At 40.9% G+C, this 115,356-nt stretch overlaps 2 protein-coding genes and 1 long non-coding RNA gene across 6 annotated transcripts; 2 read left to right on the top strand and 1 right to left on the bottom strand.

Moving 5' to 3' along the window:
- The first annotated feature begins 29,542 nt into the window (after window positions 1–29,542).
- On the top strand, window positions 29,543–54,343 carry POPDC3 (popeye domain containing 3). 2 transcript variants are annotated; one of them, XM_053591410.1, is made up of 5 exons: window positions 29,543–29,853; window positions 46,624–46,731; window positions 50,248–50,984; window positions 52,801–52,909; window positions 53,872–54,343. In XM_053591410.1, exons 3-5 carry the CDS (start codon window positions 50,500–50,502, stop codon window positions 54,151–54,153), a joined length of 876 nt encoding a protein of 291 aa, XP_053447385.1. In that variant the 5' UTR covers window positions 29,543–29,853; window positions 46,624–46,731; window positions 50,248–50,499; the 3' UTR covers window positions 54,154–54,343. The 2 variants fall into 2 exon arrangements, with proteins under 2 accessions (XP_053447385.1, XP_053447384.1); XM_053591409.1 differs by lacking the exon at window positions 46,624–46,731.
- Window positions 54,344–69,843: 15,500 nt separating this feature from the next.
- On the bottom strand, window positions 69,844–78,345 carry LOC128586579 (uncharacterized). The gene is made up of 3 exons (XR_008380261.1): window positions 78,164–78,345; window positions 75,655–75,716; window positions 69,844–69,975 (listed from the first exon to the last, which is right to left on the bottom strand). It is a non-coding gene; the product is annotated as an uncharacterized LOC128586579 (long non-coding RNA).
- Window positions 78,346–78,470: 125 nt separating this feature from the next.
- Window positions 78,471–114,806, top strand: BVES (blood vessel epicardial substance). Of its 3 annotated transcripts, XM_053592527.1 has the most exons (9): window positions 78,471–78,666; window positions 78,779–79,172; window positions 83,500–83,736; window positions 84,890–85,014; window positions 88,272–88,459; window positions 89,159–89,267; window positions 97,434–97,601; window positions 98,512–98,653; window positions 111,992–114,806. In XM_053592527.1, exons 3-9 carry the CDS (start codon window positions 83,511–83,513, stop codon window positions 112,114–112,116), a joined length of 1,083 nt encoding a protein of 360 aa, XP_053448502.1. In that variant the 5' UTR covers window positions 78,471–78,666; window positions 78,779–79,172; window positions 83,500–83,510; the 3' UTR covers window positions 112,117–114,806. The 3 variants fall into 3 exon arrangements, with proteins under 3 accessions (XP_053448502.1, XP_053448501.1, XP_053448503.1); XM_053592526.1 differs by having other exon boundaries at window positions 78,471–79,172; XM_053592528.1 differs by lacking the exon at window positions 111,992–114,806 and adding an exon at window positions 107,736–108,751 and having other exon boundaries at window positions 78,472–79,172.
- Window positions 114,807–115,356: the final 550 nt, after the last annotated feature.

Genomic DNA, 115,356 nt, shown 5'->3' with positions numbered 1-115,356 from the left:
AAATTAAAAGTGAATTCAACATTGCCAATATAAACTTGATACAACTTCTTAGATAATTTGGATACTTCCCATAGCTAGATTTTAGAAGAAATATGCAGAAAAAAAAATTGTTTTTGAGATAGGGGCTTGCTCTGTTGCCTAGGCTGTGGTGAATGCAGTGGCAGCATCATAGCTCACAGTAGCCTCAAACTCCTGGGCTCAAGCAATCCTCCTGCCTCAACCTCCCAAGTAGCTGAGACTACCGGCATGCACCACCATGCCTACCTAATTTTAGTATTTTTTGTAGAGATGAGGGTCCTGCTATGTTGCCCAGGCTGATCTTAAACTGTTGGCCTCAAGATATCCTCCCACCTCAGCCTCCCAAAGTGCCAGGATTACAGGCATGAACCACCACTCCTGACCAGCATGGTAAACTTATCTTGGAAGATACTTCAAATACTTTTGAGAATGAAGAAAAATATATATACAAATTGCTAAAACATATAGCAAAGAACTTTAATGGTATGAAAAATGTCAGAATTCCTCATCTTCTTGACCAAATCCATAAGTCCATTTGTCCAAACGCTTCCAAAACAGAAGTAGTAACAGCAATTACAAGTGCAATTTTCTGTCTCAATTTCCCTGCTACATCCCCATTAGAATGCATGTTACAATGGGGACTTCATTGTATTTATCTTTAGATTCATGACCCTGGGAATTATTCTCTCTGTTCTTACCAGTTTAAGGCATGGGCAAACCTCAGAGATATTGGTTTGGTTCCAGAGCAACCTCAATAACGCAAATATCGCAATAAAGTGAGTCACAAAAATTTTTAGGTTTTCCGGTGTAAATAAACATTATGTTTGTATTATGCTATAGTCTATTAATTGTGCACTAGCATTCTGTCTATGTACATAACCGTGTGGAAGACTGAACCTGGTCCCATGCCTCTCACCGTTGACAAAAATTGACTCTTGCTGGATAAAAGATTTAATTTAAGATGCAAAATGCTAAAAATTCTAGAAGAAATTGTGGGAAAAGTTCTTGACAAAATTGGCCTGGGAAAATATTTTATGAAGAAGACCCCTTTGGCAATTGCAGCAACACCAAAAATAAATAAATGGGTCATGATCAAGCTAAAAAGCTTCTGTACAGCTAGGAGTACCACACCTAAAGCAAACAGACAACCTTCAGAATGGGATAAGATACTTGCATGCTATGAATCTGATAAAGGGCTGATAGCTAGAATCTACAGAGACCTCAAACTAAATAAGAAAAGAGCAAACAATCCATCTATCAGTGGGCAAGAGACTTGAACAGAACCTTCTCTGAAGAAGACAGATGAATGGCTAACAAACACATGAAAAAAATGCTCATTGTCTCTAATTGTCAGAGAAATGTGAAATATCACCTTACAGAATTCCAAAGCTGTAGTTGGAATGTGTGGATGTGGAGAGAAGGGAACACTTCTACACTGCTGGTAGGATTGCAAACTAATACAGCCTTTATGGAAATAAGTATGGAGAATCCTCAAAGAGCTAAAAGTAGACCTTCCGTTTGATCCCACAATCCCGTTACTAGGCATCTACTCAGAAGAAAAAAAAAGTTGTTTTACCGTAAGGACAGTTGCTCTAGAATATTCGTGGCAGCTCAATTCACAATCGCCAAGTCATGGAATCAAGCCAAGTGCCCAGCAACACATGAATGTATTAAACTGTGGTATATGTGGACCATGGAATACTATTCAGCCATAAAAAGATGAAAACTTTACATCTTTTGTATTAACCTGGATGGAGTTGAAGAACATCCTTCTTAGTAAAGTATCACAGGAATGGAAAAACAAGTATTCAATGTATCAATATTAAACAACTACACACCCACACAAGGGAAAAACATGATTGAATTCCAGTGGAGGAGGGAAAGGGGAGAAGAGAGCGGGGAGGGGGATTGGGGCACTGGTGCTCTCTCACCTAATGTGCACTATGTAACAGTATGCAGCATACCCCCTGGGTGAAGGGCTCAACTACAACTCCAACTTTACCTAAGAAACACAAACAATGTGACTTAATCATTTCTACTCTCATATTAATCTGAAATATTTAAAAAAGGGTATCTAAAAAAAGTACATGCCTTAATAAAAAATATGTAATAGCCAAAAATGTTAACAATCATCTGAGCCTTCAGCAAGTCATAACCTTTTGCTGCTGGAGGGTCTTGACTTGGTTGCTGAAGATTGGGGTGTCTGTGGCAATTTCTTAAGACAACAATGAAGTTTGCCGCATCAATTGGCTCTTCTTTTCACAAAAGATTTCTCTGTAGCATGCAATGCTGTTCAGTAACATTTTATCCACAAGTAGACCTTCTTTCAAAACACTGCTGCTGTTCTATCAACTAATTTTATGGAATAAATGACATCTTGAATACCTTAAAGTCATCTCTGAGGGTTGAAATCAACTTCTTCCAAGCTCCTGGTGGTGGTGATATTTTCACCTGCTTCCATGAGTCACAGATGTTTTTAATGGTATCCAAAATGCTGAATCCTTTCCAGAAGATTTTCAATGTACTTTGCCCAGAATTATCAAAGGAATCACTATCCATGGCAGCTACAGCCTCACAAAATGTATTTATTAAATAATAAGACTTGAAAATTGAAATCAGGCTCGGCACCCATAGCACAGTGGTTACGGCACCAGCCACATACACCAAAGTTGGCAGGTTCGAACCCGGCCCGGGTCAGCTAACCAACAATGAGAACTACAACAAAAAATAGCCGGGTGTTGTGGCAGGCACCTCTAGTCCCAGCTACTTGGGAAGCTGAGGCAAGAGAATCTCTTGAGCCCAAGAGTTTGAGGTTGCTGTGAGCTGTGATGCCATAGAACTCTACTGAGGGCGACAGTGAGACTCTAAGTGAGACTCTGTCTCAAGAAAAAAGAAAAAAAATTGAAATCACTCCTTGATCCATGAGATGCAGAATGGATATTGTGCTATTAGCATGAAAACAGTTAATCTCTTGTACACCTCCGTAAGAGCTCTTGAGTGACTACGTGTGTCGTCAGCAAACTGGGATCTTTTAAAAAGCATCTTTTCCCCCTCAACAATAGATCTAAACTGTGGGATTAAAATATTCAGCAAACCATGCTATCAACAGATGTGCTGTCCTCCAGGCTTTCTTGTTCCATATATAGAGTACAGCAGAATAGATTTACCATAATTCCTAAGGGCCTGAGGATTTGGGGACGGTACATGAGCACCAGCTTCAACCTACAGTCACCAGCTGTGTCAGCTCCTGTCAAGGGAGCCAGCCTGTCCCTCACATCGGTGAAGCCAGGCATCCACTTCTCTTTTCTAGCTAGGAAAGTCTTGATGGCATCTTTTCCCAGAAAAGGCTATTTAATCTACATTGAAAATCTGTGGTTGAGTGTTGCCACTTTCATCGGGGATCTTAGTTAGGAATTCGGGACAAATTGCTGCAGGGTCTCCATTCCCCTTGCTGCTTTACCTTGCACTTTTACGTTACAGAGATGACTTCTTTCCTTAAACCCCATAAATCAATCTCTGCTAGTGTCAGACTTTTCTGCTGCAGCTTCCATACCTTCTCAGCCTTCATAGAATTGAAGAGTTTGGGCCTTGCTGTGGACTGGGCTTTGGAGTAAGAGAATATTGTAGCTGATCTGAACTTCTAACCAGACCACTCAAACTTTCTCCATAGCAGCAGTAAGGCCATCTGACTTTCTTATCATTCATGTGTTCCCTGGAGCAGCACTTTGATTTCCTTCAAGAACCCTCCCTTTGCAGCTTGGCTAACTTGACAAGCCAGGCTTGTCTTGGCTTTCAACCTGCTTTCCTCACTAAATTTAGTCATTTCTACCTTTCAATTTAAAGTGAGTGATGTTGACTCTTCCTTTCATTTGAACCCGTGGAGGCCATTGCAGTGTTGTTAATTGACCATATTTCAATATTGGTGTGTCTCAGGGAATAGGGAGGCCCATGGAGGACAGAGACAGGGGAACAGGTGGCTGGTGGAGCAGTCAGAACTCACACAGCATTTATTAAGTTCACCATCTTACACGGGCAAAGCTTGTGACACCACAAAACAATTGCAATGGTAACATTAGAGAGCACTGATCACAGATCACCATAACAGGCGTAACAATAATGAAAACGTTTGCAAGAATTCCCAAAATGTGACACAGAGACACAAAGTGACCACATGCTCTTAGGAAAGTGGCTCTGATAGAGCTGATCTGTACAGATTTTCAATTTGTAAAAAAAAAATGCAATATTTGTGAAGTGCAATAAACTGAAACACAATGAAACAAGGTATTGCTTGTATCTTCCTGAGTAGCTCAAACACAGAAACTACAAGGCTCAGCCTCAGCCTTTCATCACTTTGCTCTTGGCAAGGTAAAGGAGTTTGAGAGATTGCTTTCCACTTCTGCTGCTTTTGTTCTTCCATGTCCAGGAGGAGAAAATAATGAATTAATATATTCCACAGGGGCATGGGATTATTGCAGTTAAATTCGAGATTGGTATTTAACTTGCCAGTTTGTCATTTAAATCGATTTCTCTGTACAGATTAAGAAACAAGAGGCTTTTGGAATGAATTCCAACACAGAGCTCAATAACCAGCTGTACTGGGCAGATCACGAAAAGCCCCAATTAAGAACTAGTGTACGTATTTTGTTTTTGAGGTGTTTGAATGAATTGTTCCGGTTTTTCCTTTGCCTGGTAGATATTTGTTTTCTGTGTGATATAAAATGGATTCATTCAAGGGTTTTATGACAAGGACCAGTAAGAACCTGGAAATGATGTCCTGTAACTTGGTTTCCTGTTACATTAATGTTGATGACAATCACATACTTGTCTGTGGCCAACTGAATTCAAAAGCAGTACACACAGAGAACAGGCTCATACGGCCCTTTCCCAGACTCCTGAGAACAGCTTGTGGTAGCTCTGTTTCATCACAGGAAGCCTGGCTCTGTCGCAAGAATGGCTTGCTCATTCTGCTGATGAATTGTATTAAAGTGCCAGAAACAAAATAGCAATCTGGGGATGATTTCTATAAAACTCGATGTTTCATTCAAATGTGATTTTCACAGCTGAGGATTTTTGCCCTTGCTACTGTGAAATAACTTGGGAATCAGAGATCAAGTTAACAAGGGCTCATCTCTCGTCCGTATTTGAAGAACTGTCTCAGTTGATTTTCCTTTCTTTCTGGATAACAGGTTCTGAGTAATAAACAAACCGCCTTTTTTTCCAGCTTGAAGATTTTTTAGTGAGGATCAGAGTATGGACTCTGGCAGACTAGAGATTAATTGAAGGATGCAGACATCTCAGGGGATTGAAACTATGCACATTTTGTAACAAAATAGCTCACAGAGAGATGTTGACTTTTAGAGCTATGATGTGGCAGATCGGAAGCTATACATACAAACTGTCTCTGTCTGTGTTTTGGGAATCAGTAGAGGATTGTGGTTGAATACTCACATATGGGCATCAGAATGATTCAAAGCTGTAACATTACATCCATCACTTTAGGTTATACTTGGAACTGAAGATAGTTGCCCTATGCCACAATTTGCCATCAACCAACCTCACCAAAATATTGAATTAGCAAATGGCAGTTATTTCTACTAACTGCTCAACTATTAAGTGACTATGAAAAGTATATTTTAGGTTATAATAAAGATTATACATTGAATAGGAGAAAATAGCGAGAATTTATCATACTTAAATTAGTGTTAACTTGGTTATGTTGTGAAAAACACAAGATGGCGCTGAGTAACAGCTTCCCAACAACTGGGCACAGTGAGTCTGGGGAGATAAGACTCCAGGCATCTGGCTGTTGGGATCTGCCTAGAATCATCCCTTTGAGGATACAGGGACTCAGCAAGGGACTTCTGGACCCCAAGAGGAGGACAAAATCAGTGGAAAACTGGCAAGTGGTTGCGTGTGTTCGATCGACCTAATCACACTGGCAACGGTAAGTACAAGCAGCAGTGAGACTGCAAACCAGAAAGGCCTTACCTGTGAACTGTTTCGATGTGCTTGGACTTGGCACTCAGTTGAACTGCCTTGGGGAGAGCTTGAGCAGGAGTGTGGAGAACTCTGGGCATTGTCTGAGGCCCCAGACTGAGCCACTGAGCTGGGCGCAGGAAGCCATTGCGAAAGAACTGCCCCAGCAAGCTCCACCCTCAGGGTCACAGAGCAAGGATCAGGCAGGAGCTAGTAACCTAGTGACTGAGCAGCCTAAAGATGGGGACTGATCTGCCTTACAGCCTTAACCCTCAGGGGCAGAGTGAGACCGGTTTTGGCACACTGGAGCCTCGGGCTGTTGCCCTGGGTAGAGTGCTGTGGTGTCACAGCTCATAGCAACCTCAAACTCCTGGGCTTGGTGCCACCCAGACCTTCATAAGAGCTGCACTGCGACCCCCAACTCGCGACCTTCACCCGCGAGGGCTCCACATGCCCTGACCAGGAACTGCGGGAGCCATGCAACCCTGTGTCCTCCCTCCTGGACCCTCCCTGCCTCCACACTGGCCTGCTCATCTGGCCAGGGACTCTGGTAGATGCGTGCCCTCCGGAGCCCTCCCTGCCTCTGCACAGAGCCCTTCCCCTGGCCAGAGACTGCTGGAGCCTTGGGGTCTCTGTGCCAAAGTCACTGGGCACCAGGCACTCCAAGAACCATGCGCACCACCTCCCGCCATGTTGCTGGATCCAGATGTGTCACACTCTGGAGCTGCTTCCACAACCAGAACTCCCTGGATGGGGCAGCCCCAAAGGAACTACACAAGGTCACTCCCTACAAAGATCCAGCAACAATAAAGTGATCCTGCTGGGGTTGAATCTTGGAGGGACACCTCCCCAACTCTGAGGACAGCCAGAGGCAACAGTGAAAAACAATCATGAGGCAAAATCAACAGAAAAACTCTGGAATAATCAGAGTAGATCAACTCCCCCGAGGATCAATGAGGCAGACACAGCACAAGATCCCATGCACAAACAAATAACTGAGATGTCAGAAATTGAATGCAGAATCTGGATAGCAAATAAGATCAAATTAGAATTCCAAGCAGTAACCCAAAAGATATCTCAAGAATTCAATGAATTCAAAGACCAAATGACCAAAGATTTCAACACATTGAGACAAGAAGTTGCAGCCCTCAAAGATCTGAGAAACACAGTAGAATGCCTCAGTAACAGAATGGAACAAGCCCAAGAAAGGCTTTCTGACATTGAAGACAAAGCTTTCAAACACTTCCAAACTCTCAAAGAGGAAGAGAAATGAAGGATAAAAACAAATCACTCCTTCAGAGAGCTCTGGCATAATTCGAAGAAAACTAATATTCGTCTTATAAGTATCCCCAAAAGTGAAGTGAAGTGGATTTACAAGGCACAGAGTCTATTCTCCATGAGATTATGAAGAAGAACTTTCCAGACATGCCAAGAGATACTGAAATTCAGATAGCAGACAGATCCTGAAATTCAGAACTCCAGCACGACTCAACCCAAATAAGACATCCCCCAGACACATCATAATCAATTTCACTGAAGTTAATATGAAGGAGAAAATTCTGAAAGCAGCCAGATGAAAGAAAAACATCACCTACAAGGGCAAGATTATTAGAATAACTGCAGATCTCTCTGCTGAAACCTTTCAAGCTAGAAGAGGATGGTCATCGACTTTTAATCTCTTGAAACAAAATAACATTCAACCCGGGATCCTGTACCCAGCTAAACTGTGTTTCATTTATGACAGAGAAATTAAATACTTCAATGACATTCACAGGTTGAAGAAATTTGCCATAATTAAACCAGCCCTCCCAGATATTCTCAGACCTATCCTCCATAAAGATCAGCGTAATCCTCCACGACAAAAGTAAACCCACCCAGAAAATTTTGATCAAATTCCAACTTCCACAGTCACAAAAGGATTAAAAATGTCCACTGGACTCTCGAAAGGCTTATCAATATTCTCAATTAATGTGAATGGTTTAAATTGTCCTCTAAAGAGGCACAGGTTTGCTGACTGGATACAAAAATTCAAGCCAGATATCTGCTGCATACAAGAATTGCATCTTACATTAAAAGACAAATATAGACTCGAGGTCCAGGCAAATGGAAAGCAGAAAAAAGCAGGCATTGCAATCCTGTTCACAGATGCAATAGGCATTAAACCAACCAAAATAAGGAAGGACAAGGATGGACACTTCATATTTGTTAAAGGTAATACTCAATATGATGAGATCTCTATTATTAATATTTATGCACCCAACCACAACGCACCTCAATTTATAAGAGAAACTCTAACAGACATGAGCAACTTGATTTCCTCCAGTTCCATAGTAGTTGAAGATTTTAACACCCCTTTTGCAGTCCTGGATAGATCCTCTAAAAAGAAGGTAAGCAAAGAAATTTTAGATTTAAACTAAACCATTCAACATCTGGAATTAACAGACATCTACAGAACATTTCATCCCAACAAAACTGAATACACATTCTTCTCATCAGCCCACGGAACATACTCCAAAATCGACCACATCCTAGGCCACAAATCTAACCTCAGCAAATTTTTTAAAATAGAAATTATTCCTTGCATCTTCTCAGACCATCATGGAATAAAAGTTGAACTCAATAACAACAGGAACCTGCATACCCATACAAAAACATGGAAGCTAAACAACCTTATGCTGAAGGATAGATGGGTTATAGATGAGATTAAGAAGGAAATCACCACATTTTTGGAACAAAACTACAATCAAGACACGAATTACCAGAACCTCTGGGATATTGCAAAGGCAGTCCTAAGAGGGAAATTTATAGCACTGCAAGCCTTCCTCAAGAAAACGGAAAGAGAGCAAGTTAATAACTTAATGGGACATCTCAAGCAACTGGAGAAGGAAGAACACTCCAATCCCAAACCCAGCAGAAGAAAAGAAATAACCAAAATTAGAGCTGAATTAAATGAAATTGAAAAGAAAAGAATTATACAACAGATCAATAAATCCAAAAGTTGGTTTTTTGAAAAGATCAATAAAACAGATAAACCTTTGGCCAAGCTAACCAGGAAAAAAAGACTAAAATCTCTAATTTCATCAATCAGAAATGGTAATGATGAAATAACAACAGACCCCTCAGAAATTCAAAAAATCCTTAACGAATACTACAAGAAACTCTACTCTCATAAATATGAAAATCTGAAAGAAATCGACCAATGCCTGGAAGTACGCCACCTACCAAGACTTAGCCAGAATGAAGTGGAAATGTTGAACAGGCCTATATCAAGTTCTGAAATAGCATCAACTATACAAAATCTCCCTAAAAAGAAAAGCCCAGGACCAGATGGCTTTACGTCAGAATTCTACCAAACCTTTAAAGAAGAACTAGTACCTATATTACTAAACGTCTTCCAAAATATAGAAAAAGAAGGAATATTACCCAACACATTCTACGAAGCAAACATCACCTTGATCCCCAAACCAGGGAAAGACCCAAAAAGAAAAGAAAATTATAGACCAATATCACTAATGAATATTGATGCTAAAATACTCAATAAGATCCTAACAAACAGAATCCAACAACACATCAAAAAAATTATACACCACGACCAAGTGGGATTTATCCCAGGGTTTCAAGGCTGGTTCAATATATGTAAATCTATAAATGTAATTAAGCACATAAACAAACTAAAAAATAAGGACCATATATATGATTCTTTCAATTGATGCAGAAAAAGCTTTTGATAATTTCCAGCATCCCTTCATGATCAAAACACTTAAGAAAACTGGTATAGAAGAGACATTTCTTAAACTAATAGAAGCCATCTACAGCAAACCCATAGCCAATATCATATTGAATGGAGTTAAATTGAAATCATTTCCACTCAGATCAGGAACCAGACAAGGCTGCCCATTGTCTCCATTGCTCTTTAACATTGCTCTTTAGCCATTGCAATTACGGAAGAAAAGGCAATCAAGGGTATCCACATAGGGTCAGAAGAGATCAAACTTTCACTCTTCCCAGATGATATGATCGTATGTCTGGAAAACACTAGGGATTCTACTACAAAACTTTTAGAAGTGATCAAGGAATATAGCAATGTCTCAGGCTACAAAATCAACACCCACAAATCTGTAGTCTTTATATATACCAACAATAACCAAGCCGAAAAAATAGTCAAGGACTCTATTCCTTTCATAGTAGTGCCAAAGATGAAATATTTGGGAGTATACCTAACAAAGGATGTGAAAGATCTCTACAAAGAGAACCATGAAACTTTAAGAAAAGAAATAGCTGAAGATGTTAACAAATGGAAAAACATACCATGCTCATGGCTGAGAAGAATCAACACTGTTAAATGTCTATATTGCTCAAAGCAATATATAATTTTAATGCAATTCCTATAAAAGCTCCATTGTAATATTTTAAAGATCTTGGAAAAATAATACTTCATTTTATATGGAATCAGAAAAAACCTCGAATAGCCAAGACATTACTCAGCAATAAAAACAAAGCAGAAAGAATCACACTACCAGACCTGAGACAATAGTATAAATCAATAGTGATCAAAACAGCATGGTATTGGCGCCAAAACAGAGAAGTAGATGTCTGGAACAGAATAGAGAACCAAGAGATGAATCCAGCTACTTACAAGCCAATTAAAAACATTCAGTGGGGAAAAGATTCCCTATCTAACAAATGGTGCTGGGTGAACTGGCTGGCAACCTGTAGAAGATTGAAACTGGACTCACACCTTTCACCATTAACTAAGATAGACTCTCACTGGATAAAAGATTTAAACTTAAGACATGGAACTATAAAAATACTTGAAGAAAGTGCAGGGAAAACTTTTGAAGGAATTGGCCTGGGTGAATATTTTATGAGGAGGACTCCCCAGGCATTTGAAGCAGTATCAAAAATACACTACTGGGACCTGATCAAACTAAAAAGCTTCTGCACAGCCAAGAACATAGAAAGTAAAGCAAGCAGACAGCACTCAGAATGGAAGAAGATATCTGTAGCTTATAGCTTTGATAAAGGTCTAATAACCAGAATCCACAGAGAACTCAAATGTATTAGCAAGAAAAGAACACATGATCCCATCTCAGGGTGGGCAAGGGACTTGAAGAGAAACTTCTCTAAAGAAGACAGACGCACGATCTACAAACACATGAAAAAAAAGCTCATCAGCCTTAATCATCAGAGAAATGCAAATCAAAACTACTTTGAGATATCACCTAACCCCGGTAAGAGTAGCCCACATAAGAAAATCCCAAAACCAGAGATGTTGGCGTGGATGTGGAGAAAAGGGCACACTTCTACACTGTTGGTGGGAATGCACACTAATACGTTCCTTCTGGAAGGATGTTTGGAGAATACTTAGAGACCTAAAAATAGACCTGCCATTCAATCCTATAATTCCTTTACTAGGTTTATACCCAGAAGACCAAAAATCACAGTATAACAAAGACATCTGTACCAGAATGCTAAATCATGCAAGAAGCCCAAGTGCCCACCGACCCACGAATGGACTAGCAAATTGTGGTACATGTATATCATGGAATATTATGCATCCTTAAAGAAAGATGGAGACTTTACCTCTTTCATGTTTACTTGGATGGAGCTGGAACATATTCTTCTTAGCAAACTATCTCAGGAATGTAAGAAAAATTATCCAATGTACTCAGCCCTATTATGAAGCTAAATTATAGCTTTCACATGAAGGCTATAACACAACTATAGCACAAGACTATGGGGAAAGGGCCAAGGAAGGGGAAGGGAGGTGGGAGGGGAGGGTGGAGCCACAGCTATGGTGCATCTTAGAATGGGTACAGGCAAAACTTACTAAAGGCAGAATACAAATGTCTTCATACAATAACTAAGAAAATGCCATGAAGGCTACGTTGAACAGTTTGATGAGAATATTTCGGATTGTATATGAAACCAGCACATTGTACCCCTTGATTGCACTAATGTACACAGCTATGATTTAACAATAAAAAAATTTAAAAAATTAAAAATTAGTGTTAACTCAAAGCATTACTACACTAATTGTCTTCATAATTCCCTGCATATTCATGCATACTTAGTAGATTATATTTTTAAAAAACAAAACACCAATTAGTGATCTGAGACAGCTGATGTACAGGAAGCTTTCTGAATGTATGATGATTTGACGGCAGCAAGCTGACTCAGAGGTGGCAAAACAACTCACTGTTTGGGTACAGAACATGATTTCTATTTTAAATATCTTAATCCTTTAGACTTCAGTTTCTTTACTAGCCAGGGTTTAAGATGGAATGAGCAGAGGGGTAATCAGATTGGCCTTCCTCAATTCTCTATTAAGCCATGGGGACAAGATTAAAAGATAAATCTGGCTGGGCACTGGTAGCTCAATGAGAAGGGCAACGACCACATATACCAAGCCCGGCCCGGGCCTGCTAAACAATAATGACAACTGCAACCAAAAACAGGCAGGCGCTGTGGCTGGTGCCTGTAGTCCCAGCTACTCGGGAAGCTGAGGCAAAAGAATCACTTAAGCCCAAGAGTTTGAGGTTGCTGTGAGCTGTGATGCTACAGCACTCTACTGAGGGTGACATAGTGAGACTCTGTCTCAAAAAAAAAGATAAATCATTTAGATACCATAAAATGTGCATTTGGGCCAGTGTGGTGGCTCATGTCTGTAATCCTAACGCTCTGGGAGGCAGAGACAAGTGGATCATCTGAGCTCATGACTTTGAGACCAGCCTGAGCAAGAGTGAGACCCCTGTCTCTACTAAAAATAGAAAAACTAGCTTGATGTTGTGGCAGGTGCCTATGGTCCTGCTACTTAGGTGGCTGAGGCAAGAGGATTGCTTGAGTCTAGGAGTTTGGGGTTGCTTTGAGCTATGGCGCCACAGCTCACTAGTCGGGGGCAACAGAGTGAGACTCTGTCTCAAAAAAAAAAAAATGCATTTAACTACAGTGCTGTGGTGCTTCCCAAGTTAAGGTTAAAGACAGGGCTCTGCTAAGAACTCCCAGCCAGCAGCACTCTAGAGAAGCGTCCAGTGGTGACAGCGGCCCACTGCCTGAGCTGGAATTCAGCTTCGCCTTGTATACCATAAAACCTCACAAAATTAATCTTTCTAGGCCCAAGTTTACCATCTAGAAAAGAAAAATGGAAACAATACCTACTTATAAGTTCAAAGGAGGATTAAATGCCTTCATACATGTACTCTGCTCAGAATGCTGTCTGACCTATTACAAAAAGCTGTTATGTGGAAATTTACCTTGTTGGGCATACGGGGAATTTCCTAAGGTTTGGAAGGCTTTTTTCCTTTAATTTGTTTGTTACTAGATCTGAGGAAATTTACCTCATTTGCAACATATGTTTTATTATTGTCCTAAACATGTAGGGAGTTACCTGCTACCTGTTCTGCATTTACTACTTCAAACACTGCTCATATGTAAGTTTTTGTTTCGTTGTTTTCTATTTCACAGGGATTTCCAGGGATTAAAAGAGATCTTTCTTTTTTTTTTTGTAGAGACAGAGTCTCACTGTACCACCCTCGGTAGAGTGCCGTGGTATCACACAGCTCACAGCAACCTCCAGCTCCTGGGCTTAAGCGATTCTCTTGCCTCAGCCTCCCGAGTAGCTGGGACTACCGGCGCCCACCACAACGCCCGGCTATTTTTTGGTTGCAGTTTGGCCGGGGCCGGGTTTGAACCCGCCACCCTCGGTATATGGGGCTGGCGCCTTACCAACTGAGCCACAGGAGCCGCCCAGGAGATCTTTCTAAATCAAGTCTGTCTTCTAGAAGCCTGTAAATGTTATTTATCTGAAAAGCAGTGGTTCCAAAATCACTAAACTTAAAAAAGTGAGTTATAGGAAGTGCTTTGCAATCCTCTGAGAACTGTAGAGTAGTAAGGGAAACTTTTACTCAGGGAAGTGGGAGCTTCCCATGGAGCTAGACTCAGCATGCAAAGCAAAAACCACAGTTAAAACTGTCCTTGAAAATCCCTTAGAATACAGGAAAACTCCATTTTTCAGTAAGTTCACCATAGGCAATTTTTTCCTCCAGGTTTAGAACCAATTCACATTTCTTCACTGAACACCTGATGAAGTAATTAAGCAACTTTTGTTTGAAAAAAACATCTACAACATAAACCAAGCCCTTTATGCATACATCTCATTGACCAGATGACCTGATGAAGTGTTATTATTTTTCCCTTTTACCTGTGAAGGACTGAGGCATAGCAAAGTAAACCACTTGCCAGTGGCCACCAACAGGTGAGCTGTGATGCAGAATTCTGATTTCAGTTCTCTGGAACATCAAGGCCTCTACCTTCCCTTTCCACCTGTTCCCTCTGCCTAGAATTACCATTACATGGCGTCAGGGACACAAATTATCTTTTACTCTGTTCAAGACTGGTTAGTGTCTATCAGAGAAAACGTTGAGTTTAGAGCTCCTCAACTTCAGTTGAATACAAAGAAATTGAAGACAGTCCAGAGACAAGTAAGGAACTGGTTTGAAAGAAGTCTCAAGAGCCAATCAGTTTAAGAATGGAAAGATTTAGAGAGAAACAGAAATTTGGACATTACCAACTCTGCTGGATTTTAGAGCCATGAATAAGTGATGCCAGGAGGCTGAGGAAGTTTTCATTGCTTGGTTGCAGCTCTCCTGAAAGATGTGGCAGGATGGGTGACCTCCTGAGATGCCAACTCATTACAGTTCTAGGAATCCACCCCTGAACATCACTAATAAATATGGCAAAGCAAGCGAGATCAGATACCACTCAGCTAATTCCTGGAAGGCCTCTATGAACGGAGAACAGCCATTACTGTCTTCCGTCCTCTTAATGATGGGGAAATGAGACCCAGAGACACAATTCACAGGAATAGTGACTGTTCAACAGGCAATTCTGCAGGCAAGGCAGGCCAAAGGTGTCACTTTACATATCAGTTTCCCATGCAGGGGCATTGCTGAGAGAGAGAGAGGGAGAGAGAGAACCCCACCACATACACACCAGGGATCCAGGCCTACCTCCTGGTCTGGAGGAAGTGCTGGGAGGGTGGTTAATGACTCCACTCAGTGGGCTGGTGTGATGGGGAAAGGGAAGACTGTTGGACATTCCTGATGGTGGCACCACCTACCTGTGGCCGACTGAGTGGCTTATCTCCTCTATCTAAACCAGCCTGTGGAGAGACCAGTGACGCAAATTGCCTGATCCATAATAAAGTCAGGATTCTTTCTTATGGCTTTGCTCTTTCTAAAGAGTTCTTCACCTTTTGGTTGCTTTTTTTTCTAGTTATACGTACAACATAGTTCAATATAAAAAAGGAAAAAACAAGCTGGGCATAGCGGCTCACACTTGTAACCCCAGCACTTAGGGAGGTCAGGGCAGCTGGATCACTTGAGGCCAGGAGTCTGAGGCTATAGTGAGCTATGATGGTGCCACTGCACTCCAGCCAGGGTGAAAAAGCAAGACCCTGTCTCTAAAAAGAAAAGGAGAAACAGAAATGTGTGTAAAAAGGTAAACATCACTTCTAATATCAAAGAAAATCATACATTTTATATGATTTTTCCTTATAGAACTCAGATATATAGTAGTTTATCATCTGAAATAGATTCTGTGCCAGACTCTGTGCTAACGGCTCAATTTGCATCATCTTGTTTACATAAACAAACCTAGAAAGAAAATGTTTGATGTTTTCTCCAGGTCCAATCTGATCCAGTAAGGCACTTTTTTTTTTTTGTTTGTTTGTTTGTTTTAGGAGACAGGGTCTTGCTCTGTCCCCCAAGCCCCCGCCTGCTGGAATGCAGTGGCACCATCCTAGCTGACTGCAGCTTCAAACTCTTAGGCTCAAGCAACCCTCCTGCCTCAGCCTCTGAGGACCATCATGCTCAGCTAACTTTTTCTTTAAGAGATGAGGTTTTGGCCTGGCACAGTGGCTCACGCCTGTAATCCTAGCACTCCGAGAGCCCGAGGTGGATCAATTGCCTGAGCTCACAGGTTCAAGATCAGCCTAAGCAAGAGCGAGACCCCCCACCCCCGCCAATCTCTAAAAACTAGTTGAGTGTTATAGCTGGTGTCTTTAGTCCCAGCTACTTGGAAGGCTGAGCCAAGAGAATCACTTGAGCCCAAGAGTTTGAGGTTGCTGTGAGCTGTGACACCAGGGCACTATACCGAGGGCGACAAAGTGAGACTCTGTCTCAAAAAAAAAAAAAGAGAGAGAGAGAGAGATGAGGTTTTGTTATATTGGCAGGCTGGTTTTAAACTCCGGTGTCAAGAGATCCTCCCACTTCAGCCTCCCAAAGAACTGGGATTACAGGATAGGCACGAGCCACCGTGCCTAGCCCAGTATGGCACTTTTAAGGAGTCAGATACTTTCTTTTCCTTTAAGAAAAAGTTTAAAAATCGAATGATACCTAACACCTAAATCATCTTAACTATCACCTCAGAGGTTGTCATTAATATTAAAACCTAAGACAAACTAATGAAAATTAACATACATGATAAGCTTCCAGATCAGTAAGTCCCCTGTGGGCTTTATAAATCTGAAAATTCACAATTGCCTGCCCCACTTAACCACCAGGCAAGATTAACAGCCTAATCTCAGAACTATTTCAAATTTGTGCTTTGGCCACACTTTGTTTTAATGGCCTTCTGTGAGGTCTACTGTTTCTGTAAGTTCTGCAAGTTTTTGTCCTTTTTTTTTTCCTTTGAGACAGAGTCTCACTTTGTCACCCTTTGTTGAGTGCTGTGCATCATAGCTCACAGTAACCTCAAACTCTTGGGCTTGAACTATCCTGCTGCCTCAGCCTCCCGAGTAGCTGGGACTTCAGGCTCCCACCGCAATGCTTGGCTAGTTTTTCTGTTTTGAGTAGAGACAGGGTCTCGCAATTGCTCAGGCGATCTACCCGCGTTGGCCTCCCAGAGTGCTAGGATTAAAGATGTGAGCCACCACAGCTGGCCAGTTTTTAGTCTTGTAACTGTTAAAGATGATACTAATATAAACATTCTACTAGCATTTATGAAAGGTATAATAAAAAAAGGCCAACATATCTAGACAAAAAAGTTCTCAATTATAATTTCTTAGTAGAATTCTGTTTATAGTATAGTATTATCTAGAAAAATAATCATTAAAAAAGTTTTTTTTTTTTGATAAAATGTCTTTTCTTCCTTTGGGCAAATACCTAGTAGTGGCAGGATTGCTGTATCAAATGTAAATCTTCTTTCAGTTCTTTAAGGAATCTCCATACTACTTTCAGTAGAGGCTGTACTAGTTTGCAGTCCCACCAACAGTGTGTATCCGTTCTCTCTGCATCCACACCGCATATGTTGTTCTGGGACTTTTGGATAAGAGCCATTCTCACTGCTGAAGTTTGATGATATCTCATTGTGGTTTTGATTTGCATTTCCCTTATATTAAATATATTGAGCATTTTTTCATGTGTTTGTTGGCCATCAGACTATCTTCATTTGAAAAGTTTCCATTCGTGTCTTTTGCCTATTTTTTAATGGAGTTGTTTGATTTTTTTTCTTGCTGATTTGCTTGGGTTCTTTGTAGATTCTGGTTATTAACCATTTATCAGATGTTCAACATGCAACATGCAATATTTTTCCCATTCTGTAAGTTGTCTATTTACTCTATTTTTTTTTATTATTAAATCATAGCTGTGTACATTAATGCGATTATGGGGCACCATACACTGGTTTTATAGACCATTTGACATATTTTCATCACACTGGTTAACATAGCCTTCCTGGCATTTTCTTAGTTATTGTGTTAAGACGTTTATATTCTACATTTACTAAGTTTCACATATACCCTTGTAAGATGCACCGCAGGTGTAATCCCACCAATCACCCTCCCTCCACATATCCTCTCCCTCCCTTCCCTCCCTTTCCCCCTTCCCCATATTCTTAGGTTATAACTGGGTTATAGCTTTCATATGAAAGCCATAAATTAGTTTCATAGTAGGGCTGAGTACATTGGATACTTTTTCTTCCATTCTTGAGATACTTTACTAAGAAGAATATGTTCCAGCTTCATCCATGTAAACAGGAAAGAGGTAAAGTCTCCATCATTCTTTAAGGCTGCATAATATTCCATTATTTTTATTCTATTGATTGTATCTTTGGCTATCCAGAAACTTTTCAATTTGATCAGGCCCCATTTATTTAATTTCACTGTCTCTGTGAATGCTTTGGGGGTCTTTTTATCAAAAAGACACACTCAAATGTTTATAGCAGCACAGTTGGAAAGATGTGAAAACAACCCAAGTGCCCCTTAATACATGAGTGGATTAATAAAATGTAGCATCTGCATACCATGGAGTACGACTGAGCCATAAAATAAATGGTGATCTAGTATCTTTTGTAACAACCTGGATGGAACTGGACACCATTCTTCTAAGTATCACAAGAATAAAAAAGCAAACACCACATGGACTCAATACTAAACTGGAAGTAGTTGACAAACACTTATGTCCATATATGGAAGCAAAACTCAATGGGAATCAAGCAGGTGGAGTGGGGTGATGGGGTTGGGTTAATATACACCTAACTGGTGCAATCTACACTTTCCAGATGAAGGGCACACTTATAACTTTGACTTAAAATGTAAAAAGGAAAATTATTTAATAAAGTATGTGTACTCCTGTAACATTCTGAAATTTTAAAAACGTTTTTGAGACTGGGTCATGCTCTGTTACTCAGGCCAAAGTGCAGTGACATCATCATAGCTCACTGCACTCCTGGGCTCAAGCAATCTTCCTGCCTCAGCCTCTGCAGAAGCTGGGACTACAGACATTGAGCCATTGCTCCTAGCCAAGAAAAGTTACAAAAAAAAAAAAAAATTCTTACAGACAAATCCACATTTTCATCCTCAAACAAAACTTTGTTTGTATCACTTTTTTTCCATTTCTCTACTAACTCTGAACATTGACCTCCCCTCTAGATTTCAGAGATAATTTATGATTTTAAAATTCTTTCAGGCTTCTGAATTTGAATATGTGCTTCTTAATTAAAATTTTAGCAACAAGCACTTCATTAGGGCTACTGTGAGATACTTTTACATAATAATTTTTTCTCATTGTTTTCTGTTTCAATTCCAACTATTAATATTATGAACAATATAGAAAGTTAGACAGTTATATATTCACATATATTCCCATATATTAAAGTAACTATGCTATAAAGTCATTCAGGAATTAGGTTTAAAAATATCAGATATTTAAAGGCCACTTTGTTCTTCTTCCTGGGTATGGTTTTTTATTTTTATTTTTTTCCTGAATATATTTTCCTTGGAAATTGGGTTTTGGAATGAGCTTCCATGCTCAAACCATTGCCCTACTGTGGTCTATACTGCTATGCAAGAGCTTTGGGTTGGAGCCCATTTGTGTCCTCAACAGCACTTGGCATGTGGTGTTACTTTATAAATATTTGCCAAATGAATGAATTTGCATCATGTGCACTGTTTTGAGAAGTACACAGAGAAAATGGCAAGTCTTATCTTTGCCCCCTACTGTGAACTAAGTCAAGAAAAGCCCAGCTCTTCCTAGGTTCCCTAAGTGGCAGCGTCCCCCATGCCTCAAAGGGCCTCAAAGACTGTCTGTAGTAGAGTTTTTGCCATGGAACAGAAGGAGGCCGCCTCAAAAATGCTGACTTGGATCTTCAACCCATGGCCTTTATACATCTTTTCCAAGAACCTGTTTGAACTAACTTAAAAAAATTGTTGTTACAGTAGTTAGCTCTTTATCCAATTATCAGAGAGATGACAATTGCTTACATGGCTCAGACATAAAGATTTGTGTTCAAATAGAGACTTACATGGCAACACCCTCTTTATAGGATGCACAGGGGCCTATTCTCTTTGAATGGTTACAATACTACATAAAAAGAGTTTAATTGTGTACTTGCATAATATTTTAATTGCATCATTTGATAAGTGAACATTTAAATTAATTTTAACTGTTCATTCTTTTTGTCTAATTCATACATTGATAATTGTAATTTTCACTATTTTTATTTAATTTACCATTAATTTTGTATTTGATCAGGTAGAATAGGAATATTTCTCAGTCAGGTCTTATTAATTTTTTTCTTATATCAATGTTTATTTTTAACACATTGATTGTCACAATAGAAAAAAACATTTTCCCCCCCTTGGGGCCATGGTGTTTTATTACAAAAATAGAATAAAAACTTTGAAAACATAACAGTTCATTTTAGTTTAATGAAAATAATGTTATTTCTTATTGTTTCTGTGAGTTATATGCAACTCACGTGGTGTTAGAACCAATTTTTCACCACATGCCACGAGTTATATGTGACTCACAGCATACTTATTGAATTTGTTTCTGAGTGCCTATTTATTAACGTTTCATGTAATTTCTAATCCTCTCCAAATTCCTCCAAGATGGACGGAATTGTGTATACTTTACACACGAAGACCTTGAGGTTGAGGAAGATCTTGCTAGACAGAGGCAGAGTCAGGAACCCAGGTTCACCTGGCTCCAAACCTCTGCCTTATCACTACAAACAGAATTGAGTCTTTGGTCATTCCACAAGTACTTAGTTGTGTCTGGAGTGGATTTTTGGTGATCTTGGATGATGACCTCTGACTTATACCCCGTAAATTTGCGCTACAATGTGACATTGCCACATACTATTATATGGATTTTGTTCAGAGAACCTCCAGGCAAACATTTAAGGCAAAATGTGTAATCAGAAGTTATAGTAATTATATGGCAAGCTTGGGTGGGCAGTTGGAACTGGGTGACAGGAGGTGGGAGAGACCTGCCAATTAACAGAAAAAAACAATGAGCAGAGGTTTCACTGCTTCATGAGGCCCCAGCTCAAAACTTACGTAAGTTAAGTGCAAGTCACGTGGCAGTTAATGCCAGCTTCATAATTATTTGCCTAGATCTACATCTAACTTTTATTTGATGTTTTAAGAAGTAACTATTATTGAAGTACATGTTGAATTTCTCAAATTTAGGTCTTATTTACAACAAAATTGATGTTGAAATAATGATAGCATGGAAAAATTTAGGAATTATTATTTCAAAAAAAATCAATATCCCATCCTAATCTAAATCTTTTGCCTTCTGCACTATAATATAATGATATATCTTGAGATGAGGAATAAAACTGAAAATTGCCTGAGCCTTATTAGGACATTTTGAAGTTTCTGAAAAATGTTTCCAAAAATATCTCAAGAAGACAGATGTTCAGTAACAATGAAATTCTGGCCAAGGTGCAGAGGCTCACATCTGTAATCTCAACACTTTGGGAGGCTAAAGCAGAAGGATCGCTTGAGCCCAGGAGTTTGAGACCAGGTTGGGTAACATAGCAATATCCGGTTTCTACCAAAAATTCAAAATTAGCTGGGCATACACCTGTAATCACAGCCTGAGGTCACCGACTCCCAGTGCCACATGGCAGAAGGTGGGGGAGGGGGATAAGCAGTGAAGCTTCATCTGTATTCGTAGGTACTCCCCATCACTCGCATCACTGCCCATCCTGGCCCATCCCCCCACACCTCACCCCATCCGTGGAAAAAATTTTCCTCCATGAAACCAGGCCCAGGTGTCATAAAAGCTGAGGACCACTGCTCCCAGCTATTTGGGAGGCTGAGGCAGGAAGACTGCTTGAGCCCAGGAGTTTGAGATTACTTTTGATAGAGCAAGACCTGGTCAAAAAAAATAATGAAAAAAAGAAGAAGAAAGAAAAGAAAAGAAACATAGCCTTAACCAACAAGAATCTTTTAAAATGTCAGTGTTCACTACACTCTTTTTTTTTTTTTTTTTGTAGAGACAGAGTCTCACTTTATGGCCCTCGGTAGAGTGTCGTGGCCTCACACAGCTCACAGCAACCTCCAACTCCTGGGCTTAAGCGATTCTCTTGCCTCAGCCTCCCGAGTAGCTGGGACTACAGGCGCCCGCCGCAACGCCCGGCTATTTTTTTGGTTGCAGTTTGGCCGGGGCCGGGTTTGAACCCGCCACCCTCGGTATATGGGGCCGGCGCCCTACCGACTGAGCCACAGGCGCCGCTCTTAAGAACCTTGAATGCTTCAGAGATTCCCCAGTCTACTCCAGGCAAGTATTCCTGCTGTTAAATGTAGAATTGTGGGCTTACGAACAAAGGTGCAGAAGTCTTCCATAAGAAAAGACAAAAAGCCAAAGCAAACAAAAGGCCAACTTGGAAATACTACATAGCACTTGGTTCAGACAGCAATCGAAGTGACTAAGGTTCTTCTTTGGTGCTGCCTGAGATCTAGTCAAGTCAGCACACTCTGCTGAACCACATCTCAACAGGTTTCTCATTCTCCTAGCCAAATCCCCAACCCACTTCTCGCCCTACAGGCTCCTACCCACCTAAAAATATTGTCACTTTCGGATCTGGAAACAGCTCTGACAGCCTAGACTCCATTCATGTGTGCAGGGAAGAGAAGCTCAAGGACTTTCTAGGAGCAAGACTGCAGGAAGAGTGAGGAGATGGAGGGAGTCTTGATAACTGTAACAAATGCTTTGATCCACAGCTGTGTAATTGACTTGGTATTTAAATAAGAGATATGTGCCCTTCTCAGACCCCTCCCTCCCCAAAAGAAAAAAGGACAGAAGGAGAGTAATGAAAGCAAAAGGAAAAGAATAAGGAATACATTTAGCCAGAGAGATAAAAGACTTGTACACTGAAAATTATAAAATATAGCAGAAAGAAATTAAATAAGACTTAAATACATGGAAAGACCGCCCATGTACTAGAAGATTTAATATTGTTAACTTAGTAATACTACCCAAAGTGATTTATGGATTCATTATAATCCCTATCAAAATCCCAATGACCGTTTTTGCAGAAATGGAAAAGATCATAAAATTAATATAGGATTTCAAGGGACTCTGAATAGTTAAAACAATCTTTTAAAAAAGGAAAAATGAAGTCAAAAGATTCAAAATTCCTGACCTGAAAATGTACCAGAAAAAAATTACTAGTAATGAACTTACCAGAAAAAAAAAAAACCTGACTAGTGTAAACATAAATAGATCAGTATATGGAATAGAACCCAGAAATGAAGCTGTATATCAATGGTCAATTGATTTCAATAAGGGTGTCAAGACCATTCAATGAAAGGGAATAGACTCTTCAACAAACAGAGCTGGGACAACTGGATATCTACATGCAAAAGAATGAATTTTCCCTATCTCACAATGAAACTAATTAAAAATGGATCAATGACCTAAATATAAGAGTTAAAACCATAAACTTCTAAAACTCTTAGAATAAAACACAGGGAAATCTCCATGACCTTGGATTTGGCAATGAATTATTAGGTACGATCCACAAGCAATAAAAGAAAAAAATAGATAAATTTAGACTTCAGCAAAATTAAAAACTTTTGTGCATCAAAGAACACTATGAAAGCCTAGCACGGTGGCTCACACCTGTAATTCTAGCACTCTGAGAGGCCAAAGTGGGTGGATTGCCTGAGCTCAAGAGTTTGAGACCAGCCTGAGCAAAAGCGAGACCCTGTCTCTGCTACAAATAGAAAAAACTAGCCAGACATGGTGGCGGGCACTTGTAGTCCCAGCTGCTAGGGAGGCTGAGACAAAAGAATCACTTGAATCCAAGAGTATGAGTTTGCTGTGGGCTATGAAGCCACATTACTTTACCCAGGGTGACAGAGTAAGACTCTGTCTCAAAAAAAAAAAAAAAAGAAAGAAAGAAAGAAAAAGACACTATCAAGAAAATGGAAAGAAAAGACAAAGAATGGGGAAAAATATAGTAGAAGTTAACCACCTCCTACATTGATCTCTTCTTTTAGTTGACCCAATTTTCACAGAATGGACCGATACATCACATGCACATATCAGAACAGTAGGCATAGCTCCTTATGTTGACCACCTTGTATGTTGAGCACTCTGTTACAGTCCCTTGGGTGGTCAACTTATAGAGGTTCTACTGTACATATTTGAAAACCATACACCTGATAAGAGTTGTCTGGCACTGACGATATTTTAAAAAACTCTGATGACTCAACAACAAAAAAGGTAGGCAGCCCAACTGAAAAATAAGAAAAGGACTTTAATTAACATTTTTCCAATATATAAAATGACCAAAAAGTACCTGAAAAGACATTCAACATCATGAGTTATCAGAGAGATTCAAGTCAAAACAACAATGATAACTGCTCCATACCCACTAGAATAGGTACAGTTTGTTTTTTTGTTTTGTTTTAAGGCAAAGTCTCACTATGTTGCCCTCGGTAGAGAGCAATGGCATCACAGCTCACAGCAACCTCACAATCTTGGGCCTAAGCGATTCTCTTGCCTCAGTCACCCAAGTAGCTGGGACTACAGGCACCTGCCACAACACCTGGCTCTTTTTTTGTTGTCATTGTTTTTTAGCTGTCTCAGGCCAGGTTCAAACCTGGCAGCCTTGGTGCATGTGGCCAGCTCCATAACCACTGTGCTATGGGTGGCAAGCCAGCTACAGTTTTTAAAAAATGGGAAATAATAAATATTGCCAAGGATGCAGAGAAATAAGAACCTTCCTGCATTGCTAACAGGAAGGTAGAATGGGGTAGATGCTGTCGAAAGTGGTTCCTTAAAAAGTTAAACAGAATTACCATATGATCCAGGCATTCGCCTTGTAGGTGTGTACCCATAGGAATTGAAAGTGGGTATTCAGGGTGGCGCCTGTGGCTCAAGGAGTAGGGCGCCGGCCCTACATGCTGGAGGTGGTGGGTTCAAACTGAGCCCTGGCCAAAAACCGCAAAAAAAAAAAAAGAAAGCCGGTATTCAAACTGGTGTTCACACAAATGTTCCTACAGCACTATTCACAAGAGTCAAAAGCTGGAAATACCCAAATGTTCATCAACAGGTTTAAAGGGATTAGCAAATTGTGGCATATCCATACAATGGAATATTATTAAGCCATAAAAAGGAATGAAGTTCCTCCATGCTACAGCGTGGATTAACCTCAAAAACATTACTCTAGGTAAGAGAAACCAGACGTACAAAGTCACACTGTTTATGCTTCCATTTACATGAAACCTCTAGAATAGGAAAATCCATGGAGACAGAAAGCTTCTGAGTGGCTGCCAGGGGCTGGGAGGAGAAGGAATTGGGCAGTGAGGGCTTTATAGGTATGAGGTTTCCTTTCAAGGGGGTGAAGTGTTTTAGAGCTAGATGGAGGGGTAAGTTGCACAGTATTATGAATGTTCTAAACGCCGTTGAATTGTACATTTTCTTTTTTTTTTCTGTAGAGACAGAGTCTCACTTTATGGCCCTCGGTAGGGTGCCATGGCGTCACACAGCTCACAGCAACCTCCAACTCCTGGGCTTCAGTGATTCTCCTGCCTCAGCTTCCAGAGTAGCTGGAACTACAGGCACCTGCCACAACGCCCAGCTATTTTTTGGTTGCAGTTCAGCCGGGGCCGGGTTTGAACCCGCCACCCTGGGTATATGGGGCCGGCGCCTTACTGACTGAGCCACAGGCGCCGCCCTGAATTGTACATTTTGAGATGATTAATTTTATGTTATGAGCATTTTATCTCAAAAAAAGAAAAAGTACAGTGGGATAGTGACATAGAACACACTGCAGAAATTGGCATTTATTTTGTAAATGTACCTTTGCTGACAGCTATTTTCATGATCTTCATTACAAATCAAGTTACAAATTAAATTATTAAAATTAAAGTAAAACAAATTAGAAAGCTTTAGAGAGAGAGAAGAGAGAGAGCAGGGCCAGGGAAAATGAAGGCAGAATAGGGAAAAGAGGCAGAGGAAGAGGACGAGAAAAAAAGTGAGGAGAAAATAAATATGAGCGCAAGCTAAAACAGCAATGTTAAAGTTGGGTAGTATGGTGGGGGGATGCAGAAAGGAGAATGCAGGAAGGCGCACTCTCCTGCATAGCTGGTAGGCGTGTAAACTGCAGCCACTTTGCAGAACCATTTGTCAGTAGAGAATAAAATGAAAGTGGACGTACTCAGCGCTCTCTTTCTAGGTGATGACCTGGAGGAACCATCATGTATGCACTCAAAGAAACAAGCACACAGCATTATTTGTCAAAATACTGGAAGCAACCTACATAGCTCAGGGGATGGATATACTGATAATAGGATAATATGCAATCATTTAAAAGGATAATTATATATATATTGTATATGTGAAAAGACAAATACAGTTTGATGCCACACAATGTACATCAGCATATGACATTATATTCATGTATTACTTGTACAATAAAGAGAAAATGAGAGATATGGAGAAGGTAAACTAGGGAGAATTATTCAAGAATGAAAAAGTGAAGGAAGCATGAAAGGAAGGAAGGGAGGGAGGGAGGGGAGGAGAAGGAGAGAGGGGGGTGGAGTGAGCAAGCCAGGCTGGATTTGTATCTGTAAGTAAGGGCAATTAACAAGCAAGTAGGGAAAGTCTAGGGTTGAGGCTAAGGGAAGAGCAAGTTGATGTCAAGAAAAAGAAAGAAAAAAAGACCCTAGAAGCCTCAAATTAAAGTGGGTGAAATTAAACATGGTTTAGTGCTTGCTGTTTAGAGCTGTTCCTAGCTCTTCACCACAAGTATTTCCCACTCTGCTATGCGAGTTACACAAGCTAAGTTGACTGTGTTTCTTCCCAGCCACAGCAGGTTTGACCAAGAGACTATCCCAAAGGACCTGAAGGGAAGAAAGCTGCGGATCTCAGACATGGAATCTTCAAGACCGAGATGCAGCTGAAGATCCCCATACCTGTGGCTGATGGGGGAGCGGGCACCATTTCATCGGAGTATGGGCTTCATGGAGACTCTGCCATGATCAAGGTGGAAAAATGTATGTGAAAAAGTAAGAGAAAAATCAGAATGTAACAGGGCAGCAATGTTTAACACAAAATTTATCGAAGGAACTACACTCTGTATACGCTCTCACCATGTAGCGGGGTCAGGAGTCCAGGCCTGGATAGATATGGTCCTCTGCTCGGGTCTCACAAAGCTGTGATTAAGGTGACCCTAGTCTGTCTTCTCTTACCTGAATGCTTGACTGGGGAAGAATTTATTTTCAAGAATCTACTTAAACTACTGACAGAATTCATTTCCTTGAGTTTGCAGGACTGCGTGCCCTGACTTCTTGCTGGCTGTTGGGCAGAGGCCTCTTTTCAGCTCCTAGAGGTTCCTTATTACAGGAATTTCCCCAACACCTGCTCTCCCCTTCATTGAACACCTGAGCCAGGGGTGATGGTCTCTCCAGAGAGTCTGCTAGCAAGAGGAAGTCTTTTATAATGTAATAGTCACGAAAGTGACATCCATCACCTTTGTCATATTTACTGCTTAGAAGCAAATCACATGTCCCAACCCCATCCAAAAGAAGTAGGCACATTAAGGTGCTGGGAATCACGGGGACCACTACAGAACCTGTCACACCAGTATATCTTTGTTGCTTGTGAGTTTTTTAATTAAAAATAACTGTAAAAAAATAGAAAAACTTGCTTCAGCCCAAGAGTTTGAGGTTGCTGTGAGCTATGATGACACAGCGCTCTACGCAGGGCTCAGAGTGAGACTCTGTCTCAAAACAAAACAAACAAACACCTGTGGTACCCATAGCTCAGTGGGTAGGGTGCCGTATATACTCCGAGGCTGGCAGGTTCAAACCAAGCCTGGGCCAGCTAAAGCAATAATGACAACTGCAACAACAAAAAAAAATAGCTGGACGTTGTGGAGGGTGCCTGTAGTCCCAATTACTTGGGAGGCTGAGGTAAGAGAATCGCTTAAGCCCAAGAATTTGAGGTTGCTGTGAGCTGTGACGCTAGGGCACTCTACCGAGGGTGACATAGTAAGACTCTGTCTCAAAAAACAAACAACAAACAATAACCTAAAAATAACCCTGGATTTTGAAATGTAGAACATTATATGAAATAAAATCTAAACTCAGTATATCTTTTCGGAGGCCGAGGCAGGTGGATTGCCTGAGCTCACAGGTTCCAGACCTGCCTGAATTAAGAGTGAGAGCCTGCCTCTAAAAATAGCCAGGCATTATGGCTGGTGCCTGTAGTCCCAACTACTTGGGAGGCTGAGGCAAGAGAATCAGAGAATCACTTGAGCCCAAGAATTGGAGGTGCTGTGAGCCATGATGCTACTGCACTCTACAGAGTGGTGGCAAAGTGAGACTGTCTCAAAAATAAATAAATAAATAAAATTAACTCAGCATATCTGACATCAAGGCTTATGGGTTCCTCACTTCCCTAGCTATATTTCAAACTTATGTGTGTGTGTGTATATATATATATATATATATATATATATATATGTATGTATGTATGTATGTTTGTTTATGTTGTCTCTCAGGCATTGCAAATAGAAAGCAAAATTAATGACACAAGTTTCAGGGAAACAGATTTCATTTAGGAAGAACAAAGAAAATTTAAAACACTTCCGAAGAGCATTGTAAGTGGGAATCTCTGATGGAAGAGAAAAGGCGGGAGAGAGACCTCAAATTAATATGCATATACTATGGACTACATCCGGTTCAAAGTGGATTTCCAACTTTTGAACAAGAATGAAGAGTTCATTCTTTCATCCCTAGAATGAAGAGTAAGAGCAAAGGCCTAGGAGTTAAGTGCTTTTTAGCTATTTGTGGGGTATAGCACTATGGGTATTCTTTTATCCTTACTTCCAGCGTCAATTAAAGGGAGTTTAGCCGGGCGTTGTGTCGGGCGCCTGTAGTCCCAGCTGCTCGGGAGGCTGAGGCAAGAGAATTGCTTAAGCCCAGGAGTTGGAGGTTGCTGTGAGCTGTGTGATGGCACGGCACTCTACCCAGGGCCATAAAGTGAAACTCTGTCTCTACAAAAAAAAAAAAAAAAAAAAAAAAGGGAGTTAATTTTTTTTTTTATTTGCAGTTTTGGCTGGGGCGGGTTTGAACCTGCCACCTCCAGTGTATGGGGCCCTTGCCCTACTCCTTGAGCCACGGGCACCACCCAAGGGAGTTAATTTTACCATGTATATTCATTGCTTTTGTGGTTATTCTGAGGCTCAAAAGAAACATTTATTACTCACTAAATTTGTTTCCAGAATCATTGTCACCCACATGTTTATACCCTTGCATAAATTGCATGTTTTACTGGTCCCTTTCCAAGCATCACATGATTTGATCACCAAAATAAAACTTTGCTAATTTCATAGGAAGAAAAAAATGCACTTTATTTCTTTAAATTGTATGCATTTACTCATTATTGATTTGAACTTGTCATTTGTGCTTTTTTTCTTTTTATAATTGTCCTGTTTGCTTTTTAAGATGTTTATTGATTTGACTAAAGATACTGTCTTAACCTTTCTCTGTCTCGGACACTCAAACATCCTGGTCCCCTTCTTGCTCATTGATCTCATCATTTTGCTTATGGTGTGTGCGGAGCAAACACCAAAAAGCAAATAACTGGGGAGACGTCCAGTTATTTGCTTTTCATTCCAGGGGTCAGCGCCACCGCTCGCTGCCTACTAAACCGCGAATAGGTAGAGCGAATGTGCGACCGTGAGCAGCGCGCACTCCGGGAAGCACATCTTTGAAACTTTGGTTCGCCGCGGCCGCTCGCAGTCGCAGCGTCCCCGCACGCGGGTGGCTGAGCCGCCTGCTCCCCGAGGGCTCGGGTGGCCCGGGCCCAGGCCCCGCCGCCGCCGCCGCCCCCACCCCGCCGCTCCCCGGGGCGCGCGCCCGGGCCGGGTCCCCGCCCGCGCCGCCGCGCGGCTCCGGAGCTGGCAGCGGTCAAGCTGCGGGCGCCGCGGGGCGGAGGTGCTCGCGAGGCGGGCGCGGAGCACTCCCGCGCGGGCCACTCGGAGCCAGAGTCCTTGGCCGGGAAACTTCCGCGGCGCCGGGCCGCAGCTCCACGCAGGGCCAGGGACGTAAAGGTAAGGAGGGGAGCCCGGGGACGTCTCGCGGCCGCTTCGGGCAACTTCGCGGGCGCGGCTCCTGCGCGGGCCCCGCCCCGGGGTGGGAGCTGCGAGGCCGCCGACCCCCGGCCGCGCCCGTGCCCAGCAGCCCCGCGCGCCCGCGCCGCCCCCACCGCTCCAGCCAACTGCGCGCTCGGAGTCTGGGCGGCGCGGCTCGCAGGTCGGCTCGCGGGCTCTTGGGGACCCTGGCACAGCTTCCTAGGTCTTTCCCCCACAGGTCCCGCTCTTGCCCCTGGCACCTTGGCGCCCAAAGAAACAGGACGTGTTTGAGAGGAGAAAAGCGGGTCCGGGGGGCCCTGACAGTCCTGGGTTTCACCTTGGGGCGTGGGGAAGTCGCGCCCCTGCCGGAGCGCCCTCGCCCCTCCGTAAGCGCCGTGCAGACAGGGGTCGGGGTTTTCACGCGGAGTTGGGGGAGCGAAAATCCTGCTTGCTAGTCAGAGGTCGCGCTGACCTGGGTTTTCTGTTTGGGGATTCCCCCTGCTACAAAAGGGAGAAACAAAGAAATTTGTCAACCACAGAAGTACCTCTTCACCAAGGTCGGTTAAGGGGGGGAAATACCTTTGAGGGTTTGTTTTAGCAAAAGATTAAGGGCACAGAATCAAAATACAATTAAGAGGGCTAGGACAAAAAAATCGTTTTAGCCAGAAGACATTAGCAGAAATTAAGAAATTCTGTTTTAAAATAATAAATGGAAAATAGAACATGAATTGATTTACTGAACTTCCTTCCAGACTTTTCACTCTTAACCAGGGTACTTAGATATTTTGAATTTGCAAGCTTACAAACTACAATTGAATTTTATGGCAGCCTTAAAAAATATTGTTGCCTGTTCATACTAAGTTTAGTGGCTATGTTTTTTTTCTTATTTTAAATTTTAGGGACTGTTGCCCGAAATCTCTGTATTGTTAGAGTACAGTAACTTGGCCTTGTTCATTCTGGCAATGGAAAACCAAACAACTACACGGAATAGAAAATATAAACAAAAATTGGATCTCAGTTTCCACATTTGCAAAATGAAGAGATCTGTCTGGTCTCTGATCCCATATGATTCCTGAGGTTTTTTTGCTGTCCTGAAAAAATCTGTGCATGTGTATCTTCAGGTGTTTGGAATACAACTATTAATTGAGATCTAGAGCAGTGGTTCTCAACCTTCCTAATGCCGCAACCCTTTAATACAATTTTTCATGTTGTGGTGACCGCCAACCATAAAATTACTTTCATTGCGACTTACAAAAATAATTTTATGGTTGAGGGTCACCACAACATGAGGAACTGTATTACAGAGTCGTGGCATTAGGAAGGTTGACAATCACTGAGCTGGAGGAAGATGTTATCTGTCCTCCCAATTTTATACATTTAAATTTAGGCATTTGATAATTGAGTTCCTTTAATCATATCAGTCTCTCAAAATAGCTGAATCATTGTGCATCCTGTATTTCTAAAAGGGTATATTCTATGCTGTTAAATAAAAATGTGTCAAGGGGAAGCAAAATCCCATACTTCTTACTGCGTGACTGACCAATACTGTTGACACAACAGAGCTTATGTTTGAAACAGTTCTCTAGAAAAGAACAAAAATGTTGTGAAGCATTTACTACAGACTGAATATAACAACACATAAACAATATGGCAGGCAAGAAATTTCAAAACTGCTTTGGAAACTGTCCATGATAGATGGTCAGGACTGTAAATTGCGAATGAGATCGTTATTTGTAAGTATGGTCATTGGTCAACTAGAATTACAAAGTATGGAAAATACGAATTTATCTAAAATTAATAGAACAGTATAGTGAAACATTGATTAGATTCTTTTAAAGAAAGAGGGGAAATGTTTCTCCCTTTTATCTAATTCCTTTTAAGTCTTAAAGTGAAAGTTTCAGTAGGTATTTTCTAAATTAAATAATAATCTAAAGTTCTTTTTTTTTGTTGTTTTTTGAGACAGAGTCTCAAGCTGTGGCCCTGGGTAGAGTGCTATGGTGTCATAGGTCATAGCAACCTCCAATTCTTGGACTCAAGCAATCCTCTTGCCTCAGTTCTTCTATTTTTAGTAGAGACCGGGTCTTGCTTTTGCTCAGGCTGGTCTTGTACTCATGAGCTCAAGCAATCCATCCTCCTCAGCCTCCCAGCGTGCTAGATTACAGGCGTGAGCCACCTCATCCAGCCTAAATAATCAAAAGTTCTTGACTAAAATACCTATAAAGATGCTGGGTCCTCCTCCAACACAGAAAATACAGGTATTAATTCATACAGACCAAAATGAGATCTTCTCAACTTGCATTATTTTAGAGTGTGTGAGCCAAACCTACAGTGGTCCTCACACACTCTGAAATAATGAAAAAGGAGGGTTAGGGGAGTATTTGAAGGAGAGGCAACTGGATAAACTTGCAGAAGAATCTCCACTCATTTTCACTCTAAACAATGCTGATAATAATATTTAGGTAGCAAAGTTGCTGTAACTCCTAAATGGGCCAGTGTAATGCCTGCACATACTAATAATTGCTTAGTGATTGCACAGCTATTCGTGGTTCTCCTTATTTTCTGTGGAAGGTGTTTATTTATTTATTGCACAAATTGTAGACTGGACACTAGGTTATACTTTTTCCTTTTAATTTCAAAAATTCTGTATGACAAACCTTTGGTAATTGTTGAATTAGGTAATGGGCATGTGGAGAATTTATTATATACCATTTTTTCTATTTCTGTGGATGTTTAAAATTATTCAGCAGAAATAATACAAGTTTGAATTTGAAAAAACACGTTATAAAAGACATTTCTAATCCAGAATTCCATTTTAAATTGTATTTTTTGTTAGTGAATATATAAATATGGATAAACACAAATTACATACTACAGGGGAGTAGGGGGGCAGAGAATGGTATTGGAGAACAGTTCATGGTGGTGTTCCAACTTTTTTGTAGAACTTTTCTTTATTGTGAAAGGAACTAAAGAAAATGCAACCACCGATGTTTATTAATCCTGGTTGTTGGGTTCATGGATTTGCATTATATTTGTAAAACTTTTACATTTAAAAATTTTCAAATTAATATAAAATCATTTTATTTTCTAAAATTATTATGAAACATACAAACAATGCAGATATATTGAGAGAAAAAATAAATATCTCACCATCCAGAAATACTCATCTTTAACATTAAGTGAAAATTATTCTGTATATCTTTATGCATTTATACACATAGGATATACTGATAGACAGAAATGCTTTTATTATCTAAAAAAATAAAATAAAATAGTTAAATTAAATAACCAAGAGGCTGTGATCCTGAAGCTGTTTCCCTACTTTGACTTCCTATGTAAAAAACTGATTAACTGACCTAGCTTTAAGTGTAAACAAACAGAAATCTGACTTACGAGTCAGGTTTTCTAACAAATGGCCAGATTTTGGCTAATCACAAACACTGAGCTTCCACCAATCATAGGGCACCAACTCGTCACACAAATAAGGCAAAGGCCTAGCTGTAGCCAATCGGGTGCTTTCTCTCCTTGTTTCCGTTCCCAGCTTATAAAAGCTGATTGCCCACATTGCTGGGTGGAGCTCTGATACTGACTGTTGCCTGATTCATGAATCGTTGTTTACTCAGATAAACTTTGTTAAATATGATTTGTCTAGAGTGTTTATTTTGACAGGATAACACCAGAGATATTTTTTTAAATAAAAATTTTATGATATTTTAACAGAAGAAGAAATAATAGTGAAAGTGAACTTGACATTAGCATCTCTTTATCCTGACGCAGAAGAGATCCTAGATATGTCTTCCAAATGAAGAGAAAAGATTCTGAATACATCTTTTTTTTTTTTTTTGAGATAGAGTCTCACTCTGTCGCCTTTGATAGAGTACCCTGGCGTCATAGCTCACAGCAACCTCAAATTCTTGGGCTTATGCAATTCTCTTGCCTCAGCCTCCCCAGTAGCTGGGACTACAGGCCCCCACCACAATGCCCGGTTAGTTTTAGAGACGGGATCTCGCTCTGGCTCAGGTTGGTCTGGAACCGCTGAGCTGAGGCAATCCACCTGCCTCGGCCTCCCAGAGTGCTAGGATTACAGGCGAGAGCCACCGTGCCCGGCCTCTGAATACATCTTGAGGTCAACATACATTAGTTTAGACAGTCACTGGATCCCTTATAAAAAAAGAAGCGCTGGCACTTTCGTGCTATGTCTGTACCTCCTATAGTTTCACTTCCACTCTTATCCTAATTTTTTGTGTCTTTGTTTTCATGCCGTATCTATAACATTTGCATTGTATTTTGTAAGCCTCATTTCAGCTATTTAGTTTTAGTTTTATAACTAGAGTCATTGCTGATCACTAGTTTTTTTACTATGGCATCTCAAGGATCACCCTTTAAATTTTGATTTATCCTTTGATCGGCTACATTTGTCAATATGTGTTTGGGTTTTTTTCTCTCAAGAAAGGCTCATTTCCTGTGTCTGTTTATATTTAAAAGGTCAATCTTTAATTTCTATGCAGACAGTTCCCAACTTTACAGTGGTTTGACTTAGGATCTTCCACCTTGACAGTGATACAGAAGCAAAACATACGCAGTGCGCTGCTGGACTTACAGTGAGGTATGTCCAGATAAACTCATCATCGTTGTAAAATCGAAAGTAGCATGTCAATAGTGCATTTTTGACTTACGGTATTTTCAACTGGCAATGGGTTTATCTGGAAGTAACTTCACTGTAAGGTGAAAAGCATCTGTATTTGAATTATCATTGGCTCATTTTAACATGTTTGGGCTACAGTTTCCTTACCTTAGAATTGTGCAGCCCTTGCTCCATTAGCTTCTGGCATCTAATGTGGCTGTGGAAAAGTTAAGTTTGTCTCAACATTTTCCCCCATGCAGTTGACTTGCTTTTCCTAGCTAGAGTCCTAAACTACTCTTTCTATTGAAGTTTAGTAATTCTGCTAGGCTATATCATGGTTAAGTTCGGTATCAATTTTTCAGGAAACTTATTACTCTCTTTCTATTGGGCTAATCTGTTGTTCTTAATTTCAAGGGTTTTTTTTTCTATCATGAATACTTTTTCTTTTCCCTTTTGTAATTCTTTACTTCAAAGAGGCCATACTTATACTGTCTTGTCTTTGTCCTCCATATTATCTTGTTTTGATTCTCTTTTGTTTTCTTCAGCATTCCCTTTTATTTGTATAAATGATTAAAATGTAACTTGCTTCATAAATGAAAATGTAACATGGTATAATATCAGGAATGAGGATATTTGTTTTTTATTTTATTTATTTATTTACTTACTTTGAGACAAAGTCTCACTCTGGGTAGAGTGCCATGGTGTCATCATGGCTCACAGCAACCTCAAACTCTCAAACTTTGGGCTCAAGTGATTCTCTTGCCTCAGCCTCTTGGGACTATAAGCATCACCAACACACCCAGCTAAGGGTTTTTATTTTATTTTTTTTTTAAGTAAAGACAGGGTCTAACTCTTGCTCGGGCTGGGCTTGAACTCCTGAGCTCAAATAATCCAACTCACATCATCCTCCCCTCCTAGAGTGCTGGAATTACAGGTGTGAGCTACCATACCTAGCCTCGGAATGAGGATATTTGGATTCTAACATGACCAATTCTTTCTTCAAGAGGTTTCCTTTCTTGAAAAATAGGAAAATAATGACCCCTCCGTCCTGCCCACCCCCCCTTTTTATTACAGCTATGAAATGACATTTATGAAGTATTTCATGCAGGTTTTGACATGTTGCTACTCAACAGATGGTGGTTATTATTACTTATTGTATGTTTTCCTCCATTCAAGATCAGGGAGAGAGTGTTAAAATTCAAGTTTCAAACACATGACACATTATAATTGTTCTGCAAGCCACAGTGCATGAAGGATACATAGTGCCTTTTCCCTTCTGTTATAAAAGGAAATTTAACCTCTGAAATTTAACCTGAAAAAAGAGATCAGCCAAAACACTTTTAAACATTCTGTTTGGAACTTCTGTTGTGGGATCCATGCTTTGTTTTTCTGTTTTTTGTGTTCACTTTCAAATGTAAATGAAATTTTGGCAACTGATTAAAACCCATCAACTAGGGTCGGCGCCTATGGCTCAGTCGGTAAGGCGCCGGCCCCATATACCGAGGGTGGAGGGTTCAAACCTGGCCCCGGCCAAACTGCAACCAAAAAATAGCCAGGCGTTGTGGCGGGTGCCTGTAGTCCCAGCTACTCGGGAGGCTGAGGCAAGAGAATCGCCTTAAGCCCAGGAGTTGGAGGTTGCTGTGAGCTGTGTGAGGCCACGGCACTCTACCGAGGGCCAGAAAGTGAGACTCTGTCTCTACAAAAAAAAAAAAAAAAAAATCAACTAGTAGAGCATTTTTGATCAAGACTTGGGCGACAGGAAAGGAAATTTAATATGAAGATTTTAATTGCACTATGGGGGAAAGTAATTTCTGATAAAGGATTTCTTTTGGAAAAAAAAAAAGAGAAAGCTAACCATAAAAAGATGTAAATGGGGTCAATTTAGGGTAGATTTCTTTTGATCCAACAGGGACCTTCACAGCCCTGAGTCCTTGAGACTGCAGACTGATGACATGCAGTCAGATCTGGCCTCGAAAGTTTTCCTGCACAGCACTAACACTTAAGTGCTTATAAAAATGTTATTTAGCTGCCAGCATTTTAAAATCAGGAGAGTTTCCGTGAAATCTAGATTTCTGGTTACTCTTGAAAAATCAGGTGCTCTGATAACACTGCTCACTGGAGCCCCCTGGACCTACACAGACATTGCCTCTTTGGGTGGGGCCTGTGTGATTGATTGAGGTGGCTTTCCTTATGCCACTCGTCACTTATTTATGCTGGCTGTCTGGTTGGTTCGGGAACCCTTCATGTGTCCCCTTATTTCAGGAGAGTAAGCTGAGACCTAGAAAGGTTAAATACTAGAGCCAGAATGGAGTCCGGGTCCTTTTATGTCTACGATTAGACAATTACGTTCATGAACTCATCCTAGAAAAAATGCTACATACGTCATTGCTGAATGTCCCTGCAGTCACTGGATGGCCAAGGGGAGGACTTCAAAGATGACTGTAGCTTTGTGCTTTTACCACACCATGCTGCTCTCCTCTGACCACAATCTGAAGGCACACTTTTTAAAAAAATTCTTGTAATTTTTACTGAAGTATGTACTATCAGCCAAGGAGTCTCGTCTTGTGTGACCAAATAAATCTAATAAGAAAAGAAATGCTTGACTATTAATATTCATCAAAATCTTTGTGAAATTGAGGTCTTAAAATAATTTTTTAAAGTTACAGATATGTTGTAGAAGGTAATGCTAAAGATACATTAAAAGGTAAATGTGGCCAGAAAAAGTGGCTCATGCCTGTAATCCTAGTGCTTGGGAGGCTGAGGTGTGAGGGTCACTCAAGTGCAGGAGTTTGAAGTTACAGTGAGCTATGATCATGCCACTGCACTCCAGCCTGGGTGATGTAATGAGGCCCTGTCTCTAAAAAACAAAAAAGTAAATGTGCTAATAAAATCTTTTCACAGAATAATTTAATAAAAGGAAGAATCTCAGTAATTGTTTAATTATTTCATGAAATTTTTTAAATTAGTGTAACAGTGTTTTCTTATATCTTTATACTTAAATACATAAGAAAATAATAGTTTTTTGTCGTAGTACAAAAAAATTGTTTGGGATTTCAATATGTCCTTTAAAAATGATTAGTTTTGTTGCTAAGGAATAGAAAAGAAAAAAAATACTGTGTATCCCAGATAAACTTATAAACCTATTTTGGGTTTATTTTTTTTTTTGGGGGGGGGGTTTGATAAAATTCTAAAAAAACAGCCTTGTTTGTGAAAGAACCAGACCAGCACCATCTTAGGAGTTAAGTTTTGCTCCCCCCCACCATTTCACTCAGTAAGTTTAACTTTCCAGGTAAGCCCAGGCAATTCCCGGAAATCGTGAGACAACTGCCCACCAATCAGGGACCCCCCCCTCACCTGACCAATCCAGAACCGCCCCCTTTGTTTCGAGCTATGCACGCCCACCCGCTGCGCTGGACCATAGAAACCCCCTGCTCCAGAGCTCGGGGCTCCTGGCTCAGATCCGTTGTAGTGGAGACCCCGGGAACCCAAGTTCGAACTTGCAATAAACAACCCTTTTGCTTTTGCATCGGACTCGGCTCCCTGGTGGTCTTTGTGGGGGATTTCAAGATCTGGGAACAACATTTACTTTCTGGTTTTTAAGACTTTAATTTGTAGCATTTATTTAAAATTTAGCATGCAATAACTGACTTTAAATGAGTTTTAAGTAGCTTAAGTTTATTTTCATATCAGTATATTTTTATCTGTTTAAAATAGACCTGGTAATTTGGAAGATAGACTTACATAATGTCAACATTTAATTAATAATGTCAACATTTGATTTTCACTAAAATAGAAGCTCCATGGAGGCAGGGATTTATTGAATTATTGCATATTATTAATTAAATTTTACTGGCAGATTGTGTTCAGCTATTGGAAGCTCTCAGAATCCAGTCCTCTTGGGGTTTATTTTCTTGGACAGGGCTGGATTTGAACCCACCACCTCCAGCATATGGGGCCGGCACCCTACTCCATTGAGTTACAGGCACCACCCTCCTCTTGGGGTTTTTTTTTTTTTTTTTTTTTTTGTAGAGACAGAGTCTCACTGTACCGCCCTCGGGTAGAGTGCCGTGGCGTCACACGGCTCACAGCAACCTCTAACTCTTGGGCTTGCGCGATTCTCTTGCCTCAGCCTCCCGAGCAGCTGGGACTACAGGCGCCCGCCACAACGCCCAGCTATTTTTCTGTTGCAGTTTGGCCAGGGCTGGGTCCGAACCCGTCACCCTCAGCATATGGAGCCGGTGCCCGACTCACTGAGCCACAGGCGCCGCCCCCTCCTCTTGGGTTTTTATGGAGACTTCATTACTAGGCCTGATTGACAACCGCATAGAAATGTGATTGGACAAAAAGCTCACAATTTACACCCAGCAAAGCCTGCCTGTTCAGATTCCTCTGGGCCTCTCTGTGCGGCTTTCCTTTCCCCAGGGTATGGGGCAGGGACCTCTCTGGAATGAAGGTCTTTTGACCCACAATCAGATTAGAGCCTGACTGGGCAGGTGACAGGAGGACCGGAGAAGGTCAGAGGGAGGGATTCTACCTCCTGAGTCCCACTCCCAGAGGCTGAACTGCCCCAACTTCGTAACAGTGACTATGGGAATTACAAGCCAGGAACTGTGGATGAAAATCTCTCTCTCTCTCTCTCTCTCTCTCTCTCTCTCTCTCTCTCTCTCTCTCTCTCTCTCTCTCTATATATATATATATATATATATCACCACAGCTGGTTTGTCAGTTTCAAGCATCACCAGTTGTCAAAACCTCTTGGGCTAAAACCAAAGAATTTCCAGCAGTGCTGCAGAAGTCAGCTGAAGAAGGCAGCTGCACTTTCGATTGAAATTTCAATTTTTTTTTTCTTTTGAGACAAGATCTCACTCTTTTGCTTAGGCCAGAGTGAACTGGTGTGATCAGAGCTCACTACAGCCTTGAACTCCTGGGCTCAAGTGATCTCCCTGCTTCAGCCTCCAAGTAGCCGGGACCACAAGTGTGTGACACCACATCTGGCCATTTTCCTTTTTTTCTTTTTTGGAAGGAAATATGGAGAATCCTCAAAGAACTTAGTTAAAAATAGAGGTCTCACCATCTTACCAAGGCTGGTCTTGAACTCCTGGCCTGAAGCAGTCCTCCCACCTTGGCCTCCCAAAATACTTTCACAGGCGTGAGCCACCACGCCAGCTGAAATTTCAGTTTTGATGAAACACATACCTGTTATAAATGTATACGTACATTTCTAAGGTAGAAAAAGATGCCCTATGATTTAAGGCTACGAAAGAGGGGAGTTTTTATTTCCTTTTCCACCACTTCACAGTATGTCACAAACTGCACCCCTTCCCAATCCACTTCCCTAAGCAAGTTTCAGGCCTTTATTAAGGCCAAGTGCTGTCTTTGTGTATTTTTAACCATTTAACATATCAAAAACTATGCTACTGTTTTTATTAAATTCTTGTATTTATTTAATTTTTTTTTTTTCATTTCAGCAGACCATTTTTACTGCTTCCTTTCTTAGAACCTTTACTTCTTTTTGTTTTATTAAATTGTTTCAGGTTCATTGAGGGTACATAGAATTAGGTTACGTTGTTTACATTTGTTAGGTAAAGTCCCTCTTATAATTGTGTTCTCCCCCAGAGGTGTGCCCTACACATGACCCCCCTTCCTCTCCTTCCTCCCTTCTCTCCTCTCCCTTGTTCCCCTCGCCCCCCACCTTGAATCGATTGGAATTTTCCCTCTTCTGTGTGCATGTATTAGATCGTCTACTGGCTTCATATTAGAATAGAGTGCATTGGATTCTTGCTTCTCCATTCTATGATACTTTACTAATAAGAATGTGTTCCAACTCTATCCAGGTTAATACCTAAGATATCCAGATATAAAGACTCGATCTTTTTAATGGCTGATAGTATTTCATGGATTACACATACACCCCAGTTTGTTAATCCATTCCTGGGTTGGTGAGCATTTAGGCTGTTTCCACATTTTGGTGATTGTAAATCGAGCTGCAATAAACAGTCTAATGCAAATTTCCTTATGATAAAAGGATTCCTTTTCTTCTGGGTAGATGCCTAGTAATGGGATTGCAGGATCAAAAGGGAGGTCTAATTTAAGTTCTTTGACGATTCTCCATACTTCCTTCCAAAAAGGTTGTATTTGTTTGCAGTTCCGCCAGCAGGGTAAAAGTGTTCCCTTCTCTCCACAACCATATCAGCACCTGCAGCTTTGAGACTTTGTAATGTGGACTAGTCTCACTGGGGTTAGGTGATATCTCAGGGTGGTTTTGATTTGCATTTCTCTAATCATCAGGGTCAATGAGCATTTTTTTCAAATGTTTGTTAGCCATTTGTCTTCATCAGAGGAGGTTCCGTTCCTATCTCTTGTCCAGTGGTAGGTGGGATTGTTTGCTCTTTTTTTGTTGATTAATTTGAATTCTCTGTGGATTCTAGTTACCAACCCTTCGTTAGATTCATACCCTGAAAATATATTTTCCCATTCTAAAGGTTGTCTTTTTGCTTTACTTCTTGTGTACTTAGTTGTACAGAAGCTTTTCAGCTTAATTAAATCCCATTTGTTAATTTTTGTTGTGGTTGCAATGGCCACTGAAGTCTTTGTCATAAAACCTTTCCCTGGTCTGACATCAGAAGTTTTTCCTGCATTTTCTCTTAAGATTTTTATCGTTTTGTGTTTTACATTTAAATCTTTTATCCATCTTGAGTGAATTTTTGTAAGTGGTGAAAGGTGTGGGTCCAGTTTCAGTCCTTTACATGTGGTTATCTGGTGCTCCCAGCACCTCTTGTATTTTTTTGAATGTGCCACTAACGACAGTCTTGAGTGTTACAGTCTTAACCCCATTTCCCCACGAGCCCTGTGGTTTTTACTCCCCAGCTTTGCATCGTGCAGTGATCGTTTAGGATCACATATGTTGAATTGGTAGCAGAACTAGCTCTAGTTGATTAAAAGTAGCATAGAAATGCTATTAAGTTTCACGCCTTTATGACAATAAGGGTGTTACCTACACTTAGCAGTCCCTGTCCTAAAGTCCATATATGACTAAGGGCCAGAAGTGACTCGCTTGGTGCAAGTGTGTGGTCCACCTGGTTAATTGGCCAGAGAAAAAGGAAAAAGATTATAGCTAATTAACTAGCATACATAATCCTTCTAGAGCTGTTTGCTAGTTAGGAACTTGAGAACTGATCTAAACATAGAAAAAATGAGTTTGCGTTTTGCACATAGTCACTTGGAGTAAAGGGAAACGTAGACGTCAGCCCCTGGTTCGCACCGAGAGCGCGCCACTTGATGTGTCCAGCTTCTGCTGCACCTTCCATCAGGAATCTCTCTCGGATAAAGCTGCTGCAGGATGTCCTAGCAGCTGATAAAAGGGACTGTCCTCCCGCTTAACCCTTTAACTATTTCCAGGATATGCAAAGGTCAGAACTTGAGCAGATTCTGTCAGTTATTTAAAGCAGCCAAATGGCAAGTTTGAGGAGGAGAGGTTTACTGCTACTCTTCAAATCAGTGATTTTTGAAATTATAGGGATGGGGGACTCAACTTTTAGGACCTACCCTTCCATCCCTCTGTGGCTCAAAAAACCGTAGTTTCTTTTTTCTTTTTTCTTTTTTTTTTTTTTTGTAGAGACAGAGTCTCACTGTACCGCCCTCGGGTAGAGTGCCGTGGCGTCACACGGCTCACAGCAACCTCTAACTCTTGGGCTTACGCGATTCTCTTGCCTCAGCCTCCAGAGCAGCTGGGACTACAGGCGCCCGCTACAACGCCTGGCTATTTTTTTGTTGCAGTTTGGCCGGGGCTGGGCCTGATCCCGCCACCCTGGGCATATGGGGCCGGCGCCCTACTCACTGAGCCACAGGCGCTGCCCAAAACCGTAGTTTCTTAAGAAGACATTTAAATTATGGTAGAAGACTGGACCCGGTAGCTCATGCCTGTCATCCTAGCATCCTGCCAAGGCAGGTGGATTGCTTGAGCTCAGGAGTTCAGACCAGCCTGAGCAGGAGGGAGACCCCATCTCTACTAAAAATAGCTCGGTATTGTGGCGGGCACCTGTAGTCCCAGCTACTCAGAGGTTGAGGCAAGAGGAACACTTGAGCCCAAGAGTTTGAAGTTGCTGTGAGGTATGATGCCACGGCATTCTACAAAGGGTGACAAGGTGAGACTCTGTCTCAAAAAACAAAAAATTACAGTAGAGCCTCCACAGGTGACTACCTCCCTACACTGACCACCTCCTTAAGTTGACCTACTTGTCCGAGACTAGACCAGACATGCACCACATGTACGTATCAGCACAGTAGGCCTAGTTCCTTGTATTGACCATCTGCATATGTTAACCAGTTTGTTATAGTCCCTTGGGTGGTCGACTTACAGAGGTTCTACTGTATATTTAAATACACATATAAAATGACCAATCAATAAAGCTGTTATTTAATACACATATGCCATTATGTTCATTTCTTTTTATAAAAAAAGTTTCAGTAGGTACCCCAACTGAGAAAATAAACAAACCGTGATGCTTTTTTTTTTTTTTTTTTAATTCAAAACAAAGTCTCACTAAGTTGCCCTTGGTAAAGTGCTATGGTGTCATAGCTCACAGCAACCTCAAACTCTTGGGCTCAAGCAATCCTCTTGTCTCAGTTTTTCTATTTTTAGTAGAGACCAGGTCTTGCTTTTGTTCAGGCTAGTCTCCAACTCCTGAGCTCAAGCAATCCACCTGCCTTGGCCTACCAGAGTGCTAGGATTATAGGTGTGAGCCACCGCGCCGAGCCAAACTGTGATGCTTTAAAAAGGAAAAATATAATGCAATATGTGATGGAAGCCATGTAGACAGGTAAGAAAAGCCATAAAAACTCAGAGCCTTGGGCGGCGCCCGGGGCTCAGCGGAGTAGGGCGCCAGCCCCATATGCCAGAGGTGGCAGGTTCAAAACCAGCCCTAGCCAAAACTGCAAAAAAGAAAGCCTCAGAGCCTCAGAGGTGCACTTCAGGCTACCATGGTCAGGAAAGGCTGCAGCAAAGTACCTGTACGCCTTGGCCCGTTCTTAGAATGATGAGTGTGTGGAGGGAGAATGGATGGAAATGAGAGCACTCAAGGAAAAAAGGTACCTTTGCAGCCCCTTAAAAATGAGGATTACAGTCCAGATCCTGGCCAGGCAAGGTGGCTCACACCTGTAATCCTGGCATTCTGGGAGGCCAAGGCTGGTGGATTGCTTGTGCTCCTGGGTTCAAGACCAGCCTGAGCCAGAGTGAGACCCAATGTCTACTAAAAATAGAAAAACTGAGGCAAGAGAATGGCTTGAGCCCAAGAGTTGGAGGTTGCTGTGAGCTATGATGTCGCCATGGCACTCTACCCAGGGTAACAGCTTGAGACACTGCCTCAAAATAAATGAATGAATTAATTAATTAAAATAAAATCCAGATCCTTCCCTCTGCAGAATATTCTTATTTCTTACCCTGTGCCCTACCTTTCCTATCTATTAAATTAATTCAATAGTTCTTTTATCTATTAAATAATTCAATAGTTCTGGTGGTACATCAAAATCCCTAGGAAGTTTGTGGGGAAAAATGGCTGTGCCTGGTTGACATAACAGACCAATTAAATAGCGATCTCTGAGGTTGAGCCCTCATCAGCCAGGTGTTAAGACCTGTACTCTTTTTTTTTTTTTTTTTTTGCAGTTTTTGGCCAGGGCTGGGCTTGAACTGACTACCCATGGCATATGGGGCCAGGCCCTATTCCTTGAGCCACAGGCATCACCCAAGACCTGCACTCTTAATTCAGTTCTGCCACTGCACTCTCTATGTTGACTTATGTTTGGAATAATCTTTTACTCCTTATCATAAAGAGCCATATTATTTTAGAGCCATTCCTTCATTTCGCTAATGAGGAAACAGGTCCAGGAAGATTAAAATCACACAGCAATTTAGAGGCACAGCTAGGCATAGCGCCCTTCTTTTAGGTAGTAATGCAAGCTGGGGAGTCAAGGTGAGAGAATGGTAAGCTAACACCACCACTATGTCCCATGGAGAACTGGAACCAAAGAGCATGATGTCAAATAACATCCGAGAAGGACAGCAGTGGTCAACCAGAAATCGGCAAAGCTGAGGTCCTGCCAACAGGCAAGGGTAATTTAGAGATCATTCAGGAACAGCATAAATAATGGTTCTCACAACAACAGGAAGCTTTTTTTTTTTTTTTTTTTGTAGAGACAGAGTCTCACCTTATGGCCCTCTGTAGAGTGCCGTGGCCTCACACAGCTCACAGCAACCTCCAACTCCTGGGCTTAAGCGATTCTCTTGCCTCAGCCTCCCGAGTAGCTGGGACTACAGGCGGCCGCCACAACGCCCGGCTATTTTTTGGTTGCAGTTTGGCCGGGGCCGGGTTTGAACCCGCCACCCTAGGTATATGGGGCCGGCGCCCCACCGACCGAGCCACAGGCGCCGCCCAACAGGAAGCTTTTTAGAAATGGAGACCCAGGGAGTCTCCACAGCTCAGTTGCACTGGGTGGGGCAAGTTTAACAAGCCAGCCAAGAGATCTGATACAAGTGATTTGAGGCCATCTGCTGGAAAGCACTACACACTCATCTAGGGTAGAAGAACATTGTTGGCTACCACTGGCTTTTGGCCACTGGAAATCAAAGACTTGGGTAGGTTGGTAATAGGTCTGTACCTACATAGGAGATCAGAACACAAACTGGGGGGGGGGGGGGGGGAACACATAGATCACCCCTGCAGAAATGAGTGAATTTAGAATTTATTATATAAAGATGGATAGGAGCCAAAAGTGACTCATCTGAATTTCTGTCTTCAGTTGTATTCATCTAAGGGAAAGAAAGCTTTTTAAAAACTATACCTTCCAAATGGCCTAGCTCTATAACACACGAGCAGCAAGTACAGGGATGCTGTTTCTATACTATTTTAAAATTTCCAAAAAATTTTCAAAATACAGACTTTCTCCTTTGAACCTTCTGGTACCCTTTTAAAAAGATAGGTGATGTTCCCTCTGGTTTACTGATGAATGAACTCTCCTGAGATCTCCTGAGCAGCAGAGGACTAAAAGCTACATTTTCTAAACCCTGGCATAATGGAAACAGAATAACATGTGCTTGGGAATCAGACAGACCTGGATGGAACCTGAGTTCCATTACAAACTGTGTTACCTCGAACAACTAACTTTCCCTGAATTTCAATTTTCTTATCAGTAAAATGGAGAAAATAGCATTTTCCTCCTGGGATTGTTAAATGAGAATTTTTAAAATATTCCTGGCACATATATGCTAAGTAAATGGACTACCTCAAGGATAAATAGAAAGAAAAACAACTTAAGAAGATGAGAGTTTAGCATAGGGAACACACACCCAAGTTGAGATCTGATTCTAATTAATTAGGATGGAATATTGAGGGAATTTTGAGCTTATGGGTTGCCTTGAAACCAGAACTGACTCAATACCACTGGCTTCCCAAGTTGTTGATGTTGTTAATCAATTCAGTAATTAAGCTGCTCTGAAGAAGCTCAAGGTTATAAGCAAACTAAAGGATTCTCGTAGGAGTTTGGGGTTGTGCCAGACATTTTGAAGAATTGCTGCACCAACTCCTTTGTGTCTGTGCTGAAGTGTCTGGTATGTTTGCCTGCTCGCCCCTTGTGCGCCCCTTGGTGACAGAGGATGTTAGAACATGCATTAGATTGTGTAGAGGGCAAGGCTGAAGGCGGAGGAGACCTGCACCTCTGTGCCAGTGTTATTCCTCAGTATTCATGGAGAGACAGAGACCTTGCTGGCCTGTAGAGTTCGGGGTCTAGGAGAGGAAGTCAGCAAATTATTTTGTGAGTGCTGTCTGCGTCCCCAGTAGTGTTCTTAGCATTAAGGATTGAGTGGTACGAGCAGATATATAGCAATTTGTAAATATCCACTGTTGGGATTTATTTCCTGGCAAAGCAGTCCTAGAAGAATACCCCACTTGGCTTTCCCAACACGTTACTATCTCTGATTCACAGCCTTGAGAGGAGGCATTGCCTGCGGAGAGGGCCTGAACGAAGCAGGATGGAAGGCGCTTAGCTTCCACGCTGCTCTTCGTGACTTACCGTGTCTTTTACCCAAAGCCAATGACTTACCCAATCTCTTGTGCCCTGCTTTTCTCCCTTGTAAGGTGGGCACGAAGACATAGATTCTGCCTCCGTCATTGCAATGAGATACTAAATGGGGAAGTTGGCAGATAAACACAATTCCTGAGTTCATCTTCATCCGTTTGCACCAGGTTTGTACTGCACCTCGCGGAGTATCCTTTTATCTTCTTATAGCACATGTCCTTATTCCTTTATTTTAATAACTCACACTCTTACAATTTAAAGAGGAAAAAAGGGCTGAACTTGGAACTATTATTTATTTGCATTTAAGTCTGTCTCCATCATTCGTAGCTCCGTGTGCTAACTTCTTTTGCAGGGAAGATCAATGGCATTGCTTAGGGAAAAAATTCATTGTGGCACCTTGGCATGTCAGCGTTTATTTACACAAAACATGACTTCAGGCAGCCAGGCCTTTAAGGCAAGCAGCTGGCTGATGAATCGTGTTGGGTATTCCTATAGTGCTACGGCATAATCAGAAGGACACTCCCGCTCATCACCTGCCCCTGTCAGTTCTCCCTCTTCTAATAAAGTACATCTGTTTTGGTGACCGGATTAAAAACACACCAAGTGGAGAAAGGCTGGGAGTGGAGTAATTTAATCAGTGCAAGTTAGCATGCTGCATTGGGCAGTACAGTGTCAAGGACAGAAAGATGGTTTGGTAGCAGCTTAGTGACACAGAAGTAAACTGGATAGGGCCGGAAGCATAGTTCCTCTTATAATGAATGGGTCACACTCTAGGAATGTAGGGGCCCCAGAATATCCCCCAGATCAGAATTTTTAAGGGGACAAAATTCCCAGAAGTTCCTTTCTGAATTGCCACAAGCATTTTACCTGACCTTTCTCTGTTAACGTCATTTTAACATTTCATTGAGGATTATAAATTTTTAAGGAAGTTCAAACCAAAGTTCAGAGCTCTACTAACAATTCTTTTTAATATTGTCTTTCGTGGCTGTGTTTGGTATCCTGAAGAATTGATTGATTTAAAATACCCTAGTTTTAAAAGTAAACCAGCGGGGCGACTGACATTTCCAGATTGGTATTTTGCAGTTCTCACTACTCGTTGTATTTTCAACATTTGTTCTTTATTGTGACTGTCCAGTAGTGTAGAATTTTGTGTTGGTTCAAAAGAGGAGAAATCGAGTCTGTCCAGCATGCCTGTCTGAATTTCATCATCTCATAGATCGATGGGGAAGGGGAGGAGAACAAATTAGGGATCTGCAGAATGTTGGAAGAGTTGCTAAGTAAAAATAACAATGTAAGTTATAGGTCTTAAGTTTTTTTCTTTCTTTTTTTTTTGTAGAGACAGAGAGTCTCACTGTACCGCCCTCGTCACACGGCTCACAGCAACCTCTAACTCTTGGGCTTACACAATTCTCTTGCCTCAGCCTCCCGAGCAGCTGGGACTACAGGCGCCCACCACAACGCCCGCTATTTTTTTGTTGCAGTTTGGCAGGGGCTGGGTTTGAACCCGCCACCCTCGGCAGATGGGGCTGGCGCCCTACTCACTGAGCCACAGGCGCTTTCTTTTTTTTTTTTTTTTTTTTTTTTGTTGTAGAGACAGAGTCTCACTTTATGGCCCTTGGTAGAGTGCCAGGCCTCACACAGCTCACAGCAACCTCCAACTCCTGGACTTAAGCGATTCTCTTGCCTCAGCCTCCCGAGTAGCTGGGATTGCAGGCGCCCGCCACGCCCGGCTATTTTTTGGTTGCAGTTTGGCCGGGCCGGGTTTGAACCTGCCACCCTTGGTATATGGGGCCAGTGCCTTACCGACTGAGCCACAGGCTCTGCCCTCTTTGTTGTTGTTGTTGTTGTTGAGACAGGGTCCCACCCTATGCCCCTGAGCAGAGTGCAGTGGGCGTGGTAGCTCACCACACCCTCAGACTCGGGCTGCGGGCACCCCGCTGCCTCAGCATCGGAAGCCGCTGGGATTACAGGCACTTGCCGCGGCGCCGGCTGGGTTTTTCCATTTTTTTCATGAGTCGGGGTCTCACTGTCGCTCAGGCGAGTCACTGTGGGAGGCTGAGGAAGAAGAATCGCTTGAGCTCAGGAGTTCTTTCTTTCTTTTTTTTTTGTTTAAGAGTCAGCTGGTAGTGTTTTTAGAGTCATTATTTGCAGGAAAAAAAACAACAAAAAAAAACAGGAAATTCAACAACAGTATCTCCCTTATTTCATTTCTAGTTCCATTTAGGGATGACACTCTGTTCTCCTCTTTACTCCAGCTAAGCCATTTTCACCTCTGAGTATGTATTTTTTTCTGTGGGACAAGATTGTGATATTTGGTATTTCCTTAACAGGTGTCCTGGAAAGAATCTATTTCAAAAATAAAATACTAAATATAGCATACAAGTGCAAGGCATTTGAATGTTAATTAGTTTTTAAAAATCAATTTAATGAATGACTTGCATTGAAACTTTTTTTTGTTAGGAAACATCCCCTCTAGCTCATCAGGGCTTAATGCGGATCACATATTAGCATTTTCACCATATGGCTGAAAGGGTAGAGAATGTATGTTGCACGGGAACAGAGTTAGTAACATTTTTTACCATCCCGTGAATACATGTGTAAGTAGTGAGAGTATCAATATTTATTTAGTTACATGGAGGGACCTTTAACCTGAAGTAACCACTAATACCGCAAAGCAGTCCTAGATTTATCTTTCTCAAACAGTATCAATCTAACTTTGAAAACATTTTCACAGTCTGTTAGCGTTCTTGAAATATGACTGTTAATTGTATGTTGATTTAATAGGGCTCCTTACAGTGCCAAATTTAAGACAGCTTTCCTGAGAGGCCGCATAGCTGTATCCAGCACAGGGGCACGAGGGCTGGATGAAGTTCTGCTCTGCCACTACCCACTGTGTGGCCTGTGATAAATTACTTGGCCTCTCTGAGCCTCACATTCTTCATGTGTAAAGAGTAAATGATGTATTGCCAGACAGTATTCCTCAAGGCGTGGGCCACAGAGGACCATGGATTCATGAATCAGAATCACCTGGGGCACTTGTTCAGAATCTACACAGCTGGGCCCCAGCCTCAGCACGGGACTAATTCGGTATATCTGAAAACAGTCTGTGAATCAGCATTTTTAGTCACTGTTCCAGATGATTCTGAAATATATTGAAGCACTGCTATAAAGACTAGATGATTACAGAGCACTTAGCCACCTTGAAAAATATGTAGCTAGCCAATTTTTAAAAATATACTTTCTTTTTTTTTTTTTTTGAGACAGAGTCCTAGCAGGTAAAGTGCCGTGGCATTATAGCTTATAGCAACCTCAGACTCTTGGACTCAAGCAACTCTCTTGCCTCAGTCTCCCTATAGGCACCCGCCACAACACCTGGCAATTTTTAGAGATGGGGTCTCGCTCTGGCTCAGGCTGGTCTTGAACTTGTAAGCTCAGGCGATCTGCCTGCCCCCACCTCCCAGAGTGCTGGGATTATAGGGGTGAGCTACTGCACCTGGCAATAAATATACTTTATATATCACAGAATTTTAACTCTCCACAATATTTAAGCTTAAAAATATTTTCTAACCTGAGAGAAAGCAGGAGATCAGCTTGCCTAAGTAACTCTTATTGATTCATTAACTATATCTCACAATTCTCCTTTTTGTTTAATAAGAGCCTTTATCTTGTTTTCTCTTGTGCAGGAAATAGTGAAATGTTTGTGGACTAGATCTGCATCAGAAGCCCAGATGAATTTAAAGAAACTAGCTAAGATTCTTAGTTTTTCAAGATCCGGACACACCAGAGCTTTAACCACCACAAACTCCAGTGTCCAGATTTTCTCTGGTTTTGTGAAGATTGAGCCAAACTCTTATGATGGAAAAGCAAAGGACTTAATTACTTGCTTCAGTATCATCTAAAGTCAACTGAAAAGTGCACCAGACAGTAATACAGCCATGGAAAGAAATTCAAGCTTGTGGAGGAGCCTGACGGACGAACACCCAGTGTGCATAACCTGGAAGCAAGAGGCAGAAGGGGCCATTTACCACCTTGCCAGTATTTTATTTGTAGTAGGTTTCATGGGTGGCAGTGGATTCTTCGGGCTCCTTTACGTCTTCAGTTTGCTGGGGTTGGGTTTTCTCTGTTCTGCTGTCTGGGCCTGGGTAGATGTCTGTGCAGCTGACATATTTTCCTGGAATTTTGTACTGTTTGTCATCTGCTTCATGCAATTTGTTCATATTGCATATCAAGTTCACAGCATAACCTTTGCCCGAGAATTCCAGGTGTTGTACAGCTCCCTTTTCCAGCCCCTGGGGATCTCTTTGCCCGTCTTCAGAATGATTGCTTTGAGCTCTGAAGTGGTTACTTTGGAGAAGGAACACTGTTATGCCATGCAGGGGAAAACTTCCATTGATAAACTCTCCCTGCTTATTTCAGGAAGGTTTGTACCCTTGGTGTTTGCATGTCTTTCCTGTATATTAGTTACTTGTTTGTATTTCTTTCCACAATACTTTTCCATCTCAATGTAGCATAGTCCTAGGTGGCGCTTAGCACCCGGAGGCTTAAGAAAGTCTTTGATACGTGAGTCCTAGACAACATAGGCATTTAGAGTACACAGTATTATTTACTTAAAGCAAGAAATAATGTACATGGAGGCTTAATAATCCATCGTAGAAATCAAATGACATGAATCTTAACACATTAACTGGCATGTGAGTTGTATTTGACTCACAATGGTTTTGAGCCCTGAGCTTCATGAAGCTGTGAAACCTCTGCTCATTGTTTTTGCAGTCAACTGGCAGGTCTGCCCCACCTTCTGTCGCCTTGCTCTGCTGTGCCCAAGAGCACCACACGTGCTGGGCTGCACTCTCCAATCACCATAACCTCCAACTGTGCAGTTTGCCTTGAACATTTGGCTGGTGGCTCTTTGAATGAAATCCATATGGTAGTATGTGGTGCTGTGACATTGTTGCACTTACTTAGGGGGTATGATTCAGAGGTCATCATTTGGGATCACCCAGGAGCCACTAAATACTTGTGGAATGACAAAATACTCAATTCTCGGAAACATTTCAATAGGTATGTCATGAGTCACATACAACTCGTGGTGTGCAGTGTAAAAATTGATTCCAGCACTGTGTGAGTTGCATATAACTCATGCACAGGAAGCAATTTAAAAAACAACAATTTTTTCATTAAATTAGAAAGGATTGTTTGTTTTCAAAGTTTTTATTCTATTTTTGTAATAAAACACTGTGGCCCCAAGGAAAAAAAATTCTTTTCTGGCATGGCTGTCGATGTGTTAAAGTATGAATTTGTCTGGATATGTTTGTTTCCTTGCTAATCATTGAAAGTGTAGAAGAGGATGATGCCAGCTTGAATTAATAGAATACTTATGTTGGCATGCAAAGCATTTTTAAAAGACTCTTTGATGTTTTTAAAGAGTAAAAGAGAACATTTAAGTTTGCCAATTTTTTCAGTAAATTGTAGCAATTGCTTACTTGTTAGAAGCAGAGACGGGATACCTCAAGAATATATAATAAAAATCTAAATTTGGAGAGGAAACAATAATGAGATTACTCATGTTTTTTTTAAAAGGTTTACATTTACAAAGTTATTTACAGCAGAATTCCTCCATGTTCTTTTTTTTTTGGAGACAGAGTCTCATTATGTCGCTCTTGGTAGAGTGCTGTGGTGTCACAGCTCACAGCAACCTCAAATTCATGAGCTTAAGTTATTCTCCTGCCTCAGCCTCCCGAGTAGCTGGGACTACAGGTGCTCACCACACACATGGCTATTTTTTTTGGTTGTTGCAGTTGTCGTCGTTGTGGTTGCCCCACCAGTTTGAACCCACCAGCCTTGGTGTATGTGGCTGGCGCTGTAACCACTGTGCTATGGGCACTGAGCCTCCTTCATGTTCTTAAATGTCTGCCTACTTAATTTAAAATCTGAGTGCACTGAAACTTAAAAAGTATATTATACACACACAAATGGACCTATATCGTAAGTGCACAACTTGAATTTCCTGATGAATTTCCCTCAGTGCTCTAGAATCCTGTGTGTAGAACATCAGTACGTGAATCGTACAGGATACATGTCCCTATTGTCATCTATGAATTTAATGTTTTGTCTTTCAAAATTGTAAGGGGCAGAACAGTCATCAAAGAAATGAAATGTACCTCCCCTGCTTTCTGAAACCCTGCCCGACTGTGTGTTCTCTGTCCTTCTCTCCTGAACGCTGCCCTTGTGTTTGGTAGGATCAGAGTGACGGCTGATGGAGAGTTTCTGCATTACATTTTCCCCTTTCAGTTCCTGGATTCTCCTGAGTGGGATTCCCTGAGACCCACAGAGGAAGGCATTTTTCAGGTAAAGGACAACTAGACCCCACAAGGAATGGTCCTTCTTCCAAACAGACAACATTTGCCTAGAAACAAGCAAATAAACAGAACAAGAATCGTTTCTATTGAACTTGAGACTGTTCCTTGCCAGCACACATGACTTCCCAATTCAGTTTGGCTCTTGCTGATTAAAGCCCCGTTAGCGGTCCAGAACAAGAGCAGCTAGTACATACGACAGGAGCAACAGCCGTAGATGCTATTCGACGTTACCTTGCAGAAGCTGCATATTTGGGAATTGCAAAATAATTAATTGAGATCTGACTAAACTCCACTAATGGTACAGTTTATAAAACACCAAGAACAAAAAAAACTATACTTATTAAAAAAAAGTGGTTTTTAAAATTTAAAATATTGATGGGTTTTAGTTGCTTTCCAGAAACAGAAAACACTATTAGGTTGCCACGTCTGACAGTTTTAAGAGATAATAACTTCAGTGGGTTCCAATTATTGTGCTAAGCTGTTTCCTATGAATTAATACATATAGTATGCAAATATAAACTCATATAAACATATGCAAAATGGGTATATGTAAATTCTGTTTTGTACTATAGAAACTGAAATGTTTAATTTCAGTTAAATGTCCACAGTGACCTGGAAATACTTCTCTAACATTAGCCAGTTTCATTACATTTGATATCAAGTATAATAGCTCTCCTTTCCACAAAATGGAAAATAGAGATTTCCAAACTTAGGAAAACAGATAAATTGGAGATAGCCACAGGGTTGCGATTACTCATATTCTAAATTAACTGAATGTACTAATAAATTTTGTAGTTTGTTTTTCTGTTTTTACAGTATATCGTGGGTCAGTGGGCTTGTTTAATCTGAAAAGGGCAACAAGTGAAATTAATTTAAAATTTGTGATAGAAAAGAATGTGGCAGAACTTTTCTTGCTTCCTAATATTTGTTTATATACCTTATGTTTTTTAGGTAACCCTCACAGCAGAAACTGATTGTCGATATGTGTCTTGGAGGAGAAAAAAATTATATTTGCTCTTTGCTCAGCACCGTTACATCTCCCGCCTGTTTTCGGTTTTAATTGGCAGTGACATTGCAGATAAACTCTATGCCTTGAATGACAGAGTCTATGTAGGAGAAAGATACCACTGTGATATTCGGTTACCCAACTTCTATCACATGTCAAGTACAGAAATTCGCAGACCACCCCTGACAGAACATTTCTGGAATTCCAGACGATATTGTGATAAATGATATCATAGTCTGAAGTTGTACAGCTATTTAAAAAAAAGACTCTTCATCATTCCCCAAATTAAATAGCAAACTACAGAAAATCGAGCTCACCCGTATTTTTATAAAGCAAACCCAGAGGAGAGATGCCATTGCCAGCTCTTTTGTTCATCTCAACTTCTGCATCGTGAATAAATTTTACAAATTTTTCTTGCATTTCTTATTGTTATAATTGGGTGGGGATGAAAAATTATGGGCAGTTTGCCCTTTTCTGCATCAGAACTGGGAGGATGACATTTTGCATTCTCAAATATTTTCTCAGATGACTCACTGTGTACCGTCTTGCCCTAGTGACGTAGGTGTTGCTTCTCAAGAAGCAGCTGGCCAGATTTCTCAGCCTGACAGTGGCTTGTTATTGCCCACGTAGGCATTTCCACATTCACTTTTTTTGTTACAACCTCTGATAAAGCAAGATGTATTATTGTGGTGGGCTGCAATTATTTTCAATGTGAAGTTAGTAGGTACAACCAAAAATTAGAATAAATGCAGGACACTAACATGCCATTTGTGAAGTCTATTTCATTGCTACAAGTAACTCCCAAGCTTGATCTTTACCAGAACATTTAGAAAGTGGCACTTCATGGGACACTAAGCTGCCTGATGATGACTGAGTAAAAAGGAGACCTGTGAACAAGTAGTAAACACGTTTCCACTTCACAGACTCAGCTGAAGCGGCAGCAAGTAGTGGCTTGACTGGACGGTGAGGGACTCCTGCAAATGCTCAGCCCACCCACACAGACAAAGGGGTCTACCTTACTGCCATTCCTTCAGCTTTGTGACACGCTTAAGAAAGAGACAGATCCTTAGTTGCAGATCTAATCACTATCTTTGGAAACCAGTTTCCATGTGCGCCCTGTTCTTCAGCAGAGAGATGTATTATCATGCATTTAACCAGTATGGACTGAGCACCTTCTTTGGCCCCAGGTGCTGACCTGGGCACTGGGGATGCATCAGGCCCTAGGTGGAGATCCCATCCCTCATAAAGCTTACATCCTGGGACTGAGGATGACAGTAAAATAAATCAGAAACACCTAGTTAGAAATCAATAGAGCCACAGAGAAAGATCAGAAAATGTGGATAGAAAAACTGCCTTTTTAATAGAATGGTCAAAGGAAGGCCTCAGCCAGAAGGTAACGTTTGAGCAATGCATGTAGATACCTGGGGGAAGGCCATCTGGGCAGAAAGGACAGCAAAGCTACAGGCCCTTAGGTATGACACACCAGTTACAGGAGTGGTGGGAAGGCCAGCATGGCTGGAGCAAAGTGAGCACTGATGGAAAGACAGAGGTAACTGTGGGAAGACCAAGTGGGGCCTCCCCAGTCATGGTCAGGACTTGGACTTTGAGAGTGACGGGAGCCAGCGTGGGGTTTGAAGTAGAGGAGTGATGCGATGGCTCTACGTTTTAATGGGCTTTCCACGGCTAGCCTGCTGAGAACAGCCAAGGGGCTGGGAGGACGAGAGTGGACGGGAAAAGGAAGATCAGGAATCAGAATGAGATGCTTACTAGACATTGATAGACAGGAGACAGATACACAGGTCAAGAGAAAGCTCTGGGCTAGAACGAGAGATTTGGGAGTATTTTGCATACGGATGGTGGGTGCTTAAAGCCGTGAGCCTGCCTAGATGAGGGGCCAAGGGAGGGAATGTAGATTCCTAAGAAAACTGGCCTGAGGGCTTGCCTTGGGGCACTCCATTGTTAAGGGAATAAGAGAGAGGCAGGCAGAGACAGCAACAGACCTAAGAAGGAATGGCCAGTAAGGCAGGAAGAAAACCAGGATAGCGTGGGGTTCTGGAAGCCATGCAAAGAGAGTGTTTCAGCTGGGCGCCGTGGCTCACACCTGTAATCCCAGCATCCTGGGAGGCTGAGGCAGGTGGATTGTCTGAGCTCATGAGTTTGAGACCAGCTTGAGCAAGAGCGAGACCCTGTCTCTATTAAAAACAGAAAAATAGAAAAACTAGCACATGCCTGTAGTCCCAGCTGCTTGGGAGGCTGAGGCAAGAGGATCACCTAAGCCCAAGAGTTTGAGGTTGCTGTGAGCTGTGATGCCAGGGCAGGGCCACTCTACCCAGGGTGACAAAGTCAGACTCTGGAAAGAAGGAAGGAAGGAAGGAAAAGAGGGAGGAAGGAAGGAAGGAAAAAGAAAGAAAAGAAAGGAAGAAAAAGTTTCAAAGAGAAGAGAGTGATGAACTGTTTCAAGTATGGCTGAGAATTCTGTGAATAAACCCTTTGGCTGAGCAAGATGGATGTCACTAACAGAAGAGGTTTTGGTGGTATGATTAGGGACAAAAACTTGACTGAAGCAGGTTGAAGAGGAGGCACGAAGTGGGAACAGCAAGGGTAGGCAAAGATGTCATGTGGAGAGGTGATTGTTACTGTTTTAAGTTAAAATGGCACGTTTGCATGCAGATGGAAATGATCCAGAAGTGAGGAGAGAAATGCTGGAGTGATGACCTTGAACAGGTGAGTGATGATGGATCCCTCAACAAAATGTGGACAGTTCACCATTGGTAAGGACAGAGACACAGTGTGCTGGAGAGCAGTTCTGGCACGTGGGAGGTGCGGTGAGAGCTCATGCAGGCTCTCCAGGATTACTTCTATTTTGGTGACCTAGGAAGCCAAGTCAGCAAGGAGGGAAGAAGTCTTGTGGTTATGTAAAGTACATTACTTTTTCTGTGTGGTAACATCTGCCGTAAGTAGGACAATGAGACAAGGCCTGAATCAGTCTGGATGAGCTACTAAGCTACTCAAGTTCAAATGAACTAAAAGGATAGTTGGGCTGGTTTCTTCTGCTGCTGGCCAGCACAGGCAGCTCTTCCAAGCAGACACAAGGGTAGCTGTCTGCCAGGTGCAATTGAAGGCTTCAGGAATTTCCCCTGATGGCTCTGGGGAAATTCATTTCTTTGAGGCTTTAAGACTTTGTGGTATTTATTAAGTATTTAAATGGAGAGCGTCCCAAGGAGATGTCACACCCGGAGTTAGTACCAGGTAATAATTTTAATAGGTGATATCAGATTGCTTTCTAACCAAGAAAGTCACCCTAAAACAAAGCCACACTGAAATAGGATGTAGGTTTTTGGCTCAAACCATGTGGCAAAGGGAGAATGAGAAGATATTATATATAAGTTTTCCAGAAATCTACTTATTTTTACTATGGGGAGGAAGGGGTACAAATATAATGAGATAAAAGGATGCTTTGTAATCTCATGATCTTAACTTTTGTGCAGGGCTGGCACCATCCCTCGGTATTCACAACAGATATGCTATTACCCAGTACCTTGGTTTGCACCCCAGTTTTCTCATTTAAAAAAATAAATCAAAAACCTACACTGACCTCTTCATACCTACACCATACATCTGTTTTGAAATGTCTAGAACAGAACATTTTACACTATTGTAATACTCTAATTAGCCAGATGGAAAGCAGATATGGCCAATGCCCTAGAAAAGCCCCCCTCTATGACAGTGCGCTAAAATTTTATTTCTATTAAAAATTGGGCTTCTTTTAGTCTTAGCCTTATTCTTTCTATCCCTAAGTTCCTTCGGTTCTTTTATCACTGATAAGAGGGTGATAAAATGAGGAACAGCTTGTGTTCTCGTACTAAAAATGCTTATGACTTTGTATAAAAGATCTGTGTATTCATAAATAAATAAATAGTGCTCAAAGAGTATGAAAAAATTCAAGGTAGAGACAGCAGACCATTAACCAAGTGTGGGGCCCTTTGTCACCACACAGGTTGCATGCCCAGGAAACTGGCCTTGGCTAAGAGTTGTTCCTATCACTTTAAGGAATTGTGGTGATTGCCTTGTGACTTTCTGCCCTAAATTTTGTGGTCAGGAGAGATTTGGAAAAGTAGTGTTAAGGGTGTTAGGGGGAAAGAGAGTGATTTTGGTATAAATTGAGCCCATAAACACCCCAACCTACTTACCATGGCACGTTCCCCAAGGCTGCAGGGCCACTCACACAGCCTTTACTTCATCTGGATTCTTGGAGGCTTCGCGTCCCCTGGGGGCTGTTTCTTTGAACCTGTGATAATATAAGAAGGCACCAAGGTGATTTGCCTTGGACGCTGCAACCCTAAGAACTCACAATCCTTAGATTAATCCATCACAGAGAATAGCTTGATGTGCTCTGAGCACTTACAGGTTGATGCATTTTTATCTCCTTTTCAACAGAGGAGCAAAAGGAAATTCATTTACTTTCTGCTCAACTGGATAAGCTCTGGATGTCACATCATTACACAGCCCAGACCCAGAAGGACAGAATTGATTTGACAGAACAGTTACAAAGTGAAATCTCCTGAGTTGACAAGAGCCATAAGAAAAACAAACTAAGCATGTAACACATAATAATGTAAAATAATACATTAAAATATTATGTGCATATGAGGTTTGACAATTAAGTTTGCAAACTCATCCTAGAAAAAGTGCAACATACCTCATTGCTAAATATTACTATGGTCACCTTTGAAGTACTGCCCTTGAGAAGTTATGCTCCCATGGCAATGACCAGTTGACCCTTCAAAGCAATTTTGGAACTCTTTTTCTGGAATGGCCATCAGAATTGTGGCCATCAGAAGGGCCATCATATTACCCTTGATGTCCTGAATGTCATCAAAATGTCTTCCTTTCAATATTTCCTTTATCTTCCAGTAAAGAAAAAAGTCACTGGGAGCTAGGGTCAGGTGAGTAGGGAAGGTGGTCCAATATATTTACTTGTTTACTGGCTAAAAACTCTCTCAGAGATAGGGCTGTGTAAGCTAGTGCAGTGGCGTGATGCAAGAGCCATGAGTTCAGGTCATTTTCATCTAACTTTTTCACACAGCCTTATCAGCATTTCCAAATAGTTAACTTGATTAACTGTTTAACTAATTGGTACAGATTCATAATGAACAATCTCTCTAATGTCAAAAGGGTTAGTAACATCGTTTTGACTCTTGATTTGCACTAATGGGACTTTTTTGGAGAATTGGTTGACTTCCATTGTGCACTTTGACACTTCGTTTCAGGGTCATATTTGTACACCCATGTTTTATCATTAGTAATGACACAGTTTACGCTCAGCTCTGGTAGCTTAGTGAGTAGGGTGCCAGCCACAAACACTGAGGCTGGAAGGTTCGAGCCCGGCCTGGACCTGCTAAACAACAATGACAACTGCAGCCAAAAATCGTCAGGCATTGTGTCAGATGCCTGTAGTCCCAGTTACCTGGGAGGCTGAGGCAAGAGAATCATTAAAGCCCAAGAGTTTGAGGTTGCTGTGAGCTGTGATACCATCGCACTCTACCAAGGGCACCATAGTGACACTCTGTCTCAAGAAAAAAATAAAATAAAATAAAATATAGTAATGACACAGTTCAAATCATCGTCTTGACTCTCCAAAAAGTCTTGGCAAACTTCGACTCTCCTTTGCTTTTGTTTATTAGTGAGCTCCTTTGGGACCATTTTTGCACATGCCTTTCTCATGCCAAGATTTTTCAGTTAAGATTTTCCTGTTTCTCTACCAATGTTTACTTGATCTGCTATGCTTCTCACAGTGAGCCACAATTTAGCAATTTTTTGCAATGGTTTCATCAGTTCTGCTAGTTACTGGCTGCCCTGACCTCTCTTCATCAGTGACTCTTCCTCCCCTTAGAAAAACATTTAATCCATTTGTACAACTCCCATTTTCTTCATGGCATTACCCCCATAAACTTGAACTAACATGTCTGTGACTTTACTTTCACTCTTGCCAAGTTTAACAAGAAATTTAATAATTGTTTGCTCTAATATTCTCACTACAGCACACAGAAGCACAAAACAATAATGAACACCACTCAACCAGACACCGCCACACATCAACAAGAACATGGCTGTGAGACACTGATATACCAAGGTCATGAAACCCTATTAAATTGTTTGTACAATGCTGCCAGTGTAAGTAGGCAGTGGCAAGTTTGAGAACTTAATTGTCAGACTAATAAGATGCCCGGTTTGACATAGGGCATAAACATGCATGTGGCACTGGATGGTATCTTAATAATTGGGTTCTATGTTCCCCCAAATTGTACATTATTAAAAAAATTAATAACCTTCAGAAATAATGTTCCAAAATTATTATTTTTTGTAAAAGTTTTTATACAAATTAAAGTCATCAATGGGCTCAATTAATTTCACTATTTTTCTTCATTCTACTAAAATTTAACACATGACTATCAATAAAAATTACAAGTAAATATCAACATTATATAGACACAATAAAATATAGGTTAAATTTGATAGATTGAAAATCTTACAGATGATAATGTGGCAAGACTGAAACATTACTTTAGCTCTTAGTCATCTCATTTTATGTATTACCATCATTATTATCATCATTAATGCTAAATTGTACATTTGCATATAATATCAGCATGGTTTGAACATAACTCAAAGTTTTATTATTATGCTAAATTTGACTAGTTTAAAAACCTGCTAGCTATTAAAGATTGACAGGGAACTTTAAAACACATTTTTCTCCCTAAGAACTAATAATTCATCTCTTGAACTATAATTTTCCCTTTTACTCTTTTATTTCAATTCACACTTTGGTGATTGATTTTTTTTTTTTTTTTTTTGAGACAATATCAAGCTATCGCCCTGGGTAGAATGCTGTGGTATCAGCTCACAGCCACTTCTAACTCTTGGGCTCAAACAACCCTCTTGCCTCAGTTTTTCTATTTTTAGTAGAGACAGGGTCTTGCTTTTGCTCAGGTTGGTCTTGAACTTGTGAGTTCAAGCAATCCACCCACCTCGACCTCCCAGAATGCTAGGATTATAGGTGTGGACACCATGCCCAGCCCACTTTGGTGATTTTATTAAGTATAACTTTATTTCATTTATAAAATTCTAAAACATTTGTTTTGATATAATTTTATAGAATTTTAGCTTCACTTGATTTAATACCAAATGTTTGGTGTCATCAAAATTGAGATTACTAAATATGAAATTATCTCTTAAATTATATAATTACAAAACAATGTCTTACCTCTATTTAATAGGTCATAGTTTACAAAGCACATGCCTACACCTGATTTCATTTGCTCGTTCCCACTTTATGGATAAAGATTAGAGATACTAAAACACAGTGAACAATGATACTCCATAGTTCTACAAAAATCAATTTTGATTGATTGATTTTTGATCAATCAAAAATTGATTTTTGTAGAACTATGGAGTATCATTGTTAGTGGACAAAATCGGTGTCCACTAAGCATTATTCATGCTACAGTGACTGTGTTCCTGACTGGGAGAGTACTAAAATGTTCCCTGAATTGAAGGAAAATTCAATGTCAAAATGCCAGGTACACATCTTCTGAATTTGTTAGTGACAGCTTGAGAAGTCTCCAAACATAAGCCTTCCTTCTCTGGAATCACCAGCTATCTTGAGCTCAAATGTGGTTTATGAGGAAAATGTATAATTATGCATAACTCTATGAATATGGCTATAGGTTTACATAATAAAAGACCAGGGCCAATATTTTGGATACAGTTTAAATAAGTTCTTTAAATTTCACATTTGTCCAATTTCATTCCAGATATTAAATTCCCACAGCTCATCTGAAATCTCAAGAGAGGTCATCGTCAATTCAACCCATACTGCTTTTTGTGCTGTCTACCCTCCCTTCTTATATTAGAGGAAAATTAATTCGGTGCCCCTTGTAGGGCTCTTTCTCTATTCCTACTCTTAGGTAGAATAAAACTTTAAGTACAATGAACCTTTGTAAATCGAAGTTTTATCAAATAGCAGACAGTAAGTGCTCTTGGACATGGAAGATGCTTATGTAAGTGGAGCTTCTGAAGAGCCCAGTAATACTGTGGGACAGAAATTGGTTCCTTTGAGATAAAAGTTTAGCTAGTACACAAGCACAGTATTTACTGTTCTGAGAAAAGAAATTATCTTTTTAAACTCTTCCACAGTCTATATCTTTTTCACTGGGAACGATGCCTGGCACATGATGGCTGCTTTGTAAATATTTGTTGCATAGGCCAGGCACGGTGGCTCAAGCTTATAATCCTAGCACTTTGGGAAACCAAGGTAGGTGGATTGCTTGAGCTCAGGAGTTTAAAACAGCCTGAGCAAAGAGGGAGAGCTTGGCTTTACTGAAAAAGAAAAGGGTGGGAGCCCATAGCTCAATGGTTAGAGCGCTGGCCATGTGCACCAGGGTGGCATGTTAGAACCTGGCCAGGGCCTGCTAAACAAACAAACAAAAAAGATATTAAAAACTATCTGAGCATAGTGGTGCAGATGCCTGTAGTCTCAGTGACTTGGGAGGCTGAGGCCAGAGGATTGCTTGAGCCCAAGAGTTTGAGGATACTGTGAGCTACATTGACTCCACAGCACTCACAAAAATTTTTTTTGATTGTTGCATACAAAGAAATTAATTGCATCGATTCTTAAATATGTAATCTGAATTTTAACACTAAGTGCCTCTCCCAATTTGATTTCAATTTTACAATGCCAGGGCAGTTTTATCATGAAGTAAAACGTAACATCTGTTATAATGCCATTTTTTCTATATGAATGTAGAATCATCATTTAAATAATGCTCCATGCCACGTTTTCCCTGCTAATGCTGCTGAAGTGAGTCTGAACAGCACTTGTTCAGAATGCACAGGTTACTGCTAGTCTTTATGTTCCAAGATCATTCTTTGAATTGAAAAATCTGAAAATTAATTTTGCTTAGAGAGTCTTTGTGTTGGGATGGTAAAAGGTAAACTAGGCACAATAAGAATTTATTTAGGCAGAAAGTGATTCATGAAGTGGATAATAGCAGGCTAAAAGTGATTCAGTGCTTGCCTGTGGGGTGAGCAAGAGAGAAACTCATAAGGTGTTTGCAGAAGCAAAATAAAGAAAATATATTTGATTAGTTAACATGGAAGATCCCCAGGTAGAGGTTAGTTGGTAATTTCTAATTGGCTCAGCTTGAATTTGGTTTTATTATCAATAATGGGCTTCAATTTGCTTATGTAGGAACCCCAAACACTGGAGCCATCTCAGCCTCTTTGCCTCCCAATTACATTTTTTAAACAGAAACATGTCATGAATTATTGTGTCCCCCATAAGTATAGTTGACCCTCTATCCTCAGATTCTACCTCCACCAATTTAACCAATCACAGCTAAAAAAATATATGGAAGAATTATAGTCTAGTATGGGAGCAGGGGGAGGAGGGAGAGGGGAGTAGGGAGGACGATGGGCAGAAGGAGGGAGGGCATGTGGTGGGATCTCACCTCTTGGGCAGAATGCGAGGGTGTATAACACGCCCCCTGGATGAGGGGCTGTTTTACAACTGGAACTTTACCTTGGAAGTGAGAACAATGTAATCTAATTGTACCCTAATCTAACAATGTAATCTAATCAATCACAAAATTTGATTATATTATTTAAAAATAAATAACAAAATTTAATTATAAAAAATATTTGGAAAAAATAGCATAACAATAAAAATAATCTAAATAAATAAATAAATAAAATTTGATTATAAAAAATATTTGGAAAAATTCATTCAAAAAAATGGCATAAAATTAAGAGTAATCTAAATAAAAACGTATATAGTATACCAACTATTTCCATATCATTTACATTGTATTAGGCATTATAAGTAATCTAAAGGTGATGTAAACTAAGTATATGGAAGGATGTGCATTAAGTTAGATGCAAATACCACACCATTTAAAATCAAGGCTTGTGCATCCTTGGATCTTGGTATTCATGGGAGTTCTGGAACCAACTCCCTGCAGATGCCCAGGGATGACATTTAATTCCATTTTAAGTGACAAATTAAATAATATGGCTTGTTTTTATATTTCATTTTTCTCAAAAAAGAATAATTGGGAGCTCCTCATACCTCACACAAAGCCAGTCTCTATACATCTATTATATCATCATTATAATTATATTTTTCTGTGCAAAAATCACCCTTGGGCTAGTGCCAGGTATATATATGTGTGTGTGTGTGTGTCTCACAATTGCTCATTACATTCTTTTCTTTTTAAAAAAGAATGAAATGTGCAAGAAGAAGTATATATAATAAATACATGCAATAAACTGAGGAGACACTGATTAGACATGTGCAAACACGCTTCTTTTTAACCTGCCATTGAGCTCATCTTGCTCATTCCCATGATGCCACGTAAGCTTCTTTCCATTTTAAACATTTTAAATAAATCCTTCATCCTTCTGTTTCTCTCCTTGCTCCAGGGATGCAGGGGGCAAGTTTATATGGCTTCATGGCATAGCCAGAGAGGTGCTTTGAGCCTCCCTGTCCTCTGACGCACCCCTGGATCAAATGCAATGTTGCTTGGCCACCTCGTCTCTGGACATCAGGACACCGCTAGAGTGTGACTAGCCTGACTGCTGCCTCTGACTTTGAGGTCTCTGCATTCTTCTTCTACTGCTGTAGCAGCTGACCTGAGGCATTTCCCACTCACTGGACCACTTGATATTTCTAAATGCATGAATGAATGAACTCTGAATGAATCTCAGGATTAAATCCTTCCTCTGCTCCATCATATCTTCTTCTTTCAAAATCTGTCTTTTCCCACTTATTCCTGTTCTATCATTAATCAACTAAATGGTAAGAAGGCAAGAGAGAAAAGTAGTGGTGTGGAGACTTGAGGGTGGGCGGGGTTGGGATGTCACTATCCCGGCGGGGAGGTCACCATAATTCTAACAAAGCGATTTAACCTAGTAGAATACCAAGTGCTATTTTGTGGTTATTTATTCCGTCTATTAGAAAAAATAATTTAATCACATTACAAACACATTAGAATGGAAAAAAGAAAAGACAATAACTCTACTATCCTAACCCAATTTCTATTAACATATTGGTATACATTTCTTCTATTATTTTCACCATTCATGCTATTTTAAGTTGTAAAACACAACTTAGAAAACAGTTTACTATTTCTTCTATTGGAGAATAATATTTGAAAGCATATGTATTCAATTAATCAACTAATATTTACTGAGTTCAAAATGCAGAGTGAATCACACACTAGGTGCCCCAGAGCTATGAAAGTTAAATCAGATACACTTCTTACCCTCAAGAAACTTTTGACCTAGAAGGACAACTAAGACTTTTACGTAAATGTGTAAAAGGGAGCAAGTGATAAAACGGGCATAAGACAGAGGAAAACTGCTCTGGGGAATTAGGTATCTGTAATATCATTTAAAATAAGAGGGAATCACTTTTCCAACATGTTGAATCATTAATAATATAAGCATTAAATGCTAAGTCATTAATAGCAATATTTTCTACTTGACTTTTTCCCATTCAACATCAATTTTCTAGATATTAGCAGTTTTATTTATTCCCTGACCAAGTCATATGAAACTTTTAACACATCAAGACTTTCTGACTCACACTGTATGTCGCTTTCAGCTGCCATTTTCTGAGCTCATAATACGTTCGTACACTTCTGATCAGATGACTTGAAGTGGATGGTTGATGTAAAATAAAATACTAAGAAATCCCTAAGTTGCGGTATATAGTAAAACTATATAAAAATAGTTTTGTAGACTGCATGTAAGCCAAAATCATATTCTGTCAGAAACTGCTCTACCAAAGTGTTTTTCTATTCTTCCCATATTCCAAACAATGTTAAAATCTTCTCCTTTTTTCTTTTCTTTCTTTCTTTTTTTTTTTTTTTTGTTGTTGTTGTTTTTGAGACAGAGTCTCACTGTGTCACCCTGGCTAGAGTGCTATGGGGTCATAGTTCACAGCAACCTCAGACTCTTGGGCTCAAGAGATCCTCTTGCCTCAGCCTCCCACGTAGGCGGGACTCCCGGCTCCCACCACCAGGCTCGGCTAGTTTTTTTTTTTTTTTTTTTTTTTTAATTTTTTTATTAAATCATAACTGTATACAATGATATGATTATGGGGCATCATACACTCACTTCATAAACCATTTGACACATTTTTATCACAGTGGTTAACATAGCCTTTCCGGCGTTATCTCAGTTACTGTGCCAAAACATTTATATTCTACATTTACCAAGTTTCGCAAATACCCCTGTAATATGCACCACAGGTGTGATCCCACCGATTCCCCTCCCTCTACCCACCCCCCCCTTTCCCACTTCCCCCTATTGTTAAGTTGTAGCTGGGTTATAGCTTTCATGTGAGAGTCCCAAATTAGTTTCATAGTAGGGCTGTGTACATTGGGTATTTTTTCTTCCATTCTTGGGATACTTTACTAAGAAGAATATGTTCCAGCTCCATCCATGTAAACATGAAAGAGGTAAAGTCTCCATCTTTCTTTAAGGCTGCATAGTATTCCATGGTATACATATACCACAATTTATTAATCCATTCGTGGATCGATGGGCACTTGGGCTTTTTCCATGACTTAGCAATTATGAATTGGGCTGCAATAAACATTCTGGTACAAATATCTTTGTTATGTTGTGATTTTTGGTCTTCTGGGTATATGCCCAGCAGAGGAATTACAGGATTGAATGGCAGATCTATTTTTAGATCTCTGAGTGTTCTCCATATATCTTTCCAAAAGGAATGTATTAATTTGCATTCCCACCAGCAGTGCAGAAGTGTTCCCTTTTCTCCGCATCCACGCCAACATCTCTGGTCTTGAGATTTTGTGATATAGGCTAGTCTCATTGGAGTTAGATGATATCTCAAAGTAGTTTTGATTTGCATTTCTCTGATGATTAAAGATGATGAGCATTTTTTCATATGTCTGAAGGCCGTGCGCCTGTCTTCTTCAGAGAAGTTTCTCTTCAAATCCCTTGCCCAGCCTGCGATGGGATCCCTTGTTTTTTTCTTGCTGATGCGTTTGAGTTCTCTGTGGATTCTGGTTATTAAACCTTTGTCAGAGTTATACCCTGCAAATATCTTCTCCCATTCTGAGGGCTGTCTGCTTGCTCTGCTTACTGTGTTCTTAGCTGTGCAGAAGCTTTTTAGTTTGATCAAGTCCCAGTAGTGTATTTTTGAAGCTGCTTCAATTGCCCGGGGGGTTCTCCTCATGAAATACTCACCCAGACCAATTTCTTCAAGGGTTTTCCCTGCATTCTCCTCTAGTATTTTTATAGTTTCATGTCTTAAGTTTTTTTGTTTGTTTGTTTGTTTTCTATTTTTAGTAGAGATAGGTTTTGGCTCTTGCTCAGGCTGGTCTTGAACTCCTGAGCTCAAGCTATCCACCAGTCTTGGCCTCCCAGAGTGCTAGGATTACAGGGATGAGCCACCATGCCCTTTTCAAAGCATGACCTTTTTTTTTCTTTTATGGGAATGTTTAAGGATGTCTGTAATTTTCAAGCCAAATAGCATTATAATCATTTTGTGTAGTTCTAAATTGTATCAAATACGTTTGATCTTTGTACTAAAGAAATGTTTCATCATGTTTACCAGTATTTACACAAAATGATGAAACTGCTGGTATGTAGCTCCTAAATATTTTATTAGGTTTTATATATGGATTAGACTAGAGAGGCATCTTATTTTCATGAATTTATTACAATAATATAAGTAGTAATAATGATCAAATTTGCATTTAAATAATTCTTTTCTCCTGGGAACTCTGAGTGCTTTAGCACATCAATTAATGCCGGATGGCAGTGTCATTATTCCCAACTTTATTTTATTATTCCATTTTCATAATGTGATGCTTCAGGTTTTTGTTTCTAGCTCTATGTTCAATTACTTGGCTGGCTATTAACAGGCCTCACATTTGCCTCTAAAACCAGCCTTTTGGGGGATTAATTGCATTACAGAATGATATCGCATAGTGGTAACTGAAAATTCTGCCTTCACCAGATACAGACTAAAAGTCACCCCATGGCTTCGCTTTCAATCTTATCTATACCACTAAATTACATGTTATTAACAACTGCCAAAAGTTGTTTTTCTAAATTTACAACTTTTCCTTTCTAACCATAAAATACTTCATTTGCACACTAAAAAAAGTAGTACCTTTACAAATGTCCTCAGGGACTCAATGGTGGTTGCCTTTCTCTTCTCTAAAAGTAGGAGTGCTTAACTTGGGGTCTAAAGATGGGCTTCAAGGATCTGTAAATTCCTAGAAATACCCAAAATGGAAGAAAGAACAAAAGACAATACGTTGTCACTGCAGTTGGTGCCAGACATTTGAATCTGCCCTTCCAGGATCCCTCAATGCGGTTTTGTTGTGAGGTTCCAACCTGGCCCTGCTGAGTTTGAAGCTTCTTTGGAAACTGAGCTTCTTTGGAATTCAGAGCTACTTCTCTGATCCTCTTTTTACACTTGTCTATTTTTTTTTTAATGATTCTGTTATGCCTGGTTACTTATAATAAATTTCTTCTCTTTGAAATAATTTCCTAAGGGATTAGGAAATCCTATTAAATGCTTCATCTGTGGCCTTTGTTATTATTAATACTTAAAACAAATAATTCACAAATGTAATTTGTTTTGTTTTAGAGGAAAAGCTATGTGAAAAAGGAACAGAGGAAAAGCCAGGCCTCTAGTTTTTGACATGATAGTCACCGTACACACCTTCTGCCAACTCTAAGATGGTGAATTCCTATAATTTAGCTCTGCCAACTGCCTGGCTCCTAGATTCTAGACTGTTGCATATTTCATGAGTTTGCTTTTGAAACCAATATCTCATTTCTGGCTACTACAGGGAAATCCCAAACCCCTGGAAATTTTAGCATGCACCAAAGTCTTGCAACTTACAAGTGAGTTTTGTTTGAAATATCTTGTGTATGCCTATTTACAACAAGCAAACAGAAAATGAAACGACATATTAGCTATCTCATGTGTTGATAGGCTAGTTCAACTATGTCTTTAGATTAGGGGATTTTGATTTGAACTGAAATTCAAATAATTTTTATTGACATGTTCAATGCGCAGAGCACTCTGCAAGGGACAGAAGAGATATAGGGAAGCTACCAAGGGCTGGATGCCAAGCATTGTTTAAGAAACAATTTCTAAAGGTCAAAATAATCCTGTTGACTATGTGTTATTAATCCTAATAACTATGTGTTATTTTCCCAGTTTTACAGACAAGTAAATTGAGGCTCAGAAAAGTTTAATAATTATTTGAATTCATCCAGCTTATTAAATGTAAAACCACTGTTCAAATCCAGCTGCTAACTCCAAAACTCTCACTCTTTCAAGTGCCTTCATCATTCCTTGTCCCTTAAAGTTTTGGGTCACTTTTTAAAAATTTCAGTTGTGTGTTGTTTCAAGAGGGTGAAGCTTTTTGGTAAAAGTTTATTGTCCAATGATTTGATTATAATCTAATTTTTTTTTAGGGAGCGTCTCCCTGAATTTATTTTTTTCTTTTTTTTTATTGTTAAATCATAGCTGTGTACATTAGTGCAATCGCCTGTACCCATTCTAAGATGCACCATAGATGCGGCCTCACCCATTACCCTCCCTCCACCAAAACCTCCCCCTTCCCTTCCCCTTCCTTGGCCCTTTCCCCATAGTCTTGTGCTATAGTTGGGTTATAGTCTTCATGTGAAAGCTATAATTTAGCTTCATAGTAGGGCTGAGTACATTGGATACTTTTTCTTCCATTCCTGAGATACTTTGCTAAGAAGAATATGTTCCAGCTCCATCCATGTAAACATGAAAGAGGTAAAGTCTCCATCTTTCTTTAAGGCTGCATAGTATTCCATGGTATACATGTACCACAATTTGCTAAACCATTCGTGGGTCAATGGGCACTTGGGCTTCTTCCATGACTTAGCAATTATGAATTGGGCTGCAGTAAACATTCTGGTACACATGTCTTTGTTATATTGTGACTTTTGGTCTTCTGAGTATAAACCTAGTAAAGGAATTATAGGATCAAATGGTTAGAAATACTGCACATATAAAATAGTTCATTCCTAAAACATGTACAAATTGCAGGTAAAATGGATATGCATAGATAGCATGTCTAAGCACACTTGACCAGGAACAGTACCTTCAATTCAACTTTGAAAAGTAATATATAGATACTATCTCTTAAAATGTGCATATATTTTGGTGCCAGCCCTAACCACACACGCCGGGGATGGTGGGTTTGAACCTTGCCTGGGCCTGCTGAACAACAATGACAATTGTAATTTAAAAATAGCCAGGCATTGTGGCAGGCACCAAGTCCCAGCTACTTGGGAGGCTGAGGCAAGGGAATTGCTTACGCCCAAGAGTTGGAGGTTGCTGTGAGCTGTGATGTTACAGCACTCTACCAACGGCAAAATAGTATGGCTCTGTCTCAAAAAAAAAGAAAAACCAAATGCATATGCATTTTGAGGCTGCCTTCTGTAGTTAGATACTAGTGTAACCATTTTTTAAGACCATGGAACTTGGGATGCAGTATTTATAATATGAAAGTTCAAATCCTTTTGCTGTGAGATGTTGTTTCCTGTTCTATCTCACCAAGATATAGAACTGTTCAGTGTGTACACTGGTTATTTTGAGCAATTAACTAAATGAATCAGTTTGAAAAGCAAAAGACACATCTATTAGAGTGGCTAGAACCCCAAAAACTGACATCAAAGGCGTTGGAGCAACAAGAACTCTCCTTCATTACTAGTGGGATTGCGAAATGGTACGTCCACTTTGGAAGACAGACTGAAAGTTTTCTTAGAAGGCCAAACATAGTCTAGGTATTTACCCAAATGATTAAAAATATGTCCACACAAAAACTTTCACACCTTTATAGCAATGTTTATATATGTTTTTTTGTAACTTCCCAAACCTGGAAGAAACCAAAATGTCCTTAAATGGATAAACTGTGGTGCATCTGTACAATGGAATATCATTCAGCGATAAAAAGATATGTACTATTAAGATACAAAAGGCACGAAAGTTACAACTGATATTGCAGAAATGCAAAAAGATCATAAGAGACCACTGTGAACAAGCATATGCTAACACTTTGGCTAACCTAGGACAGTGATTTTCAACCAGTGTGCCACAAAAAATTTTAACGATTAATTAAATTATTTTCAAAAGAAATTCAAAGCACAGTAAATATGTTCTTTTTTTTTACTCTTTTTTTTCATAGATCAACATAATTTAAGTATGCCATGGAAGTTTAACTACAAGTTCAAGCACGTCATGAGATAAAAAAGGTTAAAAAACACTGAAGAAGAAACAAATAAATTCCTAGACATATTCAACCTACCAAAACTGAATCAGGAAGAAATAAAACATCTCAATAGACTAATAAGAGTAAGGAGATTAAACCAGTAATCAAAAAATCTCTCAACAAGAGAAGTCCAGGACCAGATGGCTTCACTGGTGAATTCCACTAAATGTTTAAAGAAGAATTAATTATAATCTTTCTCAAACTCTTCCAAAAAACTGAAAAGGAGGAAACACTTTGAACACATTTTACAAGGCCAACATTACTCTCTACCAAAGCCAGAAAGGGACACTGCAAAAAAATGACAGACCAATAATTTCCCCCAATGAAACTGGATGTAGAAATCTTGCACAAAATACCAGCAAACTGAATTCAACAGCCCATTAAAAGGATCACACACCACAATTAAGTGAGACTTATCCCTGGGATACCGGGAGGTTCAACACATGCAAATAAATAAATGAATGTGATACCACATTGATGGAATACAAGAAAAACCATCTGATCATCTCAATAGATGCAGAAAAAATTGACGATATTCAATATCCTTTCATGATAAAAATTGTCAACAAATTAGGTATAAAAGGAACATTCTCAACATGATAAGGCCACACGGCACAAGCCCCCAGCTCACAACATGCTCACTAGGGTAAAGCTGAAACTTCTCCTCTAAGATGAGAAACTAGACAAGAGTGCCCCCCCTTCTACCACTTTTATCCAAATAGTCCTGGAAGTCCCAGCCAGAGCACTTACAAAAGAACAAAAAGGCATTCAAATCGGAAAGAAGGGGTAAAACTGTGATCATGTGATATTATATATAAAAACTTTAAAAACATCACCAAAAAACCTATTAAAACTAATAAACTCAGTAAAATTTCAGGATACAAAATTAAGATACAAAAATCAGTTGCATTTCTATATATGAATAGCAAACTATCTGAAAGAGAAATAAAGAAAATAATACCATTTATAATAACATCAAAAATAGCAAAATACCTAGTAATAAGTTCAAGCAAGGGAGGGAAAGACGTGTGCACTGAAAACTATAAACCACTAATGGAAGAAACTGAAGAAAGACACAAATAAATGAAAAGGTATCACATACTTATGGACTGGAAAAGTTAATATTGTTTATGTCCATATTACCCAACATGATCTATAAATATAATGCAATTCCTATCGAAACTCCAATGGTATTTTTCACAGAAATAGAAAAAGCAATCCCAAAATTCATATGAAACTGTAAAAAAATCCCAAACAGCCAAAGCAATCTTGAGACTAGAGAACAAAGCTGGGCTTCACACTTGCTGATTTCAAGCTACAGTGCAAAGCTAAGGTAATTATATGGTACCGGTATACAAGCAGACAAATAGACCAAAAAAACAGAATAGACGTCCCAGAAATAAATCCACGCATTTAGGGTCAAATATTATTTGATAAGGGCACCAAGCATACACAATGAGGAAAAGACAGTTGCTTCAGTAAGTGGTACTGACGAGACTGGTTATCCACATGCAAAAGAATGAAATTGGACCCTTACGTTACACCACTCACAAAACTAAACTCAAAATGGATAAAAGTCTTAAATGTAAAACCTGAAACCATGAAATTACTAGGAAAAAATGTAAGGAAAAACCATTTGACATTGGTCTTGGTAATGATTTTTGTTAACATGACACCAAAAGCAAAAATACTGGTGGAGTTCCATCAAACTAAAAAGCATCCATGCTGCTGTGGCTCAAAAGAGTAGGGCGCCCCCCATATACCAGAGGTGGCGGGTTCAAACTTGGCCTCTGCCAAAAACTGCAACAACAACAAAAAAAGCATCCATGGTGCAAAGGAAATGATCAACAAAATGAAAAGGCAACCCAGGAAATGGAAAAAAATATTTTAAAACCATATACCTAATAAGGAGTTATTTCCAAAATATATTAAGAAATTCATAAAACACAATAGGAAAAATATAGATAAATAAAAAAATGGGCAAAGGATCTGAAAAGACATTTTTCCAAAGAAGACACAAAAATGGCCAAGAGGTGCATGAAAATGGTGCTGGACATCACTAATCATCAGGGAAATGAAAATCAAAACCACGGTGAGATAATCACTTTAGACCTGTTAAGATGGTTATTATCAAAAGACCCGAGATAACAAGTGCTGGCCAGAATGTTAAGGGAATCCTTGCTGACTGTTGGTGAGAATGTAGACTGGTACAGCCATTAAGAAAATTAGTATGGAGGCTCCTCAAAAAAAATCAAAAATAGAACTACCATAGGATCCAGCAATCCCATTTGTAGGATGTATTGGAGGGAAATGAATTAAGTCTCTCAAAAAGATATGTGTACTCCTATATTCACTACAGCAGTATTTACAACAGCTAAAACATGGAAACAAACTAGGTTAAGTGTCCACTGAATGATAAAATGTGTGTGTTAGGGGTAATGTATATAATGGAATATTGTTCAGCCATAAAAAAGAAGGGAATCCCGCCATTGGCAACAGCAGGGATAAACCTGGAGGGCATTACACTTAGTGAAATAAGCCAGGCAGAGAAGGACAAACACAATTTGATCTCACTTATATGTGGAATCTAAAAAGGTCAAACTCATAGTGGAGAAGAAGCTGGTGAAAGGGTACAGACTTCTAGTTGTAAGATGAGTAAGTTCTAGGGATATAATGTACAACAAAGTGACTACAGTTAACAATAATGTATTGTATACTTGAGATTTGCTAAGAGTGGATCTTAAATGTTTTCAACACCCCCCCCACACACACACACACAGTAACTACATGAGATGATGGATTTGTTAATTAATTTGATTGTGGTCATCACTTCAAAATATATACATATATCAAATTTCTTAAAAAGTAAAGGGGCCAGGTATGGTGGCTCACACCTGTAATTCCAACAATTGGGGAGGCCAAGAGTTCAAGGCCAGTTTGGGCAACATAGCCAAGACCACCAAAAAGAGAGGAAGGAAAGGAAGAAAGGGAGGGAGGGAGGGAGGAGAAAAGTAAGGGAGGGAGGGATGGAAGGGGGTGGGAGGGATGGAGGGGGAAGGGAGGGAGGAAGGAAGAAAGGGAGGGAGGGAGGGGAGAGAAGGAAAAGAGAAAAGAAAAGAAAAGAGAAAAGAAAAAAGCATGGAGGAAACTTAAATGCATACCGCTTAGTGAAAGCCAGTCTGGAAAAGCAATATACTATACATTGCCAATCATATGACATTTTGGAAAAGGCAAAACTATGGAGACAGTAAAAAGATCAGTGGTTGTCATGGGTTGGGAAAAGAGGCTAGCTAACGGGATGAAGAATGGGTACAAGAGATTGAAACTATTCTCTATAATACCATAATAGTGGGTACAAGACATTATACATTTGGCAAAACCAATAGAAATCACAACACCAAGAAATGAACCCTGAAAACTATGGACTTTTGCTGATAAGGATATATCATATATATGAGTTCTCCAACTGTGACAAATGTATGTGTATGTGTGCCACACTACGCAGGGGAAAATGAGCAGGGAGAGGGGGCGATATGGGAACTTTATGTGCTATCTGCTCAATTATCTGTAAACCCAAAGTGCTGTTAAAAAAAATAGATTAGGCTCAGCGCCTGTAGCTGCTAGGGCGCCAGTCACATACATTGAAAGTGGCAGGTTCCAGCCCGGCCCGGCCTGCCAAACAGCAAGGACAAATACAACCAAAAAATAGCCAGGCGTTGTGGTGGGTGCCTGTAGTCTCATCTACTTGGGAGGCTGAGGCAAGAGAATTGTTTAAGCCCAAGAGTTTGAGGTTGCTGTGAGCTGTGACACCACAGCACTCTACTGAGGTATAGTGAAACTGTCTCAAAAAAAAGTATACTCATTTTTTTAAAAATCAAAAGAAAGTTAAAAACCATCAATAACATTCATTGTCAAACTGAACAATGAAAAAGTAAATGTAACATTTAATGAGAGGAACTTGTATTCAGAAACAATCTAATGAAATAAATTTTTTTTCCTTCATTTTAATATATTTGAGGTATATGAGTTGAATTCTGTCACTTATATACATTATATAGTGGTGGAGTCTGAGTTTTTGGTGTACCCATCACCCAAGTAGTATACATTTTACCCCATAGATAATTTTTCATCCTTCATCTCTTCCCACTGTAATTAAATACTTCAATAATCCATCTTTGACTAGAACTGTCTGCAATGAAACCATATTGGGAGAAGCTATGGTCTTTGTGATCAGGAATAACAGCTGAAATAAAGTCTATGCTGATGAAAATCATGGGCAGATATAGATAAGGAAGGTAATGCTACTTATCATAAGCATAATTTTAAAGCCGGTGACTCCCTCAGATCTTGTTTTATTTCCACAAAACTTACTCTTTCTGAACTTCGAAGTCTCATCAATGTTTTATACAACTGGTAAAAGCAGAATAGGATGGCTGTAGAGAAATAAAGGTAAAAATAATATTTACGTCAATTGAATGCTACCCAAAGTTCTTATATAGGACACAGACTGGCCTATATTTTGTTATTTACGACTCTTACACTCTGCATCTGTGCTAGTTAGCTCCTTGCTTCACATTAATTTTCAAATAGTGCTAAGAATCTTTCAATCTGACCTTTCCATATCCAGCAGGGGGAGACCAGGGAGATTAAGGCATTTCCAAACTCAGGGTTTGGTGTCTACAATTCTTACTTTGAATTTTATATAGTTAATATTCATAGATTTGTGATAAGAAATTAAAATACAGGCCAGGTGTGGTGGCTCATGCCTATAATCTCAACACTTTGGGAGGCCAAAGTGGGAGGATCACCTGAGGCCAGCAGTTCGAGGCCAGCAGTTCAAGACCAGCCTCGCAGCATAGCAAGACCCCCTCTCTACAAAATATTAAAAAAGAAAAAAAAAATTAGCCAGGAGTAGTCCCAGGTACTTAGGTGGCTGAGACAGGAGGATTGCAAGTGTTCAAAGTTGCAGTGAGCCATGATGGGTCACTGCACTCCAGCTTAGGTGAAAGAGTGAAATCCTCTCTTTAAAAAATAAAAAAAAATTAAAATACAGTAAAATACTCATTATAAATTATGATTTTAATCCTTAGGTGGGTTATAGTGAGGGAATGAGGGATTTTTTCAATCTCCCCTTTCTATATAACACAGAGTCAAAAAAAATAAAACACAGATTCTGTCGAAGGCTAGAACTTGTCTTATGATACCTAATTCAGCACAATGCCTTACATGTATTCTATCCTGATTAAGGAGTGTGTCTGTAATAGGTGACGATATACTTGAATTACTTAAAACAGGACCTGGCACAAAGTACACTCTATATAAGAGGTCAGTTAACTTTTTCTGTAGAGAACCCGATAGTAAATATTTTTGGCTTTGTGGGCCATATGGTTTCTGTTGCAACTACTCAATGCCACATTTATAGCCCAAAGGCAGCCATCAAAGTGAGCATGACCCGGTTCCAATAAAACTTTATAGACATGGAATTTGACTGCCATATGATTTTTAAAGATCATGAAATATTCTCCTTCTGATTTTTTCTATCATTAAAAAATGTAAAAATCATTTGAGCTCATGGGGTATACAAAAATAGGCAGTGGGCTGGGCCTTTGGGCTGTAGTTTGCTGACCTTCGCTCTATATAACTACCAGACATTATTATTGTATCTATAAGATCTTTCTATAACTGACTTGTAGTGAATGCTTAGTGCAAGATTCTCTGGATAGTCTATAATTTATTTAATCCCCCATGATTAGAATTTAAGTTATTTCCAATATTCATTATCATAAGCCACCCTCCAATGAGCAGCCACATAATGAAATCTTTGTGCACACAGATTACTTTATCCATCTCTCTTAAAATGTATTTAGTGGTAACAAAAAAAAAAAAAAAAAAATGTCTGGCAGAACATCCAGAAAGAAACAAGTCTGAAGAAATCGCTTTGAAAACTAATCTTGTGGGCGGCGCCTGTGACTCAGTGAGTAGGGCGCCGGCCCCATATGCCGAGGGTGGCGGGTTGGGACCCAGCCCCGGCCAAACTGCAACAGAAAAATAGCCGGGCGTTGTGGCGGGCGCCTGTACTCCCAGCTGCTCGGGAGGCTGAGGCAAGAGAATCCCGTAAGCCCAAGAGTTAGAGGTTGCTGTGAGCCGTGTGAGGCCACGGCACTCTACCGGAGGGCGGTACAGTGAGACTCTGTCTCTACAAAAAAAAAAAAAAAGAAAACTAATCTTGTGTAGTGACAGCAAATTTCAGACATGACTGAGGAACTTTATAAATATAATATGTAGTCTTTTTTTTTTTTTTTTGCAGTTTTTGGCCGGGACTGGGTTTGAACCCACCATTTCCAGCATTTGGGCTAGTGCCCTACTCCGTTGAGCCACAAGCGCTGCCCTTATAATATGTAGTCTTATACATAGAATTTATGGCACAAACATCATTCTAAGCCCTTTATATATTTCACCATTTAGTCTTCAAAACAATCCTTTGATGCAATTATCATCATCATCCTCACGTTGCAAAATGGAAAAGGAAGCACAGAAAGGCTAAGTAACGTCTCCAAGGTCACACAGTAAGCTGGTAGCAGAGGCAGGATTCAAACCCGATTTGTGCAGCACCATGGCCCATGTATTTAACTGCACCACCTCTTCATTAGAAAGACTTGGCCAGTGTGCACTGGAATGCACCTTATACAATCTGTAGTTTGACATGCACGATCGACCTCATATTCTAATAACCACTGCAAATTCTATCCCAGAATGGGACACTTGTGCGGGAAACTGTGCATACCCATCTAACCTTTTCTTGTATCCCACCACCCACACCCACACACACACACCCCACATACAACACCAACTCTTCATTAATTTTCCCTAAATTTCTTACCCTGAATTGCTGTCCAGTAAGCAGTAAGGACTGATTGGAGTATACTTTCATGTTTTATTTTATAATGTGTAGTCCCAGATCTATGAGGCAAAGTTAGGGTGGTGCTTTGCCTACTACATTGGAGGGGCGTGCCCGTATGGGACCAAGAGTTCTGGATAAGTACCGCTCTTTGAAAACAAAAACAGTGGTAGGTGTCAAAAATCTCTCTGGCGCGGCCTCCCCAGCAGCAGCAGCAGCAGCAGCAGGGCTGACCCCTCGCCGGCCCGACGGCTGCGTCCAGCCTCCCCGCCACTCGTCGTCGCTGAGTCGCTGAGTCCCGCGCTTGCCCGGGGTGGGGCGGGTAGCGGCATTCCCCGCCTGTGCCCAGTTACCGACGAGTCTCTCACAAAGCAGTTATGCGAGTCGGTCGTTCAACTTGGAGGTGAAATGAAGGTTTTAGTTCTCATTTCCCAACCTGATTTCCCTCCGTACCAAGATCCACGTCTCCAATTATCCCCGTGGGAGTAAGTGATCTCTGCCGCTGGTCCCACGATGCCGACACACCACACACACACAGGCGCGCGCACACACACACACACACACACACACACACACACTCACTCTCTCTCTCTCAAGCCCCTAGAAGGCAGAATGCAGCAGTAGAGCGGAAACAAGAAAAGAAACCAGCGGGCGTCCCACACTGGTCCGGCGAGTGCGGGCGCGCGGCGGCGTCGGAGCGGCGGCCGGGGAGCGGGGCTGAGGCGCGGGGCTCCGCCCGCAGGGGGCGCCCTGGCGGCGGGCGCGTGCGCGGTGCGGCCCCGGCCCGGCCGCCGCCGCGGCGATGCCTATTTTAGTCAAAGCCGCTACCGGCTCGGGGACCGGCCCGGGCCGCGGAGCTTCCGGACCCGCCGATCGCACGAGCCCAGCGCGGTGGGCGCGCCTCCAGCCGCTGCCGCGGCTTCCCGCTCCTCGTCGCTGTCGCCCCAAACTTTGGCCGGCGCCGTCTAGGAGCCCTGCCCCGGACAGCCAGGTAAGGAGCGCGAGGCGCAGCGGGCGCCGGCTCCCCGCGCGGGCTCCCCCAGCTAAACTGGGAAGCGAAAGTTGGATCCCAGCTGCGTTGGGAGCAACTTCGCCGGCCCCAGCGGCGGCTGCCTGTCCTCCGCGCCTCGGCCGCCGCCCTCCGCCCCTCCTCGCTGGCCGCGCCCTCGCGAGGCTCGGGGTCCTCGGAGGCCGCCCTCCTCCCCGGGTCGGCCTCAAGGGTCAGCTGCTGCAGCCTGGGTCGGGCACCGCCAGCGCCCCAGCGCTCGGCCCCACCGGGTCCCGCGCTGGCGACCAGCAAGCCCTCCGGTGCGCCCGGCCTCTCCCCTCTCCCCGGGGCTCCCGGCGCCCCCTCTGCCGAGCACGCCGCGGCGCCTTGCCCACTGTAGGGTCACCAGGTCCCGCGCGGAGGCTGCGTGCAGCCGGTCGCACGGTGTCGCCCACCCCGGCTCGGCGGTGGGAATGTGAGCTGGGGCGCTGCGCTCACGCCTCATCCTGGTCTGCGAGGACAGTTGACACGGACCGTCCTTCTTTAACGATCGAGATGAGCGGGGTCCCAGGGGAGCAGATGGCTGAGGACCCGTGGTCCTCGACACCCATCGCACCTTTGTTCCCGGAACCTTAGGGAAGCCGGTTGTTGGGCAAATCCCAGAAATTGCCTGCTTTGAAGCATGAATAGTGCGAAAAGACATTTGCTATTCCCACAACATGCAAAGATTCCCGTAGAATTACAGAACGAAGTAAGCCTACCAGCGCGACTTTTGCTCTTTGCGGTTATCTTCTTTGCTTTTGTAGTTTGAGGAAGGTTTAATGTTAGTTTCATCATTTACCTATTTAGCCCTGCGAACATCTGTTTGAAAACCGATAAATAGGACTTCACAATATAGGTTATTTGAGGAATTAGACTTTGAGAAACTAAAAAGAAAGATAATTTCTCTTAATTTAGTCACAATTAGTCTCAAAGTTCACCAATCTACCAAACTAACCTTTCGCTTTAGACCCATTCCTTTTTGTAGAAGGATAGCTCAGTGTATGCCAAATGCATTAAGTGGTAATCAAAGATCTGATCTTTTTTTAAACAATTGCTTTTACAATAGACAATTATGTATTTATAGGTGTTTATATAGATAATATATCTTTTTATAGATCTCTGTATGTATATATGTTTTTAGTAAGGTGTGGTGCAGCAAAATACGTTGTAGGAGATCCCACCTTTTAAAAATTGCTATTATTATTTGCTGGTTCTTGGGCCAGTGCATTGTAGTTTTCCTATCTTTGGGCCAGAAATTGGAACTTTTAGTGCCACGTTAAGAACTTTTAAAAGCCCAGAATTGAACTAAAGGGGATTAGTAGGCAATCCATGTGAAATTAGGTAGCTTTGAGGTGGATTAACTGCTGATTAATTTATTGCATGAATGTTTATATGCTGGAGTTTTAAAGACTGGCTAGTCCAGCTGCCTCAATTCCAAAGGAGAGACAGGCTCCCGGAGCAGAAGTGACTTTCCTTGGCTTATGTGGCTCACTGGTGGCTCATCATGTAGAATCTCAGGAAGACTAGGCACTCCCCTGTCTTTACTGAGGTCTGGGGAGGCTGAGAGTGATTTCTCAAAATGTTTGTCTTGTTTATGTCCCTTCAATATGGCTTTCATCTCTATTAAAGTAGAGCACTTTTAGAGGCTGGCCCTTAGAATAAATACATACATAGAATCTATGTATCCCCGCCACTAAATCCAAACTTCAAAATTGGATTCAGTAAAAAGGTCACCCTTAAGGATCTGGAAAGCCACATGTGGTCCCAAGGCCACAGGTTCCCCACCCCTAACTGGGATGAATAAACATTGTCCCTACCTCATAGAGGACAAAGAATAGTTAGAAGAATAAATAGGACAATGGGAGTGTAAGCACATTCTAAAGTGCTGTAGAAATGGTAGTTATTATTCACTTATGTATACTAGGGTAGTTAAGGTTAGCTTATGGGTGATAGAAGACTTTTATGTCACTCTCCTTCGGAAGTTAATGAGATTAATTCTGATTTGACCCTCTAAAGCAAACGTTTATAAATGTAGTTACTAAAATAATGATCCTCTCCCGTCACAATAGGCTTATATGTTACATCTCTGTGTGTATATATTGATTCAGATACTTGGAAAATAATTGAAGTTTTATGTTTCTTTACTTTTGACAGATAATAAGTAAATGAGTCAATTATCACTATTTGTATTGATAAGCTAGTTTAGAATTATGTAAAGAGATCTTTAATTGACTTGATCATTTAATTCCCAATTTGTAAATTACCATTTTCTTTTTATTAAATCATAGCTGTGTACATTAATGCAATCATGGGGTACCATGGCTGGTTTTATATACAATTTGAAATATTTTCATCACACTGGTTAACATAGTCTTTCTGGCATTTTCTTAGTTATTGTGTTAAAACATTTATATTCTACATTTAGTAAGTTTCACATGTGCCCTTGTAAGATGCACCATAGGTGTTGTCCCACCAATTAATCTCCCACCACCAATCCTCCCCCATCTCCTCCCTTCCCTTTCTCCTTTCCCCATATTCTTAGGCTATAATTGGGTTATAGCTTTCATATGAAAGCTATAAATTATTTTCATAGTAGGGCTGAGTACATTGGATACTTTTTCTTCCATTCTTGAGATACTTTGCTAAGAACAATATGTTCCACCTCCATCCATGTAAACATGAAAGAGGTAAAGTCTTCATCTTTCTTTAAGGCTACATAATATTCCATGGTGTACATATACCACAATCCATGTATTTTTTTTTATCTCGAGATATGGAATTCTATCATATTTGTCTGCTAACATCTTTTCAGGCTGCTCATTTTATACCAATTATTCTACCACCTAAAACTTCTAGTATGTCAAAAACAATGAATAGAAAAGTAATATTAATTGTATAATATTATTTTGAAAGAAATACATATTCCTCAATTAAATGTAAAGATATTTTTGGGTCCCCACATGGAATTCTTTCTTTGAAACAGAATAATTCACATAGTTCATAAACCAACATAGTGTTTGTTTGTCAAGGCCAAATTTGCATAATTAATAATAGATTTATTTATTTAGTTATTTATTTTGAGACAGAGTCTCACTGCGTCACCCTTGGTAGAGTTCCATGGCATTACAGCTCACAGCAACCTCAAACTCTCAGGCTTAAGGGATTCTCTTGCCTCAGCCTCCCAAGTAGCTGGTACTACAGGCACCCGCCACTATGCCCAGCTATTTTTTGGTTGCAGTTGTTATTTAGCAGGTCCAGGCCGGGCTACAACCTGCCAGCCGTGTTGAAGTGGCCGGTGCCCTGCTCACTGAGCTATGGGTGCTGCCAATAGAGAGTTTTTTTATATCACCGAGGACAGGTGATATAGTCAGGAAATAGTGCCACTTTGTGTTAAGCTTTATATAACCATGTGTAAAAGTTATGTTCTGTGAGATGTATTTGCTATAGATTTTACATTAAACAGATGTGTATTCATGACCTTTCCTCCATGTAAATAAACTAGAAGTTAACTGCTTTTCAATCTGTAAGTGGTACCAACTAGAATTACATGGTATTATTGAAAGAAAGTAGAGATTTAAATTAGACAATAAGAGAAAGTTTAAATGTTACATCTCTGTGTGTATATATAAATGTTTACAGTAATGTATATGATTATATATTGTTTATGATTATAAATATATATATTTATATTAAATTGTTGTGTATGTATCTGATTTAATGATGGTATAAAAATAAAGCCTTCTCAACTTCCAGAACCTTCAAATAGTAGAGGAGGGTGTTAATGTTTGCTACAAAGTATTCAAACAATTAGTTTTTCTAGTTATTTTTCCCTGTGTTTGGATTCCGTGTCACCAGTGGGAATATGCTAGAAGACTATACCAGATAACTTTGTAATTTTTGTGGTTCATATCTTTTAGATTAGTTAATCCCATCACTCCTTCCTTCCCCACCAAGTATGTGTATATATATACATATACCATATATGTGTGTGTATACACATGTATATGCATGTATGTAGTATAAGGCAATAGTTGTACACTGTGCTGAGTTGTTTATATGTTTCATTTAGTCATATGGCCAATGAGGTATTATTATCATCATTTAACAGTTAAGGAAATTGATATATTTAATATGTGACGGAGCTGGGATTTGAACTTGGGTCTATCTAATTCATAAGCACTAGAGGATTCTGTTTATCAACATTTAACTCACAGAAGTAATGTTCATATAACAGCTAGAAATGGGTTGCCATTTTTATGATTATCCTATTGTTTATTTGTTTTTACAGGAATTTTCAAGATGAATTATTCAGAGTCCAGCCCATTCACAGAATCAACTGCCATAGGTTTTACACCTGAGTTAGAAACTATCATACCTGTGCCTTCCAATAAGACCACTTGTGAAAACTGGAGAGAGATACATCATCTCGTTTTTCATGTAGCAAATGTTTGTTTTGCAATCGGGTTGGTTATTCCCACCACTCTTCACCTTCATATGATATTTCTTAGGGGGATGTTCACAATAGGTAAGACTGAGATTTTATGTAACTTTTCTAAAACTGATATCAGATGGGCTTTGTGTTGGGGCTTAGAGTATTCCTTGTCAGGCCTATAACATACCAAAAACCATAGGTCTTCATTACTTAATTAGTAGTATGTTAAGTACCGCAGAACGTACGATCTTAACATGCCATATCTGTCACTCTGTATGATTTCATGTGTTGTTTAGATTTTTCAGATAACCAGAAAATTTATTCACATGTAAGAGTGTGGACTTTGGGGACACATTGTGTGATTCAAATCCTGGCTTCATATTTGCTAACTGTGTAATTTGGGCAAGGGATTTAACCTTTCTACTACCTCCATTTTCTCATGTGTCAAACAAGAGTAAAAATAATACCACTTTCTAGGGTTGTTGTGTGAGAATAAATAAGAGTATGTGTATGTGTGTGTCTCATATGTACTTGATTTAGAGTTATTTAGTTTTAACTATTATTATTTGAAAAGACATTTCCTGTGGCCAGTAAGGCAATTATCCAGACACATAGTTTAAATATGTCTATACAGTGGTATATATGTGGCCCCAGTAATCCTGCTGTAGAAGTATGGATTTTTCTCCATTGAGAAAATATTTCAGTGCTTCATAAGTTTTCTGCAACAAAGCATATGTTGTTTTTTTTTTTTTTTTAATCCCACAAAAAACAAAATGAAACAGGGTGATAATTGGCTTAGGCATTTCTAAAATGTGTTTGATTTATAGTAGCGGTCCCTTCTTATCTATGGTTTTACTTTCTGAAGTCACCATGGTTCAAAAATGCAAACAGAAAATTGCAAAAATAAGTAATTTGTAAATTTTAAATTCCAAGCTATTCTGAAATAGCATGATAAAATCTTATGCCGTCTTGCTCTGTGCTGCCGGGGATGTGAATTATGTCTTTGTCCAACATATCCATACAGTAGTATCTGCATATCCATGAAGCATTTCCATGAAACCATTCACCAGTGCCAGAAAGGTTAAAAACTGTGTGTGTATAATAGGGTCAGGCATTATCCACAGTGCAGGCAATCTACGGGGAGAGGAAAGGGAGGAGTGCTGAGGAGACAGAGGATGACGGACTGACTCAGCTACCTGCTGAAGCTGTTCTGGATGTCTAACATGTTCATTTTGTCATTCAACAGGATGCACCCTCTACGTTGTCTGGGCCACTCTCTACCGATGTGCCTTGGATATAATGATCTGGAACTCTGTGTTCTTGGGTGTCAACATTTTGCATCTTTCATATCTTTTATACAAGAAAAGACCGGTAATTACTAAAATTAATTAATAAGGAAGTGATTTTAAAGCCAAAACCTTTTAAAAGTGCTTTGTTCTGACTTGGAATGAACAGCTAACATTTTTGGTTTCTTTAATGTCAATGCTCTGCAGATTAGACTTTCTGTTTATATATATGCTTGTAAGTGAAGCATTTGAGCACTATGAAATTTGTTCTATAAAGGAGCTTTTATATTTATTTATTTATTTATTTATTTATTTATTTATTTCAGATTAAGGTGAGGGTACAAACAGCTAGGTTACGATATTTGCATTTGTTAGGTAGAGTCCCTCTTGTAGTTGTGTCCCAAATCCAAGAGGTGTGCCCTATGACCTTACATTGTACCCGTAAGTGGGAGCACCCCAATCTCCCTCCCTCTACAAATGAATTTTTAAAACTTTCTTAATTATTAAAGTTTGAGGAATGTGAATAAGATACTATTTTCTTTTTTAAGTCATATTACTTACTTCTTTTTTCTGTTGCTATTCAAATGTCACTTGGGAATATATATTTGCCTACTTATAAAATTGCTTACTATTAAGTACTTTCTATAAATGTTCTAATGATTTACAGATAGTTGGTGCTATTTTTTAATATAATGGCTGTGTATTTTTTTATGCCCAGAATACTCATTTTTTTGGGGTATTGTTACCAGAACACTAGTGTTTAACTTTTTATGTTGTTGTATTTTCTTGTCATACAGAACAAAAATAGAGTGAGAAAACAGCAGGGCTCCTAGAAATCATTCCATACGTGTGTACCGACTGTCCAAAACACAAACAAACATTTGGTAAAGTAAAAGATACAGTGATTGCCCTCATATTATGTTGAAAACAAGGTCATTCATAAGAGATTACATTTTGAATCTTATAGGTGATACGCAGGGTGTCCATAAAGTTCGAGCGCAATTTATTTTAATTGCCATTTACCCACTGTGTAAGATTCCATTGACCCAATACAGATAGCAGATAGTATGTGTCACAGACTTATTTTAAATGGCATGTGAACTTTGTGGACACCCTACGTATAACAGGCGTTTCACTAGATTGTCATCTCAAACACTGACACTCAGACACTGTTCCTTTGCTGTATTAGTCAGTTTCCTCTAGGTGATGCTATATAGTAAATGAGTTTAAAAATCTTGGTGATATATAACAATACCAGGCTTTTTTCCTCACCCATCTTATATGTTGACTTTGGCAGCTGTGATTTTTTTCTATGTATCTGATTGATTTCAGGATCTTTGCTGAAGCAGCAGGTTCTGTTTGAATCATGCAGTCTCATGGCAGAGGGGAAGGAACAAGAGAACAAAAGAGAAACCCCCAAAGTCTCTTAAAACTTCTGCTCAAAAGAGACACATGTCACTTCTGCTCACATTTCATTGACAAAAGCAAGTGACATGGCCAAGCTCAATCATGTGGAAAGTGGGGTGGGGTAAGGGGATGTTTAATCCTCTTATAGGGGTTAGTGCAGCAAATAATTAGGAACAATAATAACAGCTACCACCTTGTGGTATCCTGTTCCTGTCAGCCATGATTGGCACACAGTAGGTGCTCATGAAAACATTAGATGAGTGGGTGCTTTCATAGAGAAAAGGAATTAAGAGGGCTTCATGAAGAACTTGGGACTCGAGCTGAGACTTGCAGGATGAGTGGATTATAAATATGTATCAGTGCACTTCTTGGACCACATGTTCATTGCTGTGGCACTTTGGGTAGTGTGCATGCAGGAAGTGGAACATCTTTGTGAATAAATTATTTCAAATGTTCACTACTAGAGCTTTGGACCCGGGGAAGCAGATGATAGTAAAAATGAGGATTAGAGTTCCTGAATGTCAGAAGTTGATGGGTGTGATCATGGCAGCAAGCAGGTAAATCCCTTAGTATCTGTGCTTAGGTTTCTTCTCAGATTATAAACCTACTTTTTCTGAAAAATGCAAATGCTAGCTCTTCATTAGATTGAAACAGCAGGACAAGTGGGCTCATTGCAGATGCTGGCCTGACGTCAGGCTGGAGCAGCTGTCCTGATCTGGGTCTATAGGCTTTGTAGTGTATCTGCCAGTGATTTCAATGGGACAGATGCCTGTTTGATTTGGACACCAAAGTTCATGTAGTGCAGTACAGTTGCCCATGCATCCAATTCGTGTGACTGGCAGAGACTAATGCTGGGCTGGGCCCCAAACAGGGCATGGCCTGGGCCTGGGAGAATCTGAGCACAGAGGCCATCACACCACTGCTTTCCTCTTTCCTAGCAGCCAGCCTCGTTCTCCAGTGGCTTCTTCCTTGTACAGAGTTCATTCCAGCTGAGGATGAAACTATCACACTGAAACTCTTGTACTCACTTTCCTTCACTGGAGACTCTGTAATGTGAAACGAGGATTGCAATTGTGCACATTTGTTTCCTGCATTGGCACATTAAATAGTAATTGAATGGGGATAAAACACTTATTATGTGGATTATTTTTGTAAACTTGTTTCCACATTGAGTCCCATTTTGTGTGTTTATTTTCCTGCTGTAGTATTTAAAAGTTAGTATAATTTCTCTTCATGGGGTGAGCGCCTGTGGCTCAGTGGGTAGGGCGCCGGCCCCATATACCAAGGCTGGGGGTTCGAACCTGGCCCTGGCCAAACTGCAACAACAACAACAAAAAAATAGCTGGGTGTTATGCTGGGACTACTGGGCACCTGTAGTCCCAGCTACTCAAGAGGCTGAGGCAAGAGAGTCTCCTAAGCCCAGGAGCTGGAGGTTGCTGTGAGCTGTGGTGTCACAGCGCTCTACTGAGGGTGACAAAGTGAGAGTCTGTCTCTTAAAAAAAAAAAATAATAATAATAATTTCCCTTTGTGAAACAAAGGCTTCACAAAAAAGGTTTTTAGTTATTGATGAAATACATGGAAAGTGCTAAATCAGAGAGGTAAATGTTGTCACAACATTGCGAACCTCAGCACTTGGGTGATCGCCCACAGGAGCAGATGTGATGGCCCACAGGAGCAGGCGTGGTCAGCAGTGCAAATCTTCCCCTTCTGCTCTCAGTTCAGTTCAAATGCGAAAGTGCCCTTTCAGCATCGGAAGTGTAAACCTGTGTCACCATTTACCTGCCATTTAAGATTCCACTGACCTAAATACAGAAGGCTGATAGTATGTGTCATGGATTTCTTTATTCTCGAAACCGTGTCTAGAGCACAGAAATCAGGATTTCAGGTTGCTGCATTCGTGCCCTAGGAGTGTACTAGCCATTCTTGCCTTTCAGGTGAAGATTGAAAAGGAACTCAGTGGCATCTACCGGCGATTGTTTGAACCACTCCGAGTGCCTCCAGATTTGTTCAGAAGATTAACTGGACAGTTTTGCATGATCCAAACCTTGAAAAAGGGCCAGGCTTATGCTGCAGAGGATAAAACCTCAGTTGATGACCGTCTGAGTATTCTCCTGAAGGGAAAGTAAGTGCTCTGTGGAGACTGAAATCCCTCCTTCACCTTAGGTCTTTTTGTGGCCACTGGGAAGGAGATAAATGGAGAGAAATGTTGCCAGCTGACCAAGGAAGCGGTCACAGAGTTTGCTGGTGGTGAAGTTTTATTTTACCACTACATTGTGGAATGCTGTGGGTACAGCCACACGTTCAAACAAAGCAGGATTTCCTGCTCCGACTCCTGTTGATGTCAGAATTTTTGATTGTGAATATTTTAACAATCTTTGACCTTTTATTTACTGAGTCAAAATAGAAGTAGGTTTAAATGAGGCATTAACATTCAAGAGCTCAGACATGTTTCAGAGGTAGTTTGTTTATTTTTTTGAATATCACAAAAATATAACTTCCACGAGACAGTTTAGGTTGTGCTAGAATAATTATTAATAGTACCCCTTTCCCTCTCAGAAATCTCCCAGTTCGCGTAACAGTTTGTATGAGTACCTGTCTGGTCCCAGACGCTTTTTTTTCCTCATACATTATTTTTTTAAATACTTGTGCCTCAGGAAGTGATTTTAATTATGTATGTCACCTTTGAAATCTTTAAAATTTTAGTACAAAATATAATCCTATGGGAATATGGCAATTTTTAAGGGTTATTGTGTTATTTGTGGAATATTATATATGTATTTTTGGAATATTATATATTTTTAACATTAATTTCTATTGTCAGAATGAAGGTCTCCTATCGAGGACATTTTCTGCATAACATTTACCCCTGTGCCTTTATAGATTCTCCTGAATTTAGATCAACTCAGATGCACAAAGGTGAAAAATTCCAGGTATGTTTTCGCATGATTTTTAAGAAGATTAAAATGAGTTTGTGTCTCATTCAAAATCTAAAGGATAATAATATAAAAGTGGCCATGACTTACTAAAAAAATAGGTTACCATATAATATTATAATGTGATCTCAGTTTTTTAAAAAACAGTATGTACATATGTACAAAAGAGTTCTAGAAAGATATGTCCTAATTTGTAACATTGACACTGTCATTGCTAGGTTGGGAGTTTGGCTGCTTTTTTATTTTTTTATGTGTAGATTATTGAATGTTTATATTTTTCCATAGAAAACACCTAATGCTTTTAATATTATTTATTTATTTATTTATTTTTGAGACAGAGTCTCAAGCTGTCGCCCTGGGTAGAGTGCTGTGGCATCACAGCTCACAGCAACCTCCAACTCTTGGGCTTAAGCGATTCTCTTGCCTCAGCCTCCCAAGTAGCTGGGACTATAGGCACTCACCACAATGCCTGGCTATTTTTTTTGTTGTTGTGGTTGTCATTGTTGTTTTAACTGTCCTTGGCCAGGTTTGAACCCACCAGCCTCTGTGTATCTGGACTGTGCTCTACCCCCAGAGCTATGGGCTCTGCCCTAATGCTTTTATGAGAAAAAATGCAATTGTAGGTAATCAGTGTTGCTAAATCATATAATTAATTACTTTTATTGGGGGAAAACAGGAAACTGGCTTTGCTCTAGAGAATTCATTTTACTAATCCGTATAAAAAAAATGGAATCACTTCACTCTTGTATATATAATGAATATGTTTTTTTTTTTTTTTGGCTGGGGCTGGGCTTGAACCCGCCACCTCCGACATATGGGACCGGCGCCCTACCCGTTGAGCCACAGGCGCCGCCCCATATAATGAATATGTTTAAGGGTGAAGAATGAAGTTCTTCAGAGGAGCAATAATTTGAATGTGGACTAGTTAGTAAGATTCTTTTTTTATTTTAACAAATTGCTCTGTTACGTGGGACTTCGTTCTGATTCTTTCCCTTTGTTATTGGTACACAGTCAGTAAGAAAATAGGTGAGAGTTCCCTTTAGTCTCCGCCCCTGGATAAAGAGCAGTGAGGAAATTAGTCTGAGAACAGAAATGCTTGTAAGCAAGAAAGCAAATCTATTTAGGTAGGAAATGAAATTGAAAAGGATGTTCCCACCTGAGGGAGGAAGAAATGTCAGTGTTTCTTGATGGCAAAATCTTATTTTAGAGTCTCATTTTGAGATGCCTTACCACGTGGGATGAGGAGTGGAGGGAAGATTTATGGACATATGGTTTATTTCCTTTACAATGATTTCAGCCCTGTCCCTCCTCCCACCCGGCTTGAGTAACTGGTGCCACTTGTCAAAATTGTGTGAATTTTACCAGCAGGTCCCGTGTTAGTTCACGTGTGCAACCCTGTGCCCAAGCTGGCTGGGTTTAGATACAGAGGAGAAAGCTAGTGCTATATCCTGGTGCCTTTAATTTATACCCTCACCCGGTCATTGTGGGGTCAGCTTTGCCGTGAGAGTTATGATCTCATTCTATCTTTAAACATGTACAAACTATCATGTACAAACTGGGGCAGGTCCACTTCTTTCTTCTCTCCTTTCCTCTGCCTTTATACAGTTTCTTCTTCCAAAGGCCAACATTTATCTGTTGCATCTGTTTTTCTGTGTATTGTAGCAGGTAGTTTTTTGTTTTTTTGTTTTTTTGCAGTTTCCTGCCGGGGCTGGGTTTGAACCCGCCACCTCTGGCATATGGGTCCGGCACCCTACTCCTTTGAGCCACAGGTGCCGCCCCAAGTCGCTCACATAATATTGAGGAGACTGGTATTGGGGGATAGGGTAGAAACTAAACCTCTTTTGTTTTCAGAATCAAATAGACCCTAAGAGGCCAGAAATACTAAAAATGCTATCTTTTATACCAAATTCAAATTGTATTTATCATTTCTTTTTTTTGAGACAGAGTCTGACTCTGTTGCCCTTGGTAGAGTGCCATGGCATCATCATAGCTCATAGGAACCTCAAACTCTTAGGCTCAAGCTATCTTCTTGTCTCAGCCTCCAAGTAGGTGATACTATAGGTACACACCACCACACCCAGCTAGTTTTTTCTGTTTTTAGCAGAGACAGGGTCTTGCTCTTGCTTAGGTTGGTCTCCAACTCCTGAGCTCAAGCAATCACCCACCTCAGCCTCCCAGAGTAGTGGGATTACAGGTGGGAGCCACTGGACCCCTGGCCATATTTATAATTAACAAAAACAAAAAAAAGTCCTACCACTAGCTACAATTTTCTTTCTCCTTATGGACTGGGGATTGGATTTTGGTAGTTGAATTGTTCCCAATAATTACTGTGAAGATTGCAAAAACATGATGAAAATCATTTTACCATAGCTGGGTGCAGAGCAGGTACAGAGCCTTTCCTAATCCCAGTTAACCTTTCTCTGCACAGAGTCAGTGGGGCACTTCCTGGCTCAGTCAGTGTATAAAAACTACTCTACCCCAGCAACCCTGTGTCCTATACAGATGGAGCCGACTCTATCAGAATAAGTCCTCAGGAGAGATTATGCTTTGATTGTTTATAGCATGTTCCTGTTGGCAGTTACTCAACAGTAAAAAAACAATAGGTGTTACCCATCTGGGTATGCATATTGCCATTTACTGAAGAAAGTCCCCAAATGGGAACTGGGTGCTCCCAGGGACAACTTCTTGCTACCTGTGCCAATGGTGGACGACATTCAAAATGATCAGAGGTCGTGCTTTCTCCACCCACATGCTTTTTACCTGGTAATCTCTTTCCCTAACTCTGACCATTTACCAGAGTTCTGACAAGGAGCTACTTCCTTCCAGTTTTTCTTTCTTTAAATTAATCCTGTGACTACAGTGCTCGTGAGATAGTGTGTAGGATGAAAAGGAAGCAAGAAAAGGCAAGTACACTCAGTGACAGTCTCTTGAGATTGCACAGTGGGTGCTGCTCGGGTAAATGTGTAGTGATTATCACAGTAATAGGTGTAGTGAGAGAGCTGGACAGTCGGCTCATTATCCCCTGGGAGCTTACTGGTTTTTTTTTTTTTTTTTTAATTTTTTGGTTGCCATTTGTAACTATTGCTAGAATCTTGAGTATCATTATCACAAAAGGTAGAGGTAACATGGTATATTAGGTTCCCTCTTCTTTGTGCCATTTTTACATCAAGCGAGCTTTACCCCGCGGGAGCTTTTCTTGTACATTCTGGCTCAGGCTGTTGCCTTCCCACAGCCGGTTGGATGTCCTGGTGCTGCAAAGACGGAAAATCAAAGCTTTTCTGACTTCACGGGAAGAGGAGTGGTCTGGGAGGCATATGCTCCCAAGCTCTTGTGAAATAAATGACACTAAGTTTTACCTGGTATTTAAGGAAAACGTTCTCTTAATACTAAGTAACTATTTCAGTGAAGCAAAGTAGCTTAATATACCAGTTGCGAATCTGCTTTATTTTGGTGCTTATGGGAACTCAAAAAGCATTCGTTGTATAGACCCCTTCTGAGATATTTTCATGTTCTGGTGTGTGAAATGCTGTATCACACATGAAAAAAGTAATCCTTCCCCGAGGATTGTCAGCCAGTCCTGGGGTCGCACTGCTGTTTCCGATGGGGACCCATGCGGCAAGTCCCTCCGACACCCTCACTCTCCAGGCACAGAGCCCACGTCTTCTCTTTATGTCAGTCTAAAAGGAGGGAGTGATCCAGTGCCTTAGGGTAATCACGGCAACCATTTGCAAACGCTTACTCTCAAGCCCCACTAAAGATCCTTTTTGGGTCTTGCCATTTTATCTCTTCAGTAAAATCCTTCACAAGGACTCCAGCCTAGCACAGCTGAAGTATCCAATAACTTAAGAAGTGAATTTATTTTATAGGAGCTTTAAAAATTCTTACATTGATTTATAAAAAATTCTTGTTAAAAATATACTCTACTTGGGTGGCACCTGTGGCTCAAGGAGTGGGGTGCCAGCCCCATATACCAGAGGTGGCGGGTTCAAACCCTGCCCTGGCCAAAAACTGCAAAAAAAAAAAAAAAGAAAAATACACTCCACTTGACTGTTGTGAGAGGAAATTATTAAATGATGCTATCTATTTGGCAGAAATGAAGCATCGAGCCATCAAGCAAAATGACCTCCGTCAGCACCCTTACTGCTGGCCCTCAACTAAATCCCTGCCCTTACTGGTCTATAGGTTACTCAGACTCTACAGTATAGCTTTTTTTTTTTTTTTTTTTTGAGACAGAATCTCACTTTGTTGCTGTTGGTAGAGTTCCGTGGCATTGCAGCTCACAGCAACCTCCAGCTCTTGGGCTTAGGCGATTCTCTTGCCTCAGCCTCCCGAGTAGCTGGGACCACAGGCGCACGCCACAATGCCCAGCTATTTTTTGTTGCAGTTTGGCCAGGACTGGGTTTGAACCCCCTGCTGAGCCATAGGCACCACCCAGTACAGCTTATTATTTGAATACTGTTACTAAGTTTATATTTAGTTTATTTAAACAGGCTTAATTTGCAAGTAGCACTAAAAATGAATTTGCCAAGCAAATTATAGTGTCATAGTGAAAATATACTTGTACTCTTTTACCTCAGAGGAAACTTGAAGTCATTCAAATGGTGGAAGAGAAGTTGAATGCCCTGTGTATCACTTAAGTACAATTTCTTCTTCTTTTTCTCCTGGGTGATTTTTTCTTTCTTTCTTTCTTTTTTTTTTTTTTTATTAAATCATAGCTGTGTACATTAATGTGATCATGGGGCACCATACACTAGTTTCATAGACCGTTTGACACATTTTCATCATACTGGTTAACATAGCTTTCCTGGCATTTTCTTAGTTATTGTGCTAAGACATTTACATTTCACATTTACTAAGTTTCACATATACCCTTGTAAGATGCACCGCAGGTGTAATCCCGCCAATCACTCTCCCTCTGCCCACCTCCCCCCTCCCTCCCCTCCCTTTTCCCCTTCCTCCTATTCTTAGGTTGTAACTGGGTTATAGCTTTCATGTGAAAGCCGTATATTAGTTTCATAGTAGGGCAGGGTACATTGGATACTTTTTCTTCCATTCTTGAGATACTTTACTTAGAAGAATATGTTCCAGCTCCATCTTTGAAACTCCTTTCCCCATTGCTCATGACGTATATTTTCCAGTGTCATAGATGACATCTATGCATTAAAAAAAGGACCTCAGGCCTCCTAACTCTTTAGCACTGAGGTGTGTGGCTGGGCCTCCATGCTCACCTTTCTGATGTTACTCCTGTGGAAGATTTTCCTCTTGCCTTCCATTTACTCACCTGTACCTGCTGTTTCTGGGAGTTCCTTGGGGCTGATTTGCTTGTATTTCTCTTCCTATACATTTTGCTATTTTTGATTACATTTCTTTATTTATTTCAGCTTCCTCTACTTGAATGCAGGCTTTGTGATGTGTATTCAATTACTCTTTAGCATGTAAAAGGGCCCTTCATGGACCGGGCAGCCACCCTTGTGGTCACTGGGCTGGAGTACTGTCCATGTGATGGTCTTGATGAGTATCGGTTGTGTTGGGTGGATTTTGAGTTGGTGGGAAAGTATGTGTGGATTGAAAGTCAGAAGTACTTACTCTACCACTGGTTAACTTGTGCTTGTGAATGCGTTGTCTGGTCCTTTGCATTTGACATTTGAAAAATTGGAAAGAATATTATCTCTTTCATTTTGAAGGCACTTTTGAGCATCCACATAGTTGTTCAGTGTAAAAGTGCTTCAAATGTTTATAAGGACGGTTCACGTGCCGAGTGATGTGATGTGTGACTCTCACTCCCGAGTCATCGTCCACCACTTTTTCCTGTTCTGTAGTTGTCAAAACACTAATTGCCACCTGAGATTGTCATGTTTCTTTCTCTGTGATCAGCTTCCTCCTCTAGAACGTAGGCTACACAGGCCAGGGTCTTTTCTTTGTTGTTCACCATCATAACCGCAGCGTCTTGAACGGTGTCTGGCATGAAGTCCAGGCGTAGTAACATATGTTGACAGTATGAATGAAATTTAGTGTTTTCCAACATCTTAGAGTCACTGATAACATTTCTTTTTTTTTTTTAATTAAATCATAGCTGTGTACATTAATGCGATCATGGGGCACCATACCCTGGTTTTATAGACCATTTGACACATTTTCATCATACTGGTTAACATAGCCTTCCTGGCATTTTCTTAGTTATTGTGTTAAGACGTTTACATTCTACATTTACTAAGTTTCGCATATACCCTTGTAAGATGCATCACAGGTGGAATCCCACCAATCACCGTCCCTCTGCCCACCACTCCTCTCCCTCCCCTTGATACATTTCTTTTTTTTTTTTTTTTTTTTTTGTAGAGACAGAGTCTCACTGTACCGCCCTCAGTAGAGTGCCATGGCGTCACACGGCTCACAGCAACCTCTAACTCTTGGGCTTACGCGATTCTCTTGCCTCAGCCTCCTGAGCAGCTGGGACTACAGGCGCCCGCCACAAGGCCCGGCTATTTTTTTGTTGCAGTTTGGCCGGGGCTGGGTTTGAACCTGCCACCCTGGGCATATGGGGCCGGCGCCCTACTCACTGAACCACAGGCGCCGCCATCCCTTGATACATTTCTTAAATCTAAGTATGTTTGATCTTGGGGGTTTCTACTTTTAATATAATAAGCACAAACTTTTCTAGGAGCATTGACCCACTTTTTGAGATAGCCAAATGCTCTAATTTGCTAACAATCAGATTTCAGCCTGTTGATGCAGGAGAGAGGCTGGGTTTTTCATTCCCTTCTTGGTAGACATAAATATCCTCTTGTCATTTGAAATATGTTTTAATTTTGTGACTGACAAAGGAGAAAGAACTCCTTTGGAAATGCTGGCTCTGAAGCCCAGATAGGACTTCATGTCAGTTTTTTTTTTTTTTTTTTTTTTGAGACCGAGAGTCACTGTAGCCCTAGGTAGAGTACTGTGGTGGCATACTCACAGCAACCTCAAATTCTTGGGTTCAAGCTATCTTCTCGGCTCAGCATCCCAAGCAGCTGGGACTACAGGTGCCCACCACCACACCTGGCTTTCTATTTTTAGTAGGGAGGCGTGGGTGATGTCTTGTCCTTGCTCAGGCTGGTCTCGAACATCTGAGATCAAGCAATCCTCACCCTTCAGCTTTCCAAAGTGTTAGGATTATAGGCGTGAGCCACCACACCCAGTTGACATCATGTCAATTTAATAAACTTCTCTTAATCTCCAAGTAGAACATGGATTGGATTTCATGTTGAGGCTGTAAAAATGTTTTTTGCCTTCTACAGTATTTGTGTTCATTTGTTAATTCTATCATATAATAACCATGCATTGAGCATCACTCAGTGTTGGAATCCAGGCATTCAGACATGAAGATATATAGTCCCTACCATTGGAGTCCTGGTAGTGACAGACGTGCCAACAGATGAGTTTGAATTTAGGGATAAGGGTGCCATAATGAAGCTTGGAAGAGGATGTGCATGAGAGGAAAGGCCTCCTGACTCTGAGAGCGTGGCCCCTCACTCTGGAGAAGGGATTTGTTTGAAGCATACTGGACCTCTGTGTTTGCACGTACGCTGCCCTCCTGCCCTCCTGTTTAGCAATACTTAAGGAAAGGATATGGTTTCCAGTTCTGAGATAAGTGTATTTGGAGAGTCTCTCTGAAGATCCCCAAAGGACTACCCTGGAACTGGCCTTGAAAGGTTGCAATCTAGAAATATGTAGGATAGAAAGACCATCACCAGCCACATTCATCAGCAACAGCCTGGGCCCTTAAAGTTTTCTCAATTTCTAGTGTGTGTTTGTGGAGTCAGCTTGGTGGTAGATCTTCTTGGTATAAAGAAATACTTACTATAAATCACACGTCCAGTTACAGCTTCATTGCAATATACCCTACAGTAGTCCTGTAGACACAGGGACCATTCTGTCACCAGATGTAACAAAACAACAGAACTCAGAATTTGCTTTTATTCAGTCTGCAGATTGCTTATTTTTAAACATAATTTTAAACATAGTTACAGATGCTGGGTGCATTGGGTCTTATTTTAATTCATTTGAAAAAGCATTACTGTGATAATAGCCACTGACTTATTCTATTCTTCTGTTCTCCCAAATAACTCCAGTCACAATTCATATACGTACATGTAGTTTTTTCTTGTGTGCTTGTGTCTTCGACAGGTCACCATTATTGCAGACGATAATTGCAGATTTTTATGTTGGTCCAGAGAAAGATTAACTTACTTTCTGGAATCAGAACCTTTCCTCTATGAAATATTTAGGTATCTCATTGGAAAAGACATCACAAACAAGCTCTACTCGTTGAATGATCCCACCTTAAATGATAAAGTAAGCACTTTTTAAGTTTGTTTATTTTATTAAATAAACATACAGGTGAGGTATATCTGACCTTATGAAGTATATATTTTCCTGAATTTTCATTAGCCGTATATTAAGTACAGTGGGGATATTTGTAATGTCATTCAAGGAATCATTTATTAAGAACACAAAAATATTTTATAGTAATTACATCATTTGCCATTGTTTAGTGAGGAGTCTGGGACCAGGATTTTCGGGGATGAGGCGCTCTCTGCTTTAAAAGTATCTCTTAAGGAAGATGGTGAGGGGGTAGGGAGGGAAGCAGGCCAGGGAGCGCAGGGCCCTAGGGAGGCAGCAAACAGATATGGGCAGACAGATCCCAGATAGCGGAAGTTGGCCTTTGAACCCTGAAGGCTTCCAGTCTTGATGGGTTCTTGGTCAGGCCTCCTCCCGGGAAGCTCATAGGAGACAGGAGAGGTGTAGAATGTCCGAGCTGCAGAATGTCCGAGCTGCCTAGAACTTCAAGGATCTGTAATTTGATCTTAATCTTCCCATATTTGTTCAGAAGGAAATTAAAGTGATCACAAAGAGAACTTGCAAAATATAATTTCTGTGATAATTACCATTCTCCAGAGACAGTGAGCATGTGCCAGGGGCTGTGTGCCTTGTCACCGTCCTCTCCTGTAGGTGGTTTATCACATGAAGTTGGTGTTTATTATTTCACGCTAATAAATGGGCTAGTGAGTATATTAAATTTCTATAACGTATTTGTGGTAATAGCTAATAATGAAAATCGTAGCTTACATTTATGGGGCACTTAATGTGTACCAGGTACCCTTTTTTATGCCCTCACTTATTTCAAGGAAACTACCTAGTGCTTAGAGGGAATATAGGATTCAAGTCCCACAGATCTCAGAACTCTTAAAACTTGGCTTTGCAGAAGGCCAGAAAGCTGGAGCACCAGCTGAGCCTCTGTGCACAGATCTCCATGATGGAGATGAGGAACAGCATAGCCAGCTCCAGCGACAGCGACGACGGCCTGCGCCAGTTCCTCTGCAGCACCTCCAGCATGTCCTCTCTTCGTAAGTTGTCCCCAAACTGATAGTATTCTGCGGTTCTGATGGATGTCACTGGAAATAGACACGTGACAACTCTGATCAGAAAAATGACTTTGCAAGTAACTATTTGGCAACCTAAAGGTAACAGTAAAAACAGTCCAAAATTTTCTCACTTTTTGCCTGATACTGTTTATCAGCTCAAATCCAACTTTAGAACTGTTATTTCTGGAATTGTTCACTAGTTTTCCATATATTTTGCTTAAATAGTAGCTCACCAGAGCACTGTAAATGAGTCCACATGGTGTGGGGAATATTTGGCTTTGTTGTTTTCCTGATCTTAGTTAGCGTGAGAACCTAGACCTAGCCCTCTGTTAAAAATACTAAGAAAACACCTGTGGGTGTTTTACTACCAGTTGGTCAGCTCAATGTGAGTTAAAAGTGACTGGGAAAGGGACTGTCCTTGAAGACAAAAAAGGTCACTCAACACCCCTGTGAGTAACCTCATTCACAAGCCTAGCAAGAAGCCAGTTTTCTAAGATTCTTCTATAGTTTAGATTTTTTTTTTTTAGTTTGGATTGTTTTAAAAAATTTTAAGTAACAGTAATGGCACAGATGTTGAAAATTAGTAAGCTAAATAAGAGAAACTACATTACTATGCTTAAAATTATTTTAAGAATTATTCTAAGAATGATGGTACAGGGCCGAGCGTGGTGGCTCATGCCTGTAATCCCAGCACTTGGGAGGCCAAGACTAGTGGATTGCCTGGGCTCACAGGTTCAAGACCAGGCCGAGCAAGAGCAAGACTCCATCTCAAAAAAGTAGCCAGGCATTGTGGCGAGTGCCTGCAGTCCCAGCTACTTGGGAGGCTGAGGCGAGAGAATCACTTGAGCCCAAGAGTTTGAGTTTGCTGTGAGCTGTGATGCCACAGCGCTCTACCCAGGGTGACAAAATAAGACTCTGTCTCAAAAAAAAAAAAAAAAAGATGATGACACAAAAACTTTGAACTAATTCATGTGAAATAGCAAAGAGGCAAGCACATTTGTTATTCTGTTGCTTAAATTAAAAACTATTCATATTTCCAATTATATTTTAAATCAAAGTAACTTTTTAGAATATGCAAACACATTGAACAATCCCATATTTTTATGTAAATGATCTTATGACTTTATATGCTTCCGGTAAATTAGGTTAAGGATTTAAATATTGCATAGTCAGGAGAAGCTGGAAATTACAAGGCCATGTGATTAGTGTGTAAGGAATCAAACTTTACCTTTTCCCTTTTAGGGTTTTTTGGTTGGGTCTAAGTTAAATTGTCATAAGACAGATTAACAGGAGAAAAACATACACATTTAATACAAGCTGTATAACTTGTATAAAACCCCATGTGAGTTTCATGTGGCACAGAAGCCTTCCTGAGGAAATGAGCATAATTCTCTGTCTCTATTTCCTGACCTTGATGGTGAGAATGTTGTTTTCTTTTTAATATAGGGAGGACATCTTTCACATGGGAATTTCATCCCCTGTTTATAAGAAACAGAATGAAGGTCAGAGTGAGCTTTTCTTGCACCTGCTTTTTTTTTTTTTTTTTTTTTTTTGAGGTTTTTGGCCGGGGCTGGGTTTAAACCCACCACCTCCGACATATGAGGACAGTACCCTCCTCCTTTGAGCCACAGGCGCCGCCCACACCTGCTATTTTTTTAAGTGCCTTAATTCAAAATAGTCCACATGCCAGAATGGCCTAATTGGCTAATTCCTTCAGATGTAAGCTGTCAAAGCAGATTCTGGGCTTAGAAATGCATTCTGGACCTAATGAGGATTTTTTTTTACTACTTACGATTTGTTTTGATTGAAATATATAATATCTGGATCAAAGTAGAAGGCGTATGTGATTGCTAAGGCATATAAGATCAAGTTAGACTGCCAATGTTTATGAATGCAGCACGTACCCAGAGCTATGAGTCATGATATATTTTAGGGTTTTCAGAGCAATACAAAGGAAATATTGGAAATCGTTGTATTTTATTCCACAGTAACTTTCTGAAGGGATTGACAGGCTCACATGCAGGTCAGGTGCTGCTCCTCCCCACTCTGGGGGGTCGGCCAGATGTGCAGCTGCTGTCCGGGTCACTGCCATTGTCATGGCCGAGGGAAGACAGCGGTGGCACGTTCACAAGATGGCTCTTAGAGCGCCCATTGCAAAGTGGTGAATGTCACAGCCACTCATGTTCCCTGGGCCAAACTTACATCTCTGCTCCTGCAGGGGCTGCACGGGGGGGGGGGGGCTGGGGGAGAAAGCAAGGGGGCAGATGGACTGGCCATAGTCCGCTCCAGGGGCGCTGTGTCATTGTACAGAAGAGGACATTGGGAGTGCGAGATGCTTATTCACTTGTTCCTGTTCCTCAGGTGCTGGGAGACAAACCTCGGGACCCTGTCTGATTCCAAAGCTCATACTTGTAGACCAGATTGCCTGTGCATTATAAAAAGGAAAAAAACAAAAAAAAAAAAAAAAGAAATGCAGCTGGCATGTGACTGGTGCTTTGTGATACACCGGTCACCTTCACATCCGTTCTTGCATTTAAACCTGTCAACTGTGTGAGCTAGGTACAGGAGCTGTTACTATTTGCTTCTTTGCAGATGACTCCAACTGCATTTGGTAAGAAGGTGGTGACTGCCCAAAGTCACTTCTCTCTACTCCTTTCTAGAGAAACTTACCATCCCTTGATTCCTTCCTCATGATGACACAGTGCTGCAAATTGGTTTTCACAGATTGGTTAATGTAATTCATTTCTGTGAAAATTTTGCCTTATTCTTAGTGCTAGGGCAATAGGGTTCTACATAGGAACATTTAAAATTATCCAATAATATTCTCCAACCTCATGTAGCTTTTGGTTAGCTTTCACTTTGCCTAGTATGTACTTACAGAATTACAAGCAATGCTACTCTATAAAAAAATATTAAATGTACCTTATATTTTCTTAATTAAACATTTCGTGCATTATTCTACTTATTCATTAACCCAAGCATATACGTTGATTTAAACAGCAATAGCCTGTCAACATTTCTTATCATTCTTTGTCTAATCAGCATCTGAACAGCACGTCATGCTGCACTCAGTTGATACATCTCTAAAGTCCGTTTTGATTTATGGGCTACCCACCCTTCCAGGTCTGTCCATGTTTCTGCATATTTTGGGGTTTTTTTTTTTCTTTGTCCTGTAGAACATTGATTTTTTTTTTGTAGAGACAGAGTCTCCCTTTATGGCCCTTGGTAGAGTGCCGTGGCATCACACAGCTCACAGCAACCTCCAACTCCTGGGCTTAAGTGATTCTCTTGCCTCAGCCTCCCGAGTAGCTGGGACTACAGGCGCCCGCCACAACGCCCAGCTATTTTTTGGTTGCAGTTCAGCCAGGGCCGGGTTTGAACCTGCCACCCTCAGTATATGGGGCCGGTGCCTTACCAACTGAGCCACAGGCACCGCCCAGAACATTGATTCTTAAATGTACGTATGAATCGCCTGGAGATTGTATTAAAGCTCCCAGTGCAGCAGGGGAGGAGGAGCGCCTAGGAGCCCACAAGTTTAACAGGTGCCAGCTGATAATAGCAATGTATCTGGTCTCTGAACTTCACTCTGAATGGGGAGCCTGTGGCATTTACTGCGTCTTGGAAGTTTGCTGAGTGCACGCCCATGGTGATGATTTCGGTGTTCTTGATTTCTTGTCTACTGGTAGTCAGGTCTAGAACAATGATCTTTACCCCGTGTGCCACAGCACAGTGGTGTGGCATGAGAGGCTGGCAGGTGCTCCATGAAAAATTTTAAAGATCATTAATTAAATTATTTGCCAAAGAATTTCAAAGCACAGTAAGTGTATTCTTTTTTTGGATCAACGTAATTTGAGTGTGCTATGAAAGTTGAACTATAGGTTCAAAGTGCCATGAGATAAAAAATGTTGAAAAACCCTGGTCTGGAGACCTGGAGGCTTTACCTAGAATCTGGTGAAGTCGCTGTGTTTCACCAGTACGGCCAGGAATATAATATACTGCATAACATCACATAGTAACAGTTTGGTTAAACAGAAATACAGTTCAGTGAAAGGTCAAGGGAACCGTATCAGTGAAATTACTGCAGCTCCTGCTTTTTTATGTTACTCCCTATTTTTATACATACCGTGCAACGCCAAACTCACCGTTCTGTTCTTTGCCACACAGGTATTTCACTTCAATTTGTCATTCAAAGGGGGTGAAAATGAAGGAATGAGATAGCCTGAGAAAATTCATTCCTATCTGTTCAGCAGTTCATAACCCAATTAATTTAACCCTTTAACTTTCTCATTGTTTCATTTGCTTGGTTTTATGTTTGCACGTGTTGGCAAATGTGAAATGGGAAGAGAGGAAGGAACAAGACGCCCGCAGTGTGTGAGATGTTGATTCCGCCACACGTGTGCAAGTCTCTGAGCTCCTGGACCAGGGGGCTTGCTCATCGGGGTACCTTGTCATCGTCTTGTCACCTTTCTCTCCTAATAAGGTTTAGCTTTCTACACGTACTGTGTAAAACACACGTTCACTCACCTAGATTGTGCTGGCACTTGTATCGCTAGTAAGTGGTGCCCAGCATAGGGATTGCCATGGCAACAGGACATGTTATGTTTCCTTGACAGGTACAGAACTCTGTTTGGGTTGAAGTTTAAAAACCTATTGTTAGGGTTGTGCTGTGTTGTTTTGTTTTAGAGATAGGGTCTTGCTCTGTCACTCAGGCCAGAGTGCAGTGGTGCAGTCACAGCTCACTGCAGTCTTAAACACTTGAGCTCAAGCAAAGCAGTCCTGCCTCAGCCTCCCAAGGAACTAGGACCACAGATGTGCACCACACCCAGCTAGTTTATTTTTTTTGGTTGAGGCTGGGTTGGGTTTTTTTGTGTTTGGGGCCTAGTTTTTATTATTGTATTGTTTACCTTTGTGACATTAAACAATACACTTGAACGTCCATTTCTCTTGTTCTCTGTACTATTTTTTAAAGTAAGGACATTTGCATTCCTACCTTTCTTATTCTTTCCCCTTCTACTTTCAAACTGTCATGAGTCCTTACACTGGGAGACTGTCAAGGTTGTATATTTTCTCTTTTACAACTGCAATTAGGTTTCCTTGTGTCGCCTATGAATTGTTCCAAAAACTTGCAAACAAGTAAACCATGTTGACGCTCTTAAGCTTTATGCAGAAGTAAATAGTGAGCTATGCCTACACTTAACTTCTTTTTGTTTCCGGTATCACAACTCTTGTTCTGTTCAAAAGAGATTATTCCTAATACCAAGTTCAAATGTGTTCCTCTCCTTTCATATACAACATAAAGATGACGCCACGGTTCACTATAGTTCCCTTCATACTTTGACCCGCCTTTCCCCCGGAGGTGGTTTCATTGCCTTGCTTTTGTTGAGAGGACACCTCATATTCACCAGACCCCTGGTATCTTCCAGTTTCTTACTCATTCATTTAGGTGAAACCCATTTCATTTCTTCTTAAAGTCTCTGCGAGGCTGTCCTCTATGAACCGTGCCTGTTTCTGGGTTTTGCAGGCATTTCTAATTACCTTTCCTTCCCCTTCCCTTTTCTGTCCTTATATCACACTCTCTCAGTCTGCCAATTCCATGTCCCATTTTTCTCAGAGACCCTCCTCACAGAGCCTGCCACCCTCCAACCCCCTTCTGCACCCCCGAGCTTTCTCTTAGAGGGCAGGACAAGGCTGCAGGCCTGCGGCTGGTCTGCGGCTGCTCACGGCTGGTGCTGTGCCACTCAGCACCCTGATGACCCATCTGAGTGGTAGGAGTTGATGTGAGGATGTCCCCGTGGGGCCAGAGTAATCCTGTTCGTGGGAGCTGATACTAACCTGCTCCAGCCTCCCTGTTTGCCCTACGTCTGTGTGCTCTGCTTGATCTCTGCAGTGCTGGTGCTGAGTCCGTTTAAGGGAAATTAGGTGCAAAGGCCACAGTTACCTAGCAGTATTATTGTTCAGAAAGCTTCAATTCAAACTCAGTTTCCTCAGTTAAAAAATTCTTATGATATAAAGAGACAAAGGCAGGCAAAGAGATGATAATTCTTTCTAGCAAAGAAGCTATTAAATCCTTTCCTATCCCCATTCTTCAAAAAACTGTATAACCTAATTAAAATTCTAAACTCCTGTAGGTTTTTAATTACTTGCTAAAAGCAGTTGGCCAGATGGTTAAACATAATAAAAATAATAACACTTTGAAAGGAATGAAGAAAATGTCATTAAAGTTTATAGAAGAAAAGTAAAAGAAAAAAAATCACAGGGCATTATATTAAATAGTTTACAAAAGCGTTGCTCCTTTTCAAAACATGTATTTCTTGAGCAAAGATAAAAGCCGCTGGACAAATTCCACATCATGGTACTGTGCTTATTTGAAGCTCAGACTTTTGAGGTAGCTTGTTCATCCTCTGGAACAGGGATGACCTTCATTCCAAATTTAAGAACAATATATATGCCTGCTTGCTTTCACTTCCTGGGAGAGACCCTATGTCTAGTTTGCATTTGCAGGCAGTGACGCCTCAGGACACACGCACATCCTCAGGGTAAGCTCCTGTCCTCCTCAATTAGCACTGGTCCCTAGCCACTGTTGGAACACGGCTGCTGAGGAGAGACTCTGCTGGCCGCATGCAGACCCCCCGTGGGCACCCCGTATGGCCACTCCTGCCGTCTGACTTGAGCTGAGGTTTGTACTGTTGCATTGCGGGTTCCCGCTGCCACCTCAGTGCTCTGCGTTTGCTCACGGCCCACCTGCCTCAGTTTGAGTTTTTCTCTCTGACTCTCAGAATTTCAGACTGGCGTACAGTTTCTTCTCCCCTGGACATACACTTGAGAACATGGCACAACTCAGAGCACAGTTCTGCCCCCTGGCTGCACCTTCTTTGGCGCCTGCGTTGCTAGTTGCTATTTATGGAAGGAATGTGGAAGTCCTTTTGGCAGAGGACTTTTTTTTTTTTTTTTTTGCCGGGTGGTATATAATGTGAAAGATCCTCTAGGCAACAGTAACTCTTGATGAAACTGTTTAACAATTTCACACCTGATAAGTCTGGGTGACAGTTCAGTCTGACACTATTTAATATACTTTTATAATAAGCTGTGTTAATTGGTAGTCAGAGCCTAGCAAATTGGAAGGTGATTATAGATAATAGCAAAAAATAATTTTAATTTCTTTTTCCTGATCATAACGAATACCACAGGATAGAGTTAACCACTCCATCTCCCAACCATAAGTGATTTTAATAGAAAAATAGAAAAATAAGAATATGTTTTCTGAAAAAATTGTGGATATGGAATTATTTACTCCTGTAAAATTTGGAGTAAAAGTAAAGCATTATACAGAGGTCGTGAACCTCACCATAATGTACCTGAAGGGTAAAAGTAATTTTAAAAAGCACTTAACTAAAGATAAGCTCTGTTTCTTCCTCTTTCCTCTCATGGTTTCACATCTCTGTAAGGTAGCTGGGCCTTCTGGGCAAATTTCTGATGATGTATTGGTACGTAAAATTAACAAAGAACCAGGCAAACTTGGAGAAGGAATTTATTAATGTTCAACTTTTGAAATGTAAGATAGTTTCCTTGAAGTCTAATTTTCCCTCATTTTTTCATCCATATTCCAAATTGATTTTGGATTTATTAGAGGCTGAAGAAACAATTTCCAGCTGTATTCTGATGAGCTCTGAGTTTTTCAGTTGAATTGGAAGGTCTTCAGATGGAGGCCAGAGAGCTCCATGTGAGGGGCCGGGTCCCGGAAGCAGCCTTTCTCCTGGCTGTGAGGATCACAGATTCCTATGTGGGCCCAGCTGACCCTTTCATTTTCCTGGCTGTGAATGTTACACTTTGCCCTGGTGGTAGACGAGGCTGGGGTAAGTGAGGTTGTTACAAAATGTGCATGCCCTCCTTGACCGATTTCCACTCAGGGGTCAGGCAGCCTCCTGGTGCTGGGCAACTCCTGGCAGTTACATGTCGGGCTGTGTTCCTCTTGTCTCCAATGGTGGAGAAAGAGCAGAGCAGTGAGGCCATGCTGTTATGAGGGCTGGGACTAGGGGGCTTGTAGACTGTCAGCCACAAGGCCCACGATGGAATGACTAAATATTCCCTATGTAAAGAGAACTTTTATGGAAAAATTAAATCTTGCCAGGCTGTTCAGGCTACCTGCTTTACCTTCCTGGGATGCGTTTCTGTCTCAGTGGCTCATACCCTGGTGCGGAGCAAGCTCATTCATAGCAGCCACCCTCTCTGTTTCTTTCACGGGCTCCCCAGTGTAAAATAGAAATAGTAGTGTGGGTGTGGTGAGGATGAACATCTATGAAAAGTGCATTGTGTTCCTAGAAGTAGAATAAGATAGTCAGAGGCAGGGTCCGATTTGTTTTTATTTCCCCAACATTTGACACAGCATCTAGCGCCTTGGGGTCTCACTGATCGTTTTTGCTGGTTGGATGAAAACCCTGTAGCAAGTGGTGGTGCCGAGTGTGGGAAGCCTATTGATGTTCCTTTGGGTGGGCGGTAATATTGCCCATCTTCTGGGCAATGCTGAATCAGTCAATTATACAAAGTTGGTTTCTCTCAGGGGACATGATACAAAATAGAATGGTTAACAGTCTCTTTTCCTAGTGAGATTCTGCTGTACCCCGAGAGCTGCCTGCGTTTGAGGAACCCTGGTATGTCCCGCCGGGAGGGCGGGGCCTGAGTCGCCAGAGACTACACATGATGGCCGTGTCTTTTTCCCACAGACATTACATGTGATGGCCATGTCTTTTTCCCACAGAGACTACACATAATGTCCGTGTCTTTTTCCCACAGAGAGTACATGTGATGACCATGTCTTTTTCCCACAGAGATTACACGTGATGGCCGTGTCTTTTTCCCATAGAGATTGATGGCCGTGTCTTTTTCCCACAGAGATTACACCTGTTGGCCGTGTGTTTTTCCCACAGAAATTACACGTGATGGCTGTGTCTTTTTCTCACAGAGATTACACGTGATGGCCGTGTCTTTTTCCCACAGAGACTACACGTGATGGCCGTGTCTTTTTCTCACAGAGACTACACGTGACGGCCGTGTCTTTTTCCCACAGGAAAGGAACTCCCTTTCTAAGGGTTCCCGCGTGGCCTTTCAGAGGAGGGATTGGTTTTCACCACCATGTACTCAAATAATTTTAAAGACCCTGGATCTGTGTGAGGCACTTCAGCAAGGCTTCAGGAGAGAAGAGGCCGCGGTCACAGCCCTCGAGATGTCTGTTTTCCCATCAGAGAGACGCAGCACCCATGGAAGGACAGAGGTGGTGATGAGGAGGCTGGAATCGCACTGCAGGAGTCCAGGAAGGGAGGTGGAGTTTGAACCCCACCTTGAGGAAAATGAAGAGAAGAGAGGAATTTGGTGGGATGGGAGTGGAGGGCCCATTCCGGGTGGAGAGAAAAGCAGGCGACAGAGAGGAAAAGGATGGATTGGATTTGGAGAGCAGTTGAGTTTACAAGAGCTTAGACGATAAGAGGGAGGCAGGCCGTGCATGGGGACCAGGAGATGCCACACTGAGGACTGTGAGTGCCGCTGACTGTCCTTCCCGTGGTATGTAGGAAGCACCGTAACACTTCTGCCTGGAAGATATGGTAGGAGCAGAATAAAGTCTTTCATGGAGAAGCTACAAGTCCTTGGGAAGTTTCTACTGGATCGTTTCCAGCTGTACTGGATCCTCTTCGTTTTCACTCAGTGAAAAAGGCAGTCACGTCAAATCTGATGCCCGTTCTTCCTTCAGTTTTAGCAGAATGCATGTCACTCTGATAGGACTCTTTTCAAACAGATGTCTTACTGTATTAGTGCTTCAAACTAGATCTTCTTCAGGCATGGTAGAACAAATCAGCTTGAGAACTATGAAGAATTACGGTATGTGTATCTGCACATGGATATATGCAATAGGAGCTGAATACAGAAACAGACATTAAGGTACATATATAGGTAGCATGGTTATATTTTTCTGGAGAACACTCAAGCAACTATCAAACTATCCAATCTAAAGGCTGTCTGACTCCATTTCCATCTCCTGCCCAATGTTTGTCCTCGGCCTTCCTTATAGAAATTAATAAAAAATATTCTCCCTCACCATTCTGTTTCTCATTAACCACCTTACAACAGTTATTTGTTCAAAAGTTACATGTTTCTTTTTCATAGAAAACACATACTGGTTGCAGAAGTATTGTGCTTAAATGTAATTACAAAGGGATTTTTTTCCTGCAAGAATGAATAAAAATGTAAAACACCTCCTGAAGAAAAAAGAAAAAGGTGGTGACAGGTGGGAGAGTGAGAGGGTCAGACAGCTAACGCTGGGGTCCAGAGAAGAAACCAGCTTCAGGGGACTATTGAGTGTCGCTCCTGATCAGCTAAATGGGCTTAAAAACTAGAGAGTAGTCCCACTTCCTCAGACAAGATGAACTGGGTGTGTTTCTGTTATGTGTACTACACAATTATGTCTGAATGTTTTATATGATTGATTTGGTTGAATGCTCTTAGGTACATCATGTAATTATTTGTTTTAAAGGTTTTTATCTGATCACGCTTACTTAGCCTAAGTGAATATTTTATGAGACCCAGTCATAACTTCAGGCTAGAAATACGATCGAAGCCCTGGGTGTTGCTGTTTAAAAAAAGAAAATAGACAATTTTGGGCGATGCCTGTGGCTCAGTGGGTAGGGCACCGGCCCCATATACTGAGGGTGGCGGGTTCAAACCCGGCCCCACCAAACTGCAACAAAAAAATAGCTGGGCATTGTGCTGGGTGCCTGTAGTCCCAGTTACTCAGGATTATGAAGCAAGAGAATCGCCTAAGCCCAGGAGTTGGAGGTTGCTATGAGCTGTGTGACACCATGGCTCTACTGAGGGCAATAAAGTGAGACTCTGTCGCTACAAAAAAAAAAAAAAAGATAATTTTACTATGCTCAAGACAGCTTAGATGGAGAAACAAATCCCTTGTTTGATCACAAGGCCCATTTCCTTTATTGGCCATTCCTATGGACACTAATGATTAATTTTATCACATTTGCTCATTATTAAAGCCATTGCCCTCCAAAGACCATATTAATTCATTAATTGTATATTCTAACAAACATTCCCAGGGTGATTATTATATCCCAGGCCCTGATCTAAGAACATTACAAATATTGTCATACCTTAGCCAGATAAAGAAGTTAAGATACAAAGAAGTAAAATAACTTGCCCCAGGTCACACAGACAGTAATCATTGCCAGTTGAGGAGAATGTGAATTAAAGATTGTGTTTGATGTCACCTGCAGAAAAAGGAGAAAAGGACCTTTGACAACTTACCATGCTGCGCTCTGTCTGGGCTGGAATTGGACCATTTTAATAGAGGTGTATTCTCTGCAGTTTTATGTCAGTAGTTATCATTCAGGAAACTCAGTATTTTGACTTGAAATGTTTGTAAGTGAATAATTTCCATGTATGTAAATCCAGTACACATTACCTGTACTGAAGCCCAGCCTTCAATAATTATCTTATGTTGGAAGAAAGGCCTAATGGTAATAGCATTTCCCCAAATGCATGACACTGGCTGGACAGTTAATAATAAATGACATTTAGTGACATTTTCTATGTACCCTGCACCCTGCTAAGCACATCACATGCATTATTTTGTTTAATCCTCCCAACAACCCTCCGAAGCAGGTCCTATGAATATCCCCTTCCCACAGATAAACCAGGCCCAGAGCAGGGTTAGTAACGGAGGAAGCAGAAGAGCAGGGATGCCAGGCCGGAAACGTTCCTGAGCCTCTGTCTTGACCATTCTGTGGCCACCACGCCTGCGCCATGGCTGAGTGCACCATCCCCACCAATATCTCAGTCTGTCCGGCCCCGGCCCTTCCTCGCTGAGAGCAGCGTTCTCTCGGTGCTGGCTAACCCTGCGGTTGACTGTAGACTCTTGCCAATAAATGATAGCTGATTTGATAGATTTCCACGGTCATCTTGTAGCCAATCTGTTCAGTGTCTTAAATGAGGTCCCTTGACTGTCCTTTGCTGTTGGCAAGTACTTAAGAGTCAAGTTTCACTCCTTACCCCTGCACCATCAACCTTCTCCCCAGCCCAAGTTCAGCATTAGCTAGCTGGCCAAATGCCCTTCTGCCCTGCCCTGGATCAGCAAGGAGATGGCCCAGGTGGGTGGGGCAGAGGGCGGTACTGACAGAGAGTGTGTGACTGTACAGAGGAGAGCTCCTGTTGATACTCCCACACGAGCCGCTCATTAGGCGCCTTGGGAAATCTGATAACTTCTCTTTTAGACAGTATTTCTTCTGCATCAGGCTTGGTGTCCGTTTTTGGCAGACCCTCTATAAGCATTTGGTGAGTGAATGAACCAAGGAGCGGCTGAATCGATAAATCATTTCTTGGTTCTTTTGATTGCACCGTGCCCTGGAAGGCCTTGGTGATGCTCCTTCTTTTGCTGCTAACTGGATAGTATTTCTTCCGCCTGGCCCTTCATCCTGAATGCCTGGACTCTGCGCTCACCCCATATCTCCTTCCTGTGTCAGTCCAGAGAGTGGCTGGACCTGTAGAAACAAGAAATGTACTGGTACATGGGATTACAGATGGCGTTAGGTTCAATAGTTTCAGTACAGAACTATTTATCAAGGAAATTAGGAGTTAAGTCAGCTTTCAAGGTCCGATTATTACATTACTATCATTAACTTTATTTTTTGGAGACAGGGCTTTTTGTTGTTGTTGCCCAGGCTGGAGTACTGTGGTGTCACCATAGCTCACTGAAACTTCACCTCCTGGGCTCCAGCTATCCTCCTGCCTCAGCCTCCCAAGTAGCTGGGACTGCAGGCATGTATCACCATGCCCAGCTAATTTTTGTATTTTTTTTGTAGAGACAGGGCTTTACACTGTTGCCCAGATTTGTTTTGAACTCCCGGCCTCAAGGGATCCTCCCACATTAGACTCCTAAAGTGTTGGGATTACAGGCATGAGCCACCCCAGCCAGCCTAATATCAATATCGCTACGTATAATATTAATGTAGAAACATGCATTCTGAGTCTCAAACAGACTTTGGGGTCACCCATGGGGAACTGCATATATTTGAAAACCTCACGTCATCCAAGCATAGGCAGTAGAATCTGTTCCACATCTGTTCTCAGGACTGAGAATCTCTTCTTGACTTTGTTGTTTTCTTGAAATGATAAATTGATAATAGAATGTGTTTGGAAATTGTGTTTCTGGAGCTGTCTATAGAGTCCCACAGAGTTGTACAGTTGGAGTTTATAATTGGTCCATCATGCCAGTATTGGGGTAGATTGACCATTAAGGGGTTTTCTTTCTGCGTCTTTTCACAGATGCGTCATCCCCACACCAGCGTGCCTCCGCCAAGATGAAACCAATAGAAGAAGGGGTGGAAGATGACGACGAGGTCTTTGAACTGTTATCTCCAAATACATTTAAAGTCCATCAGTTGCCTTGATCAGAGAGAGAAGTCAGGTTACCAAGAGGGAAACTGTCTTGAAGAGATCCTAGAAGATACCAGCACTTTTCATGGCTTTGAGATTATTCCCCTTTAGTTATGCAGACGGGTAGAGTCTGAGGGCAGGAAGGTGGAGATGGGTCAGGGATGGACAGGTCATTTTTCCTCTCCTCCTAATTGTCATATTTTAAAGTAGTTGTTCTACTGGGCCTTCTGACTAACCCTTGGTTTATTTTGAGATACGTATTTTCACAGTATTTTCTAGATATAGTATTGTTTTAACTTAAAAAAAAATCTTAGCACTGTGTTAATGCAAATGCTTTTTCACTTATTTTTCCAAGTTGTGGTTCTTTTTTCCTCACAGTATTTTTTCCACCGTGGGGTTGTCCCTGTGATAATTTCAACAAACAATATAACTTTGAAATTGAGGCTAAGGGTAACCTTAAACAGCAGGGAATTTGAGGCTTTATTCAGTGATTTTTTTTTTTAAATGGGAAATTTTAGAGAAAGATGTGATTTGACTGGTTTTAATTTTCTCTCACACCAGAAATGTCACTTCACTAGGTCACCTTACTTATTCGGGCACTGTGCAGATAACCTGACAATGAACAACCCTCATCAGACTTTACTCACACTCACCTCACATTATGTCATTTATAAACTGCTCTGAAACCTGGAGCTGGAAAGCCAGCAGGTGGAAGCATTTCTGAGCTGGGGGTCCACCTTCAGCTAAGTGCAACTGCCTTGGGACGTGGAGCCATCTCATCTCACCCAGTTGGTGTGGGTCAGGAGGATACAGGAGTCAAGTGTCTGGACAGGATGAGGTGACTGAAAAATAAGCTTCATTCTTTGGTCTGTATTCTGAAGTTTCAGGTTGTTCTTCCAGAAAGTGTGCCAGATACCCATTGTCAGAGGTGTGAACATAAACACAGCTGTGGGGCAGACAGTTTGCCACACGCTGTGGACACCAAGCCTAGGTATTGCTATGAGGGCCTTCATTCTAGAGCTCTCTTTTCTGCTAGAATCATATTTTAGGAAACAGGCATTTAGGTGGAGCTTTGCATCTCTGGCTGGACTATCGGGTCAGTGTAGCCTTGGAGAGAGGCCCACTGCTTGGCTACACTCATTGTGCCCCATTCATGCTTTTTTTTTTTTTTTTTTTTTTGAGGTTTTTGGCCGGGGCTGGGTTTGAACCCACCACCTCTGGCATATGGGGCCGGTGCCCTACACCTTGAGCCACAGGCGCCCATTCATGCTTATTTTGTTTTATCCACCATAATCAACTTTGAGTCCTTCCCCTCCCTATTACATAAAATAGCTAAGAAACGCCCCAAATGAAATTACCTTCAGGTGAACTGAGCCAAAAGCAGCATCTCTTTACTATGAGGTGATTTCTTAGACAAGGCAAAGAAATAGGCTCGGCACCTGTAGCACAGTGGTTGTGGTGCCAGCCACATGCACCAAGGCTAGCGGGTTTGAACCCAGCCTGGGCCAACTGAACAACAATGACAACTGCAACAAAAAATAGCCAGGCTTGTGGCAGGCACCTGTAGTCCCAGCTACTTGGGATTCTGAGGCAAGAGAATGGCTTAAGCCCAAGAGTTTGAGGTTGCTGTGAGCTTGATGTCACAGCACTCTACTGAGGGCGACACAGTGAGACTCTGTCTTGGAAAAAAAAAAAAGAGAGAGAGAAGAAAAAGGCATAGAAATAAGCTCATCTACAGTCATCTCATTTTCCTAAATCTGTTTGGGGGAGCGTATAATTTTAGTAATTTCATTTGAGTTATTAAATTTACATGCTGGGTCACTCACCGAGAAAATTAACACAGACTGGGAATCCAGCTCCCAACGTATTTATGAAATGTTGGCTCATTAACACCACAGTAAAAAGGCTGATTGCACGTCACTGCTAGAGTAGTCTCTGCAGTTAGGTAAACGGGGAATTTGTTTTGAAAATGAAAGCAAAGGTGAATGGCGGCCGTGGCTTTAAGATTGGGAAGCTCTCCTAGGTTGAGGTCTCTCTCTGTACCTGAGAGCACAGCTGCGACTGTGAGGCCGTAGTGCCAATACTGTTGTCCTTGACCACTGGGGTAAGGTCGGGCACTGCATTTAGTTCACACATGCATAAGGCTAACTCACAAAATCACTCTAGACCAGCATTTTTCAACCTTTTTTATCTCACTGCACACTTGAACTTACACTTAAATTATGTTGATCAAAAAAAGAATACAGGTACTGTGTTTTGAACTTCTTTCAAAAAAAATTAAATTAATGATCTTCAAAAAATTTCACAGCACACCAGTTGAAAATCACTGCTCTCTACAGTTACTAGAACATTCTTCTCTTGGTAGAAAGTAATGTTACATTCTGCTGTGTCCATGTTTTCAATGGACTTTCTATGGATCCAGGGAACCTTGCAGGTTTTTTACCCTGTTCCATTTTCAGGCTTGTCTCACTTTGCCAACCCCAGACAGCAGAGATCATCTCTGATGATCAGCCTGGATGTGTTCAGAGGGTATTTTCTGTAGTGTTGAGAACAAACCTGTTTTTAAAGCACACTGCTAAAAGTAGGTGATATAAGATCATTGACTGTTTTTATTAAAATGTGTATCAGTGTCATTGATAATGAAGATTATAATCTCAAGGTTAGGAATCTTAGAAGAGCCACTTAGTCTGAAGGGGAAACATGAAACTATTTTAAATACACACCTCCAAGGAAGACAGTGGGACTCAGAGAAAAGGAGCGGTGAGCCTCTGAGAAGCCCTCCCATTCAGAGTTGATTGCAAGCAGAAGATCTCCTATGAAGTACTTTAAATTCATTTATACAAATGAACAAGTATATCTTTGTGTAAACGCTTCAGTACTTAGATAAAAACATGTTTGTTGCCAAAGTCTCCAATCAGATGCTTCTTGTGATTTCTGATATTCACTTAGCTGTGTGGTCAAGGTTCAGAAAATGGTCTGTGGAAATTTTTCTACATATAACACCAAATATCCTATGTTTAAATGTAACATCAACTCAGTTATATGGATCTGGGGTGTATTATATGTTTATACTAGAATGTAAGTCTTTACAATATTTTGAAAGCCCTCAAATATTTATGTTTATAAAACTAATAGCACAAATATGACAGAAATCTTTAATGATGTTCATAGATCTTAAATTAGTAATAATTGGTGCTACGTAATTATTTTCAGTTATTATCCTTGGCTGTCTGGAATCTTTTCTGTTTTTCTGT

This window comes from Nycticebus coucang, chromosome 5 (assembly GCF_027406575.1).
Source record: "Nycticebus coucang isolate mNycCou1 chromosome 5, mNycCou1.pri, whole genome shotgun sequence".
In the NCBI taxonomy this organism is placed as follows: Eukaryota; Metazoa; Chordata; class Mammalia; order Primates; family Lorisidae; genus Nycticebus; species Nycticebus coucang.
This window is presented reverse-complemented; position numbering and strand designations above follow the sequence as displayed.

Coding starts and splice junctions, on each gene's coding strand:
- BVES (XM_053592527.1), top strand. CDS start 83,511: ATGAATTATTCAGAGTCCAGCCCATTCACAGAATCAACTGCCATAGGT. Junction 88,460..89,158: donor AGTATTCTCCTGAAGGGAAA/GTAAGTGCTCTG, acceptor TTCTATTGTCAG/AATGAAGGTCTCCTATCGAG. Junction 97,602..98,511: donor ATCCCACCTTAAATGATAAA/GTAAGCACTTTT, acceptor TTGGCTTTGCAG/AAGGCCAGAAAGCTGGAGCA.
- POPDC3 (XM_053591409.1), top strand. CDS start 50,500: ATGGAAAGAAATTCAAGCTTGTGGAGGAGCCTGACGGACGAACACCCA. Junction 50,985..52,800: donor TCCCTGCTTATTTCAGGAAG/GTTTGTACCCTT, acceptor TGTGTTTGGTAG/GATCAGAGTGACGGCTGATG. Junction 52,910..53,871: donor CAGAGGAAGGCATTTTTCAG/GTAAAGGACAAC, acceptor TATGTTTTTTAG/GTAACCCTCACAGCAGAAAC.